This window comes from Numenius arquata, chromosome 1, assembly GCF_964106895.1.
Source record: "Numenius arquata chromosome 1, bNumArq3.hap1.1, whole genome shotgun sequence".
Classification (NCBI taxonomy): domain Eukaryota; kingdom Metazoa; phylum Chordata; class Aves; order Charadriiformes; family Scolopacidae; genus Numenius; species Numenius arquata.
This window is the reverse complement of record NC_133576.1, coordinates 119,122,788-119,255,670: the sequence shown is the minus strand read 5'-3', so window position 1 is coordinate 119,255,670 and position 132,883 is coordinate 119,122,788. Positions and strand designations below refer to the sequence as shown.

The 132,883-nt window shown below is 40.9% G+C and overlaps 2 protein-coding genes across 2 annotated transcripts; one reads left to right on the top strand and one right to left on the bottom strand.

Moving 5' to 3' along the window:
* The first annotated feature begins 11,265 nt into the window (after positions 1 to 11,265).
* WASF3 (WASP family member 3) lies at positions 11,266 to 88,543 on the top strand. The gene is made up of 11 exons (XM_074146453.1): positions 11,266 to 11,379; positions 37,438 to 37,531; positions 38,273 to 38,344; positions 60,916 to 61,058; positions 68,342 to 68,476; positions 71,918 to 72,071; positions 74,196 to 74,313; positions 81,880 to 82,046; positions 82,897 to 83,160; positions 84,821 to 85,191; positions 85,917 to 88,543. Exons 4-11 carry the CDS (start codon positions 60,926 to 60,928, stop codon positions 86,072 to 86,074), a joined length of 1,500 nt encoding a protein of 499 aa, XP_074002554.1. The 5' UTR covers positions 11,266 to 11,379; positions 37,438 to 37,531; positions 38,273 to 38,344; positions 60,916 to 60,925; the 3' UTR covers positions 86,075 to 88,543.
* A 36,616-nt stretch (positions 88,544 to 125,159) lies between these two features.
* GPR12 (G protein-coupled receptor 12) lies at positions 125,160 to 126,164 on the bottom strand. The gene has a single exon (XM_074151985.1). The coding sequence runs from the start codon at positions 126,162 to 126,164 to the stop codon at positions 125,160 to 125,162; it is 1,005 nt and encodes a 334-aa protein (XP_074008086.1).
* Positions 126,165 to 132,883: the final 6,719 nt, after the last annotated feature.

Genomic DNA, 132,883 nt, shown 5'->3' with positions numbered 1-132,883 from the left:
AGAAAGAAAGAAAAACAACAGAAAGAAAACTCACAACCAGTTTCACACTGCCCTTTACAGCGGGCGTGACAAGCAATGGGAAATAAAGCGGAGCCCTGGCTATAAAACACAGTAAATCAAGACACGTGTCGCCAAGCCTGCTGCTCCTTCCCGACCAGCTGCCAGGCGGGCCTGTGCGCCCAGGGCTGGGAGCGGGCGGCCAGGCCCGAGGGTCCCCGCGGGGACAGGGGAAGCAGTCCCCAAGTGTGGGGCTGCCGTGCGGGGCTCTCTCCTTCCCTCCCTCCCGGGGTCCCGGCCGCCGGCGGCGGGTCCCGGGCGGGCGCTGTCCATGGTGCTGAGAGGCGGCTGCGGAGGCCGCTGGGCTGAGCCCTCCGCGGGGGAAGCCTTTTTCCTTCAGGTTTACCTTGAATTACTGCTGCTTGCGCGGTGCAACAGATGTTTGCCAGCCGGGATTTTCCTCTTTTAGCCACCCTAAGAAGGCAGGGAGATTAATTAAAGGCAGAGTCCCCATAGGTGAACGGCGCTCCACGTGTTTGGGGGGGGGGGGACACACGACTTTCTCACTTTTCCTGTTTGTATCTTCATCGGTTGCTTGCATAGGAGAGAGGATTAGATCAACACTGAAAACGGCTTCTGCTTTGATTTGTTTATGTGTTTACTTTTAATTTTTAGGATAGCTGCAAAAATAATGAGAAACAGCAGGGAATGGGAAATTGATTGAGATTGATCGTTTCGTGTATTCGGCTTGTGATGACCTTTGGGGAAAGTGGGTATTTAATTTTTACTGATGTTGTAAAGGCACAGACAAAGTCCTGACCTTTCTGATCCAGGGTGACCACTATGAGCATCCCACAGAGAATTAATTACAATTGCCTGGAGCGGCTCCAAGAAGCATTTATTAGAGCACTATAAATGTGGTAAAAGTGATCAGTATGCCTGGGAGAAGCCATTCCATGTGCCTGCTGTGATATCTAAGAGAAGCTCAGACTTGTCGGCTTGTTGTTTTGTTTTGCTGTTCATTAACAAGACTGAAATAGGAGAGACAGCGTTAGAACTCCAGGGCAAGCATTTCCCATCATTCTGCTCTCTACACAGATACTTCTGTATTAGATTAAGGCACAATAGAACCAGGCAGAATAAAAATCAACCATCTCCCCAAGAGACAGGACACGGTGCAATTCTCTGACTGTACAAAGCACAATACAACAGCTTCTTCTAGTAGCCTCCAAGAAATGTAAAATGGAAATGAACAGAAGGCTCCACACAAGAACTCTGTACAAGGAAGTATTTAAAACTGAAGGTATGCTATGATGCCATTGTACTTCAGCATCCAGCACAAAGCTGGGGCTATCAGTCACATGGGACTTTGCAGTCCTTTTCCCCAGAGATCGACCTAAAAATGGAAAATCAGTTATGTGTACAAAGTTTAGGCAGAAATATTTCATTTAAGATCTGATGATATTGTCAGACACCCTGCCAAAAGGAATGGAATTGAATAAGAAGGTTTAAATAAAAATTGTAAAACCATCCAAATTTGTTTTGGAGAAGGATTTAATTGGGAATGATGATGAAAAAGCCAGAAATGTGGATTAACCCAAAATGGAAAGGGCAGCCAAGTTACAGCAGATGGCTTTTTTCTTGTTCTTTACGTACCTTATAATGAGGAAAATATGCTATGTAATGACAGTTGTTTCTAAACTGACTTCTTTTTTTTGAGAGGTGGAGGAGGTTTCCCATGAGGCATTGGTTGAAAAAGGAGAATCAAAAAGACATAGCTGCAGACAGTCTGTATTGAACTGTTTTTGTTCTGGAGTTCCGGAGCTCGGTTTGATGTATGGTAGGAAAGACAGCCATCTCCGTTTCCGGCTGAAACTGAACAAGCGAATAGCCTCTATTTCTCCCTTCTGCACTGTGTCCCTGAGCATCTACATTGCATAAGGGCTCTGTCACTCTCTTTCTCTCATAGAGCCTCCCAATTGCCCTTTCTGTGGATTGACTAAGATTTCTTTATTCTGACAGGTTTTTCTTCTGTCTTGCTGTGGTTGCTTTTCTTTCTCTCCTGTATCAGTTAAGAATTCCTCCTCTAATGCTGTTATACAAACAACAGATTTTCCTACAACTGAAAAGCAGCTGTTAAGATTGACTTAAAATATCCCCCTCACTCTGTATTTTGATTCCTTTCTACCCAAAATGGGACTGAAGGGGGAAGGGAGTGAAGGAAAACAGAAGAGACAGCCTATTCTATATGACATATGCTCGATTTCCCAGCAAGGCTTAATTACCGTTGGGATTTGCACTCCTGTTCCTTTTGACACACCGAGCACTCAGAATGCAGCGCGATGCCTCTTGCCTATTCCGGTTTGCATGGATAAGATTTGCTTGTGCATTGAGGCAATTGTGTATGAATTGTATATGAGAATGGAAACCGTAGGCATTTTCCCTGAAGACTGTAGGCATCCATACAGCTTTCAGGCAGAGCTAAGACCCACAGAAAATGATACTTTTCATGCTCTTTTAATATAAGGTTTCACCCTGCAAAAAAAAAAAAAAAAGAGTGTACTGACCCAGAAAGTACAGGTAGAACTTTCAAACCCCCATGTAGCTCAGCCAAAAGGTACTATGATAAGACAAGGGCAAGGTAGCTTTGCAATCAGCAGGACTGAACTCATGACCGATATCTGAAGAGACTCATGCTTCATGCTTTGTGGGTACACAAGCGTAATTGGAGACAACAGGAGGCTTAGGATAGAACATGCAAGATGGAAACCTAAGACAGTGATTGCTTTTCAACCTTGCATAACGACATGTGCATTGTGTTTTGAGGAAGAGAATGATTTCCCTTGCTTTTGAAAGTAAAACATAGATAAATTGTATTAGCTTCAGCCAAAAAGAAAAAATAAAAGCTAGAGAATGCACATGCTTAAGCTCTGTTGTTAAGAACAACTAAAGAATATGCTTCACAAAAGAAATCCAATAAATACAGCACTTCCAAAATTCATTACAAAGAAAGATTGTATTTTTCACGATTAAAAGCATGTCTATGAAAATAAACCTTTTTTTTTTTTCTCTTGTTTTCAAGCTATACATTTTAAACTATCTGCTGTATCTCAGCTTTAGCTAATTTCAGCAACATTCCAGACTACTGCGGAAGTCTGTCCTACCAGAAGAAGCATTAATAAGTTGCTGAAATTATCTTGATAATTAAACAGTTTAGCTTTGTATTTATTTGCTGAAAAATCCCCCAGTGACATATTAATTATGCATAGAGCTTTGCCTTGTAAAAAAGTTGGTTGGTTTTCAAATACCCATCTCATCTCTATTTATTTTTAGAAAGCTGGTCTTTCAACATTTTAATACTTGGATGAAGATCTAACTTTCGTCCTGATAATTTTTCAAAATTAATATCTAGTGGCTTTTTTGATCAAGGCACAATCACTATTACTTCTGAAGCAGGAAATAACTTTGCTTTTAATCTTGGTCTTCATTCAGCTCAGCCTTATTTAAGGCATCTTCTTTCACAGGAGGGCTGCTCAAAAGAGGAGCTCAGTCTATAGCGGCTGAAGCTGCTGAAGAAATAAACCTTTGGAGGGCTTATGGTGAAAACCTATATTTAAAGCAATACTACTTGAAAGGACACTGTAGAGAGGTTGGTGCTGGTCTCTTCGCACAGGTAACTAATGACAGAACAAGAGGGAATGGCTTCAAGCTCCAACAGGGTAGGTTTAGACTGAACATTAGGAAAGAATTTTTCACAGAAAGAGTGGTCGGGCATTGGAATAGGCTGCCCAGGGAGGTGGTTGAGTCACCATCCCTGGATGTGTTTAAGAGATGTTTAGATGTGGTGTTGGGGGATATGGTATGGGGGAGAACTTTGTAGTGTAGGGTAGATGGTTGGACTCGATGATCCCAAGGGTCTCTTCCAACCTGGACAATTCTATGATTCTGTGATTCTATGATACAGCTGTTTGAGGTGGCAGAGTGGGTGTCGAAGCCCCCTGAAGACAGCAGAAGTCCCTCTCCCTCATACCAGGTGTCACTGGCCAGTCTTTACAGTGATAATATCATTCTCCTGATACAGCCTAGGCAAAATCTTGTAGTATCATCTAACTCATTGCTCAGCTTTGGGCTAATATTTTCAATTAATGTAATACTGCCAGATACATTACTGGGGGATACTGGGGGAGCATAGGGAAATGATAATTTGGAGCATTAGAGATGGAAGGAGGCCTTCCAATCTGTGTAAAAGTGACGTTCGCCCTCAATCATGTAAGCAAACACTCAAATACAAATTACTTACTGACACTCAAAATCTAAAGACCTTACAGGAATAAATATCCAAATTTTGCCTGCCTGGTGTCCAAAATGCCTGGCTTTCACTGACAATTCTGAAACATTGTTTTGTGTCTCTTGTGCAAACATAAGTGTTCTATACTAGATGCAAGAGATAAGGAATTAAATTTAATATAAACATGAGTTTTAAGGAAATATTTAACTTCATCTCCCTTGAAAATGTCGGTAGAAACAGAGGTTTTGTACATTGTTATGTGATGTGTCTGAAGGACGTTCTTTTAAGAAGCTGGAGAAGATTGTTTGGAAAGCAGTAATCAGAGAATAGTTACCAAAAGTTCAATGTTACAATGGAAAACTGTTGGCTGAGATTCTCCAGGGATGTGTCTTGAGTTTGGTAATGTTTCCTATTTACTTCAGTGACCTGGATGATGAAGTAGGAAGTATGTTTAGCACATTTGCAGATGTCACAAACCTGGTGGAGTCGCAATCAAAATTATTCTGACACATGAGACAGCTGGTCAAAAGAAACCAGGAGGAACTTCAAAACGAAGAATGCAAGGTCTGCACTTAATCTGGAAAAATCAAGTGCACTAACACAGAATGGGAAACAGCTGACTAGGCAGCAGTTTTGCTGAAAAAGATGTTGAGGTTACAGTGACTCACAAATGGAATATGTATCAACAATGTCATACTATTACAGTAAAAGCAAACATGCGGCTTTGCTATTGAGTGCTGCGTGTCTAGTTCTGCGCAGTGAACTTCAGCAAACGTGGAGGCAATCCAAAAGAAAGAAAGGAAAATGACCAGAGAATTAGAAGACATGCCCTATGAGGCAAGACTGAAAGAGCTAGGGGTTTGATTTATTGAATGAATGACTGGAGAGACGTGAGAAACCTTCAGATAATCACAGGTTGTCATCTGTTCTCCATGTCCACTGTGGATAGCAGGAGAAAAGAATGTGCTAAAATTACATCATGGAAGAGTTACATTAGACATAAGTAAAAACTTTCTGACAACAAACACTAGGCAAGAATGGAAGAGGAAACTGTGGAATTCTCTGCTTAGAGAATTCTCTAGAATTCTCTAGAGGCTTTAGATTAAATACCTTAAAATAATCAAACATACGTCAATCCATATTCGTATATCTCTCATTTATTCAGCTTTGGCACAGGAGAGTACATTAAAAGATCTCTTGATGTCATTTCGGCCTCATTTTCCGTGTCTCAATCCCTATTCAATTTTAGTGCGAACTCTTCTATTTGAAGTTAATTTACATATATTTTCGAAGGCTGGTCTCAATAAAAATCTATCTCACCTCATCTGAATGATATGAGATTCATGTATTTATTTTCCTCTGGTGCTCTACTACCTTTACCTCCATACCTTAAGCATTTACAACTCAGCTTCTTACACTCTGGGACACCAGAGGCCAAGTCCACTGAGTAAGGCTACCTTGTGATCCAGCTGTGTCTAGCAGCTAGGGTCAAGGAGTTGGAGAGGAGCATCTCAACTGGAAAATGTGCTCCTTGGCAAGTGCTGGGAAGAAAGGAGGCGGTCTCACTGTCCTTGCGTCACTCCCCTGCCACATAACAGGATATAACAGCGCACTTGTCATAAGACTCCAAAGAGGAGGCCTCATACATTGGGCCAGGGGAAGTTTAGAAGCATTTTGTGCTTCTTGTTGTGCAAACTTACTCACACATTTGGTCCCTGCTAAGAAAGGACTGCAACTGAAGAGCAGGCTGATAAATGCCTGTGCATACAGAGAAGTTGATTCCTGTGAGGCAGGCACCGAGGTCAGTAATTAAGTTGTTCCTGTGACAGTTTTATTCTGATGAGTTATACATACTTGTATGATTGAAAGACTGGGATGCTTTCAAATTTTTTATATTTTTATTCATTTTTGACTGTACTCCCCATGTTTGTTTTCTATGTAATATGCCTCCTAACAATTCCAGGAGCATATTTTTAAGTGGCACCCACCATGTTTTTTAGACTTGAATAAAAAAGATGGAAAATCATTTAATGTAACTAACCCTTTCATCACAGCCATCTCCTTCATTATTCTTCCCTTGGCCTACTTTACACCCTAGACTGCAACTAATGTCTGTCCAAAGAGGTGGGATGCTGCTGGGACATTCCAAGATCTTGAATAAGGTTGGGTTTGGTTCTGAAGTTTTGCACTTCCATGTGTCACTCCAAGTATCTTCATACCTAAGGCAAATCACAGAGGTTCAAATATAAGCCAAAGCCACAGGACAGTCAGATAGCTTATCTTCATGCTCTGGTTGTGTCTAACTGTCACCCCGACTTTCCCAAAGTCAAAGATGTTCATGGAGTACAACACTGATGCACTCACTCTTTTGTGTGCTTCCATGGACAAGGAGAGAGGTTTCTAAAGGCACATAAGGGGAGCTAGGTGATAACCTCTTGCTGAAAGTCAGTAGGAAGTGGACGATTGCAGTCTGTGTTGGTAAACTTTACCCAAGATACTACAGGAGACAAATCAGATGGAGTGAGGCTACCAATAACTATTGGACATCAGGCCGGGAGCAATCAAACATAGTTAGAATCCTAGAATCATAGAATGGTTAGAGTTGGAAGGGACCTTAAAGATCAAGTTCCAACCTCCCTGCCATGGGCAGGGACACCTCCCACTAGACCAGGTTGTTCAAAGCCCCATCCAGCCTGGCCTTAAACACTTCCAGGGATGGGGCATCCACAACTTCCCTGGGCAACCTGTTCCAGTGCCTCACCACCCGCACAGTAAAGAATTTATTTCTGGTATCTAATCTAAATCTCCCCTCTTTCAGTTTGAAACCGTTACCCCTTGTCCTGTCACTACACTGCCTGACAAAGAGTCCCTTGCCAGCTCTCCTGTAGGCTCCCTTCAGATATTGGAAGGCTGCTATATGGTCTCCTGGGAGCCTTCTCTTCTCCAGGCTGAACAACACCAGCTCTTTCAGCCTGTCACAGCCTAGTTATAATGAATCTTTCAATATCCATGTCTGTTTATGGGCTCAGTAGAGTGAGAAAGCAGCTATGGACTTCCCAGAACTCACCTGCATAAATCCCCTGGCACTGAGCAACATGTTACTATTCCTTACCCCTTTATTTTTATCCAGGAGAGCTTATTTTTACCTAGTAAGGGATTTTCTTTCCCCCCTTGACATTATACTTCCGTTATGATTTGTGGTCATAATGCAACAAGGCACAGAACTTTAGGAAAGGACTGCCGGATCTGTAAAAAGTATATGTCTATAATGAATCCAAACAGGAGAAATAAAATTTAGCTCATCCTTAGCTGATGGAAAAATGTTTGGTACAGCACACTTTGAAACATTTCAGACAGTCCTGTTTGTAGGACCCCAACTATCCTTGAGAGCTGACCTTCTCTTCTTTCAGACTAGATATTCACCCCGTGGTTCTTGACTGTTAGCTTCATCCCATTAGTCCTAGCTGTGCCCTGCATTGTACAGCTGCTAAATCAACAGTCCATTACTAATTACAGCTTTCTGCATATCATTTTTTAATCTCCTCATGAACTTGGAATCATGTCTTTCATGTGTTTATGTTTAAAAAGGGAGCTTGTTCTACTGATGATGCTGTAAAACCATTAAGAGACTATGTCCACTCCCGCTATAGATCACCGGGCCCTGCTTCGTAGGATATCCTACTACACTGCCCTACCAACGTGTCAGAGCCAGCAGAGACAAATGAGAGCTTTGCATAGCAAATAGCTTTTATGGCTTACAGTTAATGGACCTTACTATTAATTGGCAGAATTACAACTCTTGTTGAGTTGATGAAAGTAGCTGTCTTGAAAAGTTATTAGACTTCCTTTTGTTCTTGTTTGCCTGCGTTTTTTTTTCTCAAGATTGATTACACAGTGCCTCTTTGAACTTATATTGAATGTTTCCTTTGAGGATCTACTTGCATCTTGGCTTCATATACTTTACTACTCTTTCAGTATTCCAGTGATCCAGGGATATTAAAAGGAAAACAATAAAAAAAAAGCAGAATAGTTAACAGTCTCATTAAAATATTCCTGAAAAATATGAATAGTATGGAAATATCAATAATATTGAAAATATGAAGAGTATGAGAAATACATATGCAGACTTATCAAGGCTAAATAGTTTTGCGTTAATGGAAAACAAACTCCATTAACAGAGAGGTAGTAATTCACAAAGCATCTGATGTTGTGCATTGCACGTATCCGCTAGCTGTCCTAAATCAATTACCTCAGTCAAGACATGGTTCCCCTTTCTCTGGGGTGCGGCTGCAGCTGGAGGGAAAGCAATTTATTCCAAAAGCTGATTCAGCAAGAGACTCTTCAGGGGCCCATCAATGTCCCATTAATAATCAGAGATGCTGTAATGATTATCGGTGGTGTTGTAAATCATTTGTGTAACACTATTTATTTTAACATTATTCAGCAATTTTGTGTTTCCTGAAAGACACAAAGATTTCTGTATCATCAAATATGCTCTTCAGCCCAAAGTAACAAGTGGTATATCAGACTTTTAAAATATTGTTTCTTCTTATGCTGTACCTTTTTTTGTGAAATTAACTATTCAAGAAAAGGAGGTCCTTATAAATTTGATCTAAGTCAATGATATTATAAGCAGATATTAAGAAAATGTCATGCTCACTTCCGCTAGCTCATCTTGGCTTCAGTCTCTAATAGCCCTCCCTTTTCATTACCCTCTGAATCCTGCTTCTGTCTTCAAGTGAAATTAATAGGAGAAAGATCAATCCTGGACACGTCTTAGTGTGTCAGCCCAGACCTGAACCTACTGCCTTCAGAGGACTTTTCTGAAGCATGATTTTACATAAAAATAACAATGGTCAGGACAAAAGCTGATTAAATTATCCCTTGCAGATAATTTAACCACCTTTTTTTTTTTTTTGTCTTTTAATGAAAACTCAGAACAGATTAAATGCAAACTGTTTGGCAGATTTGCCGTTTTTGCAAATTCTAAGGCAAGGTCAAAACAGCTGTAATAAAGCTCTGCCTGAGTTCCTTTTTTACAAGATGTAGATATTAAAAATAGCATTAAAAATGTCATGAATACAGAGAAGAAAAATGAAAGCTGAGAAGGAATCCAAGAGCCTGGAACGCAGCTGGAACGAAGTAAGTGTTCATTAATACCTTGCATCACACAGACTGCTTGCTTCTATTGATGGAACAGAAAAAAATTACTGGGAGTGATACGTCTGTTTGAAATTAATATTTTTCAAACCTCAGGATCTCATTTTCAGTACGAAAAAAGCATCAGTGAATGAGTATGAATGCAGCTGCTTTTTAACAATGCCAGGTCATTTTCCTCCGTCTTATTTCACAGTCTGAATAGTTTCCTCTTTCTTGCTGCATACGTTTTAGGGAAAATACTCTCCTTTTGAAAAGAACCACTTTTTCTCAAAACCTAGAGACTATTTTCCTCTTGGGATTTTTGTCTTAGTGAGCCCTTATGCTGACTAAAAAGACTGCTGCCTCCTTTTTTTAGGGTTATGTTACTTAATGACTTCTTTTCTGTTTGCTTTGCTAGTGATCATAAAACTGTCACCATCTGCACTTCAAAGCTGGCTTCCAGCTTTTTTGCCGTGTAACCTTGAGTGATTATAGCAGCGATTCTCAACTGCTGCTTCTTAACACGACCAGTATTGGTATCTTAAATACAAATAATTTTCTAAAATTAATAGCAATACTTATTATATACTTAGCAATACTTAAAATAATAGCAATTTTTCAGGAAAAGGAGGTTCTTGTGAGCCCGTGCCTTTGCCATAAGGCGAAGTCTGGGTAGCTGAAGTCAGTTGTACAACTGGGTTTGGGTTCAGTTAAACTTTCCATTGCCAAAGATGATTGACTCGAGATGGCATTCGATAACCTCTGCTTTCAGCTGTGATTATTTATTGAAGTGCCCTGGGCCGTGAAAGTTCGGTCGGTGACAGTTCTACCCCCAAAATCTCATTCATGTGATAAAGTCCGACTTAATTTTTTTCCTAAAGGCTTTGCAGCCAGCAACAAAAGCCCCCGTTACAGGGCTAACCACAAAGGAGGACATCTCCGGCAGAGCCGGGGAGGGGGACATTGCTGGGGCCGGGCCAGCAGCTGCGGCCCCCACAATGCGCCCTGCCCAGGGGCAATGGTCCCCTGCCCCCCTCACAGAAACCAGCCCCACCGACCCCATCAGCGAATGAATCCCTTTGGGCCCAGATAACCCCAAGCTGGATACAGCAGGAATCGGGTGGGGAGGGCCGGCAACGGGCAGGGGTGGTGGGTGCTCTGTGGGAGTCAGGGATGCGGGTGGAGGCCTCGGGGCAGGGGGACGAGGGGCCATGGCGGCGGACCATGAGAGCGCAGGCCCCATGAGCAACGAGGGGGGCGGTTGAGAACCCCATGGCTGTGAGGGGCTGGGACGGGTGTCCAGAAGCCGGGAGAGGTGTGACAGGGTCACGGGGGCCCGCACCCCGGCCCTGCGTGTGAAGGGGAGAGGGGCCCTGAGGGCAGGGGGATGCCGGCACCGGGGTCAGGCTGCTGAGCCGCCTGTGGGGGAGCGGGGGCGAGGCCGGCCAGGCGCCGGGGGAAGAAGCGGCTGCTCCTGAGGCTGCTGTTGGGGAGACAGCCCCAGAGCAGCCTCCAGAAGCCCCGATGGCTTCGGCGGCCGCACTGAGGGGCGGGAGCGAGGCCCCGGGCGGTGGCGGGGGAAGGAAGGGGCGGCCTCGCCGGTCAGCGGGAGAAAACTCCCCTCCCCCGCGCCCGGCCTCTCGTGAACCCCAGGTAGGGGCCACTGATCGACAGCCCTCCCCGCCCTCCTGGCGTTTTCATTGGGCGCCTTTCACGCCGATCAGCAGTGTGCAGTGCCAAACGCCGGCTCCCATTGGCGCGCCTTGCCCCGCCCCTCCCAGCGCGGGCCAAATGGGAGGCCGAGGGGGCGGAGCTTGATGCTGAAGGGGCGGGGCGGCGGCGGGGGGCGCGGAGGCTTAGCCCGCGAAGGCGGTCGGCGGCGGCTGGAGCGGTCGAGCAGCAGCAGCAGCAGCAGCAGCGGCGGTGCCGCGGGATGGGACGGAGCAGGGCGGCAGGTGGGTGCGGGGCCACGCTCCCGCTTCTCTCAGCCGTCGGCGGAGGGAGGAGGAGGGAGGGTCGGCGGCGCTCAGGGGGTCCGCTAACCCACCCCCCACCCCCCTCAGCCGGGAGGGGCGCTGAGGGGGGGAGCAACCGCTTTTTAACGGTCTCTTAGTGGATAATCCCGCCGTTGCCTTGTGGGAGCCCCCTCAGCGCGGCGTCGTCTTTCACCTCACGGCCGCGATGAGGGAGGCTCGGGGCCGGGCAGAGCTGCCCGTCCCGGGCTCCTCCCGCTTCAGCTCGGAGGGGGGAAGCTTTGTTTCAACGCCCCCCCCCACCCCTCCTCCCGCCGGTCTCGGCCCCTCGCCGGCCCCCAGCACCGTGGGCCGCCTTCTCCTGTGGGTCTCGGGTGGGGGTTGCGGAGCTTGGTCGGGGAATAGGCCCCCCGCCCGGGACTCGGCGGTTCTCGGGGCCGGGCGTCGTGTTCCCCGCAGCCCGGTCGGAGCGGCCGCTCCGACCGGGCTGCGGGGAACACGACGCCCGGCCCCGAGAACCGCCGAGTCCCGGGGGCTTTTAACCCACTCGTGTTTTTCCCTCGCTCGTGGCCGTGACACCGGCAGGTCCCTTCTGATGCCCAGCGGTCTTCAAGTACTTAAAATAATCGGCTTTGGCTTTGAAGGGCGCTGGGAGTCCTTGACAGCTCAGGAACTTTTAACCCCCTCTCCACCCCCCCACTCCCCCCCTTATTTTTTTTTTTCCCCCTGCTCGTGGTTTTTGCAGATGAATTAATTTTTTTCCACTTATTTCTTAAGTGACTGTGTCACGGAGAAGCAGCTGGGAGTCTGAGCGAGCGCGGGCGTGTGAAGACGGGGATTTATTGCGACTGCTGAATGTCTGTAACGCTATCCGAAAAGTGCTGAAGAAATGCTTATTTATTCTTTTCCTTGTCGTTCCTGATCCAGTTTAGTAATCGCTGCAGAAAACTAACAGGAGAAGGGCTGAACAACATGGTCTTAGGCTGAGCAACAGTCTGTGGAGTGGGGCCAGTACTTGAGTGATGGCTTATTGGAGGCAGTTGTGAGATTCCTTGATAGAAAATACTTCAAAGCACAAATGGTTTAGTTTGTGCGCTGTTTGTGCGGCAATAGGAAAAAGCTGTCTAGCTGCGGTTCTTTGTGCTCCTTTTGTAAACTACAGGGAGTGAGGGGAAAGTATTCCTATTAGAAAAGGATGGGGGCAAATTATGAAAGCAGCCAGGAACTTCAGGAGACCTGAAATCTGAAGGTGAGAAGGAGGAAGCAGTTCTGCCTTGTGTATCATGCCAGACTGACTTTTTTGTTGTTGCTCAAAACAACAGTCTGTCTCGTATAAACGTAATACGTTTTAATTACATTTATATGAAACAGACTGTTGTTTTGAGTTTGCCTGATACAGTATTTTCCATGGTAGTTAAAGCGTGTGCGCTTGAAGAAGGGAATGAAGTAATGGAATAAGGCTGCAGTTCTTGTGCTCCAGCATGCTCTCCCACGCTACAGCGATCTGTAGCTCAGATGCTAAAGTTGTGTGGTCTCTAATATATGGAGGTTGACATGATACAGAATAATTACTTAGACTAATACCCAAGTTGGGAATCTGTTACATTAAAGGTATAGGGCTTGTGATCTAACTTAAAGATTTAAGATTAAACTCCATATTTGAGCCATGGAACTGAGCTTCGTTAGGCGTTACACTCAGTCACAGTTTACTTTTTGCCTTTAAGTTTTCATCAGAAGAAAATACACTAAGATGGAAGGACAGTTATCTGCCTACATTAAAATAAAGGCCCTAAGTCATTCTTACTCAGTAAGAACGTGGCTTTCAGTAAGTTCTGCGAGAAGGGTGTTTTATCTTCAGTTCTTCAGTTGAGAGCAGGATCAGACCATCTTCACCTTGAGTAATGTGGAAGCTTAGTTTATTTTCAGCAGAATTTTGGGGATGAGTTGTGCAAAGCAAACTTTTGCTATTGCTTGCTGGAAGATTAGTTTTGTGTTTGTATTGCTAGCAGCAGTGTGAATGTAGTTATTAGGTGGTGAACGCAGAGGTTTTGTTGTACTTGAAATAATACATAATTGAGCCAGTCCTCTTCTCTTTCCCATGACTATTTATGTTCCTTGAATAAAGAAAAAATAGAAAACACTTTTTTAATCAGATAGTAGTCTTGATTATACACAATAGTTACTGAAATTCTATAGTCTTTGCTAATCTTCCTATTTGTCCATGGAAGTAATAAAAGATGACTTTATATCTCAGAAGTAGAATTGCTTGTGCTTTAAAAAGGCACTTTCATAGCAGGAATAAGTTATTGAGGCTTCATGTTTGATTTATATGGTACAACACATATGACATTTCATAGTTAATAGCGGCATAAACCTGCTTTGTTTTCAGTATATGCCTTGTCTGTACAACATGCCTCAAAGGATTATGATTTTAGGAGTAGTAATATAAACTTCTTACAGACCAGCTTCTCTTTGGTGTGACTACTTCAGCTCAGGTTTATTTACTTTATTCTTCAGTGAGAAGGTCCATGCCATATATTTCTCTGGAACAGGAATAACAGTGCAGGCAATGTTCCTGTAGGAAGGAAAGAGGAAGAAAAGCCGTTGTCTGACAGATGATAGGAATATTATTTTGAAGTTTCTTATATACAGTGATTAGCAGCTTGGGATTTCTAAAAAGCAAACCAGAGCAGATACTTTAGTGAAGAATTCCAGAAGAGCTGATGGTAGCTGAGTGTTGAAGTTACTGCATCAGTGGCACCTGGACTGTGAATTAGCTTTCATGCCTTTGCAAGTCTTCCATTTTTGATTAAACTGCCTGCATGGACAATTACATCTTAGTGTAATTTGTACTAATTGGAGTAGGAAAGAGCCTTGAGAGAGCTACATGGAGGACTCGTGATGTAAAAAGATAAATATGTGCAGTTAAATCTTTGTTCTTTTGAGCCCTCCCATAGCACTGTCTTCCAGAGCTCTCTTGACTGCTTTTAGTGAGGAATGAGCAAGAAATGTTGTTGCAGTTAATTGCAGCCTGCTCTTGCAGGCCTGTCCTTAGTTGGTGTTTACTTGATGTGGTCTTGTAACTGAACTCAAATCTGATGTGGGTTGTATAACACATTACCTTTTGGCTTTTTTTAATTCAGAGGTGATGCACTGGTATCTATCTGATTAATGTGTGGCTCAAATTAAAATTTTTGGACTTCTTGTGGTCATTACTGTGACTTCTTTTATTTTTGCTTGCGTAGGATATTGAGCTACAGGCTGTGTATCAGGTGAACTGCATTACTAGCATAAGTTACTAACCAGGCTATGGGTGTCCAGTGGGTTATAATACTAAGTTTTGTTAATTACCTCATTAGCAGAAAGATACTAATTTACAGTACTGATGGAGAGAAGTTGTTTTTATCAGGCTCTTTTGTTAGTTCTCTAATCTTAAAGTCATTCTGTATATGAAGATCATTAATAGGACCAGATTACACATACGTGGCTTCCAGTGTTACACAGAACTGTACATTGCCTTCAGAAGCTTACTTGTACAAGGAATATTACGTATCACGAATTGTAACTGCTTATTCTCTTAAAAGAACAGATAGAGAAGGAGGTAGAGGGTGAGTATTAACAACTTCTCCGTATGGAAGATTCGTGTATAGAATACCTGTAGTCTAAAAAAAAATAAAAAAAAATCAGTGAGTAGACTAAGAATTAGATTGAGACATCTTGAGCCTTAGCTCTGTAGCAGAACTGCTATAGCACTTTCAGTCTCGCCTGAGAACTTAGGCTGCCTTTAGAGGTAGTAATGAAAATAACCTGAAGTTACACCAGATTTATTTGCTCAACTTTAACCTGTGAGTGCTTTCCTTCACACTTAACTGTTATTTAGATCTAACTGTTCAGAAGCTAGACTGTTGTAAAAGTTGTTGAAATGTTGCACTGTTTCTTTTTTTTTTTGTGGGGGTTTCTATTTTTTTTTTTTAACCAGGAAGGCATTGTTGGTTTTCACCTCTCTTTTAAAAACTTGGATAACTGAAATCTTTTTAACTGCTGACAGATGTAATTTCTTTTTCCTCTGCCAAAAGGGGAAACAAAACATTTGGAAAGAAATTAAGAAATTTGTGTGTAGAAACAGCTGGAGATCAAAATGGAAGTCTTTGTGCTCATTTAGGTTGTAAACTAGGAGCTTATCTTGTTTGATTTCTTTATTTTTGGCAGGTGAGATAGCTGGAGAATTTTTGTTGAAGGCTTGTTAAGCATTTGTTGGATTTGATTGTGGTTTTTTTTTTTAAACCAAATCCAAATTTATTTGTTAGGGATTTATAGGTGTTCTGAATTTAAACATATTGTGAATTAGTTTTTCCTTTCTCATACTTAAATATTCTGCTGTTAAACTAGTGGTGTTTTCTGGGTCTAGAACACTCTGTGTTCGGGATTTTTTTTTTTGGTGGACCTCTCTGTTTAGCAGAGTTTTAGTTACTTTTTTTGTTTTTTCTCAAGATTCTTGGAACGTCTTCCTACCTGTTGGTTACAAATATCATCTCTTTATTCTTATAGGGATTGGTAGCCTAATACAGTGATGGGGACAATGTGTGTTTCTGTTAAGCATAGGACATCTTTATGCCAAATTTATTTAAGATTCTATTTTTGTATAGTCGCTATACTCGTACCGCTTGAAGGCATGCTTCAACACTGAGTTAATAATCTTCTGTATTTTTAAATACATATTTTAGAAGCAGAAAAAATGAGTGTTTGTCGGGTTAGACTTGATTGTTGTTTGTCAGTCTACAACAAAATTAATACAGCAAAATATTTTCCCCATCATTTGTATACTATCAAACAGATTATACTTAATGTGTAGGTGTTCTTCTAAACATTTGTAACTGCAAACCTCCTTGCAAGAGTGTTTTAGTAAGAAGTACTGGAAGGAACTGACACACACTATTGAGTGCTGAGTTAAGGGAGTTGGCTAAACATTAATGAACATAGTAACGTAACTAAAATAAGTGTCTTGGACATGGCTGGCATGCAGGTATTTTTGCTTTAATTTTAATTAGTCTTACATTCTGTAGATACTTAGGTTTTATAATAGTCTTCAGAATGTGCTGCTTTTAAAATGCTGCTAAGTGACATAGATAAGTAAGTATAGAAATCAGTGGTAATTTGAATCTGTTCAGTGTTCATATTTTACAGTCATCATAATTGATATAAATAGAAGTAGTCTATGCTAAGGCAGTTGTAACTTCCATTAATCTGTCAAAACCAGAATTTTTGGTTGACTTAAATGTGTTTTTCTCCAGGACAAGAAAAAAATCTAAAGTTATGCACAGAATTACAGCCTGGCTTGTTTTCTCTCTAGTTCCATAAATCAAAAATCTATTTCAGAGTTTCTTTGGCTTGAGCTTTTATTGCACATCCCTGTTGTGGAAATCTGCCCAATGTAGAAACTATAGAATAATTTCTTGTGGTTAAGCTCTGTTGAGCACTGTTCATTTACACAGCAGTATGCAGACATAAATTCACATTGTTGAAAAATATTTATCATTACTAGTTTCAAATGAGACAGACCTTTTGGAGGCTTATGCAGTGGTTATGTTTCTTCCTGTGCTGGTGTAAAAGCATATTTAAGGTTTGGCTGTTGTAACTATGCATTAATGTGGCTTTCATTTTTTTTTTTTTTTGGTACCTAAATATGCACTTGCTTTAGAGTTCTATATATATTATGGTGATTCTCAAGTCCTTTGTCAACCTTATGTTTGCTGATAGAACTTCAAAACTGGAAAGGAAAGTTTAAATTATAGGTAGTGAAAGTGCTGTTTAATGCATGAGTTAAATGAAACTGATAGATGAATCTTCATCTTCATAGCAGGTGCTGCTAGCAACTACAGTTTTTCAGACATTTGAAACTTTACATAAGTCTGTTATTTGGTACTTTTCATTAGGTAAAGAATGCTGAAATACTTTGTTGTCATTCAGCCTTTTCTAACTTTTTTCTTTGAGATTTTCTTGAAATTGGCTCCTTTAGCCTTTCTAAGGTAATGTAATGTTTTCAGGTACCTGGCTTGTCTATGAGCACATGTAACTGTATGTAAGCGATGTGCTGAACAGTTAAATACTAAAACAGGGGGCAGTTCGGGCTGGGGCTGTGCTAGTATGGTGTAGAGGCTACAGCATCATGTTGAGTTAAGGTGCTGTGTCTGGACGGCTGTGCTCAGAGGGTGCTGCATATGTTTCCTGTTGGGTTATGTGAGGGGAAGCCCTAATTTTTTAGGGCTATGTCTCTTGCTACTGAATGCTGTACTGTCTTACCATTAATTAATCTTAGAGTTTTCTCATTCAGGAAACACTTGTGTCTCCTTGCCAGGAATTGGAGTGATGTTATATTTTTCTTGGAATGCTGTAATTTGCTACTTCTGTGCATATTTGTCTATATTCTTCTCTAGTTCTTGTCCTCTAGGTTGCTGCGTAATTAGTTGGATCTTAGCATACAGTAATACTGTGGATGAAATTAGTGTGCTTTCTTCATGATTCACGGAGCCTGTTTAATGTTCTTAATGTATTGGTAGATTATGAAGGTAGAGATCGTTGATGGAATAAAATATATAAACAGTTTTGGGCTCTGCAATAAAAAGATACAAAAATACTAGAGTATGTCCAAAGGAGGGCAACAGAGACGGTGAAAGGAGTAGAGAGCATGATTTATGAGGAGCAGCTGAAGATACTGGATTTGTTCAGCTTGGAGAAGAGGGTTCTGAGGGGTGGTCTCATCTTTGTCTACAGCTTCCTCATGAGGGGGAGCAGAGAGTGCTGATGTCTTCTCTCTGGTGTTTAGCGACAGGCCATGAACGATTGACATAAAGCTGTGTCAGGAGAAATTCAGATTGAATATTAGGAAAAGGTTCCTCACTTAGAGGGTGGCCAAGCACTGGAACAAACTTCCCAGGGAAGTGGTTGTGACATCAAACCAGTTGGGTTTTGAGAAGCGTTTGGACAATGCTCTTGGGTATCTGGTTTAACTTTTAGGTTGCCCTGTGTGGAGTCAGGAGTTGGACTTGATCCTCACGGGTCCCTTCCAACTCAGGATATTCTATAATAACATGAAAGGTATAATGCAATAGTGTTTCAGACACCTTAGAGAACTTGAGTTTCACCGACTGTTTAGAAGATAGCGTGTGCAATAATGTTTCCTTTTATTGCTGATATATTCATAGAAACTAAATGTGAACAAAGCACCTCTTCAGTGAAGACTGAAAAGCACGTATAATCTCATAAAAAATGTTCGAGTCTGGTTGCCAGTGCAAAGAGAACATAATGTTAAGTTTGTGTGTAAAGGACAATGAGTATAAGTTGGGAATTACTGGAGATGCGCCATATTTGTAGGCGGAGAACACTATATAAGATGTGACCATCAGGACTCTTCCATGGACTGGTAAACCAGTTATCTGCTTGTCACTTGCTTCACAGTGGAGTACCATTGACAGGGTTGTTAGTAAAGGCTCGGGTTCAGATTGAATCTGGAGGTGAAATTTGTTCCAATGCTGATGACTAATGGACAGCTCGGTTTGAGTATTCCCTTATTTGAGGGTTTATAGTTAATGTATATAGTCATAGCTGATGTGTGCGTCTGTTGCCCACTTTTCCTTCTCCAGAAGCTTTTTCTTGAAGCCTAGCACTGCTGTTCTTGTTGTGATGCCCTCCTTTGACAGTTAGAAAGGGCTAACTTATCTTTTCTGTTTCATGCTTCTGATTCCTGTAAGGTAGGGACAGTAGCATTTGGGTCACTGTTGTATACCTTAGCGGAGAGGCCCATTAGAGCAAGTGAGCAGTATATAACCCTTGGTTCCGTAACTCACTTCATCAAAAAAGGTTGGTAAAGGTGGAAACAGATTCGCTTTTGCATTCCTGTGACTTGGAAAATTAAATGGTGTTAAGACATGTACTCTCTTCATAGCCAGAGACCTTAGTTCTTCAGCTGATGGATCCCAGGTTTCTTGTGCGTCTCCATAGTGGCAACCAGTTTGCTTGTAAGGATTAATAGTTGGAGAGCTTGTGTATGTAATGGGTGACAGGCATAATATATCAAAACATGGTAACAGTATTCCAGTGAATGTTGGAATTGATTTCTTGATGTTTGTTTTGAAGTCTTATAGTGGAAAAGGTCACTATTCTGTGATGCTGAGGAAGACCGTTCATCTGCTGTGGACTTGGTTTTGTCCTAACAGAACAACAGGCAGCTGTGGGGACGAGCATGCTACAAGACAAGGCCTGGGAAGCTTATTTTATTTTGAAACTTCAAACAGCCTTTGGAAATGCTTCTTTGAGAAGTTCTTCTGCCTCATTACATGTGAATGAAGAAGAGTTTGAACTTCTGAATTGGAAGGGGGGGCTTTAGTGCAAATGTGTCTTTTTAGTTCTTTTTTCTACAGCAGTTAGAACTTGCTGTGGAGTTTTCTATAGTGTTGAAGTTCTCTGGAACTCATATCAGCACAGGTTTATTGTAGAGTTATTTCCTGGAAAAGTACTGTTTTTCTTTTTAAAGCTTGGCTGCTGCTTTGAATGCTTAAACAGCTGCAGACATAGAGGAGGTAACACATCGCTTCAAATGAAGCCTATGTTTGATTTTTATGCTGAATTTGAAGACACTTTCATATATGTATTACAGGTTTTTTTTTTTTTTTTTGCACATTGAAGTTCCTTCTAACCACTGCATGCCAACTCAGGAGCTGGAGGGGGGCTGCAGTTAACTCTTAAGTCATTTTTAAAGAGGATGTCTTGGTACAGTTATACAAGTGGTTTAGTTACAGTTTCAGATTATGTAAGTGTGTAGTAGGAGAAGGGCATTTGCCAAGCTGTGCTAGACAAGCAGATGTGCAAGCCCCGTGCTTTCTATCCACCCTTCTTTTTGCAGAAAGAACCAGGAACTAGCATTTTAGCAGCTTCATTTTTTTTTCTAGATGGAGGGCATTCTGTCTCCATCAGCTGAAGTCAGCATGTTTCTCTTGAAGCTTTCTGTTCTTCAGATCCTATAGGTCTTGTATATCTTCACTGTAGCAATCCCTTTATATTTATAGCAAGTAAAGAGTTGGAGAGCTTGTGCATGGCAAGTGTGAAATACCTGAATGTTGAAGTGAGGAGGTACAAATGCCTTCAAGAGGAGTGTCTGAGAATGCACTGGGGTACAGTCTTCCAGGCCTCAAATGAAATGTAGCCATTAGAACGTTTGCCTCTGTCATCGAACACTGCTCATGTAGACTGTCTTGAAATTTCAAGTATCCTTTGATTCAGGGTGGGTAACTCTACACAAGCACATAGATAAGATTAGGAGCAACACCTAGTTATAGCTCCAGCTAATAATGTTGTAAAGACAGGCCATGTCTCGTTGCTGAATTTCTGTGCTGGGTTTGCACTGCTAATGACAGAAGAAGCTTCCACATTGGCAGACTACTAAGCGGTTGGGTTTTTAATCTTAAGGTTTTTTATTAGCCTGAAATAGCTGCATCTGAAATACTACTGTGAGATCATTGGGATTCTGACCTTATTTTTCTCAAACATTTGCTATTCTACTAGAGAAGGTATGTGCTTTGTGATAATGTTATTCTGGTTGGCATACTAACAGTTCTGAGGGCCTCTAAGCTTGTGTAGATCTGCAGCTTGCTGTCATGTAGGAGATTATATTCTTCTTGGTCACTCAACTGGCTGAACTGCTGGCTTGATGTTGGAGGAGGTTTAACAGCCTTCAGGAATTTCTGGTCTTGGAGAGTGATGGCAAGGTTCTCTTCAGTGGGATTTATAACTCTATTTGCAAAAGACGCCGGGAAGCAGGAGTTAAAACTCCATGATTGGGGAAAATTCCAGAACTTCTGTTGTCTTAGATGCTTCAAGTTGACTAAATATTTTATATCACTTAGTAAATTGGCCCAGTTACTATTTCTGTGAGTTTTTAAGTGATGTCTAGTAAAATGAATAAAGGATGAAGTAAAATATTGTAGCAGATTGAACACTTGTCTTAAAAATGTGGGTTTCTGGAATGTACAGAAACAGTAGTCTTAAGCAGTATATAGTCCAGTTTGCATGTTTCTGTTACCAGTTCAATCTCTTAGACTGAGAGTATTGAAGAAGCAGTGAAGTAACCACCTTTAGTGGGCAGGTAGTATTTTTGCTGTCTGTGACAGCAGCAGCTGAAGCCCCAAATCCATCTCCTTTCCTCCCTGCCCTACACTTTAAGATTAATATCTTCTTTGTTGCGCACTACTTCCTCATTTGGATTTTCTGTTCCACTTCCTCTTGCTGCAAACTCTCTCCTGTGTACTTCTCCTGAAGCCTTCTTTTACTTCCCTTTCAAACTCTCTCTTTTATATCCTAGTATTCCCCGTAAGAAAGAAATGCGTTGTGATGAACTTCTGCTTCGTGTCATTTCTCACAAAACCCACAGATGCCTTTTTTTTTTTTTAGAGTGAAATGCTTAGAGATGACAAAAACCAAAACCCAACAAACCACAACAAATACTCTCCCCATTGCCACATCCATCCCCGAAGAAACTTAAAATGGAGGAAAGTAGATGTAAGACATGAAATGTAAACCCATCTTCCCTCAACTGAGTGAACTGCCTACTATCAGATTTCTTTAAACCACAGAATGTTATTTTTGGCAGGAACATCAGAAAGAGCATTCTTTCTTTTAAACAGTTGTTGTTTGGAAAACAAGCATATGTCTGGCATCATCATGGATTTCTAAAAGAGGAAAAAGTGATTTTATTTTCAAAACATGTCGTAAAACTGTATTTTCAGCAGAATCAAATGTTACATGCTTTTGGAAGCTTAAATTTAATGGTGTGTCCTTACAGTTGGTTGTCAAGGTTGAAACAACAAGCGCAGTTAGCCCTTAAGCTGCTAAATGCTAATCATAGCTTGGCAAGAGTTTTCCTCAGCCAAGTTACTGGGCTATGGAGAAGCACACAGGCAGCCTGTAATAATTTTTTGAAGTTTTTTCAAAGCTAAACTTAAATGTTGAGGTTCAGATATAAATAAATAAGGTTTCAGTTTATGGTTATGGTAGCTGTGATGTTGGCTGTAAGACCTACGGCTATAAATCTGTAGTTTGAGTATCCCCACTCTTGTTCATCTTGATAGAGTTATGGCTGTTAATGCCTTTGAATACGAAGCATTAGAAAATACATTGAAGTAAGTTTTGTGAACTTAAGGGATGGCAGTCTAAACAGTAAACAGTTTTGATTTGTTGGTCAGAGATAACTTTGTTTGTACCTTAGTACAGAACAATAAATACAGCATAGAACAGTCCCAGTTACCCAAAGAAGTTAGTCTACGTTCATTTAGTTACAGCGACAGGGAAAGAATGGAGAAAAATCGTGTCCTTTAACACTGAGTGGGAACCATTAGGGAGATTTAACTGTGAGGGTAGGAAGTATGGATGTTGAATCTAGAGGAATAAAACCAGTGAATTTAATTGAGGGTTACTGAAAGTTACTATATTCTCTTTAAGATGTTCAGTCTGATTTCAAAACTAAAATATGTGGTGGAAACCTTGAAACAAAAGCTTGTCTGAAATACAAAGCTTGAAGGACAAGTGTTCTTTTGTCAGAAGTGTATTTTTGAGTCTTCTAAATCCACTTTGAACAAAATACTAAAATAAATGTAACTGTAGGAAAGATAAGACTGTAGAAATAATTAAATTCCACTGTGGATTAGTTAATTTGCATGATATTATTAGTGTTCTATAAAATATGCCTTCCATGCTTTTTGCTCTTTTCTGCAGGTGTATAGTGAAGTGTTGATCCTCTTTCCTGCCTCAAAGCCTCCAAGGCTTGCTGATTTAAATCAAGTTTTTATTGGGGGTTAAAAGAGGAATAAACTTGGCCGAAGTGGGAAGCTTGAGTATTATTTTTTTTCTGTAGACTTGGAAATATTATTGGTGATTCTGAATGGAAAAGTGACCTACTGGTCATAAGGATGCAGTAGCTGCAAGTACCCTGCCCTCCCTTTCCCCTTCAAACAAAGAATGTTAGTGGTTAACTGTTTTGTGTAAGGTTGGGATTTGCAGCAGTTTTATCTGGGAATAGATACTGATACTCTAAAGGCTTAGAAGAAAGTGAAGTTCTCTTCCATATTAATGAGTCGTCTCTGCCAAATAGATTCTTGGTAGCCAAAAGGAGGCTTTATAAATCACTCAACTGATCTAGTAATGGTTTTCACCTACTCTTTATTTATTTTTAATACCTATTGTTCTTAATGCACAGATAAATTGCTTTAGAGCTGGTTGTGCGTGGGGATGAAAATTATTTACTGTTGGTAGCATAATACCACTTCCAGCCATTAAATCAATGTTCCCCTGTTCTGCAGAAAGAGATGGCAAAGAATGTAAGTTGCAAAGGGGCATGAAATCTGGAAATACGCCTCTTGTGTGTTCTCATGTGCTTTTGTTTGAATTCCAGCTAATCCCTTTTATTTTGCTTTTTATTTCTTCAGAAGTGCATCTGGTACAAGATTTAACATTAACATTTTTTTTTTCTCATAAGTCTGTTTACTATTTAATAAAAAGCTAGAATGTAATAGAGAAATATTTATCAACTGTATTGTAACAGTACAAGAACTTGGAAAGTTTAGTCTTAGATTAGACCTAGTTAACTATATCTTAGTTTACTGGGCTTGGTTTAAAAAAAAAAAGAGAAGTGCCACAATCCCTCTAGAGGGAAAGGAGGCTTGCACTATGGAGGAAAGGTCTTGTATTTGTGGGAGGTAGGTATTGTGTGGGTTCCCATTGCCAGTGCAGTATCACTCTGTGTAATAGTCTGTTTGGGTTTACATTTCCCAAGAACAAGTCCTAACTCTCCTTCAGGCAAGTTCATTTTTCAAAGAACAAGAAGCTGGTAGGGGAAGAGAGAGTTCTGCTGATACCTGAAATCCCATTGACCTATTTTCCAAAATTTTGCATTACTGTACTTTTTGTTATTACTCAAATGTTATTTTCCATTAATAGTTGTTAATTACTTGAATAAAAGCAGAAAAAGAGTGACTGACCTGAAGTGATCAGATGCAGAGAGTCTGGTGGAGAAGGGATTTTGAGATTAAAATTCCACTTAATAGTACAATCCAAACTAAAATACTTCTTGCAAAAAAACAGTGATCTATTTGCCTGAAAAATGCAGCAAAACACTACCAGTGGAATCAGTGCTGGTGCGTGGTTGGACTTCTTATTCTACTTTTGTTTGTTTGGCTTTATGTTTAGGGGAAGACATTGCCATTTTTGTACCAGTAAGATTATATCTAGAAAGCTGTCTTGATCCAACTTGTAAAGTCTTAAACACCAGTCTTTCAGTTGGCTGCATGAGGGCAAAGATCACTGTGTGGATACCTGTTACTGTTAATGTGACATTTTACTGGGGAAAATGCCCTCTCCCTGTGACTGCCTACTTGGTCCTGATGGTTGATTATTTGTTTATTTTTTAAGCACTTGAACATGGGCTTGTCCTAATAATAGCTTAAGTTGTCCACTTTAAAGTTGTGAGATTCCCTTTTCAAGTAGTAGTTTTGGTGCAGAACATTTAGTTATTCACATGTTAACCTGATAACGGGCTACTCCTAAATAAAAGCCTTTCTGAAGGGCAGGGCATCTCTGTACTGTTGTCATGTTTGAAAACAGGACAGGTGGAAGGTTTTGTTCCCTTTGGTTTTCTTCTGTGTGTGCCAGCAGCATGGATAAATCTCACTTTCTGGAAGTCTTGACTTCAAAAAAAAGAAAAAAGACCTGAAGGGTATAGTTAGTTGGCTAGTGGAACTTAGGCATATTTAAATGCCATTTTTACATTTCCATTGGTCTGAATGTCCCAAACACGTAAGGGTAATAAAGTTAAAACGTACTGAGTATCTACGATTCTAACATCTGAGCTTGGATCTTCCATGTGTGTCAAAAGAGAAGAGAAAATCATTAATGAAACCTGGTTTGAGGTGTGTTGATTTTTCTAAAGTAGACCTGCGTGGCAGGAGTAAAATAGGTGAGACAGGAAGTGTGTTACCAGTTTATGAAAAGGGCAGTTTATGCTTCTAGTTAATGGAAAATACCATTATTTCTGCAGCCAGTAAGTTGTGAAAATGTAGGATCTTAAGTGTTGGGGGCAATAACTTTTTTTTTAAAAAAGTGACTCCAGTGGTAATTTGCAACAAGAGTTACTAAAATAAGAAACCCAGTATGTATTTGTACTGTGCTGAAAGAAAAATTATATTACAGAATATTTTTGGTTGGATGGGACCTTTGAGATCGAGTCCAACTAACAAAAAAAAAAACCACCACAAAAAAACCAACCACCAAAACCAACCAAACAAAAAAACCAAACAAAAAATCCCAGAACACCAAACACCAAAACCAAACCAAAACAGACAACCCCACCCACAAACAGACACAAACCAACAATCTTGGGCACTGGAGCATGCCCTGAAGTGCCATGTCTACACGTTTCTTAAATACCTCCAGGGATGGCGACTCCACCACCTCCCTGGGCAGGCTGTGCCTGACCACTCTCTCAGTAAAGTAATTCTTCCTAATATCTAATCTAAACCTCCCCTGCTGCAACTTCAGACCATTTCCTCTGGTCCTGCCATTATTCCCTTGGGAGAAGAGGCCAACACCCACCTCTCTACAACCTCCTTTCAGGTAGTTGTAGAGGGCAATGAGGTCCCCCCTCAGCCTCCTCTTCTCCAAACTAAACATGCCCAGTTCCCTCAACCTCTCCTCATATGACTTGTTCTCTAGACCCCTCACCAGCTTGGTGGCTCTCCTCTAGACATGCTCCAGCAGCTCAGTGTCCTTCCTGTAGTGAGGGGCCCAGAACTGAACACAGTACTCGAGGTGAGGCCTCACCAGTGCCGAGTACAGAGGCACTATCACTTCCCTACTGCTGCTGGCCACGCTATTCCTGATACAGGCCAGGATGCCATTGGCTTTCTTGGCCACCTGGGCACACTGCTGGCTCATGTTAAGCCGGCTGTCCACCAACACCCCCAGGTCCTTTTCTGCCGGGCAGCTTTCCAGCCGCTCTTCCCCAAGACTGTAGCGTTGCCTGGGGTTGTTGTGACCGAAATGCAGGACCCGGCACTTGGCCTTATTGAACCTCATCCCATTGGCCTTGGCCCATTGATCCAACCTGTCCAGGTCCCTGCCGACCCTCAAGCAGATCAACACTCCCACCTAGTTTGGTGTCATCTGCAAACTTACTGAGGGTGCACTCAATCCCCTTATCTAGATCATCAATAAAGATATTAAACGAGACTGGCCGCAAAACTGAGCCTTGAGGGACACCACTGGTGACCCGCCGCCAACTGGATTTCACCCCATTAATTGCAAGTCTCTGGGCACGGCCATCCAGCCAGTTTTTTACCCAGTGAAGAGTACACTTGTCTATGCCATGATTCGCCAGCTTCTCCAGGAGAACACTGTGGGGGACGGTGTCGAAGGCCTTACCAAAGTCCAGGTAGACAATGTCCACAGCCTTCCCCACATCGAGAAGACGGGTCACATGGTCATAGAAAGAGATCAAGTTGGTTAAGCAGGACCTCCCTTTCATAAACCCATGCTGGCTGGCCCTGATCCCTCGGCTGCCCTGCACTTGCCTTGAGAGCTCACTCAAGATGATCCTCTCCATGATCTTTCCCGGTACTGAGGTCAGGCTGACAGGCCTATAGTTTCCCGGATCCTTCTTCCGGCCCTTCTTGTAGATGGGCATCACATTGGCCACCCTCCAGTCATCTGGTACCTCTCCTGTTGACCAGGATTGTTGATAGATAATGGAGAGAGGCTTGGTGAGCTCTCCCGCCAGCTCTCTGAGTACCCTTGTGTGAATCACATCCGGCCCCATGGACTTATGCGTGTCCAGGTGCATAAGCAAATCATTAACTCCTCCTGGATTATGGGGGGGGGTTGTTCTGCTCTCCATCCTTATCTTCCAGCCCAGGAGGCTGTACACCCTGGGGGTAGCTGGTCCGACTATTGAAGACAGAGGCAAAGAAGGCATTAAGTATCTCAGCCTTCTCCTCGTCCTTGGTTGCAATGTTTTTCCCCGCATCCAGTAAGGGATGGAGATTCTCCCTGACTCTCTTTTTGTTGATGTATTTATAAAAACTTCTTTTGTTGTCCCTTATATTAATGGCCAGGTTGAGTTCCAGCTGGGCTTTTGCCATCCTAATTTTTTCTCTGTATAACCTAACAAGATCTCTGTACTCTTCCTGAGTTGCTTGTCCCTTCTTCCAAAGGTGATAAACCTTCCTTTTTTCCCTAAGTCCCATCAAAAGCTCTTTGTTCATCCAGGCCATATCATATCGTTCATCCATCATTGGATGGATCCATTCATCCATTCATCCAGGCCATATCATTCATCCATCATATTATGTGGGATCAGGTGATACTTTTAAGTAGCTCCTCATAAAGGAGCCTTTGGAAAAACAAACAAATAAAACCCTACCCTAAAACCCACCCCCCCCCAAATAACAACAACAAAAAAATCCCACCAGACCCCAAAACCAGCAAGTATCCATGCCGCCTTGGATGGTCTGTTTTAGTTCATTGTACTTGATGCGGAATTTGCCAGGAATTTTGTAACCTGTAATAACATGAGTGGCCAACAATAAGATGATTGTGGTGCTTATACCGCCTCACCACATGTTGGTCATAGAGGTCACCTATGAAGAATTACACAAGAGTTTCAAACCAAGGTCACTTATGGTAGAAGACTAAAGATAAGGCATCAAGTTCTCCATCTGATGTGGCTTTACTTGCTAGCTTCCACACATCTACAACGCATGTGCATGGTTCTTTGAGCAAAGGGTGAACACACTGAATATCAGTAGTTCTTAAACTTTTAATTGAACCTCCCTTTTTGGTAATTGTGTGTTCTTCTACTGCTCTTATGCCAGCATCAAACAGCTGTTAAACAAAGAGGGAAAGAGGAAGCAGTCTGCCACAGCTGTGTGGCTCTGGCTCTGCCCTCTGGGAAGTGGAGCTCAAGCCCCAGAGCACTGTGTGGTTTCTGCTTTCCTCTATGGAGGTGAGAAGAAGCAGATTTGAAGCTGTGCCAGATTTCCTGCTGTCCCTTCTCTCTTTCTTCCCGTGTCAGATTACAATGGTCAGTAAAAACCAAAATATCTGGTTACTTCCATTCCTGAGTGTAAACCACATGTTGCTTTGGAGCTGTCAGCTGCTGCTTGGGTAGGCATGGTATTGCCTTAGGACACAGCATGCTTCCTTTCCTGTGATACATTCTGTGTCTCCACTCCTGTCTACAAAGTATTAAAGAAAATAGCTTTTGCTCTTCAAGTTAACAAATGACTTTCAGCAACCAGTTGCCACTGTTTCGAAACATTTAAGATTTAGTTTTTTTTACAAAGTCAAGGTATTTTGCATCACACATGATGTTTTCAAAAATTAAATACAGATTTACAATCTACATGGTAATTTTCAAAATGTTCAGTAGAGGAAGGCAAGGGAGCAGGACTTCAAAATGTAGTTTAAATGGGTTTTTTATGGTTGTTGGAAGACTGAGGAAGGGACACAGGCAAGAAACAGAGATAATAGCATGACATACCTGCAATCACATTATTAGGAACTGTTAAGAGAGATCTGGGATGTAAATACATAAATACAGTATTGTATGTATTAAGAAATTTAGGTTTTCTTAGGCTTGGTTATCAGATCAAGATTTTTTTAATTGTTTCAAAATCTCTTCATGGAAATTACTTTTGTAAGATGCTGCATTTGTGGCAGCTGCCTGCCCACCCATCCCCCTCCCCCAAGAGAGAATGCTAAACATGGCTGTGAAAATGATACTGAATTAATGTGAGGAATAGGATTTATTGAATTTATGAGGACATTTAATGGGAACAGGCAAATCTGATCTCTTGAGTTAGTATCAACTGCTTGGTGTTGAGTCTGATGGTAAAGCAGTAGGTAACCTGGTTGGGTTATGTGATTAGGATAATGGAGTTCATACTTTTCCTTACCCATATTAAGCAGTGTGAAGTAGAAGTAGTTTTAAAATTCCCTTTTATGTAAACAGGTCTTAATTAAAAACATAAAATCTCATCGTAACAGCAGGCATGATGGCTTTAAGCCACTTCAACCTTCTTTTCAAAAGAAAAAGTGGACTTTATTTCAAATACTTTTGGATTTCTGTGATTTGTTTGATCTTCCTAAACTGCTAAGCTCCTCTACGTTGAATGAGATTTGAGGTCACACATCCATGCAAAACTGCTTTAGTTTAACTGGCTTAGAAGTAAAAATGTTAATAAAAAAGACCCAAAGGAACAAATAAAACTGCCTGTCTTGTCTGGCCCTTTAAAAACAGGAGAAGGGGGGGAAAAATCTCTTCAGAAATCAGGATAAACTTGAACCTTGTAGTTAGTACCAGAGTATGCTAATGTCTTTCAAGAATAGCTCTCCAGCTACAGTGTAAAATGGAATAATTAAATACATAAGTTTCACCTGTTAATGCTTTCATTTTTCTCCCTCCCTTCTCACCCTCCTTATTTCTTTACATAGTAATGTCCTTAATTGAACCCTGTAGATCAACTGTAAGGAGTCACTAACCATTAATTCCACTGAGTTTTAATTTTATAAATGGTGGCTCTTTAATCTGCGTGATACCTTCATCTGTCTAAAAACAATTTAAATGCTTTTTCAGTCTTTCAAATTGGGGGGAAAAAAGACACTTTTCACAAATGTCTTCCAGTCTGTGTCTTACTGAACTTTTATAAAGGTTTTGTGTATATAGAGAGATATATATCTATAGATATCTCTCTAGATAGATAGATATAGAAAGGCTTTATAAATAGTGAGAACTAAACTGCAATAATATATATATCTACATGTATATCTAAGTACGTACATATGAGAGAGAGCTGTTCATAGGAATAGAGTATGTCAGTTGAAAGATACCTACAATGATCATCTAGTCCAACAACCTGACCAATTCAGGGCTGACCAAGTAAAAGCATGTTATTAAGGGCAATGCCTAAATGCCTCTTAAACACTGACAGGCTTGGGGGATCGACCACCTCTCTAGGAAGCTTGTCCCAGTGTTTGACCACTATTAGCTTTCTAATGTCAAACCTAAACCTCCCCTTGGGCAGCTTGGAACCATTACTACACATCCTGTCAGTGGCTACCAGGGAGAATAGCTCAGCATCTCCCTCTCCCCTTTCTCAGGAAGCTGTGGAGAACAATGAGGTCACCCCTCATCCTCCTTTTCTCTAAACTAGACAAGCCCAAAGTCCTTGTCCTGTGAGGACTGGCTATGCCTTCCAGACCGTTCACCAGCTTTGTTGTCCTCCTCTGGATGCATTCAAGGACCTTCGTATCCTTCTTAAATTGTGGGTCCCACAACTGTACACAGTGTTTGAGGTGAGGCCACACCAACGCTGAATACAGTGAGATGATCACCTCTCCTGACCAGCTGGTTCTACTGTGTTTGATGCACCCCAGGATGAGGTTTGCCCTCTTGGCTGCCAGGACTCATTGCTGACTCCTATTGAGCTGCTGCTGACCAGCACCACCAGCACACCTTTCTGCAGGGCTGCTTTCCAGATACTCCTTTCCCAGTTTATACTTGTGCCTCGCATTACTCTGTCCTAGATGCAGGATGTGGCATTTGGCCTTGTTAAATTTCATCCCATTAATCATAGCCCAATGCTCCAATCCGTCTAGATCCCTGTGTGAGGCCTCTTGTCCCTTGAGAGAGTCAATAGCACTTCCCAGTTTAGTATCATCAGCAAACTTGCTAATGGTGCAATCAGCTCCTGCATCCAGATTGTTGATAAACATATCGAACAGAATTGAACCCCGAGGAACACCACTGGTGACTGGTTGCCAGCCAGATGTAGCCCCATTCGCTACAGCCCTTTGAGCTCTGCCCTTCAGCCACTTCTTCACCCAGTGCACTGTGAACCCACTTATGCCACAGTTGGACAAATTGTCCAGAAGGATGCTGTGAGGGACAGTATCAGAAGCCTTACTGAAATCGAAAAAAAACCCATCCAATGCCTTCCTGCACCCATTTTGAAAAAGGGTAGAAAGGAGGACCCTGGGAACTACTGACCTGTCAGCCTCACCTCACCTCTGTATCTGGGAAGATCATGGAACAGCTCCTTCTAGGAGCTATGCTAAGGCACATGTGGGACAGGGAGGTGATTCGAGACAGCCTGGCTTCACTAAGGGCAAGTCCTGCCTGACCAACCTAGGAGGGTGACGTTATAATAGAATGATATCAAATTAGTTAAACAGGACTTTCCCTTTGTGAACCCGTGTTGACTGTGCCTTATTGCATTGTTCTTTAAATGCCTTTCAGTAGTGCCCAGTATAGTCTTCTCCATAATTTTTCCAGGAACTGAGGTTAGACTTACAGGTCTGTAATTCCCTGGATCTTCCCTCACGCCCTTCCTGTAAGTTTGAATAACATTGCCTAGCTTCCAGTCAGCAGGGACCTCCCCACATGCCCAAGACCTGTAGTAGACGATGGAGAGAGGTCTTGCCATAACATCCTCTAGCTTCTTCAGTACTCTAGAATCCCATCAGGCCTCATGGACTTGGGAACATTCAGCTGATACATCTAGTCCCTTACAATTTCATTGGCTACAAATAGAAAGTCACTGTTCCCACCCTTGTGGTCCTCTGACTCGGGGGACTGGGCAGCCCAAGGTCTATCAGTATTGTTAAGGACTGAGGCGAAAAAAGGCATTGAATGCATCTACTTTTTATTCAACCCTATTAGTCAGGTGACCATATTCAACAAGTATTGGTCCGATCTTTTCTTTAGACCTCCTCTGGCTGTTAACACACTTAAAAAAGCCTTTTGAGGGATCACGGAGCAGTTTACAAAGGAAGCAAGCTTTGTGTCTCAGATGGGCTTTTGAACAAAGGACGTGGCCTCTGAGGAGAACATAATTACAGGGAAGGTGAGATTTTTCCATGAGCCTGTACCACAAAGCATCATTCTGTCTGCTGGGGTGAAGGATGTGCCTCCTATTCTCTAAACAATCAATCTCAATGCTCTTCTGTTTTTCCATTTCTCTTTCCTTTCCAAGCTGTAGGGGAATTAGTCATAGAGTGATGCGAGTGGTTACTTTCAGCTAGATCCAGATGTAAAAAATATGTCTTGCCCTTGGATGGGGTGTGCTAGAGGGAGCAGCTGCTTTCCAGCCTGTGACCATCTGCATAATTCTGATTCCATGGAATTGGAAGCTGGCTGTCAGCTACGGCAGGGCTGAGTAAGATATCATTAAGTATGACCTTGCTGCTGCCTCCTTTCCCATTGAACTTCTTCATAGATGTGATATTTTTTTCTTTTAAAAATTGCATCAGTTCTGTTTAATTTGCCTTTTTTTTGTTTTTTGTTAGGTCTTCTGAAGCCTACTAAATTTTATGTATCAATTTTAGTAGTTACGTGTCTCATTTTAGTGGTATGTATGTGTGCATGTGATATTTGTGACTAACACTTTTCAGTGGGGTTCTGTGTCCTGTGCTGATTCATGCTTCCCTTATTCTGCCACTTCTCTCTAATGCTCTGAAGCAGTAGGGTACAAACTGCATGACCCTCTACTGCTTATGGAGAAGTTTGAGCTAAAGAAAAATCTTAAGTTTTTTTCAGGACAGGGTGAAGTCCACTATTTGCTTTGAATGTGGACTGTTAGCTATCTGACAGTGTTTTTGTTTTGCTCATGTCACCAGTCCACTTCTTTTTAGTGAAGCATTTAACTTTGAAAGACTGTACTTCTGTCTTTCCCATCTAGCCTTGGGCTAATCCCTTTAACAATCCCACAAGTTTTCTTTCTCTCTGGAGTACTTATTTATAAAAAGATCTGTCTAGATGTTCATGCTTTGTAGCAGTGTCTGCTAACCTCAAGAAATTAGGTTGAGTGCTCAAGAGAGGAGAGTTTAAGGGACCTTCTTACTTTAAGAAGCATGTTCTTAAATCTTATTAACTGACAGACTATGCTATATATTGCCCCCCTCCCTGCCCCCCCCCCCCCCCAGCTAGGTGAGCAACAACTGAAATTGAGCCTCTGAAATTACAGAGGCTGTCTGCTGTGGAAGGTCCATTTTTAGTGTTGTCACTCAAGTGGATCTCCACTTCGATGTAAAGCCAGCAGCATTCCTTTAAGTAAAGCATTAGGGAGACATCTCTGGGTGCTGGGAGGGAGCTCTTTGCCTTTCTGTAAAGATGTGTCCACCAAACTTCTGGAGAAGAGTGTGGGGCTATATTGGGAGAAGGCTGATAGTACAGAAGGTTTTTACTGTGAGATTAGGATCGTTACCTGTGAAGATTTAGGGACAGTGAATGTTGCCAACAAATGTTTTCAAGTGTTTGAAAACATTTCAATATTGACATCCCAGCTGAAATTTGTTCCTTCTTCGAGTATTAGACTTATTTCTTTGTCAGTGATTGAAGAATATTTTCTTTTAGATTAGAAGTGAGAGAGTGAAAGGGCTACTTCCTGCCTGTTGTGGTTGGTCCTAGTCATTTGTGGTACAGCCTTATCTCTACACTTGGCTTCATCTGCAGTAAAGTATCATTGCTGACCATTAAGGAAGAGTGTTGTCCTGCACAAACCTCTTGCTGTTGAGGTCCCAAAGAGATGAGGCGTGGGCGCTGGTCAGTGCTGGCATGCTTCTTATCAGCCAAGAACGTATGACAAACCAGTGCTGTTACGGGGTGGCTCATAGGCTTGAAGGGCTGTCTTTTGTAGACCAAGTCGGACCATCAAAGCGGTTCTCAGAAAGATGTGGAGGGCCTTTGAAGGCTTGGCAGAGGGCAGATTTCTCTCTGCACTCCAAGGACAGTATACGTCTTAACTAGGTCTGCATTTCTGGATGCCTGTGGAGGCCCAGAGTTTGGGCTAGACAACAGCAATTGAACCTTAAGATAAAGACAACTTGGAAGACACGGGCTGCTATGTTCTCCTTTGTGCTGCTCTGTTACGTGCCCAAGTTTAAGACTGGGGTCTGGATCAAGCCTAGTTCAAAGATAAGAAACTTTCTAGTTGTTGTGAGCAATCTCGTGAAAGCTGCTTAGAATGGGCCACCCAGAGGCCCCTTAGTTCTAAGGAAATGATTGTTTGGGTCTTTTACAGAAAAGCCCACACATCCCACTGTAGAAATATGGAGTGGGATGTAACCACTAATTGATGGTTCTGCTCTTTGAAGACACCAGAAACTGTCTGGGTTTTCCAGACAGTTTCCAGACATTTTCCAAATGTCTGCTGTAGAGTTACAGTAGTTTCCAAGATTTTAGTTTCAGGCTTTTAAGATTGAATACACACAGGAAGTTAACAGGGCAAATCAGTGTGGGGGATTTAAACCACTTCCTTTTTTGTGTATGCATTGATAAAAGTTGCTTTGTAATTCAAACTACAGTAGTAAGCTTTGGCTCTCCATATATGAAACCATGTTTTAAACCCCTTCCCCCCACCCCGGAAGCAGGCTTTAAAATAAAATCCTTTTTTCACCACTTTGATGATGACCTACCATTTGGATACTTTTAATCCTCAATCTGTATAAAAGTTATGTCTTGCATTAAATCCTTTGTGTTTGTTTTTTTTTTTTCTGTGGATTTCTGAAGTAATCCTCTGTGTGCCATATAGCTTGTTCTTCAAATTGCTTGCATACAATCTCTTCATTTCTAGGAGTCCTGCTTAGAAAGTTTTAAATCATTGATTTTAAACAAGATTCACTGGATATACATTTCTAACCAAAAGTCAGCTTTATACATTCTGCATCTTTGAAATCTTACCCTGTTGAAACTGTTCAGTACTTTGTAATTTAGTCAGTGCATATGAGTCAAATGGGGCACTTAGCTGAGGAGTCAGTGATGTACTTCATAATGAGTAAGAATCTTTTTATAATGGCTTTTGTTGGGATTTCTTTCCTCTTGAAGATTTTATAGGAAAGAAAGAATCCATTCGAAAGGGAGTGTATGTATTCACAGTTATGCCGGTAGATAGATATTGCTGGACTGTCAATGGTGTACTGAAATATATTTTCCTTTCTGTATCATGTTGTGTGCATCTGCAATATTTTTTTCATCATAACTGTGTATCTTAAATGTAGAACATGTAGTGAGAAAGTCCAGCATTTCTTCTCTGGCTTATCCTGGGTCTTTTTAAAAATACTTTACTTTAAAAGCAAATCAACAACAAAACCCACAAAACTAAACAAAAATCTGATTTAATAAAAGATATAAAGCTGGTTGACATTGGCCATGTCTTGATGTCTTTATTTAACCACGTAAGGATTTATACTAACCCCTGGAATGTACCTCAGGATAGTTGACCTCATTTCACTGTGAAAACTGCGCAAGAGTCTCAACCTCGTGGTTCACGTGGTAATTCCTGGCTTCCTTCCTATCCCTGTGTAGGTCACGCTTATTGCTGACCTGAGTGGAGAGTTCTTACATGGGATCATGGAATCCATCCTGTGATGTATGTAGTGCAGATGTTGTGTTGGTGTAGCTGATGGAAGTGGTGAACTGCAGTGTGTGGACAGGAATGAGTAACCAATGTGGGGGGAACTGAGAGCCTCATAAGGTGCTTTTGTTGCGGAGCCTAATGTCATGTGCAGATATGTCCTCAGCCACCCCGATAGTACTAGACGATTTGAGTTCTATATAAAGTTCCAGTCACCTCATACTAGGCTAGTGCTCTCTGACAGCTATTTTGTAGTGTTTTTCAATCTAGGGCTAATTGCTCTAAAGCAGATTTGCTGTTTCTAGAACCACAGGTATACTTGAATAAATCACTGTTGATTCAAATCACTTAGGGTAATAGGATCCTGTTTGACATAATTTTAGTCAGGATTGTGAAGCTGCTTTTGGAAGATACCTTCTTCCCCATATGTCACACCTATCCTGGTGATATGATAGGGAGACATCTGAGTGTGAATGAACTATATGTACCTGAGCCTTTTATAATGTGTATCTTCAGAACAGGTCCTTCTGTTAGCCTGTAAACAGTTAAGTGAGGACCAAGGCCCTGGCCAACTGGTAGATCTTGATAGCAAGCTAAATAGAGGGCAATATTATGTTTGGAATAGGCGGCTGCTGCACTAAAGCTTACTGGAATTGAGGTGGGGCACCATGATGTTAAAGCTTGAATATTTTGTGGGAGGATGAAGGAAACTTAGACTGGTAACAGTGAACAAGAGATGTTGTGTAGAACATTGATGTCTTGCCTTTGAGAAATCTGTGTGCGGTGACTTTAATAGCGTCTTGCTCTTCTAGGTGCTTCGGTGTTGTTATAAATCCTGTTTTACAAAAGTGCCCTTGAAATAGAAGTAGTTTTTATCTCTCGTGAAAATTTTTGTCTACGATGTCTAATCAAGTTCCATCAAGGAATGTGTAGCAGCAGCCTTTAAAAATATGGCTGTAGTATTAGTCTCTTAAAATCAAATGATCTAGTCTAGAGATCATCTTTGTACAGTTCTTACAGAAAGGGCAGCTATGTCTTAACCATAAAAACTTACTTTATCAAAATTCCAGTTATGACTAAATATTAATCTATAAGAATATTTTCTGGATGCTAGCATCTGTATTATTTTCATGGAAACATCTCAATACTTTTTGCAAAAGATTCTCATTGCTTTTTTAGTGTTTGTTTTGTTTTAGCGGGTTTGTGTTTAGTAATGTTTAACATCCTGTGAAGTATATCAGAGGGACTCAAATCTGCTATTTTATTATGCTTTACAATAGGCCATTACTATACATTTTTCTAACCCCACAGTTTTTAAGTGGGTAAGAGTTACCTTCTCTGCAGATATTGCCAGATAAAAAAAAAAAAAGGCATTGATTATAAAATAACGTAAGCTATTTTCTTACCTTGAAAAAATTTAAGCTGTTAATATGAAATAACATTTAGCTCAAAACAGTTAAAAGTACATCTAGATGCTACTCGTGCATTTTTAAGGTTTTTTTCAACCGATCACTGAAACTGATTTTTTTAATGCATATCTTTAATTATTCTGTTATTGAAAAGCTGAGTTTCAATTTGTCTTTGTTTGCAGATAAAGCTGCCTGAGGGTGTGAGCAAGTTACAGAAGAGCTGCCTTCTCAAACGTGTAAACAGAAAGGATGTTCTCTGCTCCCTTTTTTTAAATGGTAAGTTGTTCAAGAGAGCTCTTACTGAACATGCCTTGTCACTTAATTTGCATTTGTCTAAATCTATTACAAATAGCTTTGAAAAGTGTGGTAGGTCCTTAAACTGAAAACCAATGATGAAGTTTGGAAACTGTCCAGGAGGTTTTGAGTTAGCATTGGGAAGGAGGTTTATATTTTTGTGATACTGAAGCTATGCTGTATTAGGCCCTGAGACAAATGTCAAAAGCACTGCTGGCCCAGGAGACAAGCATAATTTAAACACTAATCTTATTGTGTAGAAAACAGAAATAAATTTACTTTATTCGTGGATGTTCATGAGATATTGGATTTCTAAATTTGCATCTGTTAATTACTTTTACCCTGTATAATCTGTACTTTGCTGATGTGTCATCTTAGAGATTTAAACCAAATCTGCTGAGGTTAAATGTTTGACTGTTTGCCTCAAAGTGCAATGGATAATAAAAGATTTATGTTTATTGATATTAAACTAGCTTTGTGGGGAAAAATCCGCCCGTCCCCCAGTCTGTCTCAGCTACAATGTGCACACTACAGACTTTTAGATGAGGAGTATCTGTTGTGTTGGTGGAAGAGTATGAAGACAGCTGTATTGCACTTCCTTCACTGTGTGACGTAAGATGTGAGCCACACTGGGTGGTGCTAATGAAGGGCTATTGTCAAAGTGCAGACAATTTTGTTAGAATTTAAGTAAAGCTGATTATTAAATTTATTTTTTTTTTTTAGGGGGCTGCAGCTTGTCTGCTTCTGCAGTGGGAAAGAGAAACCTTTTGAGCAGGGGAAGAAGCTGGAGAGCAGGTTTGTTGTTCTTCCTTCTGAGAGCATGAGGAGGTTAAAAGTAGTATTAACTACTCATAGGAGAGACTGTGTTCTTCCTGCGTTGCACACCCCAGTGTTGCCTTTGGCAGAATCTGCAGCCAGCCTTGCTTCAAGGTCTCTGAAAAAAGCAAAGTGTGCAGCAGTGCTTTAGGATACTGTTGTTGACTTTGCCTATGTCCCAAAGCTGACCCTGGCTATGATCCTTTGGCACACTTTGTCCGTTGAGCTGAAATTCACATATGCTTATTTTAATTTTGAGTTCTGATTATATGCTTGATGCTATTCAATATGATTATCAGTACATATGTTGTGAAAGAGATTGCACCCTAAATTAGGTAAAAACTCAAAGGAGTTCTGGAAAACTCCCCTATGTTTGCGTGCAATCACAGTGTCAAGTAAGAAACTTTATTGTGAAGGATGAAGGGATGAGGAAGCAATATGGTGCAAACAGAAATGTGAAAGGTATGGTAACAGCCTTGGAAGGAGGAGGATGAAAGAAAATCCATTCTTTCCCCCATCTGCCTCTCCCAATATTCCTCTTAAATGGTTAAGTAACTTGATGGTTATGTACCGAAATTGTTTAGAAAAAAGATCACTTGCTGTAAATATCAAAGGTGAGGAAGTATGCCAAGAAAAGTAAATACTCTGCAAACAGTTTGGTAAACGAAATGAATGTATCAAAGACTGAAAATATGCTTCACTCTGCTAAATTATTGGATTAGCATATTATTATTATTTAATGAAACAGTGAGATTTATTCCTCTTAATCTATGTATTTAGTGTCCTCAGGTGTCCTCTTGTCACACAGACGTGCATACACATAAACATGAGTGCAAAGGTGTCTCCAGCAGTTAATCCATACCTGTGGTCACTCCAGCAGCTGACTTCAAGATCCCTGATCTCTCCAGTATCTGGCCCCCAGACATACGGTCTCTCTAATAGCTGACTTGACAGACCTCTTCTCCTGCTCTTGGGATTTAAAAAGTCACTGCTGTCATGTTTTAACTTCCAGTGTTCGTTGGTTTGTTTTTTTTTTTTTTATATTATAAGCTTAACGATTGTTGTTATACTGTTATATTTCAGTTGCATTTCATGCTGCATGGAAACATCATTGCTTGCTTTTGTTCATGGGAGGTTGTAGAGATTATTTGTTACAGGAATAAAAATGTAAGTTTAGGAGTATTTTAGCTAGTTTCTATTTATTCATTAGACTTCAAAAATTATTTTGAGATATTTGTTGTTTATACTCAGTGGAGTATTATCAAATATTTTCTATTCCTTTGTGCAGGTTAAGCACAACTTTCACTTAGGTTTTAACTGAAATGTATCTAGCATTTATTAGTCTGGAGTTTAATATAGTTGAAGGGTATTTAAAGACAGAATGCTGAATGTACTTGAAAATAATCAGCCTTTGATTTTTATTTTTTTAAAAATTAAAACCTAATTTTAGTAAACATACTCTAATTTTTGGTTGAACACTGATCATTCGTCTATCACAAACTTTCTAATAGGAAGTACAATTTGGAAACTCTACCTGGTCAATAAAATGACAAGCTCGTATTTAAAATAATGATTGATTTCTACAGAAATATAGTATTTTTCTTGTTAAATTTCTGCTTCAAAGAATTTCACTTAGAATTTATAATTAAAAACCTAAATGGCTTAATTTGCCTGTTTTGCATTCATAGTAAGGCATTTTCATGTTAAAATCAGGTCATTCATTTTGTCACTTAGATTGTAATTGTGCCTTGCCTTTTGTGGTTTTTTTGCTCCTCTGGATTTCCTAGTGTGTTTTGCTAATATAAATGCTCCCAAAAATTGTCAAGTTGCTCAAAATAAAATCCACCTATTAGATGTTTGTGAAAGCTGCTGATGACTTAACATGCCATCCTGCGTTAAGCAGCACACACTGGCTTTTCTAAACTTCCACTGTAATCCTACAACACCACACCACAGAAGTGTTTCCCACAAAGAAAATTAGAGTGTGTAGTCAGTAAGGCAGTACCAAATGCAGGGCTTGAAGAAGGACCCTGATGCTTACCAGCCTCGAATGTCAATTTGCTAGCCCAGCTGAAGAACTCCTTTAGAATTGCTTGTATGTGATGATGAGAAATACATGTTTATAGTTTGGTATATAAAAATGTTGCATATTCACTTATATGTTTTGAAGAAAGACGTTAAAATTATGTTTGTGATTGCTGTGTGGATAAGACTGTTCCAGTCTTTAGAAATACTTCTATTATGAAAGCAACTTAGATACTTCTAGTCAGGGTTAAACCAAAGTTATTCGCAAAAACTTCTGCCTGCTCTATCTGACTCTTCGGTAATATAACATGTGTCCTTTATGGCTGGCAAATTGTAGAATGATTTAGTAACTTAATAGTTTGTTTTAAATCAAGAATTCAATAAAAGCTTCCTCCAAATTTTCCTCAGAAGACTACAGTTTGCGTTTTCCCTGAAGGAAAGCAACTTTTCGGAATAGGAGAGAGTGAGTGCAAAAGGTAGATTGGACAGGAGAGAGAAATATCCTTCTGGAGAATGGTGGAAGGTTTTTGGACCACTCAGCCAGTCAAAAGCTGAAGATCTCTAATTGCATAGTAGTGGACGGGGGCAAAAAAGTAGGACAATGTTTCCCCAATGGTATCCTGGGGAGAAAAAAGGCCTATGAGAGAGGAGAGAGAAAGTATCCCAGAATGCTTGCGTTACAAATGATAAAGTCAAAAGGAGGTGAAGCTGCTTTGGGGAGAGACTGATATAAAAGTATGATAGAGAAGTCTGATCACGGATTCTTATTTTACTTAAGAGATCCATGCGTTTATCATGAGCTTGGTTTTTGTCTGATTTTGATATTAGAAGATGCTGAATATTTGGACTCAACTCTTGCCTGTCTTCAGTTGAACTCTATTCAGTGTGCATTTATTTACGTTTTGCACATGACTGCATGAAGTTGAGGGACTTTATATTTTTAAATTGCAGCCTCACAAAATAGGTTTGATGTTAATACACAAGGAGGAGTAGTTTGGTAAAACAGGCATCTATGCAATGAGAGCCTTAGCACGCCCATTGCGTTTTCCAAGACAGTGATATGAATGCATGCAGAAATAGTCTTCATTGTTGTCCGCGGCAGTGGAAAACTCAGTGCTACTTAAATACTGCAAATAAATGCAGTCATTGACCTCTTCTCGGAACTTTTTCTGTGATTGGCATCATAGTAACTTCCCTTCTGAATTATGCAGCTAGTGCATAGGGATCTGCTTGAAGATGAGATTTAAATCTTGGTTGCAATTTAAATCTTGTGCAATGATTAACTGAATCAGTTTCTAAATTTAACTGATGTAGTTAAATTGCTTCTTGAACTGTGTGTAGATTAGTCTCTAATGGCTTGATTTTTTTTTTTTTTTAAAACATGCAGTTTGTAGTCTCTGTAGATTGCTCTTTTTAAAGTGTAGTTAAGAGCAATGCAAGTATTGATGGGTTTATTACATAATTTGGTGGGGTGTGTGGAACATCCATGTAATCATAGATAACTTTAAATGGTGTTCTTTGAGAATCAGAGTCAACATGTTTGTACCTTGTGTTACCCTATCAAGCCAGAAGGTCTGCAGTGCAGTTGCACAAGTTTTGCTCAGTTTTGATGTGATTCTCAAATAGCCTTAGGCAGGGTGCTAACAACTGCAGTTTTGTCTCCTGGAGCCACATCACAGAGGTGGCAATAGCAGTCCTCTTTTTGCTCAGCAGCCAGCTGGTTACAGCCCTAGTCAAGAAATCTGTTCCTCTTGGATTGTGGGATCTCATGAGCTCAATGAGATTTAAACTAATAATTGTGTTTCACAGGAGAACATTTTATCACGAGGATAACAGCAACAACAGTGCTAGGTTGGAGGCAAGTTTACAGTAAGCTCACTTCAGAATTCTACATCTTTCTTTGTTTCTGTTGTTTAAAGAAGAACAAAAGCGTCCTGGACATCAACATTTTAGGATGTAATTTTTTTCCATTGTTTTTGCTTCAGCATGTTTAGGTTGAAAAACTACTTGCTGGTGTTAAGAATGAACATCTAGGAAACTTTTCTTGTTCAAAACAATTTAATGACAGATTAATCTTAAAAGTATTTTGGTCCAATATGCAAAATATTTTGAAGCAGACTCATGGCAAACTTCAGGACTAACCACTGTGGAACCAGAATGGGGAAAATCAGACTTTTTTGGAAATAGGTGTTGAAATTAGGTTCAAAGTGCTTTCTTTAAGTTCACAAGCCAGTGCAATGATCATCAAGATCTAGGTGGTTGCCCTTTCCTCTTTGACTGAATGAGTAAAATTAAAGCATGTTTTATCAATACTCATTGCATTCATATACCTTTTGTTGTAAATAAAGCTTCCTTATTTTTTATGTGCAGTTTGTATATTTATAGGATTAAACTCTGTTCATCTGGTTGCAGTCACATAGCTTTTTTTCCACCTCAGCTATGCATTAAAACAGTTAAAAATAGGTACTAATGGCTCCTTATATTTAAAAAAAAAAAAAAAAAAAAGAAAAAAAAGAAAGGAAAAAAGGCACTGGAATCTTTGCAGGCAGCTGCCTGATCTGAAGCCTGCCAGCATTTAGTTAGCAAGGTACATTTTCCCATGATTTGGGGGGAAGCTGCATCTAGTCCTGAGCCTTTGTGGAAAGAATTGACACATGTTATGCGGCCTGTCTGAGGAGTTTTCATTCTCAAATAAGAACACAGTACTTGAGTAAGGTATTTTATCCTGACAGCGGAAGGAGGGAACTTTGGGAAGTCTGTGGGTGATGGATAGGAGAGAGGAAGGAACAACTACCCTGTCCCATTATTTTTGTTACTGGAGTCTTTTTAGATAGTAAGAAACAGTCTCTAGAATCTGTCTATGACTGATAAATGGTCCAAATAGAATCATAGACTGGTTTGGGTTGGAAGGGACCTTAAAGATCATCGAGTTCCAACCCCCCTGGCACGGGCAGGGACACCTCCCACTAGAGCAGGTTGCTCAAAGACCCATCCAGCCTGGTCTTGAACACCTCCAGGGATGGGGCATCCACAACTTCCCTGGACAACCTGTTCCAGTGTCTCACCACCCTCACAGTAAAGAATTTCTTCCTAATATCTAATCTAAATTCTCCCCTCTTTCAGTTTAAAACCATTGCCCCTTGTCCTGTTGCTCCACTCCCTGATAAAGAGTCCCTCCCCATCTCTCCTGTAGGCCCCCATTAGGTACTAGAAGGCTGCCTGAAGTGAAGAAGAGAAAGCATTGTCAGTAGGGCTCCTATAAAGGAGGAAAAGGTTGGACTATGGCTCTAAAATGTGGGCAGGGCATCTTGGAATAGTTTGGGTTGGAAGGGAACTTTAAAGGTCACCTAGTCCACCCCCGCCTGCAATGAGCCGGGACATCTTCAGCTAGATCAGGTTGCTCAGAGCCCTGTTGAATTTGACCTTAAATTAGGCATCAGTGTACAATGAAGCTCTGTCTCTGCAGGTGTTTGTCTACTGAATTTTGATAGATGGCTGTTTCTCTCTGAAACTGTAAAACATGAATGTGATCAGTTCAACATGCAGTCTATTTGTATACTATTTTATAACACTTCTTGTCAAAGTAATGGGAAATAAGTAATGTTCTGTTCTCTATGAATTTTACGAATTAAGAATTTTTATATTAAAAACATATGGAGAATAGGTTTCTTTTTTTTTTTTTTTTTAATGGTTTGTGCTTGTTTCAGTCTTACTGTCTTGGTAAAGAAAAAAGGGACCCTAACACTTACCAGGAGCTAAGAGCAACTACTTTTCTTGAGATGTGATGGTACATTTCATCAGATTGGTGACTTCTTCCTGAGAAGTGGATAACAGGTTTTTTTTGCTGAGTTTCTATCCACCTTCCTCTTTCAGCATATTGTATATTTATTAAAAAATTATCCTTTAATACTTCATGCTCCTAAAATTAATTTGGTCTTAAATATTTATGGATATATGCTGGTTTTTTTCTTTTTGTAAACAAACCACAGAAATCAATGTATAACAAGTTAGTGTTCACGTAAAAAGATGGAAATGATGCAGGCATGAAGTACTTCTGTGGCTAACAAGGTAAACAGAATTTGTAACGTGTACATGAGATGTCATGTAATACAGTCCTTGTGACATGACAGATGCCTCTGTGAACCTGAGGAATAAATATAAGATGTGTATTTTCATCTGTTCAATAAAATTTTTGTTGGCGTTCTCAGTTTGCTGGGACTCCTATGTGATTTTTGGGAAGCGTGGCAGCAGAAGGTGACAGAAAATTGCAACAGTTTGAGCTCTTCAGTGTCATAATGGTATTCCTGCCATCAAGATGGATTGGGACTAGAGAGCATGGCTTCTGAGGAGTGGCTGAAGAGACTAGATTTGTTCAGTTTGGAGAAGAGGGTTCCGAGTTGTGAGCTCATTGCCATCTACAGCTTCCTCATGATGGGGAGAGGAAAGGGAGGTGCTAATGTCTTCTCTCTGGTGTCTGTTGACAGGGCACGAGGGAATGACTTAAAGTTGCATCAGGGGAAGTTCAGATTGGATATTAGGAAAAAGTTATTTGCTAAGAGGGTGGTCAAACACTGAAGAAGGTCTGCAGGGAAATGGTTACGACCCCAAGCCAGCTGGGGTTCAAGAAATGTTTGGACAATGCTCTTGGGAATCTGGTTTAACTTTTAGGTTGCCCTGTGTGGAGTCAGGAGTGGGGTTTGGTGATCCTTATGGGTCACTTCCAACTCAGGATATTCTATGATTTTATAACTAGACTTAAATCCTCTTTCTGTGACAATATTGACGTCATTTGTTGTAGAAAGCAGTTATTAATCTGTCAGGTCTAGTTACCACATTTTAGATAATCCCTTGTGTTTAGCTTGCTATTTACCTATAAAACTAAATGTTGTAACTGGTCTTTTGAATGCCTCTATCCTGTGTCAGTATGAAATGGGAGGTTAGCTTCAATCACAGTTCTTTTGTTTTTTCCTTTGTACTGAAGCAGATTTGAGTGCTCTCACTATCGCTTACGTGGCCTCAGCCGTAAGGGCAGTAATTCCATAAACTGCTTTGACTTCTTTCGTCTGGATTATGTTTCTGCTCACTTCCAATCTGATTCTAGCCCTGGAAGCAGCTCAGCCAGGAGCAGCAGCTATAACAGCAGAAATGTTGAAACAGGGAAAAGAATCCATTTAATTAAATCAAGGAGTGGTTGGCTTACAGCTGTCTTAAAAAGCACAACTCTAAGTGGAGTGGATCCTAAGGCAATAACTGGGTTTTCCTTCTGAGAAGGAATCATAACTCATCTTGTGGTTGAAGCATTTGTTGTTAAGTATTGGTGTGATCTAGGTCCAATTTCCAGTCCTTTTAGGGGCCTTGTGTGCCGGCCAACATCATCATCAAGTAGCTTTGTGCCTCTCAACTCTATAATTGAGATGCTGCTGCTTGCATTTCTCAAATTTGGAGATTCAGTTTAACTTCTAGGTGTACAGATATTGTAGTAATACAGGTATTGCTCAGCAACTTTACTGTAATAGGCTTTCTGATGCTATTTTGCAGCTGCAACCTTGCTAGGCTTGGGCAGCCTTTTCCTTCTTCGGTGGATTTTAGTTGGCTTTGGGCAGCCTGTTCGTCCTTTGGTGGGTTTTAGTTGGCTGCATTGCCAGGAATTTGGTGTGTGGTTGACTGCCAGCTAGTGGGGAATCAGATGGGATCCTTCCCCATGCGTTGGGTGGCTGAGTGCATTATAGGGAAGGAGAGGATAGATGAAGCTCTGACTTTTGTGCATAAGAATGTCTTTATTCCCTCCTTTCCCATGGAGCCCACACTTGTAAATATTGGAGGGAGCCATAATTAAAGGTTTTCGGCCTTAAGATGATTAGGTTTTTTTCAACCAGTATTTGCCTCTTTTCTTCCACCTTGTCCTCATAAAATTGAAACAAAATAAAACTGCTGTCTTTCAGCCTTTATTTACAGAATTAAAACATGCTGAGACAACAGGCATTTTAGGGTGCGTTATGCTATCGGTTTGGTTTGGATCCAGGAATATGTTTGTGATGCGAATTCCCCAGTTGTGGAGTATGGGAACTCTTCATTTCCGATGAGTCGAAAACCAAAAGATGCTTTCTAGGAGCATATCTGATGGTGTTCAGCATCTAATGAGACCGATTGAGAGCTAGTTTGGAACAAATATCCCTGCTTCCCTACCAAAAAAAAATAATAAATATATATATAAGATGCATACAGGTTCATCAGCACCAGCTACTCTTCTCTGCAGGTCTCTCTGGTTCTTTTGTACCACACAACTTGCTAATGCAGTCCTTAACCTTCATTACAGTTTTCTGAATTCCTTTTGAAGTCTTTGAACATCCCCAGAGTTCCACAAGTGGAAAACCACTGATGGATGGTGCTGCTCTTTCTTGTGGGCTCCGTGTATTTTGTTCAGTTCTGCTTTTATTATACTATGTAATGCTGTTATACTATTTTTTTCTTCCCAGCTCACCCATACTTGGATTCACCCACACTTAGCATTGACTAAAAGAGGCGAATTACAGAGATAACTGTAAATGAATGTGATACTTCCAAATGTTCAATGTTAGGTTCTGAAATTTCAAAGACTCTTAAAAAAGCTGACATATATACAAGACATATATTTCAAGACATATATACATATGCGTCTTGAAGAAAGACTCCAAGACTTGTGTTAACAGAGGTTCCACAAAGGATATTTAATGCAGATTTGAAATGCTGGAGAAAAGCAAACTTTAAAAATTACTTAGTATTATCATCGGTAACCTCTGCATCCCCGGTAATCTTAGCTAAGATTTGATGATTTTAGCTGGGGAAGAAAAGTTGCTTAAGCCTCTTCTTACTGATTGATTATACATGGTTAAGAATGCTTTTTTTTTCCCCTTCAAGCTGGTTTCTGGAGCACTTCTACACTGCCAGCTCCATGGAGATCTGTTGATACAATGCCAGATTTCATGGAACACAGCTTTTCAGCCTTCAAGTCTTGAAAGGGGATTTTTAGAGAAGGCTAACTGCTGTATTCGGTCTGAGACTCACTATGGTTTTATAGTAGCTTATTTGTCTCATAATGGGAGTTACTGTATGTGTAACAAGGAAGTCTCTTTAATGCTGCAAATAAGGTTTTATAAGCCAACATTATTGTATCAAAACATGTTACATTTACTAATGCCTGACCTTCATTTTAGGCTTTACCTGAAAAAAACCCCACCCCCCAAAAGAAAAACCCACCCCCCAAAAGAAAAACCCACCCAAGATAATACCAAATCCAGAACAAACAAAAACATTGAGACAAGGATTATACATTGAATTATTAGGAAGCTAATGGTGGGCAGAACTTTGACATCTGAATTTGGGATGTTAGTAAAAGGGAGGATCTGTCACAAAAGGGCCAGAAACACCGAGAGAAAGTAATGTTATATATTTGGGGAGATGTAGCTGCTTTCAATCCTGATGGGCTTAATATTTTAATAAAATATTAGGTATATTAAGTGTATTCAGATTTTTTTTTTACTGCAGTTTTATTTCTCTTGGTGTTCTGTTCCTGGTGAAAGGTATAAATGGATATCTGACCACATAACTTAATTTTTAAAAATGTCTTCGGTATTGATAAGGCCAGGAAAAGGGCTATGATCCATCTTTATTTCTGCTGGACCCTGTCTTACTTGCACGTAATTCAATTGTAGGGGAAAAAGGAGCTTCTGTGCTTCTTTTAACTGGATGTTGCGCTGTGCCATCTGTAACTATTACTTATTTTATGACCTGAAAAATTATGAATTGCTAATTTCTTGTGCATCAAACATGAATGGTTTCTGTGATTAACCTGACCATGTGGAAGAGAGAGAGGAAGGTTACATGATAGAGAGAAATTGCATTGTTAATGTTTCAGTTACCAGACACTGGCAGTAAAAAAGATACAAAAGGCATCCCCACTCGGGGAAAACCTCGTATCGGAGCTCAGCCCTCCTTTAGGCACCAAAGTGAAATAACTACAATACCCAAAGCTGTAGAATACCTGGCTGCATTAATGCTGGGGCTTAATAAGGCTACTTGTGCTTTGTGGTGGTGTTTTTGTGTGGTGGGTTTTTGGGGTTGGTTTTGGTGGTTTTTTTTCTTTTTTGCCACTGTCTTGAGTGTTGCACTCTATCACCTATAGTGTTTTTCTTGATTTATGCACCAGTCCTTGATCGCCTGGCACTTTGTGATACACTGTAGGATGGTAGCCACCAGAAGACGGACTTCATGGGAACAGATGGTGCACTTGGCTCAGGATGAAAATGGTTGGGAATTTTTATGTTGATTCACTTGGACTCAGCTGTTGGATTCAAACACAAAATATTTTGCTCAGTTTTTCCTTTAAATACACCCAAAATAAATCTGTTTTTTTTTTTCCCCCCACATAGACTAGCTGCCACTTCCAGGTTTCTGTTATGTAGGGAAAGTGCAGTGTTGGTGGTAGGTTTATAGTCAAAAGAATTAGGGAAATCCCGAGTTTCCTGCTGAAATTCCATGGCAGGGGTGGGTGAGAATCTTCAGCTTGAGGAATTTTAGGGATGTTGGTTTATTTTGTATTAACTTAAGTCTTCACGGGCTACTTGCATGCTGGGAACATGTGCCAGGCAATTTCTGCTCCTGGCTCCAAGAACCTGGTAGTTCAGGTGGACATTGAAGTTGCTTGACTTGCAAGGTATTTTAGGGATCACGATACACTGTGGTAGTCTGATAATGCATCTTTACAGTTGTTTCCCAGTGGGAAGGTCTGTCCTGCCTGGTGAGAACTGGGAATGGAGGAGGCACAGACAAAGATTAATGCTAAATTGTCATGGTACAAAGTGTTTTTCCTTTTGCAGTTTGACCAATGTTATTGCTCTCTTCCATCATCTCAGAGTGTCACATGTATAAAAAATGTGTATATATTTTTGTGTGTAAGTGTATGTATCATATATGTACATAAACTGTGCACTTGTGTACATATGCATATATGATTTTTTGGAGGTTTTTTGGTATGGAAAAGAATTATAAAAACTTAACACTTTTCTATGACATTTTAGATTTTGGGTTAACTGAACTATGAGAAAACTTAACACATCCCTGTGACATTTTAGATCAACTGCTGTAGGGAAGAAGAGTTTAAGACTATTTTCTTTTTTTCTGAAAAATGCTCCTCTGAAAGGATTTTAATGGTATATTAGATAAAAAAGGAAATAAGGAACACTGTGTGTTGCCATAAAATTGATAGTATTGGAAAGAAGTGGATGCTTCATCCCTTTTGTGCTGTTGCTTCCAATTCAGGGATAATTAGAATTCTGAGAAACAAATTACTGAATTTGCTTCTGGTGTAGCTTGAGGTCATTTAAGGATCTGAACGGCATGTTCTCCCTGCAGGCTGGCTCCTGAGGCCTTACCGGGCTGCCTTTGTCGCATGGGCTGTGACCCAGACGGTTATTTCAAGCACTTTAAATCCAGTAAGGCTCTGTTAAATGGGATCAATGGAAGTCAGCAAGGTCTAGCTGCAATTTATATTTTCGTTAAATAATCAAGGTATTTGCTGCTGATAACACTTACTGTTTGTGAAGGAGGAATGAATGCTCTGACAAAAGCTCTCGATATGGTCTCCAAGAGCTATTTGTGCATTATTGTAGCCTAAATGTTAAAAAAAAGGCTTTTTTATAGTTGCAGACTTTTACTATTCTGTTACAAGTTGTTCCAGCATCAAATTGTCTAAAGTAGCATAAAGTATCTTTCAGTAATGATTCTTGTGTTACGGAATTGTTCTGTTTTTGTAATGTAGATAAAATGTGACTTGCTTTCCATAACTGACTATTAGAAGAACGTCTATTAGATGTCCAAAACAGATTTAAAGTAGGCACTCTAAGATGTATAAGGCCATTATTCAAGAGACCGTATTGAAAGAATCACACTTAAAATAGTCTCTCAGTAGTTTATAGTAAATTCAGAAATGAAAAGCTACTGTGTGCCCTCTTACTTTAATTGTCAGATGGATGGAGAAGGAATTTGTGTTTGTAATGATGCTTTTTGGACTACAGTCCAAAAAGATCCTGGAATAGGCGGGTGGTGAACAAGAAAGAAACTTCCTTTAGGTGGGAAATTTCCTGGTGTGGTTAAATGTTAGTTAAATAATAGTATTTATTAAATAGCAGTTCTCTTGGTTTTGTCATTTTTTAATTTTAATGCCTTGTGGTATTACTATGCTAGAAAAAATAAGAGGTACTAAATAGGTGGGAATCACTAGTGTTGGAAGTGCACAGCAAGATGTTTGAACCATGATTTACTTTAAGGCTAGAATAATTTTAGCTATTTCATGGGAATACTTTGCCTGGTTGTTGAAATAGTGGCCTGTGGACATTTTCTCAGATATCTGGGCAGCTGAGTTCAGCTATGAAAAGTGAGAACTGTGTGGCTCTGTCTGCACAACCAGCTCTATACTCAAATCTGATAAGATCCAAGCCTGATGACATCTGGAAACATTTTGACCTGCTAGTAGAGGGCTGTTCCTGACCTAATTAGCTTGGCATTATAACCAGGTCTTTGCTGTTTTGTGATTTTCCTCCTTTTGACCTCATCCAGTTTATACTCCTGACTGAATTTTGCCATTTACGTCCTAAAGGTTAAAACAAAATTAAATTTTACAGGATGCCATTTTTTCTTGTCAGTGTTTTAGTACTTTTGAATTTTCATATGTGTAGTCATTGGTTATTCAAAGTAGAAAGAGCTGAATAATTCAGCAGCTGTATGGTTCGCACATGTCAAGATGATACAAAAGGGGGGGGGATGATCAATCTAAGTCTTTTTTTCTTGTGCTGTAGGACAAAGCGCTGCTTCCTTTGCTTTCTTAAGTCCATGCTGAGTTCCTTCTCCTTGTTCTGGCTGAGTGCTTCTTTTCAAGATTTTTAAAGTGTAAATGTTATTTGAGAGATAGACTGTGTACTGTAGTAAGGTATTTATCTTTTTATTTATTTCTTTCACCTCTGCTTAAAAACCCAAAAAGCTACCACTGTATCTGTATGTGCACAAGGAAAATATTTTTGAGTTGCTGTGCAAAACTGTTCAAATAAAGTTTAAACAAGCTCAAACAAATGCATAGTGTCTATCTTTTCAGTAAAGACAAACAAATAAAACTGAAGGGAAACAAATGGTGACTCAGTTCTATTTGCTTGAATAGGAGAAGGGACGATAATAAATTCTTGGAGTATAATACAGATTTCAAGAAAGGTCACATGAAAGAAAAATGTGTTTCCAGTGCAGCATTAAGTACTTGCTTATTGAAACAAGTCCATTCCTAAGACAGCAAAAAGTAAACAAATGCTCTTATGTGACTTAAAAAGATGTTTTTCCTTTCTCATGTACATGCATAACAGTTACATGGTGTTAGCCTTGTAGTATTAGGTTGAAATAGTAAAATTGATAGTGGCAGTAAGGTTTTGGTGGTGGTTTTTTTTTTTTTTTTAATGTATAAAGGCAGTGGAACAGATGTTCAGAACAGTATGGAATATTCCTTTTTCCCTATCCCACCACCCCTTTCACACTGAGCCATCTGGAAAGGGACTATGAGCAGGATGAGCAGCCATCGTCCTAAGGACAAGATTAACGTGTCAGCATCTTTTGTTGATACTTTGGTCACTGTTCGTTCAGCGGAAAGCAACAATGTGAATTGTTGTCACTGTGTGTGGGATTACCTGGATATGAAAAGAAGACAGAAGAGAAAATCTGATTTATATAGAACTATTAATAAATTTAGTGGTGTTCAGTCTGGACATGACCCTACATAGGCACAAATCAACTTTTTTTTCCCAGTCAGTGCACTATAAAAGTCACCGGCCACCTTTTACCCTCAAGCACAGTGTCAGGTAATATCGTTCTGTTAAACCAGATTTAATTTATTTATTTATTGGGTAAAATCTTCTGAAATGTTTTCCCAGAGTTTTTCAGTCCATGCTCTTCATGTATGTGGTTTTTTTATCCTGATTTTTTTTTTTTTACAGCAACGAGTATACCGCATGTGGATGTTTTCCAGTTTAATCACCTGGATTTCTTTAATACCCTTCAGCCTTATTTCTTTTGAGAGAAAGTGTGATTAGTGTTTTGGCTTAATGAACAAAATTTTGGTTAGGAAAAGGAAAACTTAGGATCTAGAAACGAGAGACGCTAGTCATGTGTGAAGGTGTCCTGGATGATCTGTATTCTGATCCAGGATGAACAGAAAAGGGTGGGTGGATCGGATGCTGGCAGAGTGATTGGATTCACTACAGCAAGCTATTGTATTGTGCAGTCTGTGAACCTATATTAGTTTTCAGGTAAGCAAATCTAGTCTTCAGTAGATATCTTAGTAACATTTAGTGTACCAAGGAAGATTAAAATGTGTTAGTGAAGGAGAAGTCTTATTTAAAAGCTTAATAAATAGCTTCAGTGGGACCACAGTGTTTTTCTTCCACTGTTTGTGTTTAAGGAAAAGAAAAAAAAACATAAAGCATCTTTAGAAAGTGTAAAGATTTAAGTGACAAAGGAGTAAAAAAAATCCAAACTAATTTACTGGCAATGTTTATTGTGTATTTGGCAGTGTGACAAAGTGCTATGAATATAAATTGCAAAATCCATTACTTTGGACAATGTAAAAACTTAATTGAGAGAAAAAAATGATATTTCACCGATATGTTCTGTATTCCATAGATGTTTTAGTTGGGCTTGAAAGAACTATGGTTATATACCTGGAAATGGAGATAAAACAGTGCATAACCTCAGTTATGGTACTGATTGTATGTTTGCTTTATTAGCAGAGAGCAAGAAATGTTTTTATTTCCTCCTTTAACAGTGGTAAAACCATTTAATTGGATGAGATGTGTATGATCCTTTATCTTGGAGCAGAAGATGGAACTTTATCATAATATGTCTGTACTTCATAACGATAATATTTTTATTTCCTTGGAAACTCCTGGGGAAAAATGTTGTGATGGAGAAAAGTTGATGTGGGGATTGTAGTTTTGGAATAATTTCTATTGGGAAGGAAAAACTTAAAGCAGTGACTTCTTTAGAGCAATCCCTCAGTCTTGTTCATTGAGGCATGCTTATTAAGCAGTGATCTATAGACACAAGTACTTAAATGGAAGTTGCTGAGACCTTTAACACTGTTACAGCATGGCAGGTGCATGAGTATCTTCTTGAATGGCAGTCAACAGCTAATGCAAAGATGGAGTTGTAGAACAGGCAAAAAAAAAAAATAAAAAAAAATTGTCCAGCAAGGTTTTGAGAAAATAAGGCAGATTTCTGACTTGTCTTCAGAATTGCTGATATTTTAAATCCTCCTTTACATTACAGTCTGTACGTTCATGGAAAGAATAGCTACTTAATTTCAGGTTAAATAATTCTCAGGGCTTTTTTTTCCATACATTAGTGAATGTCATCGTGCAGATGCTTGTTTAGAGTTAACGTTAGTGTGAAATTCTCATGAGAACTAAATTTATTAAGGTAATTTATTTATAAATTTAATAATAAATTAAATTAAAATTAAATATAAATTTAATAATATAATAATTTATAAATTTATTAAGGTAAATTGGTAATTTATTAAGGTAATTGCAAATGTAAATGTTCAGTGCTGTGGAGACCCATTTAGTTTTTTTTCTCTCCCAACTTTTTAGTTGGAGGAAATTTGTGAATTCATACATTTGCCTTTTAATGGTTCTGTAAACTTTCTATGTTGCAGGCCCACAGTGTGTTAGCAGAGGTAACTACCAACTCAGAATTTTTGTTATGCCTCTTATGGGTTTTTTGGAGATGTAGAGGGTTGGCTAGGGATAAGTAGGTCCATAAAATATATTTAGGTTGTAAATAAACAAAACCAAGCACCATCCCCTCCCCTTTTGTCCTTTCTCCTGTCATTGCTTAATGTCTCGATTTCCTTCATAATATCACTGGACCATAAAATCTGCCCTGAAGAGCTCAGCACAGACAAAAACCCAGCCAAATGAAAAAAAAAAAAAAATCCAAACAAAAAAAACCCCCAGCCCTGTAAGTTGGTGAACCTTCAGAAATAGCTCTTTGCAATAGACGTTAAAATTAAAGCTCCATTAAAGAAACAAAATTGCTGTAGGGGTTTTTGTGCCCTTTTCGTCACTGCCAGTACTCAGGTTGGTATGATGTGAGAGGAAGATCAGGAGTGGTGGTCTGATGCTAAGAAGAAAAAAGCCCATTTTCATCCCAGCCTTGACTGTCATGCTTTTCAGGTAGATCAGGAAGAAGATCTGGGCAAATTACATTGATAGAGTTGGCCATATGTTAAATTTTAGCTATTCTTTTGAGATGAGCATTTTCTAGGCATTTCACTTTACTTGTGTTTTCTTGTTTAAAGATGTGGTTTGCTGTGGATAAGTAAAAAATTGTTCTTGCTATCCTTAAGGAACAGAATTCTATTAGACACTGCATATATGTCACAAATGTCTGCCCTTGCTTCAGCAAACTCAGTATCAAAATCAAGAAAGTTGCATTAAAAATTAGGGGAAACATGAAAAAAATGTATATTAACTGATAAAATAAATACACTGATTGTCCCTTAAATTGGGATAAATTAAGAAAAAAAAAACCAAACAACCTTTAAAAAGTGCAGAAGAATGACATGATACGGATAATGAACTTAAAGTAATGATGCCCAGATTATTTGCTACTTCAGTGTATTTGTTTTTAAGTTGTCACTGATGATACAGAAGTAGATGATGTTCACAGATGATAAATGGGAGAGGTTCCTAAACATCAGATTCCTAGTCATCGTCATCATTTAGGCCAAAGAAAAAAACACAGAAAAGGACATGAATAAAGGCATGTCTGTTCCTTTCCTTCCCTTGAGTTAAGGCACTAGTGGTGTCCGCTACCCATGTAGCCCTCCTCTGTGTTCTGTGGTGAAAGATGAGGGACCTTGGGAGGACAGGGAGATCTGTGATAAGAGTGACTCCGTGGGAAGAATGGAGAGCTTCTGCCAAACTAGTGTTTGGGGTCTTTCATCTCCCTGCTTTCCCTTCTTTTCTTATTTAGCACACACATAAATTTTGAAGGTGGGGCGATTGCAGACTATCTAGAATTACAAACTTGAATAGGAAAAGGAGCTGTATTACCAAATTGGGTGCCATTCAGAGATGGAAATACCGCCTGTTGAATTGAGTGTGTGAACACCAGGTGTGGGAAAATTTAACTGCCTGTGAACATCTGAAATGTAGAAATGCCCTAGGCGTAGAGACAGTGCGATTAGGAGGTAGTGTAACTTGATTGTGGCGCTAGAGTTAATGAAACGGATCGTATTTATCTGGTTTTGAGGAGGTGAAGTTCAGTTCTAGATTCAGACACCTGAAGTTAGGTGGGTGCATAGCAGAGGTATTTGAGCGCGCTGTATCATCCTTGTATCTATTTATCAATAGATCTCTCAGCTTCTGCTGAGTTCTCAGGAGGGACACAGACACTAAGTTCATATATATGTAGTCATCCAAATTTAGGTGCTTTATTTTGAATGGGATCCCATCTGCTGCATCGCTTATGACAAACTGCATATTCAATCCATGTCTTGTTTTTCTTCTCCACAGGAGAATTATGGTAGTTTCTCTCCTTTTATACGGGTCTGTGAGATTAATCAATGAAAAGCTCTAAAGGTCCCTGAAAATAATAGAAGATATTCAGGGAGAATTTAGGATGGATGAATGGAAAGCTCTTTTTCATGGTAAAAATGTTCAGCTTTGTTATATTTTACTAGAGGCTATAAGAAGAAACCTCTTAAGAGTTTAAAAAAGGGATTGAACAACGTCTGAGAAAATGTAATAAGGAAACATTCACAAGTAAGAGGGGCTGTATAATGAATGGCATTCGTTTTGTGGTATAAAGAACTTGCAATGTTAAAGAGCCATGAAATTCAGCTACATATTTTTAGTGCTAGTGTAAATAACAGTGCCTTTTTTGGGGATGTGAAAGGGCAAAAAGGCAGGTTTGGGGAACAGCTGGTGCTTTGAGTTTTTGCCAGTTGCTCAAATACTTGAAAACTCAGCTTGTCTCTTACAATAGCTGTGCTCCGCTCTTGTTTGGAAAGATTGTACATTGTGTTTGTCGTCTTTCATGTTTGTTACTGTACATCTGCTTTCTACTTGATTTTTTTTAAAATCTGACTTGCCAAGACAATGTCAAACTTCCTACATGCGGTTTAACAGATGTTGTCCAGAGGAAGGTGGTCCGAGCTGACTTGGAGCAATAGTCCCGCAACTGCAGGGCAAGCGTGGAAAGAAAAGCAAAAATGCTTTGATTATCTCTTTCTGTACCCTGCTTGCCTCTACAGCAATAACTACTGGGATTAGTGCCTTCTGGTTTTGTGACAAAAGGCAGTTATGCAAGTTTTTGTGGGGGGGGGAGGGGAAAGGAAGAAAAAGGGAGGTGAGAGTACTGAGGGAGCACGCCTAATGTGAATTTTTAATGGGCTGATCTAAGCTAATTCAAGCTTCTGATGTCCTGTTCTTTTAGAATGTGTGGAAATCGAGTTAGGTTAGTGGTGCAGTTGCTGATGCCTGTAGGGTTTGGAGAGCAGTGTCCTTTGTGTTCCAGTCGGAGTTCAATCCAGCCAGATGTTGTGTTCGATCCACATCCAGTGAGGCACGCGTGGATTTAATAAGATGTTAAGCGACATCTTACCCCCTTAATTTTCTTCTTTGCCTTTTGACTCCTGCTCCCGTTTTTGTGGTCTGCCGCTAATGTCTCATACATGTCTAGTGCTGCCAGTTGCATATATGCAGTACAGCATCTTTCTAGATCCTTCATCTCTTGCGTCAGATGCAGCCGGTGGTTTAAAGCCAGCTGTGTCAGTCATAGGTGGCTCCACGCAGGGAGCGGAGTTGGACCTGTTTATCCTGGCTGTAAGTCTGGGGCCGCATTGAGTACTTAGGGTAAAATATGTCATAAAATGATCAACTATGATTGGTCCCAATCTTCTGAACTGATACAATTTTTGAAAATAATAGCAACTTTTTTGCCTTACGTTTTCCATTTATTTGGGGATAGGAGCAAAAAGAAGTGTTGTAAAACTGAGTATGGTTTACCAAGTGCCAGTGTGTTTAATACAGTGACAGAGTATCACCATGAATCTCTCCTCTCATAGTAAGCTGGGGCTGAAGTGCGATTCGAAACAGGTGGAAGACAAATTGTGAAGGCAGCGGAACTGCCATTGCCAAAGCTTTTTCTTCTGCACCTGGTAACAAACTGCCCCCCAGCCTGGTTGAGCCTAATGAAGCTCCTGTAATTGAGACTTATTTTGTCTTGTTTAACCTCCTGTTACATATATTTTGAAAAGATTTTAGCTTCACTTCTTATGATTTTTCTTTGAGAGACTAAGGTTGTCTGGTTGTGCGTGGTGAAGAAAAGGGAGGTAGTGCTTCAGTGGCAAGGATACATAGTAATAAGAGCTTTTTCTTACTTACTAATGGGTTATATGTTATCGTGCTTTCATTTAAGATGATAAATTAACATAAAGAACAGATGAGTTTTTAATAGGCAAAGAGAAAATTTTGCAGCTCTGTGATAACCACCACCATTGGTATCTGGTAGTTAAGTCAGAAGTTTAAAAAAATATTATGCGTGGTTTAAGACTGAATAGGCCTGTAAGTGTTTGATTCAGATAGTTGAAGGTTTTAGATTACAAGAAACTTATAATTGCAATTGCAGGCTTTTTTTTTTTTTCCCCTCTGATCAGGAACAGTTAATGCATTGCTTAATCTGTGGCATGTATTTACTCATCAGTGTTCAGTTTACCTTTTGGAATTAAACTTCACACTGAAATGAGGTGGATATATAATAATTTAAATCATGCATTCACAAATTAAACTTGTTTTTTCCCTCACTCTCAGCGCTACTGTGTATTTTAGCTTGCTTTTTAAAGAAATGGGATGTCTTGGGTCAGTCTGTCTCTCTCCTGCTCTGGAACGCATTGCACCATTTCATAAAGAATTGATGAGAAAATGAAAAACTCAAACTGCAGTTGTGTGTTTTCTTCAAACTAGCTTTGATAGGCAAGGAAGAACATGATGTGAAGAAGGGACTTAAATTAGTGCTCCTGGTGAAAGGCATTTTGATTATACTCAGTGTGGTGAGTGTTTGAAGAGGTAGCAGGCAATTAACTGGGCAGTGTGCGGCCAGCTTCCGACTGGTCCCAGCGCGTTGCGTGGGCTGGTGGGGAAAAGTCGGGTAAACTGCAACAGGCAAGAGGGGGGCAGCTCTGAGAGTGCTAGACAGAAAGCCATTGGAAACCATGTATTCTGCTAGTCTTCTGGTCTTTTCATATAAGAATTTAAGTTAAGATCAGTTAACAAAAAGAAATAGAGAATATGAACCTGTGTAGCAAAACACATTCCAAGTAATCCTCTTAAAAAAGCAAACCAACCAACACCCCCTGCCCCAGTAGAATGGTTGCCTTGTTCACCAGAGTGTTTTACTGATGAATTGCAATGAATTGAAAAATAAAAATTAGGTCTAAGGAAAGAAGATTTTGAGATGTCTATTCACCCAGTGGTATTTCAGGAATTCTCGTCATAGTTGTAGGGAGTCTTTATGCCCTTAGTTTGTACGACAGTGTTGTTAATGTTACAGAGAAAACCGAAAGTTGTACCTTGTGTGTTGGAGAAGTACTTAGATTTGGAATTGGCTGCTTTAGCACTGATATATGCTCCTATTAATTTACTTCTTACTAATTATCTTATGAACATTTTACTGCATAGTGAAATGATTATTCATAATGACTTTTATTTCACAGTTGCAATGTTCTAGCCTGTTTGCAGGGTGATGTTGCTAAATATTACTCTTCAATAATTGTGAATTTCCAGTTTTTACCTGCTTTCGATCAAGTTCAGGAAACTGACTGCATTGGATATTAAACAATATTTTAAGGTGCGTTAGTTTGTAGAAATATGAAGACATAGAACAGAAACAAGAAGCTTTTTGGTCTAATATAAAATAAAAATTGTTCCTCTCTTACCTCTGATGTATTGTTTAAAATTTAGCAAACTCAGTTGGCCTTAAATTCTGACATATTTGAATAAACTGTCTCATATTAAGAAAAATGTAAAATAAAATTCAAGACTATTGCTTAGAAGTCATAAGCCTATTTCTTCCTGGCCTGTTCTGAAATAATCTTACAGTTAAATAATTTACTTTTTTGCTAAATACTTAAAAGATGTTAATTTTTTAGAAATGTTCTTGAGAAGAAAATATTTTAAACCTTCAGGGGAGAAAGTCATTACAAAGATTACTATGCAACATTTGAAAAGCGAAAAGGTCTTTTTAATTTACTAATGTGATTTTAATGAGAGAATTGAAAGGCTACTTTAATTGCTTTAGTGCAATAAAAAAGAAATTTTCAGTTAAATCTTTTCCAAATGAACTTATGTCCTTGGTAACACTGTGACTTCTCATTCCAGAAAATTTCAATGCCACATGATCTTTAAACAGAATTACTATTCATAAGTAGTGAACGGACATTGAATTGTCAGTGTTTAAAAAAAGCTAATCAAATAGACTCATAATTGTATTAATGCCATTTTAAAGAAACATACTTAAGAACTTGTTATATTATATGCTCTCATTTCCCTTTTGGGGGAATTCTGTCCCACTTGGGCATCCTTGCCCTCCAAGCTCCTCTCTGTACGATGGTGTTTTCTATGCCATTGTGCCCTTTTGTGACTCTAAGATCTGTTTTTGTATTTGTTTTCCCCATCCTAGTTTCTTTTATTTTTCCAAGAAAACCGGTTCTGACAGCCTTTGTTTTCTCAGATAAATGCCTTCTCACATCTACCACGCTCCCAAAATCTGCTCAGTATGTGCTCTTACCTCATTCAGATTGTCATTCAGCACCACCTGCGGAAAACCATCTTCTTCCTCACGTTGCAGCTTCTTCCTTATTCTCACCCAGCCTATTTCTGTGAGGCCCTTGCCCTTCTCTGTCAGATGAGTTTATCATTTTGACTGAAAACCTGTTGGAGCCAAGGGTAGGTCAGTGTCTGACGTAGTCAGGGGGCTGTAATGCACGGACAGTCTGTCGGTGGCCAGCTTGCCCAGGCAGTGAGCCAGCTTGTTCCAGACAGAGATTTTCCTGCCACCCCTGTGGGGACTGCCAGTTTTTTACAAATGCAAATGTGGACTAAAGTTCAGTGATTCTGGTACTGGAGCACAGGTCTGCATAGACAGTAAATCTTACACTTTTTGCCTTGGATTTGATGTGTACTGTCTACATGGACTGAATCCTCTTGGCTTACCTGCAGTGCTTTTGTTGTGTTCTGGCTTGAGTGCATGACTCCGGTGACTTGGTAGGAATCGTACAGTATCTTATGGCGGGAATGCTGAAGTAAGTGCTTTAAAAGAAGAAAGGTGAAGTGTATTTTGTAGAAAAAAAAAAAACAAACCCACAACAAAACCTGAACGTGTGCTAGACAGATTCATAGCTCTTAATTTCATTTTTGTAAATATAATACATATTTTTCTGTAAATTCCAGGTCGTAAGCCATGCCTTTGGTGAAAAGGAACATTGAACCGCGGCATCTCTGCCGAGGAGCACTGCCAGAGGGAATTACTAGTGAACTGGAATGTGTAACAAATAGTACCCTTGCTGCCATCATACGCCAGCTAAGCAGCTTAAGTAAGTACCTGTAACTTCCTGCAAGTATTTGATTCCTGGTGAAAAACTGAATAAATGAAAAGCGTTAAGATGACTTGTTTTAAATAGCAAAATTATGATACAGGACATTGCCACCTATGTAATATAATAATATAATGGTACTACATTGCTCTTCTATATTTTGAAGTTTGTACAAGAGCCTCTCTAAGATTTACAAGTATAAAAAAGCAAAGCAAAAACAAACCAAAATAAGCAGGATAACGTGCTCTGGGCAATCCTGCTTCAGCATGGGAGTTGGACTAGATGATCTTTATGGTCCCTTCCAACTCTAAAAATTCAGTGAAATTCAGTGAAACCAAACAAAAACAAACAAACAAATCCCCCCAAAACCCAAGAAAAAAACAACCAACCAAGAACCTATGTCATAGAAAACCAGGAATTTTTCTAAGATAAAAGAAATTGGTGCAAGAAACAACACTAGCACTTGAGTTATTCTTGGCTTTCCGTTGTACAGGATGAAGCCAGTAAACTCTTCTGCCTCTTGGCATCAAATGACACATTTGACTGAAATTTCAGTTTGTTTTAATGTGCTAATATTTCTTAAGCCTTTTCTTTATGTGTGTGTGTGATCAATTCATATGAATGAAATTAAGCACATACATCAAAAGAGTGCCATTCACTGAAGAAACCTATAGGCTTCTGTTGATACAAGCCAGCGTCAGCTCCATACAGAGCTGACAGTGCAGTACACCTGTTAGTTGATACCACAACTAGCAATTCTGGAAGCATGCCTGGAGTACTTGCAAGAAGAATAATATTTCTTAATGAATGAGAAAAAAAGATTCCTTCAGAGAGTGTTTAACAATCAGCAGCTGTTGTTTGTGCTGATAGCTCTGGTCCTAGAAAAGAAATTACCGCTTCATCAGTTTCTTCACTTTCTAAATGGAAATGGTTTAAGACTGTAAGAAAGTCTGTATGGAGTTTAGACTACGGGTCCTACTAGGTCTGGTGTTCAATTTGTGATGATAGGAAATAGCTGATGCTTAGGTAAAGAGTACGAGAAACACAGCATATTCAACTTTCCTAGTAGTCAGTGATTCAGGGATTTTCTGAGCTGGAGGTCCATCTGAATTATCCTGCATAATGAGCATTTGTAAACCTGTCATCTGTGGCATTGCTTAGACGTGGTCAAATAGGGATTGCACTATTTTCTTGCTGTGTGGCAGAATGTCCCACAATAGAAGTTGATCTGTTTCTTCCTTTTGATACATTCTGGTTCTTGAGTTACAAAAAATAATGAAAGGTGTTTTCATCTTGTGTATTTCCGTAATAACCTGTGATTTTATTAGGTCTTTATTGTGTTCTCCTACTGATGTCTTTTCCAGGTTGGAGTGTCCTGATCTGTTAGTACTTTTTGGATAGAAACCATTTTGTATTTCTGATTGTTGTTATTTCTGCTTTGGCTGTGTTAGAGTATGTTGGGGTTTCTTTAAGGTGGAGTATTGAGGACTTCAAATCATAATCAAAACAGACTTTTTCTGTTTATCATTAGTTCCCTAAGAATTTGTAAAATTTTGATTGCTGCTCTAGTGGCCGAGATTGTAGGGGTTTTTTTTGTGTGTGTATGGTTGGACTCGGTGATCTCAGAGGTCCTTTCCAACCATGATGATTCTGTGATTCTGTGAAAATTCAGTTGATATTTTCAGAGAAGTTTCCAAGTGATTCTCTGATCTTTCTTGAGCACTAGCTGCCAATTTAGTGTCTAATATTATTTATAGTTAATTTGTGTTTGTATTGTCATTGAGTTTCATTTACTGTTTTATCAGGCAGTTGCTCAGCATTGACATCTTTAAGTTTCAGAAAATTGAGAAGAATGGCTATTATCTCCTGATTGCATTCAAGTGTATCTGATAAGACCTCATTTTGGTATTGTACAATGATTGCCAAAGTGTGCATAATACCCTTTTCACTTCTCTGACTTGCTAGGAATGTCTAGCTTTCATTTCTCTGGATTTGGTCTTGAGACTAATCTGCCTGTTACACTGCCTATGTAGATCCTCTTATGATTGTTGCTGAGGAGCTGGCCACTTACACAATCCATACCCTGCAATTTTCCCTTAGCAGATTTCTCGGGTCATCAGAAGTCTCTGTAGACAGCCTTACTTTATTTGTGTCAAGTTAAAGATCTATGCAAATAAATGAGGTCCTTTGATTTAACAGGTGAATACATGGTATTTAATGAGTGAAGTCTGCCACCAGGCTTGGTGATGTTTGCAGAGGGTGTTTTCTGCAGACAGTGTTTGCTTTGCCTGGGTTTCAAGCCAACTGGGAGCAAGGAAACGATCACAGAAAAATGCTGTGCTGGAGCTAATGTATATGTCCTGCTGACAGCATCAGAGCTGCTTGTGTTCCCACAGCTTGAAGCATAGAGAGAGCAAGTACAGGTCTATCCTGCAGTCACACTGTTTTTTAATGTTGCACTGTGAGTTCAGTGTGGATTTTAAAAACTGGCAGGTCTGTGCTGTAGCATACAAATTTGGCTGGCTTCTGCATCTGCTCTTTTCAGGAGACATGAACAAGTTCCTGTCCAAAAGGAATGTGCTCTCAGTGGAGCTTTTTTTCTATTATGTCTTCAGATTTGAGTTTGTTTGCAGCCAGCTGGTTTGGAGCACAGGCAGAGGGAGCAGCGTTCTGTATGAAACCATGCACTTTTATAAGGCAAAAACTTGACGAGGGGATTCACCTCCACTTGGGAGGAGAGACTCTACCAAGGGGAGGAATGGGAGCATTTGCACCCCATACCTGTAAGTGCCATGATGCTTTCCCTAGTGAACACAGCCATGGAGCAGAGGCTTTGAAGAAAGCTTCCACACAATATTCCTTACTTTTGGTGGTGGTGCTTGGTCTGATGGCTGCAGGACTCCAGCCAGTGAAAAAAGCTGCTCTCTGCAACAGGATCTGTTGCACCATGGTTTCATTCTGGAGTTTCACCTATGTATATGTATGGGAAAGAAGTAATAAATTACATCTGATTGTTGTTGAAGACTAAATATTAAAAACTGTATATGTATTCCTTTATTGAGCTTTTCTTAATTAGATTTCAGTCTGTACATTAACATATTCATCGTGTTTCAAGTTAGATTACCACTTCTTAACTTCTTTCCTTTAAATAATTTGTATTTTTGTATCTTTGGCTTCTTTATTTATTAAGATACTACCTGTCAGGCTGAAATCTTATTTCTACATGGGTATAAGCTGTCTGTACATGGGTACAGAGCTACTTTCTTTCACCCATATGCAAGTGATACCATACATTTTTTGCTTTACAACATAAAGCAGAGGAAATGCAATCTGTGGGGACTTGGGATACTTTCACACAGAACGCAATGTCCACCAATCTACCTCCTGATATTTGCTTGTAGATTGGCTGTTGCATTGGCTTAGAGTTTCAGTAGTTTGCATGCAGGACTGAGCACGCTGCATCCAGCTTTCTGCGACTCTGCTCTTTACCACGGCTCAATCAGGTTGAGTTGGGAAGCTAGCTTTTTTGTCATTAGGTATCATGCTGGAGGTACTATGAGGAGGCAGATAAGAATCGAGACCTGGTCAGTAACAGCCTACTACTTGTGCTTATTTAAAAAAAAAAATAAATAAATGGGGGCGGGAGGAAGCATGATTCTAATTGATCCAGTTACGAACGGATGGGTGGAATCACTGTCTTCTGTTCCATGTTGTGATAAAATGGTCATGTCCTGGGTGAATTCCAATTTACTAAACAGCACCTAGTTCTGTGGGGCATTTCAGTGCTTACCTAGGACCCCAAGGAGAGCATTAATGTAGCGCTGGCTCCCTTGGGGCAGCCCTAGTGTCATCTTTCTTCCAGTATCTTGTAGAATGGATGTCTGGATGCCAGGTGATGACATTGCACTACCTTTTCTCTTTGATAATGCATGTTCATGGTGTCAAAAATTGTAACCCTTCTAACCAACGTAAATCTTTCCATTAACTTGAATGTGTTCTTCCATGTGCTTGTGCTGTGGAACAAGGAATTCAAAGCAAAGCTTTACTTTTTGGACTCAAATATGTGAAAGGAAACAAGCCACAGTAATAAACATTGTTGGGTTTCCAGCCTTCAGACAAGCCAGCACCGTTGTTGAATTCCTCTCCTGTTCTCCTGTTACAGCACTGAGCATTTTGACTGCTGAAAAAAGATACCTTTGGGGCAACGTATTCAATGTGTTAATGCACACCTTTTTATGCAGTACGTGAAAACCAATTGTAATTAATTCAGATGGTGTCTAGTCTCTGCTAGAGATGTTATAAACTAACGTGGCAAGATGATGTTTCATGTAATTACTGCAGAACTTGAGTAGAGGTTTCACAATTATTTGTGAAATACTGGTAATGTCTCACAATGCTTGGAAATTTATTTTGTGAGCAACCAAATATACAGCTCTGAAGATGACCTGCGGAAGTGCTAGAAAGAGGCATTTCTGTTAATTGACTTTAAGACCTATTAAGAGTGGGGATTTGGTGAGGCAGCATCATGACTAAATTTCCCCTCAACTACTTCTATGGTTGGAGGGAGCCTTAGAAGGAAAGACCGTGTAATTCCTCTGTTTTTTTTTTTTTTAAATTAATATTTAGGTTTCCCGTACGTTGGGAAACACCTCATGTTTTTAAATGACTGTCTTACAGTACCAAAATCAGCTCTTAAGGTGAAAGATACATGCTCGTAATTTCAAATGTTTTCTTTCTGCTTGTTTCTCTACTGTTAAGAATATAATAAAAAAGATGGTAACATAGAAAACACTAGAGAACTATTACTTTATTTCTAAAACTTACTGCATCATGTTAGTCAGAACAGCATGTTCCAATATTGCTTTACTGTCTCACTGTTTTTACTGACAGAAGATTGATAACCTGTCTTTCACTTGTTTTAGAATAGCGAGTGTTTTTTTTTTTTAAAAAAAAAAGATTTCAATATTAAAAGAAGTATGTTCCCACAAATCAACTTTATGACTTATTTTACTTCAAGAAAGATAACTGACAAGCACCTGTCTGCTTGACTTCTCTAAGGGGTGATGTTCTTAATGTTAGAATCTGGCAGTACTCTCTCAGCAGGCTGATTTCAATATATTAACATAAACTAACATGCATTAAAATTTATTGATGTTTTGAGCTCCGAGTACTGGTGGCTGAAGAACGTAATGCCTGCTTTATTTAGCTGAAGAGTTGAAAAGCTTATTTGTTCCATAGCTTGGAATAACCTCTTCATTTGCAGCAACTAAATCAAATGGGGATTATAACTGAATCTCAAGTACCTGCTGGGAAGCACTTAGAGAACGCTTTTAGTGTGAAGGTGGTTGAACACTGGCACAGGTTGCCTGGAGAAATTGTAGAGCCTCCATCCTTGGAAGTACTCAAAACCAAACTGGACACAGTGCTGGGCAACCTGCTCTGCTCACCCAGCTTTGAGCAGGGATTGGACCAGATGATTTTCAGCCTCAACTACTCTGTGGTTGTGTGACTTCTATTTTGGAGGGGGAGGACGTTAGAAGCAGGTAGGCAGTGTACCTTGCCCATCCACCTTCCACATACATACGAAGCAGAGCTTGGGTACACCAAAATATCTAGCATTTTGTGTCAGTTATTGGCAGATCTTACGTTTAGTGAGAAAAATCTGTTACTGGTGAAGTCTTCCACTGAAAGCAAGGCAATAATTTTTTTTTCCATCTGTAATTCACAAACAGTGCTTTCAGATACTGTTTCAGTAGTGTTGTGTTCTCTTCCTTCCGAGTAAATGACCCAAGAAAAGGGCAGATCCTTTTGACTTCCTAAGTGTGGCTGTTTTTCACTTTGAGTTATGGTCTCCAGATGTTCACAGGGTGGGATCTTGACTGAGATTTTAATTACATCTGTACTTTCCTTTGTAAATTATTAAGGTTGGGTATAGGACCCAACTTAAAATGTCAACAGTTGCTGTTCTTTTGGAAGTCATTGTCATTTAGGTGGTTAATACATATTTTATAATGTTCCAATATTAGACAAAGTTTCACTTTCCCCCTCCCCTCCATTTCTGCTCTTCAGACTTGTCTTGATACAGGTCATAACAAGAGGAGTGTGACTCAGAAGTAGGGTTTGAAAATTTATTTTTGTTTAAAAAGCATGGTTAAACACAGGAGGCAGGATTTTGCCTTTTGCATGGAGAACTGATGGAGTGTGGATGTCTTGAGAGGGGTGTTGGCTGCAGAAATTTTGGAGGGGAAATCTTAAATGATGCAGCAGTATCCGGGTAGCAGGTACTGAGAGACAAGTAGGTGCAGTACTGTCAGCTGAGTGGTGGAATCTGAAATTTTTAGGGGAAGTTCTGAGGCAGGAGAAGTGTTAAATTGGGGATTTTGATCTGGAGTGGTTGAGAGGTTCAGACTGGGACAGAGAGAGAGTCAAACTCTGGGTGAGAATGTCTAGTACTTTGGGAGGTGGGAGATCTAGGAAAGGAATGGGCCTGCACAAGGATCTGTGGACCAAGAGGTGGTTGGGCTTCTCGTGTGTCCACTCCTGTCCTCTGTAGCACATTTAGGGTAGGGCCTGAGGCTGCAGATCTGAAAGGGACTGTCTGCCCTCATAGTGATTGAGAAAGTAAGGCAGCTGAAAGGGAGGCTGGAAAGATTGTAGGCTCCTGTTTTGTGCTATAGCAAGTCCAGACTGGCCATGGGTAAATGTGGTTAGTGCTGTTTTAGGCTCTCAAATGACTCCAGTGACAGAGCAACTTGTCTACAGCGAGCATTTGTAGAGGTAAGTGGGCTGCCTTGCATGAGGATCCTGGGTTTTATCTGTTTCACTTTGATGTTGGCTTTTGCTCATGTTTATAATTAAATCTTAACTGCTATGGATCGCCAGATTCTAGATTTCAAAATTTCCTTCAGAAGCTGTTATGGACAGGTGTAACTTTGATGGGCCTGTGTCTTCATCACAGAGGCAGATTTTAATGATCAGTTGCGTGTCTGTTGGCACTAGTTCAGCTACATATGGATTAAACAAGGAGAGTTTCAAATTTTAAGTAGAAGACTAACCGGAATATCCAGGAGAACAGACTTCCAGGCAGCATTTATGGTATATTTTGAGATTTTGTCCAAATCTATTGCCCATAATTTTGCTGAATGACAAACTGGGCTGTTATAATCCTGCAGCTACTTATAATAAAATATAAGTTTTATTATAACTTCATGGTATTGAAGCCGTTTGTCTTGTGTTTTGTAAACCCTTAGCAAAGGAATTTCCCTGTATCTTTTCTTACACAGGCAAACATGCTGAAGACATATTTGGTGAATTGTTTAATGAGGCCAACAGCTTCTACATCAGAGCAAATTCCCTTCAAGACAGAATTGATCGCCTTGCTGTCAAAGTTACCCAGCTGGATTCAACAGTAGAAGAGGGTAGGTAATTGCATGAAAGCATTGAGCCAGAAGTGATGTTGACAAGACCACGGTATTTAATTGCACAACAACCTCTGTCTTTTCAAAGTAATCCTGAACCGATATTTCATCTTGTTTTTTCAGTAAGGCAAGCTGAGAAAAATCATGTTAGCAGAGCAAGAAAAAATATTCTTGACTCATATAACTGTCTTCATTTTTGACTTAGTGTTGCTTCAAGAAGCCCTTGTGGTAATGGAGCCATTGAGCTGCCTTTTTCACCGGGAAAACTTGTAGTTTGTGAATGTAATAAATCAGAAATGAATAAATCTAGACCTTACTGGAAATAAATCAGAATATTGGAAAAAGTTTGAGACACAGTAGGTCTATTTATTTAGTTCAGGATAGGGTGGTCACAAACTATGTTAGTAGGTCTGTTCTGCGGTCATCTAAGATCCTATAATTCTCTTTACCTAAATGAAGCCATGCGTGCTTCCATCAAGTAGGTGAAATTCTCTAGGAGGTTCTAGTCACTGTAAATAGTGTTTCCTTTAAAATGCTGTTATGTCCTCACTTACTTATGTGTTTGGTCATTCACTTCGTAAATACACAGTAAAACCAAAGGGTTTAAGTAACATCATTACATTGTTTGAAAGCATTTATTTGGGAAAGTAAAACAGGCCTCTCTGTCTAGCTCTAAGAGCTGTGTAACATGCATGTTTGCTTCCATGTTCAGTTACATGTCTGAGCCAGCCACTGCCTCTACTACCTGTTTAGATGATTCCTGACATTTAGTAAAATTTAAAAGCTTGTTACATCAGGACAGTAGTGTAATATTTACTTAGTACTAGTTAATGCTACTTGTGATATCATAGAATCATAGAATGGTTTGGGTTGGAAGGGACCTTAAAGATCATCTGGTTCCAAATCCCCTGCGCTGGGCAGGGACACCTTCCACTAGACCAGGCTACTATATTTAATAGTAGTATTTATATGGCTTATATATTCTATGTTTGTATAGTTTATATATTATATTTAATACTACTATTAATGTCACTATTAAATTTTACTGTTGATATTTAATAGTGTAATATTTAGCCTTCCGTTTTTAGCTTGTTGCTGTCTGAAAATTATTACATGTCTAGTTTGCTTCTGGTTTTGGAACATGTTAACTGGTAGAGTATCATGGTTGATACTTGCACTTTTCTTTTGCCATCTTAGAGGTCAAGAGCTATATGGGAATGTCAACCAAGCTATTATAACTACTGTTCAGCCTAGTTTTTGAGGCATGTTGTGGTGGTAATATGAGCAAACTAGATGATACTCATATGCTGTATTTGCTCTGTGCTGAGGTGGATGACATCAGTCTTCATGACTTTCAAGTCTAACTTTTTTGGAAATGCAGTCCTCATCAGAGGTTGTTTTTGCTTTTGTTTCTGTTTTTTTAATGCCTCATTTGTATTATGCAATACCTCCTGGCTAGTTTCCAGAGTTTGGAGAGTAATTAAAACCAGCCTATTGGGAGGGGAAACTAGTGTATGGACTGAGAATTTAATCATTTTTTATTTTAAATTGACAGCATACTCTTGCATTGCTAATCATCTTTCCCATTAATAACCTATATGTACAAACTGCTGTCGCTATAGTGTCAGTAGGAAATTTTATTAGCTATTTAGCTGTAGAAGTTGAAACCTTTATAATAATTCATTGTGCTGTCACTAATACTAAATGTATTTCTGGGCAGCTTAGGCATTGAAGTAAAATGTCAATTACTAGGTTGATTTAAGAAATCCTTTTGATTTAATTGCATAAGTGGTTTTTTTTACATTCCTAGGTATAACTAAGATATAGTGTATATATAAAAATATTTTATATGTATAACTAATACTACAGTTGAAAAAAAATTAAAATAATTGACATTTAGTTTTCAAAAGCGTATAAATAATTTACACTCAAAAGCCCTGTAAAAGTGGGATTTGTGCTCTTTCGAATGTCTTCCTTCAAGCAATGTAACAATTCAGATATATACATCTGGAAAAACTGCCTGAAATACCTTACTGGTTTACTTAAAGGCAGATTTAAATAGAAAGTAGTTTCTCAAGAATGTTGTTTTGATACTTCAGAGAACGTGGATGGGGGAAGGATGATTTGGAATGAAATATTCTACTTCAAATTTTTTTGCTATTTTAAAAGCTACTGAAGAATCTAAGTGGTCTTGGAGTGAGAGGCAAGAGCTTACCACAGATGACAAAAATACTTGGGTAGAGAAGTCCGAGTGGGATTTGGTTTCCATCATGACAAGGGGTAACGGTGTACCTTACAGGGTCTCTATCAAGCTTCATGCCTTTCTGGTTCTGCAGGTCGTCAATATATTAAACTTTTGCCCAGTGTTGTTCAGTTCCTGTGTGAAATTCTCACAGTTTGTTCTCTAGCCTCAATAAATTAGATAGTTAGACAAGAAATACTAGATGTCAATGAGAATAAAAAGAACACAAGCCGGCGCATTTTGTTTGCGCTACTTCTACAGCTTACACTGTTGCAAAACAGTTGGATCAATTCAAGAAGTGGTTAGTGTCATTGCAGACAAGCTGGTGAAGGCTTCAGTGTTCTGTTCAACTGCAGTCAAAACCCTGTATTTCAGGTTGCCTAAGAATGGAAAATAATGTGGAGAGCTTACTGCCACTTCTAAATTGTGTTTGGCATTATCTGGATCTTTTTAGCAATGGTCACTCCATCTCAGGAAAATTTATATTAAGAATGAAACAAAGTCTTGCTAAAAGTAACAGGAACAGTTAAAAGTAACTTTAATCTTTCATTTGAAAAGAAAGAATGAAAAGGCTAGTATTCCTTCCCTCAGAATTGTGTACGTGAAAAGATAAAATGGAAGTATGTTGCTGGACTGTATAAAGAAGAGAAGTATTTCTCTCTCTATAGAGATAAGCAAAACTTAAGATCAAGGGATGTTCAGTTATACAGAGAGATTTTGGAGTTGAAAGATGGTAAAAGATGTGGAACTCTCTGACAGGAGGTTGTGGAGGCCATAATTTAATTAAACTTAGAGTGGGTTGAATGTGTATGGATACCACGTATAATGATAAAACACGCTGTGTCAGAGAAACACCAGACCTTGTGTTTCAGGCTTGAAGCCAATCTTTCTGCTGTTAGAAGTCCAGGTTAAACTTGATAAAAAGGGACATCCGCATGTGACAGGACATCATCTTCCAAGCCAGTCCGTGATCCCATTATTGTAAGTGAGGTACTGGACCAAGTGGGACTTAAATCTGATTTATTATGGTAATTCTTATATGCCTTTGTGCTACGTCATGATTATCCACTAAAGAAAAATCTTGCTGTTTTCCTTCTGCATTTTTCTGAAAATATTTTAAATAGCTAGTGTAAAGTGGAGTTTGTTTATCCAATATGTTAATTTCACACCTGTGATAAATGCATTTTTGTTTCTAACAGTCTCGTTACAGGATATCAACATGAAAAAAGCATTTAAGAGTTCAACAATTCAAGATCAGCAGGTAGTTTCGAAGAACAGCATTCCTAACCCGGTGGCTGATATTTATAATCAGAGTGACAAACCACCACCTCTGAATATTCTTTCACCTTATAGGTATGAAAATATTAATTGTTTATGTTCTTGTTCTTTGCCCTTCATCTCCTGCTTGTGAGCAGAGAATAATTACAGCAGAAGGGAAAAGTGGTATTGGTTGTTGAGATTTGTTTTTTCAGTGACCTCCCTGTTCATGGAAACAAAAATTGCTGTTACCACATTTAAAATGGTAAGTTGTACCTGACAAAAATCATCATATTTCAGCATAAGTGTTACATGGCAGCACAGGATCAGAGAGCAAGGGCCACTGATTATGTAAAAAGTGAAAAGAAATTTAATAATATACTAAACTGCTTTTTTTTTGTTAATTTATCCAGAAAACTGGACTTGCTGCTTTTGCTTTCCCTCTATTTTCCCTCTTCTCCCCAACATATACGTGTGCACACAATCTTTGCCATTTCTTTTCCTGGTTACTTACTGGTGAATAAAAGAGCAGCAAGCAGGACTTACTTTCCTGTTCTCTTTTCCTGTTTCCTTTAAGTTTATCATTGCTCATGAAATGAGTATAATTTGTCTGTCTGAAGGGTTGTGGACAACATATTTTTACTGTGTCCTTCAACTTTTGAGAGGTACTAGGTTGTGAGGTGTCTGTGTGAAGCAGACACTCAGTCTGCAGTGAATTATTGAATTTTTTTTTAGGAATGACATAGCAGAGAATTTGCAGTGTATTTTATTTTTAAGAGCTTTTACTTGAAAGGTAAAATTTTTAGATTTATGACTGAAGGCCATGTTTGTTGCCACTACTACAGACAACGGTGGTGTTTGATTGTTTTTAGGCATCTGGTTACTAAGAGTTGTTATTGATCAGCTGTTCTGCACAACTATGTCCTAATATGTATCTGGGTGACAGTGTCAGTGACCTTTATTGCTATTCCTGTTTTATTGGTGATACTTTACTGAAATTTACTTAAATTGTATTTATTGGTAAGTCTTTTACATCTACTGAATTTAAATTATTTGTATTTGATTTGGACAAAGCTTAAACAAATTTCAAATTGTAGTCGGACCAAAGCTGGAGGGGTGGAAGAACTGCTCCAGTGCCCCTGTCAGTAGGTTAGAAGTTTGTAGCGAGGAGATCTAGCACGCAAAAAGTAAGAGGCTTCTGGTCGTATGACCAGACAGTCTGCAAGATCTGCTCTCTGTACCCTTCTCCAGTGGTTGTAAGGTTTCTGTGTGCTGGATCTCCATCGCTCTTCATCTTGCTGGTAGAAAATTGTATTCAGCTGCCATCAGAATTTGCCTGGGAAGAAATTAAGATGGCACAGCCAAAAGGGACTCTGAAGGACACCAGTTTAGCAAGGGAGACTGGGATCACCACCGTACGCTGTTTGGACCGTGCCAGCTGCCCTGCCATGTTGACTCCCCCTATACCAATTGCTTTCCAGGAGTTTACGATATTAGAAGATTACCTATTTCCAGGCCATGGGGTCAAATTAGGATTTGATAGCATACCTTTTTTGTGGCTTCTTAGTCTGGGTGTCCCTGGCTCCTGCTGCCCATTGGAGCTGGCAAGCCCACATCAGCTCTGTCTCAAATTCCTCCTGGAATACTCTGGTAGGATTCAGCCTTTCAGTTGCCACCCCTTTCCTAGCCCTTTCCCTGGTTCAAGCGTCGCACTGGAAACAGTGATTGTCTTGTGCTTTCTGTCATAAAGGCAAAGGTACTCAGACCTACCTTGTTCCTAAATCCAGATCTTAAGACCCGTCTTGATTGCGCCAAATACTCCGTTGCTAGTTCTTTTGAGACAGTTGAGTTCCATTCTTAGGCTCCTCTGTCCCCTACACACCCTGTCTTGGCACTGATCACTTTGCAGCACCAGTAAATTTCCCTCTGGTGAGCCGGCTGCTGCGGGAGCCTGATCTGCCCTCCTGAGCTCTGATGAGGCAGAGCCTGGGAGCATCCCTCCCAAAAGGCTCCATATTCCACCCCTTGCCCCTCAAATTCTTGGCATGAATCAAGCCAGTTGTAAGCTGTAAGTACCAAGAGTGGCATTTAATGCACTTGGCGTGCTGTCATCCTATAATGCAAAAAAGGTGAAGTTTGGATAATCATCAAAGATGAGTTTTGTTGGTTTGAAAAATACTAATTCATGTTTTCTTAACTTTTCTTCTACTGTATTTCCAGGGATGATAAGAAGGATGGATTGAAGTTCTATACTGATCCTTCCTATTTTTTTGATCTTTGGAAAGAAAAAATGTTACAAGATACTGAAGATAAGCGGAAAGAAAAGAGGAGACAAAAGGTAAAAGCAGAAATATAACAGCAAATGTATGCATTACAATTTTGTGTACAGTTGTTTAGGCATAAAAATTGCTGGGTCGTACTTAGTTTGTGTGCATGGAAAGACTATTCCTCTTTATATGTGGCTGTAGATTCAGTTGGTTCAATTTTTATAGCTCATACTGTCTATTTTAAGAAGTTGCAAATTAGATTTTAGGAACTGTATTTATCTTCCTAATTTAGGAACTGTAGTTATCTTCCCAAGATACTTTCTTTAATCCTTTGCCAGCATCTGCTTATTAGTACTCGGCAAAATGTCCCTGTTGTGCTTTGGAAAAAGACACTGTGATTTAGGGAAAAGAAAAAAAAAAAAAGAATTATGGTTTCCTTTATTTTCGTAGTTCTTTATCCAGCAGCATCAACTCCTGTAGTGAATCATGAGCTTATCCAGAAATAAATATTTTGTTGGGTTTTTTAATTCCTTGATAGAAACTCTTCACTTTTCTACACCTGTTACAAGTTAGTAAGATGATAATACACAGCATAATTATTCTGTGGTTCAGCAACAAGAGATTAATTTTAGGAAAAATATTATTTGTTTCTCCTAAGTTTAAAACCAACATAACAAGACTTTTTCATAGAAAAGTATCTTCAGTCCTTCTGGAATATCTTCAGTTTGATCCAAGAATGTGTGTTCTGCTGCAATCAAGATTTTCTTAATGGATTTTAGTTTTGAATGAAGAAATTAGTTGCTATTTCTGCAGCTTCTTTGAAGTCCATTTTTTTTATCAAATCTGAGGGCTTTAAGATTTTTGAAGATAATTCTGAAAAAAAAGTGAAGAAGGAGAGTCTGAAGCAATGACTGCCTATCTTATCTGGCAGAAGGTGCCGTTTTAGATAGGTTCAGTGAGAGATAAGGGATTTAAAATAAAAGGAGTTCACACAAGATGCACAGGCTGCTCAGAGGAAATAGAAGGAAGGTACTTAGTTTTCGGTACACATACACTCGTACACGTGTGTATGTACACATGTGTATATGTTGTATATATTAACATACCTATACATGTGTATATATAAGCAGGTATCATACTATATCAGCATATATATACATGTATTATACATATATATACACACATAATGTCTAATCTGTGAATATACATGCTAATGTATATTTATGTATATACATTGTGTGTATATGTGCTAATATATATGGTATTTGATTAGAAATCAAATTGCAGGGCATGACTGGGAAGTTTTACTATTCTGTTTTTATAAAATTCTATTAATTTTTTGTTCCTATTGCTAGAAAAAAATTTTCTGACTACAACAATTTTAAACAAAACATGAAGACTTGGTTTAACTAAAACGTTTTGTGAGTTCATGATTTTCAAAGTTCTGGGAAAGATAAATCAGGTTTTCCTGTTAGGGGTATGAGTCAAAAATGCTTTCTGTTTTGGCAGGTATCTCAGTATTGAAATATTAAACAGAGTTGAAAAAGTCAGGTAAACATTTTCAGTGGAATTTACTGTCTGAAGCAAGGTATTGAAAATACTCACTTTGTTATTCGTATAATTGTACACAAATGTGTATGCAAGGTTATAATCCCATTATATTCTCAGTATAAGTCACAGAGCTGATTAAAAGACTGGAAGTAATTAGAGTAGCTTTCATTCTCTAGTTTAGTTTTTTTAAATTTCATTCAGTATTTCTTTTATGAAAAATATATAGGGATAATTGCACCCTTTGGGTTTTTTTTCCTCCCACCTTTTTCCCTTCAAATTTAGATCTTTTCACTGGAGAGAGGGATAAAAAGAAACGATCAACTGCTAGTTTTTTCATTCTGATTCAGCATTAAAAAGGAAAAAATACAAAAGCTTTAAGAAAAATTTATAACAGAATATCACTTGAAAAATTTCTGATAGCTTTAGAGAGATTTTTACAAAACCAATTTATATATAAACTTGATTTCAGGCTATATTTTAGGCAACACATCTCACTTACTTCCATCCATGGTATATTTTTTTGTAGATTTTAATTGTCTTATTACAGTCTACAAACCAGATGTAGAATATGCTCAATTCCAGTCATGTGGGATTATAGCCATACAGCACAGAAATACCCCTTGATACGTGCTGCCTGAAGTAGGGTTTGATTTGACTAAATACACAGCAAGACCAACTAAGAAGAAAACAGCATAGATTTGAGTTTCCGTGGTTAGGTGTCACTTTGACAGGAAGAAACCTGGTTTTTAGCTTTCCAGAAGTTGGTGTGCAAATTAGCTTTTTCTCATCTGGAACCTTTAGCGAGCTGGAGGGTTTGGGTGAGAAGTTTCACAGGCACCATCCGTTCCACAGGTTGCTTAACGGACTGTCATTTTCTTCTGGTTTTGTCCTTACGATAGCAGTGACCAGGAATGAATCCAGAGCGTCTATTAACAATTTTGTGGCTCAAGTTGTATTTTGAAGCTACTAATTGGGAATTCCTTATGTAAATTATTTTAGACGTTGCTAAATATTGGTTAAACAAAGGAAAGTTGTTCTACTTTGCTTTTTATCGTTCCCCATGTTTTCTGAGGAATGATTAGTTATTTAAATAAGGAGAAATCTTTAAATTTGGAGGGCTTGTATTTCTTGAGGACTTGTGATTGATAGGATCTTGTGAGTTTGTGAAGTCAGGAAAATACTCTGGGCTGGTGCTTCCAGTTTTTTGAGAGTATTGCAAATACCTGTTGAAGCTACTTTCTGTTACTAGCTCTAATTCTTTGTTAAGACGCTTGGAATATCATTTGCTAACTCTTGATGCAAATATCAAACTTAAAATTAACTTAACCCTGTTTGGGGGCTCTAATACGTTTGTTGTATTTGCTGAAATTGCTTCCTGCCAACAGCTGAATGATGTACCTATTTTCTGGCTTAACCTCTACAGCATCCACTTGTCTGCCACAGCTTCTATTACACTTGGTTAAAGGAAGTAACTCTTCTTAATATTGCTTAACTTTTCTAAAAAATATTCCGAACTGTAGTTTTTTTGAAAGGCTTCAGTGCCTCTAGAACTCTGTTGTCATTGCCCTGGGTACTGAAACCAGAGCTGTCACTGTTGTTTGTCAAGGTAATGACAGTATTAATGGAACAACTGAAAACTACTCTATTTGAGGTGTATATATAGTTTTGTCAGCTGCTAGTAATCGGCCTGCCCCACTGTTTTGGAAGAAATGAGGTGGTTTAGATATTTGTATGTATAATATTTGGTTGTAAAATCAATACAAGTAGGGCTTAGTACTGTCTGAATAAAAAGGGCTTCAGCATATTTATTCATTAGCACCCTTACAGATGCTGGTCTGGAACAACCTATCCAACTGGAATCTGATCCAATAAAAACAAACTAAGCTTTGTGTTTATTTTATGTTGTTTATTTATACATGTATTATACATATGTATTTATCTTTTTCATAAAAAACAGTGATCTCTCTAAAACCAAACTTTTAAATAGGTGATTATACATAAGCAGTCATGTAAGCACTCCTTATGGTACAGGAGTTGTATCAAAATGATTGTCTTCTGAGCAGCATCATACATTGGTCAAAAGGTGGATACTTCGTCGAGAAACTTGCATGAAATACATGGTTGTGACCCTTAGAGGATGGAGTTAGTATTCTGTGAGAAAAGAAAACTAAAGCATATTTTCAGTTAACCAGAAGGCTTATTTGTACTTTCCTCTCCAATTTAGCGTGATTTAGTAACAAAATCTTAATAAATGAACAAGGATAAAAGTTACAAATTAAAACAAATTAAATTTTGCAGCAATCAAATGAAAAAGATGTAAAGCCTTTAACAAGCATATATTCAACCATGGCGATTAGCAAAACTTTATATATTTAAACTGAAGCATGACTGAATCTGTTTCCCTTCTGCTCTGATTCCTATATTGGGAAATTTTGATGTGAAGAAGTGATATTAAAGGAGAAAGTAAAGCCTTGGGTAACCTTGATAAAAAAAGGATGTGATTCTAAAAAATTCAGGGAGGAAAAAAGATTTTATAGGAAATAATTAAGAACCAAGGTGATGATCTTTACTTAACAAGATCAAAAATCTACTCACAGCAGGGGTCAGGAATGAGCAAGAGTTTTTGGAACATTTGGATGTTGAACTTCAAAAGGACTTTTCTCTGTCATTCTTAATGTTAGCAGATGTGGATCAGCAGGTCCCTCATATGGACATGCATGAACAAGCAAGAGATCCAAAACATGGGCAGGCAAGCCATTCGATAGATTTTTATTTTTTTTTGTTAGTTGTGTAACACCAAATGCATTATTTCAGTATTATTTACTCAGTGCTGTTTGACAGTTGGAGTAAAATACCCATGTTCGTCTGTGTTATACATTTCTTCTTTTTCTTTTTGGTGAGACTGGCTTTCCAACTATTATCCCTTACTTTGAAGGTAGAGATTCCAAAATAAAAGGCTTGCATATATGAGCATTTTACTGAACTCTTCTCTAAATACAATTGAATATGATTGCGTTCTCAGACTATCAATATGATTATTTTCTGAGAAACTATTTTTTCTAGTGGCCAAAAGCCTAATACTGCCTTATCAATAGATAAAATATATTTAACCTGTCTATGAATCGTAATCTAAGATGTGGGCTCTAGAGCTGATTAAAAAAAAATAAAATCCAATGCCCTCGTAAATGTTGAGAAAAAGAGTAGCAAAAAAATACCCTTCTCAGTTTGGATTGAGCAAACTTGTTTTTCTAGTTAAGCATCAATATGGTTTTTATATTCATAGTGAGTAGTCAGAAGTAGGTGAGGACAACATTTCAGAGGTGTGAAAGCATTGAGTTCCACTGTTAGGAGATCTCACCGATAGATAAACACTGACATTGATCGGGCCTGAAATTATATAGAAAGATTTAAAAAAACTAAACAGGCTGATTTGTCATGAAGCTATCAAGCCGTAATACATTATTACCGGCCTGAATATTACTGACATGTTGCAGAGAGGATTAGTGTAATTCATTTTTATGTAAGATAATGGGAAACAACGATGAGGAAAAACTAGGAGGAATTTTGGTAGTTAATCAGATCTAAGAAGGGAGAGGAAGTTAAACGTAAAAATCATTTCACATAGACTCTATGAAATAGGAAATTTTTCCATACTTCCCCAAGATCTCAGGTGATTGTGACCCTAATGAATAATCAAAATAACCCTGAGTATATTTAACATATTGTCGTAAGATTGATTTGCAGGAGAAAGATATTACAAGTGCTTCAGGACAGTCTAAATAAATGACATACGATGCCAGAAGGAATTAAACTTTCTGGCTTTTAGAATCAGTCACTCTTCTGTATTGGGAAAAACAGTGGGTCAGTATCACACAAGCATGTGCGTCCTACAGAAGAAGGGGAAAGCAGCAGTCAGTACTTAGGAGGTTCGTAGTATAAGGAGATATTTTCAGTGCAGAGAAATTTCATGAAGACTTGGCTTCATCTGTAAATCTGGTCTTATTTTCATGCACTCTAACTGCATTTTAACCAGCTTTTTTCCTTTCCTTTTTTTTCTCTCTTTGCATGCTTTATTTCTTTTGTTTGAACATTAGGAGCAAAAGCGTATAGATGGCACCACCCGTGAGGTGAAAAAGGTTAGAAAAGCCAGGAACAGACGCCAGGAGTGGAATATGATGGCATATGACAAAGAGCTTAGACCTGACAACAGGTTGTCTCAAAGTGTGTACCATGGAGCATCTTCCGAGGGATCACTGTCCCCAGATACTAGGTCTGTTTACAGCAAAGCTGCTTGTTATACCACAGTTGTATGTTCAGAAATACCGAGTAGAATTAGGTGTTTTTACCGGTTGGGAATAGTTAGAAGAGACAGAACATATAATGCATGTTTTAGAGTTCTTCTCAAAATTATTTTAAAGCATAAATAAGGTTAAGAAATTCTGTAATGATTTGTTTTCTTCCCCAGCTTCAGATGAGCGTTTTGTCGTTGTAATGTAGTGAAATAAATATTTGCTGCATGCTTTGTATTTGATCTTGAGTAGCTGTAGTTACAAAAGCATTTAAGTTTGCCTCTGCTAGATAATGTCAGTACCTCTTCCTTCCTGTCTAGTTGGTCGCATGTTATGCCACCGATAGCTTAATAAATATTTTTCTGTGATTACTCAGTCGAGCATACTTTTGCCTCTAACAGAATGCTTTAATGGGGGAATAGTTTAACTTTATCGATGTTTTATTTGTCTAAAAAGCAAACTACAAAACTAGATGCAACATTATTGCTTGAAATAGCAGAAATCTCTGCTTAGAGACACACAGCAGAATTTCATCTTCATTGACTAAGATACCCCTTGAGCTCAGTGGGAGTTACCTTCTCCGGGTGTGCACAGAAGTCTGAGTTTTTTCACTAAGCTGCTCTCACTGGAGCATTTTCCCACTTATTTCATTTTCTCTGTCTGTCATGGTTAATTGCTAGCAGTAATGTTAGGAATAAATAGAATCTACTGGAAAAATTATGTGATGATTTTAGTGTTTAAACTGTTGAATGGCTAAGTTGAGGAAGAAGCCACCACTGCAAAGGTGGGACCGAGACCTTTAGTCCACTGTCCAGTGGAGATTAACTTAAAAATAATAATCTGCTTAGAATTTTGTATATGTAATATTTGTAATTGAAACAAAAAAAAAATTTTAAAATTGCTGTTGGTGTTTCAATAATGTATTCAGACCCCCTCTCTCTGTCTAAAATCCTTTAGTCACCAGTTTTTATTTTTTACAGTTTCAAATGCAAAACGTTGTCTCCTGTTTGTCAGTCTGTAATGTTTCTTTAAGACTATGCTTTCCATAGGTTGATCTGGTAAAATGGCATTGATGTTCAGCTGTCAAGTGCAAGATGTGGATTTTTTTCACCATGAGTTCTGTTTCACACATTTTGAGTCTTTTTCTAGCCTTAACACCTTGCTTCCTGGATTCCCAAGTTTAAATAATCATATTGAAGCGTATTGCTTGTATCTTCCACAAATGTCAACATGTATTTGACTGGTTGCAGGTATCCATAATATTTGCAATCTGTAGGGATTTTTAAGCAGAAATTGTAGGATGCATCCTTACGTTAGGTGTTGTGGTATGACAGGTACCTTGTACTTATATAAGCCTCTTTCAAATTTTATAATATATGGAGAATTTTGATGACTGATATTTGATTCACTGGAATTTAATCCTGAAATCTGTGGTTTACATGCATGAAGGGTTAATTCTGTGAGTGGTAGTGAGGTGGAGAGAAGGCTTTTGAATTTTTATTTTGGGTTAGTGTTAGCTGTAGGAACTAAGCTATAAAAACCCCATACATACAGAAGTAAGTACTGGTTGCAGAGACTTTTTATGCTGATAGCTACTGCATGAGCAGTACTTTATAAATAAGGTCCCCAAGAAGGGTATTTGGCTGTATTGTGATTCTTTTTTAATGCTAAAGTAGAAAAAAAAAAAAGCTCGTTTCTTCTCGTTGGTGAATTGTAAGACTTGCGCATTAACGTTGACATCCAAGTGTCCAGACTGTGGCAATTTACAATGTATTTGTTATACTTATTGTACTTCAGAGAGAGAAACACAAGCTGAATCCAAACAGAAACCAGCAAATTAATGTGAGAAAAGTAAGAACAAGAAAAGAAGAGTGGGAGAGAAGGAAAATGGGCATTGAGTTCATGAGTGACGCAAAGAAAATGGAACAGGCAGGAAGCATGAAAGAGGACAAAATGCCCAAAGGGTTTGTCATTTTGTTTTACTCAAAGCCCTGGCTTTTTGTTGCTTACCTTGCTTCCAGTCTTACAGATAAGTGCATCTGTTTACTGTGTTCACTAAAAGCCAGGCTGCACGATTGTTCATTACTAAAACAACTGTTCACAGTAATGGGATGAAGAGATCCTTTTGCTCCCTCTCTTGGGCTTATTTGACAGAGCATCCTAGACTTTGTATCTTTATGAACTCTCTGCTCAACTAATATTTACATTTCCCAGTTTCTCTAAGCCTTTCCAGCAAAATTAATTGTACAAACAAAATAAAAAGCATTTTCTAACTTTTGAAATTGGTTTTCTCTGCTTTGGTGAAGTGCATTCTTCTGCATAATTGTGAGTGCTTGCGGTATTGCTTTCCTTTTTCTGCTGCTATTGTTAACTTAAGGCAGGCCTGATAATACTTAAAATTTCAAAAAATGGACTGTCAAAATCACGGACAGGAACAATCTACCTCCTTATGGTTACTTAAGCACTCTAAAATCTGGAGAAAGCTCTAAACTTTTTTGCCTCTGTGTTATAGGACGACATTCTGCATGCAGCTAGTAGGCTGAAATATTAAAAACACTCAATTTCAGTCCTTCTATGCTGACTTGTCAGACTAATTTATTTTCAAGTCTTGTTAAGCTGAACCATGTTTTTTTGTTGCATTTGTTCTTGTGCTCTGTGGACTTACAAGGGAATGGTGCTTGATAATCAGGGAGTCCTGTTACGACAAAAATAATTCTGTTTGCATTCTTTTTAGCTTTTCTTGTGAGCTATTTAGATAATACCCTGTTACACTCACATAATCTGTTCTTCTGCATCGATTTACTTTAATTTTAGGTCCCATGCATCTGATGTTACAGATTATTCTTATCCTGCTACTCCGAATCATTCCCTCCATCAGCAGATAGCAATGCCTTCATATGGAACAGGAGATGGTCCACAGTACATGGCAGCATCCCAAAGCCATGAGCATGAATACAGACCACCTTCCACCACTGTACGACATGCTACTTTAAACAGACCTCAGCAACCACCTCCACCTCCACCCCAGCCTTCAGATGGCCAACATAGCTCAGTACCTGTGGTACCAGCAGAATATGGGTAAAACTCCTGATTTATTCCAGTGCATTCTTGACAAAACTAGAGGGATGCATGTTTTTCATAACCATCATAACATATAATGCATACACACAAAAAGACTCCAGATCCATTCGTTATCTCCCTGGGAAGGACCGAAAAAAAATGGTATAATTTCTATGTAGCAACAGAATTTAAGTAAATAAATAGTGAAAGCAGAAATAATGAACTATGTATTGAATGTGGTGAAATCAATATGCTTGTAAAATATTAAGGTTTCCTAATATAATATTAAAAAGGGGATAATTTTCCTTTAAAGTGGAAAATAGTTACAGCATAATTTGAATAATATTTTAAACTTCAGGCAACGTGCAGAAAAAGTATTACTGAATGGGATTAACGTGGCAGTCTGTGTTGCCTCCCTGAAATGACTTCTTAAAGGAGCTTATGACAGAATTGGAAAGGGATCTCCTCAGACACAGAATCAAGTTTCCTTACTGTCACAGACACCTCCGTAATTCAAGATATGAATTTATCAGACTCCTATGGAGATATTTTGCCTGAATGCATTCTGAAGGAAGGCTTGCTCCAGAGTACTGGCTCTCCAATAGCAAGAAGACATCTCTTTTCTAACCAGTCTGTGCCTCTTTGTTCTTTTTACTTAAACAGCTTGAACTTTCAAGTTGTAACCCCTGGAAAGGTGTAATCATTCTTGCCTGTGTTGTTTTAAACTAAGCAAGGCAAGGTTTTTCAGCCTCACTTGATGCATCCCGGATAGCATTTGCCTGATTCATGACTGTATCATGCTGTAGATGACTCAGTTCTGCTACAATTGACTGCTCCAACCTGCATTTTCTCTGTTATTTCCAGTGTATAACAGAAATACTTGTGCTTAGTCCCGAGGTACATGGCCATTGTCAGTGTATCACAGTTGTCATACATTGACATGTATCACTGAATGTCATCGGTAACTTCCCTTCAACTCCTGGCTCCTATATCTAGTTCTTTACCTACTTCATACCTACTTCATAACTCTTATATTAATTCCCATTTTTTCTGCTTAAGAGTTCTTTTAACGACCTCTTAACAAAGAAATTAGCTCTTCCCTGTTCCTCCTCTTTAAAGTATCAATCAAATATATCAATTTAATTAAATAATATTTAAATTGATAAACTTGACTAAAGAAGCACATGAGATGCATGATATACCTTTGGGTAAATCTTTCCATTCATGCTTTCCATTGTCCACCATGCTTATGTCTTTTATTATCTCTTAATATTTGTTCTAACACTTGGTCTTCTATGGAAGTGATAGGCATAGTCTGCAGTTTTCTCGGTCCCTTCTTCATCATAGGCCCTTCTTCATCATTAATATTCTCGCAGAGTAGGTCTTTAGTAACAAATACAGCTTTATACTTAACTAGGAAGGAGTATTAAGATAAAAATCTCACTTTGTGGAGCGCTGAAAGGACATTGCCTTTAACTTCATCATATGCCTTAAATCTCAATGTATGATCAATATTTGACAATTCATATGTTTGTAATCAGCCGCATATTCAACTCACCAGTTTAAATTCCTTTTGATTTTTGTTTTAGCTGAGGTTGGATGAGAGCAGTTTAAGGGGTGATGATTATGTAAGTCCTAACTTTCAATGCATTAAATGTTTTTGTTCTGTTTTATATAGGATGCTTCCAGCTCAGATGGTGGATTATTACAATCCTACAGGTCCTCCCCCTCCTCCTCCTCCCCCTATGATTCCTTCAGCACAAACAGCATTTGTTAGTCCCCTTCAGCTTCCTGTGCCACCTTCCCATTCTGGACTGGTGACTGGCTCTACATACGCAGCTACTCATCCTCCTCCTTCTAGTGGGCTTGTTGTCACCGCTCCTCCTCCTCCCGGCCCACCTCCTCCCCCTCCTGGCCCTCCTGCTGCAGGTTCATCCCTCTCTTCCTCCCCCATGCACGCTCCTCCGCCTGCAGAGGCAAAACGGCACGAACCCGCTCAGCCACCAATAAGTGATGCACGGAGCGATCTTCTTGCTGCCATTCGAATGGGTAAGTGGGCACTGAGTTTCAGGCATTTCTTTTTTTCCATGAAAGCACTGTGTTTTCCAGTGATCCAGGGTCATGGCTTCTGTTCCCAGCTGGGCAGAATGTCATTGAGAGACTGGTTAAACCACAGGTACCACACACCCAATCTAACATTTCTGAACCTTGACTTTGGATCTTTTTCTAGTGCCCAAAGTCGTACAGCTTTGTCAAACATGTTCTAGTGCTTGTGTGGACATAATCAAATGAAAACAGAACTTGTGCTCATTATGAAAAGTTGCCAGCAGTGGTACATGGATTTTTGCTCCTGTTCAGAAGAACTGAGTTACCCCAACACCAGGTTTCAGCCCACTGATTTTTAACCAGTGACTAATGGCTGCTCTGGACTTTGCTTACAAAATGGAGCTGTAGGTCTAATGGTATTTTCAAATACAATTGTGAAAACTTTCATCTTCAGATCAAAAGGGCCCGTACGGTCTTGAATATTTAGTTTTAACATATAGTTGACAGTTTTAAAAGTCTAGAAGTATTCAGTCTCTGAGAATTGATTCCAGTCTGCTTTTTTTGTCTTTGTCTCTTTCTTGCTCAGGGAGGCTCTCTAACTCAATTTTTTTTTTTTTTTTCTTCTTCCTGCCGAATATATCATTAGAATACAAAAGCTCGCTAATAACAATATGAAATTTAAAATCTCTTGTGCAGAAAACTTTATCTGAGAGTAATTGTCTCTACAGGAATCCAGCTGAAAAAGGTGCAGGAGCAACGTGAGCAAGAAGCAAAGCGAGAGCCCGTTGGAAACGATGTGGCGACCATCCTCTCAAGACGCATTGCTGTGGAATACAGCGATTCTGATGATGACTCAGAGTTTGATGAAAACGATTGGTCAGATTGAAGCTGGTCCAAGCCTCGTGGCAAGTTCATTAAATACTTGGCTTCAGTGATTACTTTCTTAGCAAGATGTAAAGCAGGACGTTGACGTGTATTAAGGCTAGTGATGGAAGTGCTAAATTTGAATTGGTATTATTCAGAAAGCTGTAGCTTAGCAACTCTGGTAATGATGATGTGATTATGCTTATGCAGATCAGAAACTTGTCTTACTTTCAGTATTTACCGCATAATACTTAAGTGCCACTAAATGTAGCAAATCATGTGCTGCGTGCAAAATATGCTGCAGTTGTTGCACTGTTACAGAACCAGCATTTTATTTTACTTTCCTGATCTTGAAGGGATAAAATATATTTTTTTGACTTTACATCTTATTCTTTTAATTATGTAAGCAACTTAGGTACTTGTGAATTGGTCTGGTTGTTAGTCTTTGAGGGCAGTTAACTATATGACTGAGTGAAGTGTTGAGTTCCATAAATAGGACTTTTAGCTTTTTTATTAGTTATTAATTATGTCCACTTTAGTCTATTTTTAATCACTTCTGGGATTAGTTTTTTTTGCATACAGAATTGATTTTATATAATCTTTCTTTTTATCGTAAAAATGTAGCAGATGATGAAATGTATGCTTTGGAGAATGAATCCACATGACCCCAGATTACTGTTTTGTGAGCAGACTGAATACGTCTGTACTGGTACCAGCTCGGGGCTGCTGGCTGCTTGTTGGGTAGAGAGCTGGGGAGTCTCGGGTACGTAGCGGATGCACGTCCACGTTACAAATGAAAGTTAAAATACCTGTAGAGCTTTTAGTTTTTGTGGTACAGATCAACTAGATGCAAAGACTTCAGGATAGACCTGATTGAAGCCATATGGTTATTGCAGTGTAGAAATGTTACTCTGCTATTACTAAAGATTGGAACAGTCCAGATCTAGCAATCAGATACATTTCACAAGTATTAAACTTGGTCTTTATGCCTGGAGAGGTATAAGTGTTTGTAAATATATTTTGTTGTTGATTTGTACAAGTATAGTCATAACAGATCGTTTTCCGTTTCCTGTAGCATGTTTACTCAAAACTACTCTTACTTTGAATGTATTTCTTTCCCAATACATCCCATTGATAAAACATTGGCAGTTAAAGCAGCTTTAATGGCCGTTTAGGTACTATGCCGTGTATATATACACTTGTTTTCTCCTGCCCTAGGAAGAGTTGCTGCCATACAGTCTGCTTTGGCTGTCTCTGTTTTCTTTAAAAGTAATACCTTTTTTTTTTTTTAAGTACAGTATTAAAATGTTTTTTTGTTTTTTTTCTCTCTTTTGAACTGAGAGTCAGGCTGCTGCTTTGCCTAATGAGGCTTTTAAAAATGTATTCATAGCAGGGAAAGAGTTCTTTCCTTACCAGATTACAGTTTTAATCTTTGTAACTGAAGTCTGTGTAATTCCAGGTCTAACATTTGGTAAAACTCCTTTTTTTCCTGTGAGGCCCTGTCTGTTTTTTTAAAAAAAAAAGTAAAAAAAGTATGTAAAATAAAAAGAGAAATGGAAGATAATTATCTGACCTGTGTTTACACAGTTAACAGTCCTGGGAATGTAACAGTCTAACATGATGTTTGCATGCAAACTATTGGCTACTGCATTTGCTGTTTAATCTGCGTATTGTTTTTTTCAAGCTGTGGTGGCTGTCTTTATGGTAGGGTTGTAACATCCTGCCTCAATGTGGGTGTTAAAATTCATCACGTAAAGTATGGCCAATCTCTGCATAATGATGAGCAACTTCAGCTCTTGGTAACTGGTGGCAGCTGAAGATACTCATCTCCGTTGCAGCTGGAGCTGGGTTTGTCTTTGCCTTAAAATACAGAGCTGAAATCTGCTTTATTTTGTGCCCTGGAGTCTGAGGTCTGTGCGTCCACCACAGAGGACAGAATTTAGGCCGTAGCCCGACGGTGGTTTTCATCACTGTACGAGAGATGGTTTGTTCTTATCATCATGAAGTGCTTGCACAGGGCCCTGCAAACCGATTCTTTGGGTGGGTGGGCGAAAAGCCCAGCTGGGACTGCGTCGTTACGTCGCTGCACAGGTGGGGAGAGTACTCCCGGTATTCTTTTAATACCTGCTGAAATGATATATCTCAGCAGAAAATTCTTTCCAATCTACTGAAATTTGATATGACAGAAGATCTATTTTATGAGCACAGGAGTTGGGGGTGTCTGAAATTTTGTAATTGGTGTTCATTTTAAATAATTAGCATTAAACAAGGAATCGGTTGTGAGCAGTTAAGATAGTGTAGATTTTTCAGTCATAGTAGCCAACCTGTTTTTCTGAACCTGCAATGTTGTCATTTTCCTTTCGGTATTTTATTAATAAAATGTGAATTGAATTTAGTGATGTAAACTAACATTATTCTAGGCTGTTTTTATCAGTTTTATCACACTTTGGGTTGTGAATAAGTAACAAATATGAATAAAATCTCACTTTTGAGCTTGTGTTTCTTTCCTTAGATTAGTAAGATTTTGCTATTAATCTTTATCCCTTATTGATAAATAACAGAAATGAAAATGTAAAGCTCCCGAATGCTATCTGTGATCCCAGGAACCACGTTTTTACTGGGATGGAGGCTGGAGTCTACAAAACCAGATTCCTTCAAGGTACTGCTGCTCCTCCTAACGTGCTGCTACTTTGTTCTTTTGCAACCTTGATTCAAGCTCCAAGGTGAAGTTCTTGGCTGGTGTAAACAGGTATTAGTTTCCCTACAGGTAGCTTTATTTTTTTTTTTTGTGAAATATATTAAACAACAGCTTTGCTTCCAGGAAGAACAAGGCAGAATGTATGAGTTGTATGAGCAAGTCCCCTTCCCCACTTTTTTTTAGTAAGAAAGAGTCTTTGTAGGTTAATGACACCAAGCACAATACTGTAAAATGCAAACCAGTGTCTGCCTGCTTGCAAAATATTTTTAATCTTTTAATTATAATCAGGTTAAAACCTGGTATGGTAACAGGGGAGGCTTTTCATCATACTGGGAAGAACTTACATAAACCAATTGTGTAATATAGTAGCCCAATTGTAAATTAAACAGATTTGTTTATGCGTCTTAGACTTGGTTGTTTCCTGGGAAAATAAATGAATCTTTACTATGTTCAGCTGAAAATTCCAGTCCCTCTGGCGCTTGGTTCTTATTTTGCTGAAATTTTCCATCATTGATTTGAACTTAACTCAGGTAATTTAGAGCAAAGGTACCAATTCTACATAAAAACTGAATATATGAGCCAACAATTTGATTCAAAGGCTATTTTAGTAAAGCATTTATAACTGCCCATTTATCAGTTGGGGTTGGAGTTAAGACTGATCACTCAGCGTACTGCTTCTGCAGTTTTTATGGTTGTCTTTTGAATGTTAAAAATATTTCCATGTAACTAACCTGACATCAGTTGGATTTTTAGATATTTCAGATTTTTCTGTACTAAGATGAACTACATGAAGAAGAAAAAAATCTTTATGTGTGAGAGAGGTGCAGGCTGCTCAGAACAAGCTCAAAATTGAGCTCGTTTGCAGTATGCAAATGGAGTTGGGAGGAAGGGAAATTTACTCTTTGGGAAATCGATTCTTGTGATGTATTTTGCAGGTTTGCTATCTCTCATGTGCCAGCCGTTGTTTTAATAACGAAGAGGTGTTTGCTTCCACTTGAAACAACACACATAAGGATACAGCGAATGTGTAACTTCTGAAAATGTTTAAAATCTCACTGTAAACTGAACTGAGTATAAACCTGATGATAATGAAAAATTCATCAGAATCGTGTGGCTGGAAGTTGAACAAATTCAATCTCGAGCTGAGATACTATTTCTTAGCAGCAGAGTGAAATAAATATTAGAACAGCTTATCACAAGATGGCTCTGACAGTGATTTTTTTAAAAATATTTTTAAAATTTTTTTTTTTTAAGATGACATTACCCTTTTTCCTCCTGAAAAACCAAGCAAAGAAATGCAACCTGCCATAGTCTGCTTTGGGGAAAGTCTCTTGCCCTGTTGTGGGGGCAGCCAGCCCGAGCGGTTCATTCTGAGTCTGAGTTTGAGGTATCCTGATACCAGCACATACACACGGGCACAAATGCACACACACAGAAGTCCAAGGATTTTCAGCATCCTGAGGCAGCTCTGCGTTCACGTACTTCAGCATTGTCAGCGAGCTCGGTGCTCTACAGGGAGTGAAAAATAAATGACGATCCCTGATAGAATCTCTCAGGCTCTGGCATCCGCCACAGAATAGTCAGGAGTGACTGGAGCTTGGCACTGAATGTCCTTCCCCAGTCCCTTGGACTTAAGGAAGTGTGGAAACTCTGGAAGGACTGTAGGTTTCCAGTCGACCATTGTCTTTCATTAGGGGTGAATAGAAAGAACGGGAACACTGAAAAGAAAAAAAAAAAAAAGTCCTTTAAGTACAGAACAGGGAGAAGGAATATAATATTTTGATTTTTGTAGCAATAGGTGGAGGCAAAGAGTATTTTTTCATGTGCTGTCAAATATCTGTAGGTTTCTATTGAGAAACGTGTTCTCATCTAGATGGACATTGGTGTGTGCTCCGTGTGGAACGTAGTCGCATACGTTTGTGCCGGACTGGGTTTTTTTTCAGCTGCATAAGAAAACAAGTAGCCCTTAAGAGATTCTTAGCTAAATATAGTAATCTCTTTGGAGATTAATTCTTACTGCTGCAGATAAATAGAGAGGTTCTTATCTGATTAGCCAGAGCAGGGAGTACTTCTGCGCTTCTCTCTTGGTGGGAGGTCACGTGCAGAGCGTTTTAGAGATTAGAGCTGAGGGCAACTCTTCCTGAGATGTCTCAACAGCTTGGCTTAGACATGTTGCCTTTCTGAGCCACTCAGCATTTTCAGTCACTAACACGCTGTCAGGCCACGTGAAAACCAGCTGCCCCGTTCAGCAGTCACTCACGTTGCCAATGCAGGGTGGGTTAAAGGGAGGAAGAGAGGGCTGGGGATCCGACAGAGTTACCCTAATACCCATTAATGTTGGCCAGTCTGTCCTGTCTCTCTTTGAGAGGAACCCTAAACAGGAGTCCTACCGACTACACTGAAGGAGATGGCAGAAGTCAGCCGTTTTCTCTGTTTTTCTTGAAAATCAGGCTGATGCATTCCTTACTCAGTTTTCTGAGTAAAGCTGCTGTTCACGTTCCCTTTCTCTAGCAAATGTAACTTTCTGGTCCCTCATCGGTTACCTTTCTCCGACTTGCTGAATGGCCTGTGCATGTTGATTGTCACCCTTTGCAAATTGGGTGCAGTCCCCAGCTGTTGTGAAAATGTCTTTGCTGTGCTGAAGTCAGTAGCCCAGCGCTGATTTTCACTTGCAGCCCGTCCCTCTGCATCCTTCTCTCTCGAGTCTCTTCCTTCTGGTTTTTAATAGGTAGTTTGCATGTTACCAGCCAAGGATTTTCCCCTTCACTGCATGAGCAGGACTTGCAGTTTGGTTGGTTGGCCATGGCGTCGTTCCTATGAGTAGACTCTTGTTCTGTGGCTGTGCTGGTAACAGAGGACATTACAAGGGGTGCTGCTTCCAGGTACGAGGCCTTCCTCCACAGAGGATGATGGTAGTAGCAGGATTGTTTATCACAGGCTTAGCTTAGTGATGAAACTTCAGTATTTCCGAAGTTACTGCTCATTCCAGCCGTGTGAGACCTCATGTTAGCTTTGCTCAGGACATTCTTTCAGATATGTGTGTATGCATTTTCTCTGGTCTGGTTTTATGGTGTTTTCAGCTGCACCTGGTTCAGTTCATTTGTCTGTTCTGTTTGGGTTTCTTTCCAAATTTAGCGTACTTGCTAAACCTTCTTTTTCTTATGGTGCCTTCATGCAGCTGGTGAAGCTCCTTCTGATTGCCATTGTTGTGAGCGTTATTTCTGTATTTGAGGAAGAAGGATTTTATTTTGTTTCATATTCTCAGAACAGCTACCACAGCAACACTTTCTAGACTGTCTGCAAATGCTTCCTCATAAGTTTATTTCTGTGTGATTTCGGTTTATGGCATGTTTTCCTTTAACAAATGGTTAGAAGTTTTGCTTGCTGTAGTTAATGCACTTTTTGGATTGCTGTGAAGATCTCTTGTGTAGATTCATCAAAATATTTAATCTGATTGTGACGAGTACGTTAAGGTATGTAATGTGTGTGGTGCTGTGTTTCAGTGTGTACATTGAAGTATTGACGTGTACCTGGATCTTGACTACTTATAAACGTCAAAGGTTCCTAGGGGCATTTGGAGTTTACTGTGAGATATATGGATCCTGCTGGCTCATTGCTTCTCCCAGTGACCAGTCACTGATTTGCCATAACTGTTGAAAACCACCATTGTGACATTTCACAAATCTTGTAAGAAAGATAAGCAAGGAAGCTACCTTGTACCCTACTGACTTCCATCAGACAAATTCTTACCTGAAAAAAAACCCCAGTTATCTCATTTTTGTTCATCCTCTCTATTCTCTTCAAAACCCTCAGTAACTGTCAAGTCCCCCTTTGCTTTTTAAATTATTTAAGAGCCATCTTCATTCTTTAAGTTGACACGGTCTGTCTAGGAAACTGAATTTAGGTCTACCACATGCTTTAAAGGACGCTCCATCCCTCTCCTGTGGTGCCCCTCCTGACCTATATTCCTTCCTATGTTTCTAGAATTCATATGAATTATTTATATGGCATGATAGATTTACTTTGTACTTTGCCGAAAGAGATAATAAATCCTCACTTTAGGGATTTTCAAGCCTAGTTAAAATACACCAAATTCTGAGGCAGCTGCTAACAACTTGAATTATTTGAGATAAGAAACGTGGGAGTTGTCTAGCTGTAATGTTGCTTCTTACTTACCGTGTTACCAGAGAAAAAGCATTTAAGTACAAGATGCCTCACTTAAATGGGGAGGATAACACCACAGATCTGTGGCATTCTTCTGTCCCTTAAATGGGATTTTTAGGACAGAGATGGGGAAGAAGAGAAAGGCCAGGATTTCTCCTGTGCTAAACAATAGGAGAAGACATTTCAATGAATAATTGATGATACTTCTCTTTGTTTTATTTTATCTCCATACAGAAACACGCTCTGAATGGTGAGGCTAAGTTTTAACCTTCTTCCTGAAGATCACCTTATCTATTTTATTCCTTCACCTTATCAGTTGTAGCATGTAAATGACCTTTCTCTTCGATTCAGCCATCTGCCTGCTTCAGCTTTTATTTCCTTCACTGATCAGATGAGACATGAGAGTACAACCGGCGCTGGCAGTGCTGCTGGCCTCAATGCCTGATCAGGATAAATAGACTTAAGTTGACATTTAAATAGGAAATAGGTCTTCTTTAAAATTCATGAATACAAGAATTATTAAAGGAGACTGGTGAACTGGGAATGTTTGCTACTCAGAAAGCGAAACATGAATATTCAGGGAGGTAGGATATTTAAGGAATGTGTGGGTAAAGCGTACTTCTAAAGCGCAGCTCTATTTTAAGGCTTCCAGGTGTGAGCTTTGCACAATTGCTGTAATTACCAGCCTGCCGCAGGTATCACTTCTCTCTGGGTTTTGGGCAGCGACCGTTTATTCTCACCCATCTGTTCGGATGCTAACAGGGATCCCAGAGCTGTAGAAAGGGTGTAGAAAAAGTTGTTGGCTCAGGAAGCGTTTGTAGAATGAAATGGAATAGTAGTGGGATGGAAAGAGCAAAGTTTCCCTCTGAGAACATCAGGGCTCTTGGCAGGACAGAACTAAAGCCAGACTCTTTTCAGTGGTTCCCAGTGACAGGACAAGGGGTGACAGGCACAAGCTGGAACATGGGAAGTTCCATTTAAATATGAGGAGAAACTTCTTTACGGTGAGGGTGACAGAGCACTGGAACAGGCTGCCCAGGGAGGTGGTGGAGTCCCCTTCTCTGGAGATCTTCAAGACCCGCCTGGATGCAGTCCTGAGTAACGTGCTGTAGGCAATCCTGCTTTGGCAGGGGAGTTGGACTAGATGATCTCTAGAGGTCCCTTCCAACTCCAACAATTCCATGAAGGCACCATTAATTTATTAGCACAGAAGGTAAAGAAAATAACATAGAATTTGAAAGGGCCAGATCTTGAGATACATGGTATGGGGACTGTCTCAGCTCATCAGACTTCATGTTTCAGTTTTTCCATTTGGTGCCCAAACTAGAGAGATGAAGGCGAGGAGGGTCCCTCATAACGTTCCTTTCCTTCCACTGGCATTGCTTTGAGATCCATGGATGACAGGTCCTCTACTGAAAATGGGTGAAACTGCAGCCTGAACATCCATGATGGCAACTGGTTGGTCAGGCCCTGTCCACGTTACTCAGAAGTGGACTTTGAAGGGAGCCAGTCTGTAAAACCCATGAGCAGTGGGCACAGCACCAGCCAGGGTGTGATCTACGTGTGGCTGCCCATCAGCTCTGTTTCACGGCTCTTTACCCTTCCCCACCACGCTCCCTCCCTCCTGTCCACTGCTGCTGTCAGCCTTCAGCATCCTCTGTTGCTCAGCCTGGAGAGGCAAACACCCCTATCTTTGGTGCGGGGAGCATCTGGCGGAGTGTTGGCAGCTGCTGAAGGAGCATCGCTAATGAGGGAGTGTTTCTGGAAGCGACGCGGTGCAGCACATCTCCTACGCAGCGGGTGTAGCAGCCTAAACAGGCGCCTGCTCTGGAGCTCGTCCTGGCAAACGAGCCAAGCAGGAGTGACTAGATAGTAAAAAAAATCTACCAGCTGGCAATTACACTTCAGTATTGGATTAAAATGCAAGGCCAGATAACGCAGGAAGCATGAAAATGTTTGAACACGTTTGTTTATCAGTTAGGAAGTCCCTGCCCAACTAGATGCCGTTTTACCCAAGAGGGGAACCGGGCATTTGGTCCTACAGGGCTGCAGTGGTGGCAGGAGAGCTGCAGGAGGGCTCGGGCAGCTTTTACCCTGCCTGAGACGGCTTAATATCTGGGAAAACGATAAAGGTGAGGTTCCTTCAATTCTTTGTGTGACCGTATTAAAATCTTAGCTTCATTGAGAAGGGGCATGCGAGGAGGGGGCTTCCTTTGGCAACGATAGACCCCTGCTAAGCTTCTGTCTTCATCTTGTACCCGAAGCCTTAAAACCCTGTGGCAGGAGAATGAGGTGCTGCTGTAAGAGTTCTGTCCCCTGCAAACACACCAGGTAAGAGGGACTGTCTTTCTGTAGAAAGATACTGACCTCCAGTGGACAAATGGGGCAATCATAAGAGTGTATTCTAATTAAAATTTGGCTGAATGAGAACCCAGATGAGATGAAGTTCAAGATATGGAGATTCATGCACTTCACTATTCCCCAAACTCTCAATGCCTTTGTTTTTCTATACAACCATAGAGCAAATGTTTCTATGCACTTTGGTGAAATTTAATTGTCTTTAAAATTGCTGGTCATCTTAATAAAACATTGTCTCCAGCTTCTTTCCCCCTGAGGAACACGTTTTCTGTGGAGGCCCTGTGCCCTGCAGACAAGCATTCTGAAGTGAGAGAAACCCAGCTATTAAGACATGATCTAATGTGAGCTCCACTCTACTGATTTGGTAGCTCCAGGAGGACAAAGTCCCCGGAAACTGTCCTCGGCAGGTCTTTCAGCTGTTTGTTCCCCTCTCGGTAACCGGGTGGTACTGCGGTAAGAGCTGGTCTACAGCGAATCTCAGTGCAGGTGCAGCTGTGCCCACTTCTGGAGGCTCAGGTCCCCCCAGTCCTTGATGAAGTTGGAACCAAGGCAGAAATGCTCTGAAATGTAAAACTGCCATGAAGTTAAAAGCATCGAAGCGACAAGATACGGCTGCTGAGGAAGTCACTGCACCTCTGCTGAGCTCCCTCCCGCCTATATTGTCCTCACAAGTCCTCCTCTGCCCTAGTTGTGAGGTGATGTGACACTGCGCAATTAATAAGGAGCCTCCAGGGAATTTGGGGGGGGGGGGAGGGGTAAGTTGCAGCAGCTTCGTGTTGGATATTTTAAGCTTTGCATTTACAGAATCACAGAGGGGTTGAGGTGGGAAGGGACCTCTGGAGGTCATCTGGTCCAACCCACCTTCTCAAGCAAGGCCACCTAGAGTTGGGTGCCCAGGACCACATCCAGGCATCTTTTGAATATCTCCAAGGTTGGAGGCTCCACAAGCTCTTGGGCAACCTGTGCCAGTGTGTGGTCACTCTCACTGTGAAAAAGTGTTTCTTGATGTCCAGAGGGAACCTCCTTTGTTTCCGTTTGTGGTCATTGCGTTCAATTGTCTGCTTGAGCCCTAGGGATGCTGAGTGTCTCTGCTCACTAACGGTGTTGCTGTAAACCTAATGCTTGAGTTAAAAATGGTGTAAGTCCCTCTTTCTGCAGGGGAGACTGTGTTTGTCTGGGAACGGATGTGCTGTTCTGCTCCTCAGTTACACAGTAATAAAAACCACTAAATAAAGAAAAGATAGTTGTACGGACTGCATTTGCACAGCAGGTTTCATTATTGGAATTCTGATGGCTGTAGATGAGCCTAAGATGAAACTAGAAAACCTGGGTTTCTCCTCTCCAGCCTTACTTGGGCTTTGAGTTTCACCATGCTGAGAGGTCTTCTAATGCCCATCAGCAGCCCAATGAAAAATAACCTGAGGACCTTGTTGGGTTTGATGAGGCTGTTTTTCAAGGAGGAGGAGAGAGTTTTGTGGCTGCCTTTTAGAAAAGGACTGGAAGGGCAGAGTGAGGTTTTGGCAGATCTAAGTTTTCCTCCTTCCTTTTGTGAGCAAGCACAGGGCTCCCCAGTTCAAGAAGGACAGGCAACTGCTGGAGAGGGTACAGCAGAGGGCTACAAAGATGATTAGGGGCCTGGAGCATCTCACTTATGAGGAAAGGCTGAGGGAATTGGGTCTTTTTAGTCTGGAGAAGGGAAGGCTGAGGGGGGGATCTGATCAACACCTATAAATACTTAAAGGGTGAGTGTCAAGAGGAAGGGGCCAGTCTTTTTTCAGTGGTGCCCAGTGACAGGACAAGAGGAAATGGGCATGAACTTGAACATGGGAAGTTGCATCTAAACATGAGGAGGAACTTTTTCACTTTGAGGGTGGCAGAGCACAGGAACAGGCTGCCCAGAGAGGTGGTGGAGTCTCCGTCTCTGGAGACATTCAAAACCCTCCTGGACAAGTTCCTGTGCAACCTGCTCTAGGTGGACCTGCTTTGGCAGGGTGGTGGGACTAGATGACCTCCAGAGGTCCCTTCCAACCCCGTATCATTCTGTGATTCTGTAATCGGGAACCCACCTCTCCTAGCCGAGAAGGGAAGTATATTCAGCAGCAAGAGGTAGTGCTGTTTCCTGAGGCTCCAGTGCCCCTTTTTGTGGTGGAGATGAGCCTTAGTAGGAAGTCTTTCCTCTGCTCTTTCATAGGATCACATGGTAATTCGGGCAGGAGGGGCCTCAGGAGGTCTTTGGTCCAATGTGCTGCTCACATCAGGGTCAGCTCTAAGGTCAGACCAAGCCGCTCAGGGCTTGATGCAGTCCCTGGTGCCCTCTGGTAATTTATTCTTTTTCCAGCGTGTCACAAGGATCTTCAAGATGAGGGTAAGCTCTCCCCTCCCAAAGTGCAGTGACTGATGATATGGGTCCTTCTGCTGCCTCCGCTGCCACTCTGAAGAGGAAAAAGCAAATGTTTCCTGCTCACTAAGGGAAGAGCACGTAGGAAACACCCTCGTTGCGGTACGGGGAGAGCTGATGGTGGTGGTGGTGACCTTCTCTGCTGCCCAGGCGGGCTGTCAGGGCAGAAGCCAGCTGGGGTATTGTGTGGAAGACCTTGGCATGTTTATGCTGCTGCTTTGCTTTCTTTGTCCTCTGGAACTTCCTCCAAATACTCGGAGGATTTGAATAGTTGGAAGATGGAAGACATTGTCATCTTCCCTCCCTGTCCTCCTCTGGTTTCTTCCCTTGGGACAGTGATGGTGAGTGATGCTTTTTGCAGCATTGCTGTGTACACCACTCCTTCTCTCATAAGGAATCCATCCCAGATTTTCCTGAGGATGTTTGATGATGTGGCTGTAGATGCAGGCACTAATTAATGCGCACAGGCCTAACCAGGTTCCGTTAGGTGTGTTATTGTCTGGAACTTGCCAATAAGTCAGCCTGCTGGTATGAGAATAGATCAATGCCTGAATGACAACTAATCTATATTGTGAAATATATTATAGAATCTTTAATTTACATAGAGATGAAGCCTGCTTACTGGGAGTGGAAATCAATAGTGGCTTTTATATCATCCTCTGGGCGGAATATTAAATCTGAAACTCCATAATATCTAAACTGCGTCAAGAGATTACAAGCCAATAGTACTAACAGCATAAAAAGGATCATTTATTCCTTTCTTAATAAACTTGATATCTCTGCGGTTTCCAGATGGGGTTTTTGGTTTTGTTTTTTTATTTTATTTTATTTTATTTTATTTTATTTTATTTTATTTTATTTTTTTTTTTTTAGAACAAGAAATGCGTTGCAGGCATTGTCAATTTATTAGCATTTGAGGTCAGAAGCTTGCGGTGCCAGGTGGTGTATAAACACAGAAAGAAAAGATGATCCCCGCAGTCTAACCAGAATTTGAGGGGTAGCTGGTGGGCAGCTACATTACTGAACAGCAGCCTTGGCTTCTTAATTCAAAGCCCACTCATGAGCAGAGAGATTTGCCATAGACCACACTGTGCTCAATTTTATGCTGTAATGATCTGAATCCGCTCCCTCCCAAGCAGGGAGCGGATTCAGATAAAACCCAGCCATCCCAGCAAAGACCACGTTGTCAGTGCGTTCCTATAGCGTACGGTGTGGTTCCCAGTCCAGCTTGCTTCTGGTCTGGGTCTGCCCGTAGGGTCACCGCAGCACCCGTCTGCAGCGCGCCTTGGAAAGGCTTTGCTGCTGCTTGATTTTGTTGTTCTTTCCTTCGAGCTGACAGGAGCCGTATAACAATCTGCTTCAGCCGTTCTGTTCTTCAGGCTCTATTTTTCTACAATTTGCTTTGATCTTGAAAAGATGGGAAAGGTGACAATGAAAGAAAACATTTCCATCAGAACAATGTCTCTTTCCAAAGGCTTGTCACAACATGAAATACAATTAAAATTGACTAAACGCCCACAGTTGGTACATAAAATCTTACGCTGTGCAGTTTATGGTGATTCACAGTAGCAGAGCACAGTGAACATGGTGCGTCGGAGTATTGATGCTCCCCGGCTGGATCTCTGCAGCTTCTGCAACTCCAAGTTGCAGCGCTATTTCCCCTCTCCCCCTTCCACCCCTGCTGCTCTCTCTTCTTCTGTATGATGAATGTAGTCATTAGTCCAAAATTAACTTTATTCAGACTCTTTACATCACTTTTTCCTCATCTGATTTTAATCAGCTTTGCACAACCAAGTTAGGTCTGTCCTGAATCTGCTATACTTTAACTTACAGAGATGCAAGAAGAACCAGCAGATGCAAGAGCACTGAAGTAAAGAGAGGAGAATGACAAAACTGTGGGAGTGGGAGGAGAATAGGGGCATGATGTGATGGGAGCAGCGTTGGTTGCCCAAGAAGGAATGAGGAACATCTAGTTAAGGGGGCTACAGCGGGGAATGGAGCGGTCTGGGGTGGTTGAAAGGATGGAGCTGGGGTTGCTGGTATCAAAATTAGAGAAACCTGGTACAAACAGTCAACTAAAGGACAAGCCGCAAGTGGAGCAAGCATGGTTTGGAGAAGGCAGGCAAAGGAAAAGCAGGAGAGGAAATGGCCAGGGGTGTATGTGCCTCCTAGGCAAGTCATTGCTGTGCCTTGAAGTGGAAGATGAAGGGCCACAAAGATGATCAGAGGGCTGGATCACCTCTCCTCTGAGGACAGGCTGAAAGAGTTGGGGTTGTTCAGCCTGGAGAAGAGAAGGGTCCAGAGAGACCTTATAGCAGCCTTCCAGTACCTGAAAGGGGCCTACAAGAGAGATGGGGAGGGACTCTTTTATCAGGGAGTGTAGTGACAGGACAAGGGGTAACAGTTTTAAACTGGAAGAGGGGAGATTTAAATTAGATACTAGGAAGAAATTCTTTACTGTGAGGGTGGTGAGACATCGGAACAGGTTGCCCAGGGAAGTTGTGGATGCCCCATCCCTGGAAGTGTTCAAGGCCAGGCTGGATGGGGCTTTGAGCAACCTGCTCTAGTGGGAGGTGTCCCTGCCCATGGCAGGGGGGTTGGAACTTGATGATCTCTAAGGTCCCTTCCAACCCAAATCATTCTATGATTCTATGTAACCCCAGAGCCCTGCTGCTGGGAAAGGCCTTGGGAACCAGAGGCTGAGCTTGTTTCTCCATGTCTTACTTGAACTGAAGACAACCACGGGTTGTCCACTGGCTCACATTGTAAAGAGTCCAGCTGGGCTCACCCTTGGGATGGTAGTGCCGGGTGCATGTGAAATTTTGGAAGTCTTTTCAGGCAGGTTGTTTTAATAGCTTGAAAAATTACTTTTTTTTCGGAGTGCATATAATGGTTTCCATGTGAATTGCTCAAAACTGTGACTTTTTTAGACTAATGTTTTCTCAAAATTTCTTGGAGAATAGAAATCAAAGTGTGGAGCCAGCTTGGTCAATAACCTGTAACGCAGCTTTTGTGTGTAGAGCAGGTACGTGTATAGACGGGCTATTTCCACTGTAAAACTGTGTCTCTACTGCAGCTTTCAAAGCCGATATCTACTTTGCATTCCTTATTTCCCATGCTGTCATGGGGAAGTCGTTTGATTTCTTTGGTCGTGCTCTATCCAGGCAAATAAAATATAGAAGAAAGCTTTAGATACTGCAAATTCCATTAAACAGATTGATGTTTTATAGAAAAGAGAGCAGATTCTGATACTACTTTTTTTTTTAAAGATGCAGCCCATTTAATTAATTATTTCAATGAATTGTTTCTTTCAAGGCAATTTACTTCGTTTTATCCACAGACAATCCTATTGAAGCACCTAGAGTCTGCGAATTGTACAATTATCATATCTTCCTATCTCTGTAGAGCTCTAGCCAAAACAAATTCCAGGGCTGACGTTTTAATTCGTATTTGCGTTTCAGCTCTGCCAGATGACTGCCGTTTCTTGAAGTGAACTAAACTAAAGAAACCTCATGTGAACAGGCGGCAAAGAAATACAGCAGACAGGCTTCTTTTCAGCATTCTGTTCCTACGTTGCCTTCCCAACAACGGAGCTCTTTGGGGATTTGATGCTTTGCTGCATTTTCATAGAATCATAGAATGGTTAGAGTTGGAAGGGACCTTCAAGATCATCAAGTTCCAACCCCCCTGCCATGGGCAGGGACACCTCCACTAGAGCAGGTTGCTCAAAGCCCCATCCAGCCTGGCCTTGAACACTTCCAGGGATGAGGCAGCCACAACTTCCCATGGCAACCTGTTCCAGTGTCTCACCACCCTCACAGTAAAGAATTTCCTCCTAATATCTAATCTAAATCTCCCTTCTTCCAATTTAAAACCATTACCCCTTGTCCTGTCACTACAGGACATTTCATTCATTTCTAATGAAGATCCACTTTCTCTGACGAGGGGCAGCCCTGTGCTGGGCACCTGGGGAACACACGTGCATGCTGAGGGTGCAATACAAAGGGTGTATTTGACACATCCTTAGCAATGTCCTGGCCCACTAGTGGTTTTAGTAATTGAGGATCAATTTAAGAGTGGACCTGAAGAAAAGCCAGAAGAAGCCAGAAGAAATTCCCAGCAGAAGTTGGGAATTTCACTTGTAACTACTGAAGGTTGGAAGTTTCACCCATGGAAGCGTGGCTTAAGAACAGGCACTGCCAAAAGTGAAGTCAAGAGCAATCTGAAATGGTACAACATAATCTCTACTGTTATAAAAAAGAAGCCGAAAACTTCTAGCATCCAGCATCCACTGAGAAGGTAACTGTTCCTCAAAGATCTGATTTACTTCGTGCACTATGGAAGTGTTGGTAATCATTAGATTTAGGTTTAGGTTGGATATTAGGAAAAATTTCTTCACCAAAAGGGTTGTCAAGCATTGGAACAGGCTGCCCAGGGAAGTGGGGGAATTGCCATCCCTGGAGGTATTTAAAAGATTTAAATCTTTTTAAAAAGATTTAAAGCCGTGGTTTAGTGGTGGTTTCGACAGTGTTAGGTTGATGGTTGGACTCAATGATCTTTAAGATCCCTTCCAACCTAGACAGTTCTTGGTTCTATGATCATCTTCATCTGAGGAGACCTCACAGTTGCTGTATTATTAACCTGCTGGTAAGGAGCACGGCATTGCAAAGCTCTCTGGTCTCTGAAAGCAGATGGTTTGTGACGACATTGAGGATGCAGATACTCACCAAAGCCAAACAAGTGACTTGGCACTGGACATGGTAGGAGCCATGGCTCTGGGCAGCAGCACTGGCAAAGTCTGATGACGAAGGAGCGTGGAAACAGAACCACTGCCTCACTGCTGCGCCGTTCAAAGAGGAGGTGGGGATTCAAGAACCACATTCTGTCAAGTGATATTTCAGGCACAGACATAACTATGAAAAAGGATGTAGATAGCTTAATGGCAGTAAAATTCTTACTGCTCTATGTTGGAGAGGGGCTCAGGGCTTTGGTTTGCTCTCTGTGTGCCACCTAGTCACGATGCTCTCTGTGTCTGCACTCACCTCTGACAGCCCAGTCCTACTGCACGTTCAGTATTTTTCCCTTTTCTGTTAGTTTTTAACCATCCTGTAGATTTTCCAGGTGTTCTTTCAGCTGCTGGCTTTGGCTGTGCCACAGCTGCTGCTGCCAAGCCATCCAGCGTGATTCCCTGTGCTGCTCACTTCAGGCAGAAGATGTTCAACACGGCCCGAGAATTGCCTGTGAAATGCAAATTACTCCACCAGGCAGGAGGGCGAAAGCAAAGCAGATGAGGGTGTCTTCTAATTAAATGTAATGACAAGGAGGCCAAAAATCATCCCCTGCTAATTCTTGAACTACGCTGGCAGGAGGCAGAGAGGAAGCAGAAACAAGGGAGAAGGGGAGTCCTGCCAGAATGGGGAAAGAAGAGAAAACCAGGACAAAAAGGGAGGTGGCACTGCAGCTTGTCCCGTACAACAACACCCCCCTCCCTCCCCCCCGGCTTTGGTAAGGGCACCTCTGCCCTGTCACTTGTGCCAGGACTGACTTGCACTTCCTTCAGCCCCTGGTGCTCGGCTTCTCCTCCAGAGAGAGCGAGTTACATGAACCATATCTGTCTCTCATCAGTAGGCAAATCCTTTAGATGAGGCAGCGCTGTCACTAGCTGCTCTGGTTTTAATCTTTTCCTAGTTCTTGCAGGAATATGCACACGCCTAAGGTAATTTTAGTAATGTAGCTTCTGTAATTCCTTTTTATTGGTGCTGTAGAGCTGAGGAAAAGCCCTACTGCCCTGGGAGCTGTATTCATAAAGAAAAATCTCCTTCCTGCAGTTTATTTTAGTTTCTTTGTCTTTCGAGTGAGAATACGATCTGGTGCATCCCAAGATCAGCTTCTTGGCAGGGCGAATTAGCTCAAGTGAGATTTCATGCTGTTCCCAGAAGCAGGTGGCAGGTACACTGCACCCAGCTCCTCTCTGTGCAGCTCTGCTGGGCCTGTGTAAGCTATACTTCATTTCGTTGCATAGACACTGCTTGTGGAAGCACCACTGCTAAGCAGGCTCCCCCAGGAACTCCACTGGTGGGTGGGGGTCACCTCATGGATGGATGTAAATGTCTGTGTGTTACTGTTTCTGGTACATCTGGATGTTCATGTTTTCTCTGTTGTTAGTCTCCATTGTGGAATACACTACACATGGCCCCTCTGCTCTGGTGAGACCTCACCTGGAGTTGTGTGTCCAGCTCTGGAGTGCTCAGCACAGGAAGGACATGGGCCTGTTGGAACAGGTCCAGTGGAGGGCCATGAAGATGATCAGAGGGCTGGAGCACCTCTCCTCTGAAGACAGGCTGAGAGAGCTGGGATTGTTCAGCCTGGAGAAGAGAAGGCTCTGGGGAGACTTTATTGCCGCCTTCCAGTACCTAAAGGGGGCCTACAGGAGAGATGGGGAGGGACTCTGTCAGGGAGTGCAGCGATAGGATGAGGGGTAATGGTTTCAAACTGAAAGGGAGTAGATTTAGATTAGATACTACGAAGAAATTCTTTAGTGCGAGGGTGATGAGGCACTGGAACAGGTTGCCCAGAGAAGTTGTGGATGCCCCATCCCTGGAGGTGTTCAAGGCCAGGCTAGATGAGGCTTTGAGCAACCTGGTCTAGTGGGAGGTGTCCCTGCCCATGGCAGGGGGGTTGGAACTGGGTGGTCTTCAAGGTCCCTTCCAACTCTAACCATTCTGTGATTCTATGACTCTCCACACACCTTCATTTCCACAAGTGTTCAGGGAGTGATGTGAGCACACCCCATCGCTTTCTACATCCTCCCAGGGAATTCTCTCCTACCCAAAGCAGAAAAGGTTTGGTGGCCAGTAAAGTGACCCAGGTCAGAGACCCCAGGTTTCAATGGTAGGGACATTTTTTACTCTGTTTTGTATGTGGTTTTTCCTTTTCTACAGGAAAAGTTAGGAAAGAATGGTTTTCTTTTAAGGTGAAACTTGGGAGAGTTTATAACCCAAACTCTCCTTAGGACGAACCTCTCTGCATCCTCCCTCAGCCCCAGGCTGAGCCATGAACCTCGCCGGCAGCCTCACACCCTCCCACTGCTGAGAGTTTGCTGTAGGGCAGCTTCTGTTGTGTTTCAGGGTGGGCTAACGTGTCGGTCAGGTGTTAGAACTCAGGGTTTCCAGTGACTGACTGCAAATGAACTGGGAAGATGTTTTTCTCCCAGTCCGATGGAGACGGAAGCTGCCAGGTGAGCAGGTGGTGGTGGGCCTGTTGTGATGAGTCCCGCCGGCTTACGTGGAGATTTCCATCAGATATTTTTGAGTGTGAAATTTTTTTTAAAAATGTGTGTAATAGAAGTCAGGAACAATTTCGTGTTGCAGATTTAAGGCTTTCATAGAAACTTTTCAGGACAAGAGCCTAAAATCAGATTCAAAAGTAGTTTGTGAACAGGACTCCTAGCAAGTGGTTTACACAACTGTCTGGGACAGTGACAAACGAGCTGTTACTTCACTTACTCAGGCAGTTTGATTCATTGTCAAGGCAGAGCAGGGAAGAGGAATTTTTATAAACTGTGGATATGTAGTATTCTATTTTATTATTGCAGCACAATTATATTATATTTAGTGAGATAATGCCAGAGATAATATGGAAAATAGTATTAAGGAATATATATTAGTTTAGCAAAACACCAGCTGCCATAGAAAATTTTCATTTCATAAACATTAGTACTTGATTGGTAATGCTGGCAGTGGCAGGATGTTTTTCCTCCTTTTCTTTCCCTGACTTCAGTGTTTTTGAATATGTCATGTTGGTAGTCCTGGAGACTGGAAGGCTGATTCTATCCAGGAATTGTGCAAGCTTCTCCGTCTGCCTCGGTCCTAGGGAGGACAGGACGTCTTTAAGTTACTGATGTGCTCTCGGTTCTTTTCCAGTCTGGGACTGTATATAAAAGAGCCAAATGTCAGAGCAATTATGGGTCAGTCACTACTAACTAGACAGATACCATCCAGTACAGAAATAAATCATGGTGAACTGATAATTGTGATTTGTCTTTATATGGTTTTTACTTGTATTAAGCATAGGTTATCTACAATTCAAAGGTGAGGCCCAGGGTGTGTTGTGCCAGGTACCCTGCAGACACCAAGTCCTGCCTCAGATGATCTGGCCCTGAGAACTTAGAATCATCGAATGGTTTGGGTTGGAAGGCACCTTAAAGATCATCAAGTTCCAACCTGCCTGCCATGGGCAGGGACACCTTCCACTAGAGCAGGTTGCTCAAAGCCCCATCCAGTCTTGACTGAGATATGCCTACAGCTTGGGCTGGAGCTGAGTGACTGTGAGCCATTTGGTTTCGCAAAGGATACGCTTTTAATGGTACTGGGAGATTTTTCCCGCTCTGAATCCAAATGCTAATGGTTCCTCGTGCTGTCTTTCTGCTGTTCTGGTCTATCTATTGAGAAGACCAACACACAAGTGTGAACTTCTTTTGGATACTATTTCTTCTTCTGATATGACACAAACACATTGTGGTCCAAGGAAGACCTTGGCCTAATTTTAATTAATTTTATTTCCAAAGCTCACACCTCAAGGCAGATCTTCTGTAATGTTTAAAATTTTAAAATGTTTATGTTATCTTTTGTGTGCACCCAATGTTATGAATAATAGGGGGAATTAAAATTATAAAAGGCATCATGTAAAAAGTGGAAAAAATGGCTAAGGGCGCATCCTTTCTTTGCCCTCCTCCAAAATGCAGGCACTGAAATTGTTTGTTACTGTTTAAGGCAGTTGACACCAAGAGACAGAGGAGGAGGATCCAGTACGTAACCTGTGGAGGCTGTGCCAACGGCTCTGCTGTTACCATGGTCATTGATTGTTAGCATTTAATACCAGAAATGCCCATTACATCATCAAGCCAGACCAACGGTATTTTATAGGGTCTTTTCATTTTACAGCCGTTTATTCCTTGACTGAATCCAGTAGTTTGTGCTCGGCTCAAGCTATCCCATTGGCAAGTCCAGATGTCAAGAGATGGCAACCTCCACTTCCTGGGGACTATCTTCCAATGCTTACACACCTGGGTGTTGAAGTGGATCTAACCTGCTTCAGCTTCCATCCATTAGCTCATGTTACAACATTTTCTGTTTCATCCATATGGTCCTCATACCTCCTGTTTTCTCCAAATGGTACTTCTACTATGCTATACTCATGTCACTGTTCAGCTTTCCTTGGGTAAGGAAAACATCAAGCCTCCCACTGTCCATAAATGGTCTTTTTCAGACTTTTTCCTATGTAAAAACATTAACTATGTTTAGACTATGTAAAAACACACTTTTACAAGTATGGGAACAGACTGGGTTGCAGTGTTTGGGGCTCATCTCACCCTAGCTGTACAGAACAAAAAGACAAGATCACCTCCCAGCTCCCTTGGGTGACACCTCTCTTTCAAGGACTCAGCTTACGAAGACATGGTCTGAGGTTCCTGGCCCGGGAGTGTTCCCAATATGTGTTCACCTTTGAACACTGATGCATGGTTTTGGCCCACTGGCCCAAAACCAGGTGTCTTCTGTTGCCACTGGTTGGTGACAGGGAAGTGGGAGGGAAAGGGGTGGCACTGTTGAGGGCCTGGTGGCCTGTAGCTCTGCAGCCCCTGGGGAGGAACAGGCTGTATTTCTCTTGTGACAGCTTTGTTCAAAATTCAGTTGAGCTTTTTGGGGGGGCAATGATTTTTTTTAAAGATTTAAAAGATTGGATTCCGCTCTAAAGCAGCAAGAGACCTGCACCAAACGTGCAGGTTGGGCTCATCATATCCAGAGACACCTCCTGCCAGGACTGGGCAAAGAGGGAAAAGGAGTTTATTTGTGCTGAAGGTCACACTCAGATGAGAAAGGCTCCATAAAAAGCTGTGTTACAAATCTGGCCCCAATGGGATGGCTCCGAACCGGGGAAGGAGGTGTTGGGGCAGCTCTGCTGGGGCTGCAGCCTGTCTGGTGATGCCACCTTGCCTGCTGATGGGGAGCAGCATCTGTGCATCCGCCTAGAAAAGGACTATCTCATCAGACCAAAGCCTTGCAGCTGCTGTGGGACTCCTCAAGTCTAAATGTGGCTTCAAGGTAAAAGCCTTTGGCTTTTCTCCTGCCCAGGGCTCATTTCTGCATCTTCACACTTGCAGGGGAATCTGGGTTCAAAGCATGGTGGGAAGAGCTGTGTCCCTCTGCTCCAGGGCTTGTGCCCTGCAGTGTGCACAGGCGCCCTGCTGTCATATGGGTGGGGTAGAAACTCACTGGGTCTTAGCATGGCATAAAATCTGGCACACTGTGTCAAGCTGTACCATTTGTATTTGTCTGCCTTTTCCTCACATTGACTCCTTCAGTAAATTACTACTAGGGATGTCCAGGTGGCGAGCGCCCACAGCACCGAAAAAACCCCACCCCAAAATCTAAAACCTCCAGTTTTTTACCTCAGTCTGGCTGTCACAGGTGATGGGTAAGATGGCTGGACACCCACAGGTGTGTCTCATTCATCATGAGGACTGTAGGATAATTCAGGTCAGAAGGGACCTTGGGAGGTCTGTAGTCCAACCTCTGTCTCCAAGCGGAGTCAGACCAGGTTGCTCAGGGCTTTATCCAGTTGGGTCTTGAAAACCTCCAAGCAGAGACTGCACAGCCTCTCTGGCCAACCTGTGCACTGCCTGACTCTCCTGATGGGGACATAGTTTCTCTTTATTCTCTGTCTCAGCCTCTCTTGTTTTGCTTATGCCTGTTGTCTCACATCCTCTCACCATGCACCACCGTGAAGGCCCTCGGTCTGTCTTCTCGATAACCTCCCTGTAGGCACAGCTAGGTCCCCCTTAAGCGATCTTTTCTCCAGGCTGAGTGAGCAAAGCTTCCGCAGTGTCTCCTCACTGGCTGTTGTGGAACCACCTGTGCCTTACCTGTACTGTAAGCCATGGTGCATGTACACCTATGGGTGTGTGTTTACAAAACAAAGCCCCTAACATCAAAATGCAGTACAAGGCGATGTTGATTTGTCGAGCAGTCTGATCTCAGTTATCTTGATGGCAATTCGGGTATTGTAAAGCCTGTGTAGGACAAAGCACAGATGTCTATGTGTTTTACATAAATGTCAAAGCTTCCCTTCAGTTCCTCTCTATTCAACTCAGCTGCTAAATTTGATTTTATACACTGGTAAGATGTTGGCTTGGGCTACCAGTACTTCCAGGACTGTGACCCGCCTCTCACCACCCACCTGCCCTCCCTTCAGCTCAAAGCTCAGGCATCAAGACTAAAATCCTTTCCTCCAGGCCGTGTCCCTCTCAGCTGCCCTGCTGGCTTCCCGTCTTCTCCCCTCACAATTATCCCAAATGTCCTCTCCATACCTCACCAGCTACCCAGACCTCTGCTGCTCCTGATGGCGAACCAGAGGGAAAGCAGAGCTCTCAAGAGCTTCCTGAATTCTTGTATAATGTTCACTGCAGAGAAGACAGGCTCTCACGCAAGACGCACTCCATCATATTGCCCCATTTGTTTCTGAAATACCACATCCTACCCGTGACAAAGCGTAGGAAAGGTACAGTCCTGCTCTTCTACTTACACGTTTCCTCTGCTTTTACCATCAGCAACAAACAGGTAATTTCTCCTGGGCACGATTTTATTTCTAGTTCTGGTTGTTGTAGTCAGCTGCTGCAGCCCGGGGGCAATTACAGTGCTTTACACAGCTGCGAGGTGGTTTTTAGATGGAGTTTTAAGGATTGGTTTTGACTCAGAAAGCTGCAAATGGCCTGTGACCTTTCTGCAGGAAACAGTACCTCTGCTGCAGTTGAACCAATTGGCGCTGATTGCAAATACCTCTTCGGCTCCGTCTTCACCAGGGAAAAATGACGCCCTTCTTCATCTGCACTACCAAGCACCTGGTAAAACCCTACTGGAGACAAGGCTTTTTTGTAACTTTTAATGGGTCAAGTAAACCACAGGCTTCTTATGACCTTTCACTTGATCCACTGACCAGAAACTCCCAGTTGCTGTGTCTCCCCTTGGATTTTTACTGCTTCAGACTGGAGATGTGTCTATGGTGCACCAGGGGAGGTGGCACATAGTGCTCAAAGCTTCACAGAGCCTGTGAGGTATCTGTACCATCCCCCTACCCTGGCAGCCTTTCAAGTTACCGGCTCTTTTTTACACTGGTGTTCTACACTCTAAGCTTGACAACACAGTAATTTTATGTAAAGCATTATAACTGCTATGTGGTGGCACGCTCTTCCCGATGATAGAAGCTATTGACAGGGAGACACACAGTCAATGTGATGGAACCTAGCTTTTTTCAGGAGCAGAAATTGTTCACAACTTTTAAGTAGATGTTAAATTCACTGTAGTAATTTCTTTTTGGCACTAATCCTGCAAACGCACAGCGTCAGAGTGCACTGGTCTTACCTGCCACATTCTCACAGCAAGCCCTTAGACAGGGGAGCAAGAAGGAAGAGCAGCAGACATTTGAATTTGCTGCATGCTTGGTATGACCTCTTTCTGCTCACGTTGCCATCTGCTGCGAAGCACTTGACGTGTTTGCCAAGGCTTCTGTATCTTTGAAAACAATACTGCTACTTTATCATAAATGGCCTGAATTACTCTATATATGGCCCTACTTTTCATTATATACCGACATCTTTACAGGTACTCAGCTGCTGTTAGGGATTTTTGCCGCTGATTTCCACTGCAGGGGCCAGAGTCCTCCTGCCTCTTGTCTCAGAGCAGCTTCCCAAAAGGAAGCGCTCTCTAGAGCGATTTAATATCACAGAAGCTATTCACGGGGGAAACTTCACCTGCGGCTGCAACGCAGCTGTGTCTGATGTTAAATACGGAATCCACTGATATTTTGACACATGGGAAAGACCTGTGCTTGGGGAAGTCCTTTATCATACGATTAAGCTGTCATTTAAATGATGTAAAAAAATAACTTCTAAGCAGAGGAAAAAGCAACAGTCTTTTTGCAAATGACTGCTGAAGGTGAGATGATTGAAAGGGACACAGAGCAGCATTTTGTTGTGTTTTTAACTTGACTAAAACAAGCACTGCATCATTTTGTGAAACAGCGAAAATGATGGAGATTCTGCTGCTTAGATCTCTGGAGAGAGATGCGCGTTTAATGAGTACTCATTAAAACAGCCTCTAATAGAATCAAGTAGAAGCAGAAAAATGCTAAAGAGAATAGGGGAAACTACCCGGCTCTGATGAATGCTTTATCCCATCTCTGAAGAGGAATACAACACTCCTTGGTAAGACAAATCAAGCGTAAATGTGAAGAAATCACTGAATTGATGCGAGCTGGAAACCAAAAAGCTGCTGTGGTCTGCTGTGTACATACTGCTACCACCACAGCCTCGCTGCATGTCCATGGGACAAGCCTGGGGTTTGACACATACCCATCCAGCCTGGTGACCCTCTCCTCTAGGAGATACACCATGGATGTCTGAGCAGCGAACATCTCCTGGGCCGGTCAACGTCTATTCCTGCAACTTGGTATCACAAGGGAAGGAGAATCTGTCTCCCTGACCAGTGCCTGTCGCTGTCTGCCCCTCACAGCCCACTCCTCCCAGGCCCAGAGATGTGGTGACCACAGCAGCAGCAACCAGCACCCTGGGAACGCTCTCTTGGCCTCCCCTTCTTGCTGGCAGAAATGGCCAGTTTTAGCAAACGCTCTGCGGGGTTGCAGGGTTAGGTCACTGTCACCTTCTGAGGAGATCCACTGGTGCTCCTCGGGAAGTGGGCAGCTTGTGAGAGCGGTCCCAGAGCTGACATGCAGCTGCTGACACTGAGCCAGCCCGAACCACCCTGTGATGGCAGGCACAGCGGTTTGCAGATCTCAGAGCAGACGCATCTACTGGCAGGGCCGACTGTGTTTCTGTAAAGGCTGTGCACAAGCTGTGGCTGGACAGAAGGCAAACAAAAACTGTCCAGGAAGAGCATGATGAATGAAATGGACCAAGGATTAAGGTCAGGACAGTCTTCTGTGACTTATTCCTAGAAGTGGAGGAAAAAAACCAAACCCAACCTCAGCACAGAGAACTCCAGGGACCTTAAAATAGGCTGTTTAATTAAAAACCACCACCAACAAAACCCAGAGCTGTTTTATTAGTTCTCAGAGAAAGCTGTCTGAAGGAATGGGGAATCCAGCACTGACAATAAATCCTGAAGTCCATTTCCACAAGAAATTAGGCTGCAGAAGGAGCCAAGGCATCAAGGGAGCGATGAGCTGTTGCTGCATGGCCCTGGCTCAGCGCAGCACATCCTGTCTTGCCAGGCAGTGAACCCAACCCTATCTGCAGGGTAACGGAGCCAAGGGAGAATCTGCCAAGGGACAGGCTGTGCAGGGACTATCCCCGGCCATGGTCCCTGCCTCTCAGTCAGTGGGGGCGAAGCAGAAGCTTGCCCACGTTTCTCCCTCTCAAGAGCAGTGGGTCTACCTGATCTGCTTGGATGTCAGGGAGGAAATTATTTTTCTGCTGGGTTTAACTGGCAAATAGCAAATGCTTCCTTCTCCTGCCTGATGTGCTTGGAGATGCACTGTTTGGCCAACAGTGATTTCCACAGATGTCCTCGCACTGCACTGCCACCACTGAGAAAGGCCAGCTCCTGGAAAAAGCCAAACAGGAACTGGAGGCTGCAGCGATGGATGGCATCTAAGAGAGAAGGGGGGAACATGAAGGCTTCCTGAAAAGCAGCCCCCTCTTTGTCACCCCTCTTGCAAAGTGAAAGAGTAAGAATATACAGGGTAGCGAGGGGAATCCTTAGGTCACTTTGAGATTTTGGAATCCTCTCGCTCCCAATTAGACCTGTCTGATGCCTGAAACCGGAGTTGTAAGGGTGCCCTCACCTTGGCTTGCCACATCCTCTGCATTCCCCTTGTAAGCTCAATGATTTGGAGAGCGATGAGCCTTGTTCTGGAAATCATAAAAGAACGCTTTTGCGGTTGACAGCTCAAAATGATGATGATGGCAAACTCAATGCATTTTAAGAACGTATTTATATAGGCTCTCTGTCAAGCATCATTTAAACCCCATACATCATGATAAAAAATGAAGATGAAACCAGCTCTGCTGGGCCACTGGTGGGAAGACAAGTGTCCTGGTACATTAAAATACCTTGCGTTGTCAGATAAAGACTGCCTTGCATTGAAAGGCCACCATCTTTACAATTAGCACAAAATAAGGGGGTGAAACACTTCTGCAGGTACAAAAGAACAAAATCCCAATAAAATCTGCAAGTGGAAGATGCTCAAGAGCTGATATGCACATAGTAACCAAGTGTTGGCTGTAACGTGCTGTACAGCACTGGGTTTGCTCAGCTCGCATCCAAGTCAGAGCAATGCAAAGACTAACAACCTGGGGAACATTTCTGTTATGAGGATGACATCTCAATTAAAAAAAAAAACAAACCTAAAAAAATATAATAATTAGGTTTGAGTTGCTAGCTTTAAAAGCAATTCTGGAGAAAAAAAAAATATTTAGATCCATATGATCGCAGATAATTACAAAATCTTTGAAAAGTATATATGAATTGGAGCTTTTTAAAAGCCTGAGTACGTGCAAAGAGAATTGTCTTTGTCAAACATGCCAGATTGATGATACTTCCTATAATTTTCAGTGATGAACACAAAACATCCGTGAGCTGCAGAGGCCTCACACTTTGCATAGACATCACACAATCATGCTATAGGACAGTGATGAGGTTGTAGACACTCTCCAATATCCTGCTATAAATAAGACGATTCATAAGAAGGTAAGACACACTGCACCGCATCCCAGCAACTCATCTCTGTCTGACCCACAGACACTAAAAAGAAGAATGTAAGAACAAGCATGTGCACCTGGAACACTGCAGCCAACTTCTTTGAACCAAAGAATAACACTGGACTACACACTTTTAATTTCTACTTGTGGGCCTCATATAAAGAAACTTACTTTTGCTTACTCTAGCATGGAAATTATTTGATGTCCTGACAGCTTTCGATTATTTTATCCTTGTAAATACACCGACCATTTAATACTGGCCACAGAAGTTTCCTGTTGCACACCCATTATTAAAAGTTCTGCCATTACCCTCTGCTTAGTTCCAGACTTAGTTGATATATCTGATATCCAACCACAGTGCATAAAGTGCTATACATTTGGCAGGGGGGGACAAAGTAGTTGTTAGTGGGTGGTCGAGGCACTGCCAATGCCTCAAGTTCCCAGTTAATCAAAAACACTGTTTCTGTAACAGCTTGTGATACTGCTGGCTTGCTTCGTAAGTGGGACGTTACCTGCACTAAACAGAAATGCAGCCAGGATACCTACCAGTTCTGTAGCGCCTTTAATACTTCCACCATTTTAATAGTAATTCCTTCGCAATTCTGGCACAGTGCCACTAAGTTTTGTCAGGTTTTTACTATTCTATTTATTGATTTGGTCAGTCATTTTGCCCTCGTAATAATATTTCCATCCGAGACTGCTAGGAAGCTGTTAGGCTGATGCTGTCAGGTGTGGAAGGGGCACCAACACAGCAATGCCAAGATGGCTGAACCATCCGTCCCTGCTGTTCCTGATCCTCTTCACTGCAGCAGCTGGTTACACACGCATCATGTGGTCAAAACAGGTTCAGTTTATTGTCCTACTTTAGGCTCCAGCAATTAAGCCCAAAGAGATCCTCAAACAGCCCTAGCCACATGATTTCAGTATTGGCCTCTCCGTTAGGTGAAACATTTCTTTCCCCTCCCTCTCTATTGTTTTTTTCCCATTAATTTTTATTCATTTTCCAGTTTAGTAGACTGGATGGCTGATAGTTCCTAAGGGTCTATACTGTGTAATTGCGGTTCATGTTTAGTTAAGCAAAAACCATTTATCAAATAGAACCTGATCACCATTGTGCTGTAGTCCGCTTGGCTGTAGTTTAACTGCAGAGAGACAAAGCGGGACTCAGCCCCTGCACCATGACACCAATTTCTTCTTCTCCGAATAAAGTAGCTGGTGCCTGAATGTCTGATGTGAGAGGTGGGGAGGACAGCTGTGCCTGGTAGAAGTAAACATCAGTAAGATCTCCTCCAGGATACCTGAGCTGCAGGACTGCACAGTATAAAGGAAGCAGCCTCTTACCTGGGTATCTGCCAGTCACTGGTCAGTTTCTTTCAGAAGTCCTATTTTCACTGGCTGTGGTACACAATAGTCAGTTTCACAGTTAGAGATGTAGCTCATTCCATCAATTTATATGCCTGGAAAGTAAGTTGGGTATTCAAGAAAACCATTCAGAAGAATTAAAATATACATTTAAAAAAAAAAATAATTAGAAAATGAGACAGGCCACTGTTTTCTTTTAGCTTGTCTGTAACAGCCAAAGTGAGAAAACAGAACGCCAGTCATGCATCTGACTCTGCAGTTACTTAATTGGAGGATCAGGACCAAATTTCTAAAAAAAAAAATATATATTTAGGTTAACATAGTTTCTTTCAACTCTTACCTCTCCCAGTTAATGATCACTAACTCAAATATTAAGGATTTACATGCATTTAGCAAGATCCAATGCAGAGCCTCTTGTACATCCATACTGTGTTTTGTTCCCTAAAACTGAGCATATACAATGATAATAAATGGCAGCGTGTCAGAAGAGAATTGCAGTAGAGGTAAATTAACTTGGGTAAGGAAAGTAGACTTGGAAGGGCACCCTGGCTTTCATTTACAACTCCATATTCCAAAATTCCTGTTAGCTCTTCTTTCAGACTTTTTGTAGAGAACTGTAGTGCCTGGTATTTCCTTCTGCAGTGTTAGCTGATCTTCTGGATATCCCCTGCATCCACTGAAGTCTGCACATCTGCATTTAATCCCCCAAATTTAGTCATGTCATCTTCCATCTCTTTGCACTGAAACATATTTAATTTTATATTTTTAGAAAGAATATTGTTTTGTTATTTGAAATAGAATGTGAAATTCAATTAAATGAAACAGACAACCATTCTTTTTTTAGAAAGGAAAATTTATTTATGGTTACATATACCACATATAAAATTAACATTTAACTGAAACATGTAATTGTTTCAATCATTTATGACTAAACACTTACGATGTTAACTACAAAACTGTACAGTTTATATTTATTAACCGATTCTTACAGCATAGTGCAATTGTAACATTTTATAAACAAAATAACTTGTGCCTTTTTTTTTTTAAATAAAGTGCATTAAATGACTATCTTGTATACAACAAGAAGCTCTGTAGTTGCAATCCAAAGCTCTAATCTTAAGGGAAACTGAGGCAAAGATGTTTCACTTCTTTTTAAAATTACTTCATATACTGGCAAACTTCAACCACAGTCAAACGAAAAAACCCTAAATTAGTATAAGAAATAACCACAGGCCTTTATGTACTAAACCAGTAATTGGTTCTCATATGAAAAGCACAACATGCAGAATTTAAATTACCGGTTTAACACCATTTGGCTCCTAATGAGATCTGTAGTGTGAGAGCTTACCCCCATGCAGCTGCTTTTGCTAAAGTTTTTAGAATTCAGCATGGAACCACACTGCAGTCAGTAGTATCAGGAGTTTACATGAATTGTACGGTGTTTCCTACAAAAAATTCTGAGAATTTCATGAGATGAGCATGGTAAATCATAGGTTATTTTTAATTGCATTTGGCAATAAAAAGAAACTAGGGGTCTAGTTAGTAAGTCTAGAATATTACAAGTAGTTCTACTGGTCCAGGCATTCCAAATTTCATGGCCTGAAGTTAAATACAGAGCTTTACAGCTTTATTTCAGAGGCACAGTTATAACATTTTATCCTATGAAATTTTTTTATTTGTAAACACATTTACAATCAACTTTTGTAGGTTTTGGCTGTGACAGTGAAGTTGAGACCAAAGGACAACATGACTGTAGATTTTAGCCCCTAAGAGTAAAATTATGTAGACATACAAGACAGATAAAGGCTTAACGTGGCTCTTTCTATAAATAATGACAAAAATAAGAATGCCCTCTGGCTGAGGCAAACAGAAAAGTCCATATTCTTCTCCTCCTCCATACGTACCTGGGACTGCTATCAGCTTCAACAGAAAATATATTTAAGCACAGGCAAGTCACCCTAGAGATTGCCTGAGCATTTTGCTGTATATGTAATCTAGGCAATTTACTTGCCTCTTCAGCTGCAATACCCATTCCACACTTTTGGCACAAATCACACATACTGTTTCCATGTTCTGGAAAACCGCATTTCCCTCCTATACATTTTAACCTGTGGGACTAGCCTGAGCTCACAAGCAGACCTACTGTGTGCATTCAGCCGCTCTGCTCTGGGACATCCGCTGTGTAAAAAGCTGCATGCTGGAGCGCGTCAGCTCCCAGCAACGAGTTACTCTCCTCCTCCTCGACTTAGGGAAGTCTCTGCTTACATTGAAAGGGAAATACAAAAGATAGGAGCTAAAATTTGGTTGGAATGTGATCAAAGAAGGGTCACTATTTTCTATCATGTCTTCAGAAAGCTCTCTGCTGAGAGCAGAGCTCCTTACCAAACCCAGCACACTCTGACCCTATGATCAACACTGCAGAAAAGCCTTACCTCCGTGCTGGTTCCTCATGAGCCCTCTGGGGCAGAGGCAGCAGAAGGTGGACTGAGTGTTGCTCATGACTTCAGGGAGTACATTTTCAGAGGGCAACCAAAGAGCAGCAAAACAAAACCCCATGGATGGGGCACCACTCTGAGCTCCATGGGGACACAACAGTATATCCCTTTCAGAATGTGGTTATTTCAATTTTCCAAGGGCCAGGTCATGCTGCTTTCACTTGCATATTATAAAATATGTCTTCCCTTAAAGCAATGGAAGCTGTATTCCTAATTATTTTGATGGGTTTCATTTTAGCAAACACTGAAGAAAGAGGAAAATTCTATAGGGACCATAACTAATCAATGCATTAAGAGCTCCATACCTTGGCCCTAAATCTTAATAGGTCCTAGTCACTTTTCCTAGAATGTCCCTGAAGTTTACGTGTATTTTGTGTGCCCTTTAAAAATAAATGTATAAGATTTTTTAAATACTGTAATATTCCCCAGCTTAACATCAGCCAGGGCAAAATGTACGCCTGTGTCACATGACTGTATGGACTGCTATTTAGACTCACGATCTGTGCAGTCCTGTTACTAAAGCACCTACAAAAGACACAGAGAGAGAGAGAAAATGAAAACAGGGAACAGTGTGTGCAGGAACATATAACTGCTATATAGGCTCATGTTAATGATAAATATCCTTCTTGTATTCTGCCCCAGATGTGGCCATGTAACACATTCCTGTAATCCCAAAGATGGCAGTGGGATTTGTGCAAATTAAAGACATGAGAATTAACCTCCCTTCCAAAGCCTCTGGATTGTGTTTGTTTGTTGAAATACTGATTACTTGCCATTGAATCTTTCAGTGTTTGCAACATTCATACAAGTTTGGCGATGCTTTTCTTTAATCATATGATACTGCCTCAGCAAAGAGGTTACACTTTGATCATTACAACACTGAAGGTATAGAGCATGATATCTAGCATATCATATAAAAGGTAAATTAAATAATCATAATAATTATGTATATATATTACATTTCAGTATGTAATTATGCTATTTAAGTATGATAGCTCATAATACTTAAGTGAATGGCATACCAAAATACTCTAAGAAACTGTTTCTCCACTCAGCATGTAATAAAGTAGTACTTATGTTCTTTAAGTTAAACCTGGACATAGGTATTGTCTTTTACAAATTATTTATACTTTTTTTTAAAAAACAAATCTATTTTGTTGGCATCTATTCCTTAAAAGTGGACGGCCCCTCCATTTTCCAAGGTTAATCCTTGCAGGATGCCATCCTCAGCATGCGCAGTTAGTATTGGCTGGCTTTTTTCTTGAGAAACTGAGACTAGGCCTGTGCTCAGACAGATCATGGTAGATCATATGGTTGGGGGAAAAACCAGTATCACCAATGTAAATAAAATGGTAGCAGTTCACTTGTTCACCCACCCCCCACAGGTGAATCATAAATTTCCAGTGTAAGGCAAATGCTCACCAAAGTTGTTCAATGAAAAAGTACTGCCGATATATTTGAAAGGGTTATAACAAACTATTAAAACCTTTGTAAATAAGCCTTTACCTAAGAATGCAGCACTGTACTTATATGAGGCAGGTTCTTAGAATCGTAGAATCATTTAGGTTGGAAAAGACCTTTAAGATCATCGAGTCCAACTGTAAATCAATGTTTGTCTTGAAACACAAAAGACTGTGCCAGACATCTTACTACTGGAGGGGGGTAAGGGGAGAACACCCCTTTCTTTCCCTCATAATCCTATGGCCATCAGCTGAATTACTTTACACTAGTAATTTAATGAAGCCCCTAAATGTGCAGTGAATGTCCATAAGTACTCTATGCTTTTTAGAAAAGTCTGTTTTACTTAAGAGATACCAGATAAATAAATCCGTTCACTAGTTTTGGGACATATAAGTCTTCCCTCCACCTGGGAGGGGGAAACCCATTGTACTATCTCATCCAGTAAAATACTTAGCATGTCAGCAAGAGTTTGTAAAAAATTGCCTTGGCATATGTAGAGTGCAAAACAAAAGGCTTGGGGAGGTGAGGACAATTGCTTCAAAAGGAAATTCAAGGAGTTTGGGATGCAAGTTTGACTGACCTTTGTTTTAAAATTAGTTTTACTCTCCCAACCCACCTGCAAAAATCCTCCACTGGAAAATCTCCCCTTATCATTTCAATGGCACTGATTTAGTTTGCATCACAGCAGTGATGCACTAGCTAATTACAATATGGTTTCATCTAACCTACATTCAGGTTTGGGTTTTTTCCTTCTCTTCTAGAAGAAATTTGTATAACACAGTGAAATATGCCACTGTTTCTTCTTGTCTGGCTTACAAGATCACAACAATTTTGAAAAAAAAACCTGCAGCATGGACTTTTTAGGGTTTTTTTTAGTGCAAGGGCACATTGTTTTCAAAGAAACAGTTACTGCAAAGTTACAAACTCAGCTGCTCCTTAGAAGAAACAGAAGTACATAATGACTTACTCTAAAATAATCTGCTGTTGGTTCTACTTTTATATTTTCAATATTTTTCCACAAAAAACTGCTTCTGATTTCAAGTGGAGCCATGTAAGACTGTGCTAACAAGACAAGTAATAATCTGAATAAAACACATGACAAAACACGTTTTCAAGGGAGGAGGACCTCACTGCTGACCATTATTTCCTCCTTTCTGTTCTCTGAGCACCGTTCAACAGGAACAGCGATACTGCCCGCCTCAAGCACACAGGGGCTGCTGTACTTCACCTCAGAACAGCAGCAGCCCCAGAGCCCCTCTCAGGTGCTCCATGTACATCCAGTAAGGTTCAAAATGGACAGTTCAAAATAACTCTCTCACAGGGAATGCACTGATTCAAGCATCCTTCCTGTCCAACCTCAAGCACCGCGTTACCTGGCTGATTCACCAAGCCATGAAGACTTCCACCCTCTCATCTTTCAGCACCCATCTAGTACCAAAGCAGATATCCTTGCAGTTCATCCAGATTTCTGATACATCAAAAGGAATTGCAAATTCTTCGTCTGAAGAAGCCAGCAGCACTCAGTTTTAAGGGGTAATTTCCTTTTGTACCAAAAAGTGTTTCCAGATATGAGACCGTTCAAGTTTACTGGGAGTCTCATTGTTCTTTTGCTGACAGATGGGGGACATATGCATGCTTAATTTCTCTCTCCTGTACTATTGCTTATTCATGACATATAAATCATGCCACTTTCTTTTAGCCCCCTCTCTATAAGCAGAGATTGAGAGATCTTATTTTTTTCTCCACTGCACATCGCTGGACTACCACTAAGCCAAACTAAATGCAGCATTGAAAGAGAGGGTAAACTACCACTTTATATAATGGCATCCAAAAACCAGGAAAAAAATAATCAGGAAGTTTAAATACCATTTAAAATTATGTTTCCCAAATTACAGTAATGTGCTGTCATCTGCACTGGCCTTTTTATTGCCTAAGCACCAAATTTCACATGCTTTTGAGTAGCCCTGCTACCTCACACCTGTAACTCGCAAGTCAAGTTACAGGGCTTCTCACTAACATGCAAATACGCTCTGTGTCCAATACACTAAGCATGTGAAAAATTTGTTTTTCCAAGTTTACCACTGAAATTATCAAACTTTTCACAAGTATCTTATTTTTAGAAGCTAAACAATCCCTAAGAAAATGAAGCAATAGAAAAATAACTCTTTGGGGACAGAAAGGCTGCTGGCCTAAGACAAAGGCTGCTGTCCATGGAGGGATTTTAGTGACTCCAAGAAGCCTCAAGGCTGGCTCCTGAACATGAAGGATGGACACAGCGCCTTATGTCACGGACTGTCCATGGCAGGAAGATACAGCAGCCATAGCAGGCCTTTCAGCTTGCTTCCAAATACCCTGGGTATTGGTAGGGGTTTTCTTCAATGATACCGTAACTTTGTTCTTTTAGAAGCCAAGCTGCCTTCAGAGTGGGCTGGCATCATTTATCATATCCATCTTGTCAGCCATCACATCATTCAGGTATTCTCAGTTTTTGTTTGGTGAAGAGTATTCTCAGTATCAAGTTACAATCGGAATCCCTGAACCCAATGAATTTATCCATAGAATGCTGTACAACTAAATGCCAAGCAATGAAAATAATAAAAATCCCCACTGCAGTACGTAATTCCTTCTTGCAAATAGCACGGATTCAGGATCCAAAAACTAAGGTAAAAGGTTATTGCTGAGTAATTCTATTCAGGAACTCAGTAACTGTAACACAAACCAACCAGAAATAATGTCCCACATCAGTGTGATAGCAACTGCTTAACAAAGGAAGACTTTTGCTTACTTAAAGTCCTTATGCAAGATACTATTTTTTGACTAAAGAAGATATTGCTTCCTCCCTATTGCTCTGAGTTTACTCAGCAGTTTATAGTACCCGCAACATGGAGGATTTTATTGCTCTTGTGCTAAAAACGTATTTCCCCTTATTGCTGAAATCTTACTGTTAGGAGAAATGGTAAAAAAACCCAACAAGACAATGAAAAAAAATCCTCTCCCAAGCTTTGAGAGTGAATATATGAAAACACTGACCACAGTACATTTTGCCCACCAAGATACAACCTGTTACCAACTTTGGGTCAAGTGTGTTAGTAAATAAAAATGAACTTCAGTTCTTTAAACTAAATTACACATTAAGAAAACATCTTTTGTCATTACAACAGAGGTATGAAAGATCCTTCACTGTACACAGAATGGTGAATCTAACACCCCAGTCTTACACATGGGTGTTGTTTAATGGGACACCAAAATGACAGAATCCTGCAACCTAGCTGGATTTCTGCCACTTTCAGAGGGATCTTGGATGGATACTGGCACCTCACCATACAGAAGCAGGGCCTACACTGTAACTCCGAGGTGATGGCAGAGAATTGTTTAATTCTGCAGGGTCTGAAAAGTGTCAGTCTATCAAGCTTTTCTTTTGTGCAAGTGAGGTAGGCAGCTCTGTACCCACAGCTCTGTTCCCCCTCCCAAGAGTTCGTTCACAGGTGTGTTATATCGCATCTATCCAGCGCTACAAACCATGTTAAAGCTTGCTCTGACAGCTGCGGGCAAACCTATGTCACTGACTTCCAGGAGGATATTCGGGCGTATGCTGCACAGTCCCAATTTAAGAACGTATTTCTGGAAGAGACAACATCCTCACTGGAGGTCACAGCAGTAGCTTGGGAGGAATAATCATGTTTCTCATCTGTTTGTGGTGAAAGGTAACCATGCGCTACTCCTCAAACGAGGGCAAGCCACATCCCCATGAGCTAGCTTTGTAGAACTTCTATAATTAATCCTTCTTCCCACCATTTGACTCACACTGCTCCTCAGGAGAGGAGCTTCCAATTACAAATCTCTCTGCTCTGGCACAAGGAAAAGGTCGGCTCCCCCGGCACTCTGGAGAGCCTCTGTGGATTTGAGCAGCCTGTGGAGTGAGGAAGATGACAAGGACACTCGGTGAACCAGCATGAGAAGGGGGGACGACATTATCTCCCTCTGTGCTGTTATTCTCTGGCTTCCCTACCACTCGGCTGCCGTGGAGAGAAAAACACCAGTGCCTGTGAGGTTATCCAAGAGGATGAGAACAGGTTTGCATAAGCAGCGTAACAGTTGCCCTCAGGACTGAATTTTGGTCACAGCTGTAGCTCCTCATCCTCATCACACTTTTTAGCAATTTGATACAGAACAACAATTGGGGAAAATGAAGGGAGGGGGTGTAAATTTTACATGACTTCAACTTATTTTTTGTTTTAAAAAGTGCCACTCTACATTGTTCAGCTTCTCTACATTATTCAGCTCATGACTTTTACTGCCAATTATTCCCCATACTTTGCATACTTGCAAAACTGCACGCATACATAGCATGGATATTTATGAAGTGATTATTTCTTATACAAAAATTCATAACAAAATAGGTACAAGGCAATGACTAGAGTTTCATTAGCATTCAGAAGTAGATACAGAACACCGATATCCTACACTGAGCAGGGGTCACAGTCTAACTGTGCTGAGCATCTGTAAATTGCAGTGAAGCCAAGGGAGCTGCAAGTTCACAGCTCTACTGGTCCATGCCATGCAATTACTAAACTAATCAGATTACAAAGTAAGAGCCAAATATCATGAAGACTGAACCAAGTAAATAATGGAATTTGAATCCAGCATTGCAACTAAAATTAATTATTGCTCATAGAAATCTCTGCAGAGCCTTGTTTACAGACAACTCATTCACATTTGAGATTCAGCTTTGTGTATAGCATATGATTCTTAATGTCACAGAAACTTTGCAACAAAAAGCTACAGTCACCCAAACATCCATGTGAAAAGGACAGATTCCATCTGGAAAAATCCAGACCAGCAACACGGTTGTCTCTACTATCTATACTATACAGGTATATTTTTTCATTGAACTGTAAATATTGCTGTGTTTACACTTGAGTTTGTTGGGTTTTTTTTTAAACTGTAATGGAAGATATTGAAGCAACAATACAGTATGCTGACTTTGACCTTCAAGGGAATATAGCATCCTACTGATACCAGGGCATTAACACATGGAGTTCCCATCAACAGTAATGGAAGTGGTTCTATGAACTCCCAAGTGCTGACAGTAGGGCACACCTTAAGTTTCACGAAGACACCTGCCAGGAAGATTTTCTCCCTGACAATCAAGTCTTCAAATTGGAAAACAATGTTTTATTTCCAGTGCATTCTAATGTGGCTTCAGTAAAAGGTCAGAAGCGGTTTGAAAAGCTCTGCTTTTTTGACCACAACTATCATCCTATAATGAAGTGAACTGACACGTGTACAGTGCGAAGAATCACAATCTGTAACGGATGAAAGTGCCAGAAAAGGAGAAAATATTGTTTCATGTTGCAGCTCTGGTTGCATACAATTTTGAACCAGATATGTTCTGAGAATTTATAAACTTCAGTATTTTAAATATATAGCAGAACAATGAAAACAAGTGGCAATAGTTTTGACTTGATAACAAATTTAAGGGGAACCATTTCACGTAGATGCTAAATACATCTCGCAAGTAATTTGTAGGTTATTTTATTAGATATTTTCTTATACACTTCTGAAAAGATAAACTTGTCTGAGAAAGTTAGTGTTGCATCTATTACAAACGCATAGCCGAAAGAGGCAATATTGTTTCATCAATTTCAAAACTCCCCACTGAATTCTTTTTAAAATGAATAACGAGCTGATGTCCCATATCTAAGCAAAAACATATGGCCGACTTTTGAAAAGGAAGGCAAAGTATATCTTCTAACATCCTGCCAGAACTCAGGAGAGAACAGGTAACACTTTAAAACAATTATCAAGCTAATTCATGCTGAGACGTAAAATAAAAAGCTATACAAGTACTTCCTCTCTTAGAGCAAATTTGTTGCACTGAGATTATTACAATAAATACCACATAAATTGCTAAAATTGGCCATTATTTTGACGAGTATTCTGATGATATACTACTGGGGTAACAGGACATAGATTTTCCTTTTTTATTTTTTTCCTGTTTTAAAATTAATTAGGGGGAAAAAAAACCCTGACAACAGAGTGTAACATGCAGTATGACTGTACTCAATCACATAAATAATTTCAAAGAAGGTATGCTGTTTCAATCTAATTTTAATTAGCAAACAATGTAAAATCATGGCAAAGTCTGGGTAGTGTAACAAAAAGACCCTGAGTAACATTATAAATCTGTAACACTGATTATTTTGATTTTAGAAGTCTCCCTTAAACCACTCAATTCATTCTGGTCACTGGGGTTTTCTGTTTACAAAAAGGTTTGTGCATCCTGTGGCTTTTATATGAACCCATTACACACCATTTAATGAATGCATCTAAACCAAAGACAGTGTCGCAAGAATGTCTGGGAAGTAACACATTAATGAGCGTCCTCCTAGCTGCCAATCAGACATCACTGGGTGATCTTGCTCTCTGAGACAGGTTAGAAGGAATACAGCCACAACAGATGAGCCAAAGTGCTTTCTGTATCTCCTGGTTTCTAAAAGCATATATAACAGGATTGATGATGGAATTGTAGGTAGCTGGCAGGAGGGTGGCATAGGTGTATATAGAAGGATAGGTGTAATCTGCTATTAAAGAATAGAGTGTAAAAGGCATCCAGCAAGCAGCAAAAGTCCCCAAAATAATGGCCAAAGTAGACACTCCTTTTCGGGTGGTCACATAGTGGGAAGTGGCCAGGAAATGGTGTTGCAAGGCAATCTGATGGGCATGGCGCATCACGATTTTACAGATTTGAATGTAGAGCTGCAGCATGAGGGCAAACATAAGCAAGAAAGAGACCGAAAGGACTGCTGCATTATTTTTAGTGAGTGGTCTGATAACACTGCAGGTGGATTCATCTCTGAGGCAGTTCCAGCCCATTACGGGCAGCAGTCCAACACAGATAGATGCTCCCCAGAGCAATATAAGCATGACATAGGTAAAAGTGACAGTCCTCTCCGAATTGTAAGTCAAAGCGTAATATAGGGAGAGGTAACGATCAACAGTAATAGCCAGCAAGCTGCCGACAGATGCTGAGAAAGAGGCAACAATCAGTCCAATTGTAACCAGTTTCGTAGCTTCTGATTGCAGAAGGTATGCAAAAACGAAATTGATGATCAATCCAATGCCCGCTAAGAGATCTGCCAGTGCCAGGCTGCCTATCAGGAGGAACATGGGGGCACGAAGACTGGGATTATGGAAAATGATAAGAACCACAATGGCATTTTCGCAGGAGATAAGGGTCCCTGAAGTACACAAGACAATGTCCCAGGGGTTTACCAAAAGCTCGGGCTCTGGGTCTACGACAGGAACCAGGGAGGAGCCTGCGGCTGAGGCATTCTCGGTAGAGCTGGCTTCTACATGATCCTGAGGCAGCCAGCTCAAATTAACCTTCAGATCTTCATTCATTTTAACCCCTGTCTTCTTCAACGGAAAGACATGTTTTTTAATGTTCAGACACAGCACTGGATACAGCACCCCCGGAGCATGCAACGCCCTAGACGGCAACACCAATCTAATGTGCAAGCAGGCACTTGTTACATAAATGTGGTAATAAAAATAAAAAAACAGAGGAGGGGAGGGAGGGGGAAATTTGAAAACTGCCCGAAATTATCTGCCAAGGGACCGACACAGGGAGGCTGAGTGATAGAGCGGCAATTCCCTTCACCTGCAGAGGGAAGAAGGCGCAGGGAGGGAGCCCATATAATAGCTAACACCCCCCCACCACCCCCCCCGCGTTGAAGAACTGCAATTTGGGGTGTGGGCCGGTGTAAAACCCCGTTATTCAGCCGCCACGCTTTCAAAGCGGGATTATTTTTTTGGCCATGGAGGGAGCGGCCAAGATAAGGGCGGGGAGGGAAAGGGGGGGGGGGAATCCTTCACCGACCCCCTGTGAGGAAAATCCCGCCCGGGGTGGGGGGAGGCCATATCCTTTGAGAACTTACAAACTCGACGGACACCACACCCCCCCACCCCACCCCACACGCACCCGGTGGCGGTTGTTCACCTGGGCTTTCCCCCGGCGCGGTCGGAGGATGGAAGGAAGGAAGGATGGAAGGAAGGAAGGAAGGAGAAGGAACACAGAGGAGGGTCCGCCCCTGGGTCCCTTCAAAGGCGGCAGCGGGACCGCCCGCCCCTCACGGCGGGGCTGTGGGAGCAGCGCAGGTGCGCGCCCCCCCCTTCCCCGGCCGCGCGCGCGCGCGCAGGGTGTGTGCGCGCCTGCGCAGGTGCCTCCCGGCGCGCGCGCGCGCGCGTGGCCGGGGGAGAGGGGCGGGGAGGAGCCGGGGGGGGACGTCCGCCCCCCCCCCCCCCGCTCCTCCCCGCCCCTCTTTCACCCCCGACCACGCGCGCGCTTTCCTGAGGTGACGAGGTGATTGCCCCTCGTCGTCTGGGCTTCTACTCGCAGCAGACCCTTTTAAAACTGATTTAAGTCAGAATTATCCCGATTGTGAGGGTGGTCGAGCGCCGGCACGGATTTGCCCAGAGAGGTTGTGGGGTCGCCACCCTTTGGAGATTAGAAATGGTGTGGCCAGCGGGATGAGGGAGGTGATTGTCCCCCTGTAATTGGCCCTGGTGAGGCCCCACCTTAAATACTGTGTTCACTTTTGGGTCCTCACTACGAGGAAGACACTGAGGTGCTGGAGCGTGTCCAGAGAAGGGCAATGAAGCTGATGGGAGGTCTGGAGAACAAGTCTTCTGAGGAGCGGCTGAAGGGGACTGGAGAAAAGGAGGCTGAGGGGAGACCTTATTGCTCTGTACAGCTGCCTGAAAGGAGGTTGTAGAGTAGTAGAGGTCGGTCTCTTGTCCCAAGTAACAAGTGATAGGACAATAGGAAATGACCTCAAGTTGTACCGGGGGAGGTTTAGATTGGATATTAGGAAAAATTTCTTCACTGAAAGGGTTATCAAGCATTGGAACGGGCTGCCCAGGGAAGTGGTTGAGTTGCCATCCCTGGACATATTTGACAGGTGGGTAGACATGGTGCTGAGGGACGTGGTTTAGTGTTAACTTGGCATTGTTAGGTTAACGGTTGGACTTAATGATCTTTAAGGTCTCTTCCAACCAAAACGGTTCTATGATTCTATCAGATATTCAAAACCTGATGGCATAGTTCTGAGTGACTTCCTCTGACTGACCCTACTTGCTGGACCAGTCTATCTCCAGGGGCACCTTGAAACCTCAGCCATTCTGTGAGTCTGTGGTGTCTAGCCGTATAAAAATGAAAACATAGTATAAAAGATTTAAAGGAATGATGCGTAGAATCAGGTCTAGAGCAGGTAGTGCCTGGTGGATTGCAGAGACCCTGCTGTGGAACCCTGAGCATGGGGATGCCTGACGTCTTCAGAGGGTGACATTAGACTCGTAGAATCATGGAATACCAGGTCGGGAGGGACCTCAGAGATGATCTGATCCAACCTTTCTTGGCAAAAGCACAATCTAGACAAGATGGCCCTGCCCCCTGCCCCGCTGAATCTTAAAAGTGTCCAATGATGGGGAATCCACCACTTCTCCAGGGAGATTATTCCAATGGCTGATTGTTCTCATTGTGAAAAATTTTCCTCTTGTGTCCAGTTGGAATCTCCCCTGGAGCAACTTGTACACATTACTCCTCATCTTTTCCACATGACTCCTTGTAAAAAGGGAGTCTCCATCTTCTTTGTAGCCAACCTTTAAATACTGGAACAAAGGGACAATTAGGGACACGTGGCCAGATTTGCAGAGCTGTTACGTATCGGATGGTGCAGGCAGGCTGGTGGGACTTTCAGTGAGTTAGAAACTGAGCTTGCATAAAAGCCAGTGGTCAGAGGTCCAGTGGTCAGAGGAACCCCACCAAGCAGCTTTAGACACCAGATGTAGATGTTTGTGCACAGAAGATAGTCTCCCAAGGTCCTCTATATTGTCAGTGGCGAGAGGCATGCCCTCAGGGCATGTCAAAATAGCGGGATGAGTTGGTCTTTTGAAGAGCCTGGGCAATTTTAAGAAAACATGCTTTGTCCTTAATTGCACGCCTATATACAGGTCAAGGGAGGTTATCCCCACCTCTACTCTGCCCTGGTGAGGAGCACACATCAGGAGCACCGTGTCCAGTTTGGGGCCCCCCGAGTTCAAGAAAGACAAGGAACTGGAGAGAGTCCAGCAGAGGGCTACGAAGATGATTAGGGGCCTGGAGCACCTCTCTAATGAGGAAAGGCTGAGAGACCTGGGTCTGTTTAGCCTGGAGAAGAGAAGGCTGAGAGGGGACTCATCAATGCTTATAAATATCTAAAGGCTGAGTGTCATGAGGATGAATCCAGACTCTCTTCAATGGTACCTGGTGACAGGACAAGGGGCAACAAAATGGAACACAGGAAATTCCGTCTCAACATGAGGAAAAACTTCTTTAACTCTGAGGGTGCCAGAGCACTGGAACAGGCTGCCCAGAGACGTTGTGGAGTCTCCTTCTCTGGAGATATTCAAAACCCACCTGGATGTGTTCTTGTCCAACCTGCTCTGGGTGACCCTGCTTTGGCAGGGGTGGTTGTACTAGATGATCTCCGAAACTCCCTTCCAACCCCTAACTTTCTGTGATTCTGTGATATCTAAAGCGCTTTGGAAAATCTGGCCTTGGGGGATGACTGGAATCTGGAGGGAAGAATTCCTTCTCCCTTGTTGAGTAATACGCTCAGCCAGCACGTGTGGTGCCATCCTTCATTCAGGTCTAGCTCGGTTACAGAATCACAGAATGATATGGGGCTGGAAGGACCTCTGGAGATCAGCTAGTCCCACCCCCCTGCCAAAGCAGGTCCACCCAGAGCAGGTTGCATAGGAACATGTCCTGGCGGGTTTTGAATATCTCCAGAGACGAGGACTCCACCACCTCTCTGGGCAGCCTGTTCCCATGCTCTGCTACCCTCAAAGTGAGGAAGTTCCTCCTCATGTTTAGATGGAATTTCTTATATTCAAGTTCATGCCCATTACCTCTTGTCCTGTCACTGGGCACCACTGAATAAAGACCGGCCCCTTCCTCTTGACACCCACCCTTAAGTATTTATAGGCATTGATTAGATCCCCCCTCAATTATCTCCAGACTAAAAAGACCCAAGTCCCTCAGCGTCTCCTCGTAAGAGAGATGCTCCAGGCCCCTAATCATCTTTGTAGCCCTCTGCTGTACCCTCTCCAGCAGTTGCCTGTCCTTCTTGAACTGGGGAGCCCAGAACTGGACCCAGTACTCCAGATGTGGCCTCACCAGGGCAGAGTAGAGGGGCAGGATAACCTCCCTTGACCTGCTGGTTGCACTCTTCTTGATGCACCCCAGGATGCCATTGGCCTTCTTGGCCACAAGGGCACATTGCTGGCTCATGGTCATCCTATTGTCCACCAGGACTCCCAGGTCTTTCTCCTCAGAGCTGCTCTCCAGCAGGTCAGCCCCCAACCTGTACTGGTGCATGGGGTTATTTCTCCCTAGGTGCAGCACCCTACACTTGCCCTTGTTGAATTTCATCAGGTTCCTCTCTGCCCAACTCTCCAGCCTGTCCAGGTCTCACTGTCTGGTGGCACAGCCTTCCAGTGTGTCAACCACTCCTTCCAGTTTTGTGTCGTCAGCAAACTTGCTGAGGGAAGTTATTGTGCTAAGCCTTGTGAAACTTTGCTGGATGATGCAAGATGATTCATTCATATTTCTGGTGACCCTCCTGCTTTATAACAAGGATTAAAAACGGGTATCACTTTGCTGCTGATCGCTGTCTTCCTGACTGATTTCTTATGTGACAGTGTAACAAATACTTTCCTGTGATCTAGATGAGTATGTTCGGTGTGTTTCAGCATTTGTCCCTCCTGCATTTAGAACAGCTGCTTTAAAAAATGCAAGAGCTTTTCTTCATCCTGTTTTAATATTTGTTTCACAAATGGGGAAGACCAGCATTTCAATTAAATATTTTAATTTCGGACTTTGGAGAGCTCTGTTTATTCACTTAGTTAATTTGTGAATTATTTTCATTCCAATTACAACACATTATAAGCAAGCTAATGTTTGTATCCTGTATTGCCGGTTTGTCACATTTTTAGTGAGATGTCATGGTCATTAGGGCAGATGACATTGGCATGGATTTCACCCTGTAGCACTACAGAACAGTTGTTATTTAGAGGAAAATATCTTTTTAGCCATTGTGAAGATTAACAGATGCAAAAATTAGTGATGGGAAGTAGTTAACAGAGCTCTTGTACCAGTGTCTTGCTGCTGATCTCCATCTCTGTCTCGTGAGCACGCTGACACAGATGATATTTGCTGATCCTCAAGCTGGCACAGAACAGCCGAGTGCTGGAACAGGAAGCAGAGGTCGGGCTGTGCTGGCTTTGGACCCGAGCTGTCTGACGCTGTGACTGCCATGGCGATGTACAGCGATACTCTGGCCTATCTCAGGTAACACAACACGACTTTGCATAATATCGGAATATCCTGAGGCATCAGCTGTGAAGTCTAGTGCTGTTACCAATCTCAGGGCGTAGTTTGGGAGTTAATTCACTCTTCAGGCAGTCTCTGGCCTGCTGTGTCCAGGAGGTCTGGATGAGTTCAGGTATGTGAACTTCTTCCCTTCAGGTAGCTGTGACTGGCAATACAGCTATGTCCTGAGTGGCAAGTCTGCTTCCAGGACCCTGTGTGCCATGGATGGGAAGCCTGTTCCTGCAGCTGAGAGATGAAAAACATCACCTGGTCCAGTGAATTCCTGATCTGAATGGTAGGAGCATCAGGCTTTGGGATGCATCTTTATTTATCCGTTGAGTAAGTATAGAGCTCTCTGTAGAAACCAAACAGCCCCATTTAAAGAGGAAAAAATGATCCTTAAGTAGTACATTGACACAGTCTTCACCTAGGGCCTTACCAGCTAGCAGGCCTTCTTTCAGAAAATCCAACGGGGCCCCATGCCTCTCTCATTCCTTCCTAAGCACCCTCTCTTCTGAATCCCCTTTTATAGGCTCCTTGGCTTTAATCCATATAACCAAAACCACCCTGAAGGACCATCTAGCCAAGGACAGTCCTCAGTACACTCTTACCTGGAGTTATTTTTCCTTTGGATTTTTTTCCCGTACATACTCCCATAGTAACTTAAATAAAAATATTAAGAAAGTTCATATTCTGGTAACAACTCTTGCAGATAGTAATGGTTAGCTGTACAAAGGAAATGTGAAGAACCCAAATATATGGTTGGGTTCAGCACACAGGTGCGACCTGTGTGCATTTTAGAAAAGGCTTTTGTTAGAATTTTCTTTCAGGGGATTTAAAATCTTCTTTAAATATCTACAGCGGTATTAACTATGAATTTTAAATTTCAGAAAAATATCAAGAGCAAAGATGAACTTATTAAGCATAAAATTTGTTGAAAAACAAATATCCAGTGAAACAGCAAAGTAACGTATAGGTAGAATTCTGAATGCAAATGTATGAAGAGTTACTACAGTAATCTTTTCTGTCACACTGAGACAGTTATACACAGTGTTAAAGTACTTCCAGCCCAGTTACCTTGTTTCTGAACTTTTCTCTATATTTTCTCTATCGTTGAGCAATAAATATTTTAGACAGCAATAAAAATACGGGTAAGTTTTACTTCTAAATGTGCATCCATCTTATCTATGAATGCTCTTTGCCTAGCTTGGGCCTGCCTTTAATTGCTTCAAGGATTCTCTCCTGCAAAGCAAGAAGTGACTTGAGGTTCTGTGAATGTGTTTGCCACTTCTTTTTAATTTCTTCCCCTTTGCCAATACTTTTTATTTTGACAGGAAGCTAGCTTCACATTGATTTAATCTTCAGTGTTAAATGAGTGTCATTTAGACACTCAGACCATGTAATGAGCCAAACTCTGCCCATGCACAAAATTGTGCATTTATTACTGACCTTTCAGAATCTTTCAACTGGAATATCCTGGGCACCGCAGAGCCCATTTTACCTTTTTTTTTTTTTAATTTTCTTTTTTTCCTCCCGTTGGTGAACTGAGTGTTGAAGTCTTCACTCATTTTTTTCTGAATTGCTAGGCAGGCTGAAAACAATTAGGAGCATAACAGAAGTAAGGTTTATATAGAAAATGCTTTGAGTTTATTCCCTTATCCCAAATGATTCCTTTGTCCATTTCTGAAGGGAAGAAAGAAAATAGAGA

What these genes read in the sequence shown, in the direction of transcription:
- WASF3 (XM_074146453.1), top strand. Translation starts at nt 60,926, where the DNA reads ATGCCTTTGGTGAAAAGGAACATTGAACCGCGGCATCTCTGCCGAGGA. An exon ending in AAGAAAAGAGGAGACAAAAG is followed by an intron (nt 74,314 to 81,879) that starts GTAAAAGCAGAA and finishes ATTGTACTTCAG; the next exon opens with AGAGAGAAACACAAGCTGAA. An exon ending in GTGGTACCAGCAGAATATGG is followed by an intron (nt 83,161 to 84,820) that starts GTAAAACTCCTG and finishes TGTTTTATATAG; the next exon opens with GATGCTTCCAGCTCAGATGG.
- GPR12 (XM_074151985.1), bottom strand. Translation starts at nt 126,164, where the DNA reads ATGAATGAAGATCTGAAGGTTAATTTGAGCTGGCTGCCTCAGGATCAT.